Source organism: Castanea sativa, chromosome 7, assembly GCF_040712315.1.
Source record: "Castanea sativa cultivar Marrone di Chiusa Pesio chromosome 7, ASM4071231v1".
Lineage (NCBI taxonomy): Eukaryota > Viridiplantae > Streptophyta > Magnoliopsida > Fagales > Fagaceae > Castanea > Castanea sativa.
The window spans coordinates 40,526,945-40,649,052 of NC_134019.1; the positions used below are offsets into that span (position 1 = coordinate 40,526,945).

Here is a 122,108-nt window from a genome sequence, read left to right on the forward strand (position 1 = left end):
TGGAGGATCTTCAGGCGAAGCAGGAGCGGGGGACCCAGGCTCGAGTTGGGATAGCTCGTCATCAATCTGCTCATCTTCGACCTGGCCAAAAGAGACATTAAAAAGATCGGGTGTTTGTATAGAAAAGTCTAAAGGAGGATCAATTGGAGTTGGAGAAGGAACATGAGACTCCTCTGGAAAAACTTCAAGTACAGATGAGGTAGTGAGGGAAGAACGAAAATGAGAGAGTTCAACAAACAAGCGGTGTTCCCAGGAGACAACATTACGAGAAACACGAAAGCGATGAGAGATAGGATCATAACAGCGATACCCTTTTTGTGTTTCGCCATAACCAAGGAAACAGCAAAGTCTAGATCGAGGCTCAAGTTTGTTGTGCTCATGAGACTGAAGAAGAACGAAACAAGCAGATCCAAAAGAGCGAAGGTGATGATAGTCAGGGGGTGACCCAAAGAGGCGCTCATACGGAGTTTGATTATGGATGACAGTGCTTGGAATGCGGTTAATGGTGTGAACAGCATGAAGAGCAGCTTCACCCCAGAATGGAGGAGGAACCTTGGCAGAAAGAAGAAGAGTACGAACAATGTCAAGAATATGACGAAGTTTACGTTCAGCTCGACCATTTTACTGAGAGATACCTGGACAAGTTAGATGATGTACAGTGCCATAGGAGTGTAACAGAGCTTGAAAAGCATATTGAGTGTATTCAAGAGCATTATCAGAACGAAATATTTTAATTCTTTTGGAGAATTGGGTTTCAACAATTTTTGCAAAGTTACTGTATATTGGCAAAATTTCAGAACGAGATTTCATAGGAAATATCCAACTGTAACGAGAATAATCATCGATGAAAACAACAAAATATCGAGATCCACCAATACTAGCAACAGGAGAAGGTCCCCAAACATCCGAATGAATTAACTCAAAAATACTATTAGAAATAGAATCACTATTATTAAAAGGTAAAGCTGGCTGTTTTCCTAACTGGCATGAAGTACAATCAAAATTGTCTTTGGACACAGAACCTAACAGACCCTTAGAAGCTAACTGTTGTACCCGAGAAGAGGGTGCATGACCAAGACGAGAGTGCCAAAGTGAGAGAGAAGGTAGGGAAGACACCGCAGCAGCAGCAGCAGCAGCAACAGACACCGGAGCAACAGGTGGAAGATGAAGATTATCCACTAGAAACATACGCCCAACTCTAGGGCCGGTCCCAAGCTCTTGCCCCATCCTCGGATCCTACACAATACACCCAGAATAGTCAAAAATAAGGCAATAACCTAGTTCAGCTAATTGTCCCACAGAACACAAATTATAGGATAGGTCAGGAACATGGTAGACCCTAGGAACAGAGAGCTTGGAGGTTGAAACAAAACCAAGACTATTCCCATGCATGGTGGAACCATCAGCTATGTGAATATTGAGGGGATGTGGAGTAGGGTTAAGTTTGGAGAATAAGGACGAGTGAGGTGTCATGTGATTGCAACAGGCAGAATCAAAAAGCCAAGTTTGAGACTTACCGGGTAAAACTGAGAGAGTAGTGGAAAGAGATGCATTACCAGCCATACGAACAGCTTGAGCTATGATCTCCTGTAGGTCAGTGGGTGAGAGGTTGATAGTGGATCCAAGGCGGGACTCGGTGAAATAGGAGGCATTGGTGGAGTAGACTCGGTGTTAGCAGCAGCAAGTAGATTTGTTGCGATGGTAACAAGTCTCAATAGTGTGGCTGTGGCGCTTGCAATAGTTGCAGAACTTTTTATTGGTCTGTCTGCGACGATTGCTGGAGCCAGAAGAATCGCCTGAGTGCTGAGGTTGCTCTATGGAAGGAGTAAGGGCCAGAACATTAAACTTATCCTCGGCTCGAAGAGTTGCAAGGCGAGCTTCTTCTCTGACTAACTCATTCACAGCAGTATCAAGAGATGGAGGAGGACAACGATTCAGAAGCTGACCTCGAATGGGCTCATAGTCCTTGTGGAGTGACATCAGGAACTCATAGAGACGAAATTCATCTCTAATAGCAGCATATTGTTGGGCATCTTTTGAGCATGCCCAAGTTGGATCAGAAAGGTCAATTTGGTCCCAAATGAAGCGAAGCTGATCATAGTAGTCATTGATGGACTGCCCCGGTTCTTGCCTGAGTTGATGCAATTCAACCACTAACTGATATTTCATGGATCCGTGTGTGGTAGAGTATCTTTTGGCCAACATATCTCATGCTGATTTCGCATCATCAAAGCTGCCCAACAAATTGGAGATGGAGGGAATGGAAGTATTTCGAATCCATGTGAGAATCATGTGATTGTGACTATCCCATTCAATCATGCGATTGAGAAAAGCAGCATCTTCTTCACTTGCCCCCTTCACAGGAATAGTGATTGCACCAGTGCAACAATGCCAGAGCATGCGACCCTTAAGGAAACTGAGCATAGCTTGAGACCAAGATAAGTAATTCCTAGTCCCCTCCAATACAGTATTGATGGGGCGAGGAAGAAAAGCATCTTTTTCATCCATTTAGAGACACAATATGCAAAAAACAGACTGCAAAAATGAAATCTACGCGAAAAACTGAGTAAGGAGAACCTGGACTGCAAAAAGTCAACTCCAGAAAAGTCAACGGTCAAAGTCAACCGTAGCTGACGTGGCAGGCTGACGTGACTTGTTGACGTGGCTTGCTGACGTGTCAGGCTGACGTGGCTTGCTGACGTGGCAGGCTGACGTGACAGATGGCGTGGCAGATGATGTGACAGCTGACGTGGCTAGGGCTGACGTCAGCAGGATCAGTATGGCGCGTGAGCAGGCACGTGGCGGCGCGTGGCAGCGCGTGGCGGCTCGGTTTGGCGCGTGGAGGCGCGTGGGCGCGTGAACTGCAGTGCAGAAACTTCTGGCGGCGCGTGAGGGCGCGTGGAGGCTCCAATGACTGTGAGGTTTTCACAAAAAGATAGATCGGAGCAAGACGATCTTCGTGGTACCTTCGGAAAATTTTTCGGATCAATATTCACAGCAGTGCCGAAAAAGGCAGTGGTCTTTGCAGTGTTCGGACTCCTCAACAACGGCTGCTGCAGGTCTGGAACCTGAGGACGATGTCTGGAAGACTCGAAGGTTCAACGGCGAAAGGCTGCGGCAGTTGTCGTGACAGCGGAAGCAATATTGAGAACAGAGTTACACCAATAAAGACAAGACTGCTAAGAAAATGTCAGAACAGTGGCTCTGATACCATGTTAGAAATACTGAATTGAATAGTATTGTATTTCTCAAAAAAAAATAATATACATGAGTGCCTTTATATAGGAGGCATATGAGTGTTGTACAAGTAAATATGAGTGCAGTACAAGTAGTACAGTGTGCAGTACAAGTAAGTGATCTAAATGGGCCAAGCCCACATATGAGTGTACGTTAACACCCATATTCCTTTGGAAGCCAATGGTAGCGTTTTGGGTCTTACTACCAAACACCAGGCAGTAAACTCAATGGATAGCCCTTTTGTTGCAGTGGAGCAATTAAGAATGGGATCTCCCTGGGGAGCATGTAGGTATTGATATCAACTACATGAAATCTGTTGTTAATGTGTCATGGTTGAGTAATATTACTATAAGAGAAGGGAGAAGAAATGAAGCTTGGATTAGTTAAAATTCTAGTTCACATAATATGAGTGTCGTCTTCAAGGTTTTAGCAACAATGTTACAGTAATGCAGTCACTTTCATATTCTATTGATTTAAGAGATATCCTACCATAATGGGTTATTTTTGGATTTTTAGCCTCAATAGGAAATGAAAGCTATGCAATACATACTATTTATTCTTGGAATTTTAGTTCAAGTTTGGAAATTGATGATAACATCACCAACCCTAAAGGTCCCCCCAATTTAGACCTTTCCACTAAGAAAAGGAACACGTTTTGGTTAGCTGTGGAATTTAGTGCGGGTGGGTTTATTTTGGTTGGAGCGCTGTTCATCGTTATGTTTGCCTTGTGGAAGAGGAATAGGAGGGACAAAGAAGATGATCATGCCCTTGATGAAGAATTTAAAAGGGGAACAGGACCTAGGAGGTTTTCATACGATGAATTGTCTCGTGCAAAAAATGATTTCAACGACAAGGAAAAGCTCGGACAAGGAAGATTTGGTGGAGTTTATTATTGAGGATTTTTAAGGGAGTCAGATTCGATTGTTGCTATTAAAAGGGTAACAGAAGGGTCTAGACAAGGGATAAGAGAATATACATTAGAAGTAAAAAAAAATTTAGTCAATTGAGACACAAGAATTTGGTACAACTCATTGGTTGGTGCCATGAAAGAAGTAGGTGACAACTATTACTTGTTTATGATTTCTGCCCAATAGAGGCTTATATTCACATCTTTTTAGAGAAGATACCTTATTAATATGGGAAGTGAGGTACAAAATTGTACAAGACTTGGCCTCAGCCTTGCTTTACATGCATGAAGGATGAGAATGTTGTGTGTTGCATAGGGTTATAAAATCGAGCAATATTATGCTTGATTCAAATTTCAATGCCAAACTTGGAGATCTTGGATTAGCTAGGCTTGTGGATCATGTTAGGGCGTCACGAACTATAAATTTGACAGGCACTAGGGGGTATATCGACCCTAAATGTTGCATCACGTAGGGCTAGTAAGCTTGTGGAAGAAATCTAGTTAACCACGAGCCCCTAGAAGATTAGGTGGTCATGTTGGGTTGGGTTAAGATGTTCCATGAAAGAGGAGAGGTTCTTAATATAGTTGACCAATGGTTGGGTGGATGATTTGATGAGCAACAAATGAAATGTTTGTTAGTTGTACGGCTTTGGTATGCTCACTCTGAATGCAATCGTAGGCTTTTAATAAGAGAAGCAATTCAAGTGCTCAATTTTGAAGCTCCATTGCATCTTCTCCAATTATATACCCCAGGTCATCATATCATACTCCAACAATAAATGAAGCTACATCTTTACTTTCAACGTCCAATTTTGCTACTGATTTTGAGGGATGACAAAATCCATTTTCAGGCTATAGTTACAACACCAATTCCTCATGTTTTAAACCATTTTATGCTACTTCTCCACAACATTGCTTTAGTTATTATAATTTAATCTTCTTTTGTTTAAGCATTCATAGGAGCAAGAGTTTTATGTATTGAGTGAATATGAAATAAATGTGAGGAACTTATTGAAGTTATGTAATAGATGAATTGGTTTTAAGATTGTATGTTGCAATATCTGTATGAATCAAAATCATATGTTCTAGACTCCCGGTTCCATCCCATACTCCACAAATCAAAATGAGCCACATGTCTCTTAATTCCTAATTTTACTTACTTAAAATAAACCAGAAAAAAAAAAAAAAAAAAAAAAAAAGTCAAAAACCCAGAACATATTCGTCCCCAACCCCTCCCACCACCAACCTCGATCCGCCCAATGTCATTGACATGAGCTCACCGGCGTGGTTAACTCCAGTCACAAACACTAGGTCCAGACAGATCTGAATTCAATTAATTTGAACGCCCACCACGTCCACAATCACTGTTGACTTTGCCTTGTCCCTCATTCACTCCCAGACCACCGCCACTAACTCCACCTACTCCTAGTCTTCTTGCGATTAACGCCCCAAGGAGCACAACCTAAACACAACACTAAGAAGATTTCAATTCGGTACATAGAACATGCTGGTTATGAAATCTGAATTGGGAAAAACTATAAATGATTCGATTCATCATTGTTTGTGTATAAAGGTATATATACCTGTACTAACTAACTAACTTACTTTGCCTCAGAAGTAATAAACTGATAGCTATAATCCACTATCTATAAATTAGCTCCTAAACTAAAATAGCCTGTAGCTTTGTAACATCTTTCTTCTTCTTATCCTTTGTTTCTGTAATAGCAGCAATAGCTTCTGCAGTGATTTCTTCTTAACTTTCTTATGTTTAGATAAGACTTCCTCAGATTCAACTCTTTTGCTTTCACATAGGTGGTGGTGGTCCCAAGCCCTTATGCTTCTTAATTTTGATTTGAATTTTTGAAATATCTAACTATGTTTATTCTTCTTAAGAAATATATTAGTTGGAAACCTTCTTAATCATGATTCAAAATTTTTAAATTTTGGAGTTGAACCAACGAGAGAGAATATGATCATCAGTATAAGAATAAGGGACCAAGACAAAGTCAAGAATGACGGTGGTGGTGGCTATTCAAATCGACTATAGTTCTTTCCAGACTTGGTGGCGGTACGTTAGCTGTGATTGGAGTTGACTCCGTCTGCGAACTTATGTCAGTGGCGTTGGGCGAAGGTTGGTGGTGGGATGGTTGGGGACGAATATGTGTTGGGTTTTTTTCTTTCTTTTTTAATTTAGGTAAGTCAAATAAAATAGCATAAAATTAGGAATTAAGAGACATGTGACTCATTTTGATTTGTGGAGCATGAGATGCAGCAGAGAGTGTGAGATATATAATTTTAATTTTAATTTTTTTTTTAATGATATTGTGTGTATATGCTAGCACTAGTCGGTCACCATGTTTGGGAAAGTTCAACATAAGATATATATTTTTTAGCTCTTTCTATTATTTTTGAATATGAAATTTGATATGGTAATTATTAATTAACATTTATTATGATTGAGCTTATATATATAACTAGTCACAGACCTACACGATGAGTGATAATAAATAATTATTTTTATTATAATTTAATGTATAATTTTTCTTTCTAAATTTTTTGAAGATAATTTGTTCTCCCTAAAAATTAAACAATTTCAATTCGGTCCAATTAAGTTTACTTTGGTCCACTCGGTCAATTTCAGTCTCCTTTCAATCCAATTTATACTAATTAGGCTTTAAATTGAATCTTTTTGTAGGTTTTTTTTCCAAGTTTAGCTCAAAATTTCTTTTTTTTCTTAATTTTTAAGTTGAAAAGTATAATATTTTATTATATTTGAGCTAAACTCATTAGTTTTGAGTTAAAAAAATATAAAGAAAAATACTAAAATACAACTTAGAAATTAGAAATATGAACCGAAAAATACAATAAAAATGATAAATATTCAAAAGTCTTATTCAATCCACATTGGTTCTATTTGGTCCAATCTATCCTATTTAGTCCATTCTGTCCTCTAAACTTCTATTTAGTCTATATTGGTCTATTCAGCCTTATTCAATCCACATTGACTCTATTCAGTCCACATTAGTCCTATTATGTCCACTTCAGTCTTTTTTGGTCCATTCCTTCCACTTTAGTCTTATTCGGTCTATTTTGTCCATTAGACCTATTTCAATCCACATTAGGCCTATATAGTCCATTTTGTCCACTTCAATCCACTTCAGTCCTATTCGGGCCATTTAATTTACTTTGGTCCTATTCGATTCATTTTTGTCCACCTTTGGTTCTGGTCAGTTCAATTTGTTCACGTCGGTCTTATTCCGTCCACTTCGGTCCAATCTATCTACTTTGGTCCTATTCGATCCAATTTGGTTCTGTTCGATACATTCTGTCCACTTCGGTACGATTCAATATTTATTCAACTTATTGAATATTATCCCTTAATTTGAATATTATCTAGTTTTTTTATTCAAATATCACTTATTCTAGAATCTGATAATTCAATAAGAAAAATATCGATTGTAGTATAATATTCAATTGAATAAAAAAATATTACCGTAATTATTGAATTATCACTTCAGTCCAATTTGGTATTTATTCAATTATTACTTCCGTCCATTCGGTAAATTAAACCGATATTGGATACCATCCCTTAATTTGAAGAAATATATCCTAACACATAATATTAAATTAATTTACTAATTAATTTTTCTTAAAATGTTGATAATAGACTTTTACTTAGAGTAGAATTTAAATTTCTAAAATTTAGATGATAAAGTTTATTGTTAGTCAAAACATGAGATTTTTTTTTTTTAGAAAGAAAACGTGGGTTGTGTGTGTGATTTAAGTTTAGAAATATTTTATAATAGAATTTTAATTTGAATAGAATTTAAATTTTTTGAAATATAAATGATAAAGTTTTACCTAAATTAAATAGTTGTTAAACTTATCCTTTAATTTGAGGAAATATATCCTAACAATTAATATAAAATTAATTTACTAATTAATGAGAGCAGCCACTTAGTGTAACTACAACTTATGAATATAACTTTTTCTTTTTTTCTTTTTTGATTGATTTAAGCCAAAGCCTGACTTTTATTATATGATGATGATAATGATGGTGATATATATATGCTATTATTTTTTCTGAAAATCCTTTTTTCTTTTTTTTATAAAAGCTACTAAACACATCAATATTATCTGCAAAACCTCATTTTCAACTCTCTTTTAGAAAGAAGTTCGGCTTGGGTACGGTGCTCAGACAGACTTGATAGTTGATAGGATATGGACACATTACCACGAAATTATCCACGTGTCCTCACTGTTCCCATCAACATCAAGTGTACCAAAATACTATACCCAAGCTTCACCATTTAAAAAAGCACGGCACGAATCTAAATTCTCTACAAGTTGACCATGACTTTCATGGGCACCAAATATTCACCATTGAGCTTCCCTGTCTTCTCATTCTAATTCTTAAGTATAAAGTTTTTTTCTAAACTAGTTTGATGGAAAATTCTTTAATACTATCATATATATTTATATTGAGTGTAAATTTTGAAAATCTAATTATTAAATTAAATATTTTTATTATATCATTAATGTTTGTAAAATTTTAAGAAGATTAATAATCAATTGCTATGTCACCAAACAAATGTTAAAATTTAAAATTTTGTAATTTAAAATTGTGTATAAAAATTGATCGAATAATAAATAGTATTTGAATTGAATGAAATTTGATTTGCATATTAAGAATATAAAAAACATAAAATTTAACGATTAAATTTTTAAAATTTATATTAAAAAATATATATAAAAAGTTTAAGGAGTTTGGTAAAAAAACGTAACAAATGTATCGATGCATCCGAGTAAGGCAACTGTTGACTTTTTTTTTTTTTTAATTGAAATTTTAAATGATTGATACAATCGGCCAATGAGCTAGCTACTCGATCTGTTGACTTCCATGGGCACCAAATATTCACCACTGAGCTTCCCTGTCTTCTCATCCCTGTTCCTGATTCTTCTAGCCACAACATCATCCATTACCCAAGCCATCAAGGTCGTTCATGGCTTCTCATCAATCGAAGAAGCCACAGTGCATGATATCCAGCTAGCTTTCAAGCAAAACCAACTCACCTCCAGGAAGCTCGTTGAGTTTTACCTTAAACAAATAAGCAGACTCAACCCAGTTCTTAAGGGTGTCCTAGAAGTGAACCCAGATGCACTGTACCAAGCTGATAAGGCTGACCATGAGCGCAAGCTTAAAGCACCTGGGTCACTCTCTCCATTGCACGGCATTCCCATTTTGCTCAAAGATAACATTGCAACCAAGGATAAGCTGAACACCACGGCTGGCTCATATGCATTGCTTGGCTCAGTTGTGCCACGCGATGCTGGTGTGGTAACAAAGTTGAGAAAAGCTGGGGCTATCATATTGGGGAAGGCCACTTTGAGCGAGTGGTGTCATTTTAGGACCTTTGAATCACCCAATGGCTGGAGCGCCAGAGGTGGCCAAGGCAAGGTGAGTGTTTTTGTGTTTGAATATTAGTTAAACGATTAAATTCATCATTTCCTAATAGTTTATACTTTTCGGACAAATTCATATTTTCTCACGATATTAAAGCAGGAGATCTTAAGTTGAATGTCACGTATTGGGTCACTTAGCTTGTGTCAAGTAAATGAATGAAATTTATGTTGGAAGAGAAATTGAGCAGGAGAGACTAACAATGCAACTTGCAAGTTTTTATTTTTTGCGACTTCACTTCAATACAAGATTTCAAGCAAAATTTTGCATGAATAAAAAATAACCATTTGATCAATATGATCTGAATTTTAGCTTTAATTTATACATATCCGAACAGATAATCCATTTTCTTCTTCTATTTCTTGTCTCAGTGCAAGCACATCAGATGTTTGATTAAATATCAGACACGATATGTGGGCTGAATGAGAGGGCTAAGTCTCATGATTTTGAGAGAAGAGAGGAGTTGTAGTATACTTAGAGTTGGAAAACACATTTTAAATTGCTACATCTCTTCCTATTTTGTTGTTGGAAGATTTTTCTGTCTAGGTAAACTTGATCTTGTACTCTGATTTAATACACAGTACATAGATACATTCACTTTTTTTTAATTTTTTTTTTATTTATTGACATTTTTTTGCCTTGAGTCCATCTTAGTAAGAAGCACAGACACGGAAATGACACAATATGGGTGGGGGATACCGGATATGGATATGACATTTAACTAATTAGTTAATTAATATCTCTGGTCTTATTTGATTTATTCATAGACATTTTTTCTTGTACATTTTCCAGAAATTGGACAGAGAAATTGGGTCTACCCAACTGTTGCGAAAGCCCTTTTTTCCTTTTTAGTCAATTTTGTTATATCTAGTTGATTTTAATTACAGTACCAAATTCTACTTGATCATTCTATAAATGGAGGGAAAACAAATTGGCCTTAAGTTCCATAAGACTGTTTTGCTATGTTGTGCAGAGTCCTTATACAATGGGAGATCCTTGTGGGTCAAGTAGTGGACCAGCAATATCAGTAGCAGCAAATATGGCAGCAGTGTCACTGGGAACCGAGACTGATGCCTCTATTTTATGTCCGTCCAGTTATAACTTGGTAGTGGGCATCAAACCAACTGTTGGTCTCACTAGTCGAGCTGGAGTCATTTCAGTCTCGCCAAGACAAGATAGTGTGGGGTAGGTTTTCTCCCTCACTTTTTTCCTTGAACTGAGAAAGTTTTACTCAACATAAGAGACTAACAGCATTCATTATTTCCACCTCCAAAATCTAATGGAACCTAGCCCACAAAAGAATGCACATGAGTAGCTCTGTTAGCATCCATGTGGACCCATCCAAAATTACAGCTTACAAAAACTTCAGCTACAAAGCTCAATGAAGAGTCTTGTTGTTAAACTTCAAGAAAGCAAGAAAAGCTTCTGTGTATTAATGGCAAAAACAGAGAGAAAGAGAGAGTGAAAAACTGAGAATTATATTGCAACACTAACTGAATAATACAAAGAGTAATGCTCTCTCTATATAGAGCCAGAAATAAGCTTAAAGCCTAATCTAACAAACTAACAATAATTCCGTAACGATAGGAGCTAGTTACATTGAATTTACACATGTGATTAATGTGCAATTTACAGGAAAAATATCTAACTCCCATAGCTCTGAGCAACACGGGGAAAAGAAGAAGATGATCCCAAAAATATCTGCCCTCACTGAAACAGTGTCATTTAACAAAACATCACCGTATTCATTAAAAAATATACAGTGCCATTTTGTGTAAAATTATGACTGTTGGAAAACTAGTCATTATCTTCTGTTTCTTCTACCATGCTTCTATTAAAACTGGCATCTTCTAGTGGAAACTCTATGGTTAAAATCCCCTCTCCCCAACTATGAATTATTTAAAATAAAAATAAAAAAACTAAAGTCACATTATCAAACACAATTTCCCAATAGGAGGGCTGCCTTGGACATTTAATGGACTCCACGCGATATACAACCCCCTTCTACTACAACTTGAGAATAGTTTAGAGCTTTGGCAAAATTCTTAGACCACATACAACCTCAGCTATTGCTATAATTGGATCCATGGTAGTGGTTTTAAAGGTTGCCTCTCTAAGCTTCCCTGCACTATCTCTGGCAATCACTACTGGAAAGAAGTAGTTCTTGACTATTGCTACGTCACAATTTACGTTTATTTCGTATTTTTTTAGTTTAAGCCACCGCACATGTTTGTTTATCTTGACTAATGCATCTCTACTGCCTTGCAATTTTTCCTTGAAACCTCCATGTTGTCAAAAGATTTCTCCGGGTGCACCATTTGGCTTTTTGCCCACCAGATTTTGTCAAAAGTTACAGCTGCGAACAAAACAAAAGAGTTTCTGCTCTCACTGTCCCCAATTGGATAAAATTAGGTTCTAGGAGGGCAGATATAAGTTGCCCAACATCAGTAGCTTGTATATTCTCTACTTCATTACCGTGTACAGATCATAAGAATTTCAATCCATGTCCAAAATGTTTTGAAATTGCAATGTCAAAATGGTGAAACAACAGTTTCAAGTTTTGTAATTTCAATTTATGATATCTTCTAAGCCTTGCCAGTTAACTGTTGGAGATGCCTAGTCAAATTCTAAGTATGTTATATAACTCTAGTCTAGTTATAATCCCAATCTTAAAAATTTACTTAGTGCAAACAGTGTTGGAATTATACTTAAAAAGTAATAATTCAAGAGAAACACGTATAATACATCTATCAATTAACAATTATATCATGTGCATATGTAATAAAAGTCAACAATAAAATGGGAGAAATATACATACTAGGTTAATGTTATTCAAGGACTTTACAAGCAATCAGGATGCTCTTCCCAGCTAGTCAGGATTAACAAGAGCTTTATTTTCTCTTTTCACACCCCCTTGCAAGTGTGGCCTTGACAATATTTATAATATTCAGAAAGGACATGACCAGCCATAAAATCCTTCCTATTGTAATAACACTTCATGTAACAAATATGTTACATTTGTTAATAAACAACTTTATTAATTAAATTTATTAATGAAGAAATTCATTAATGTGTTATTACTTTTGTAACTCCATGCTAATACATGGATTCATCTATCATTCATATCCAGAACTACTATATTGACAACACCTTTAATAGGAGTTCAAGTTACTGGTAATGAAACGATAAATTTATTAAAGCCAACACTCAACGTGCATGAATCTCATTATGGAAGGACTTCCGAGATTATTATGCACTAACCATCGAAAGACTAGTCCTTAATGTCTTCCATAATCTGAGCAATTTTAACCTGCACCTCCTTTCCATCATGGTCCAACAATGTACCTATCAAAATATGCTACATCATGATGGATATAGTCAAGTCAAGGACTACAATAAATGCATTCATAATCTTAGTCTACTAAACCAAGTAGACCTATTTCAAGATATCAATATCTTACATCATATAAGTATTGCATAATTTCATAAGAGACTGAATATTTATTTGTTAATAATAAAGGCATCATATATAATATGTTGGGCCACATTATTCTAACAAACAGAATAATCCCAATCATATGTGGAGCACAAACCACGTAATCTTAATCCTATTTGTAGTGAAAAACATTTTTTGTCTACATTAGTTTATAGTTAGTTTAAGATTTAGACTGCTATAATACCCTTCATGGATTTTTGTAATGCACAAAGCTTAATAGAAAAAAATTAGCCATCAAGAGCTTTCAGATACAAATGTAGACATCCACGTTAATTCTATCTCTTTCTTTTCACATATTCTTCCAAATTTATTCCCTATAACGGCAGAATCAAGGTTCTCTCTCACCACTATTGTTAGAACATTGCAGAATCAAAGATCTCTCCCATCACTATTGTTAGCACATTTGCACTATGTTGAGCATTCAAACCTCAAGCATAACAATCATCTTGCCTTCCTTTCAACTTGTCATATGTGCTTCATTTAATGCAGTCCTAATTGGTCCGTCTCCTTTATTTTCTTCTTTATATTTTATTATGTACTTTATCATGATATCATAACTATGTCATACATTTTTTAACCTAATTCCAGAGTGATGTCTTATTTTGTCGAATATTAACCCAACTTTTGTCAACAAGCATCATTAAATAGGTCATGACTTTATTAGGATGGAACAGGCCCATTTGTAGAACAGTAGCAGATGCTGTTTACGTTCTTGATGCCATTGTAGGCATTGACCACTATGACAATGCAACAATTGAAATATCACGGCACATTCCAAAAGGTGGCTATGCACAATTTCTTAAGGCTGATGGACTCCGAGCAAAGAGAGTAGGGATAGTGAGGGATCCCTTCTACAATTTTGGGAATGATACTATTGCCGCTCAAACTGTTGAGCAACATCTTAAAACACTAAGGTAACAAAACATGATCCCATGTATTACCTTAAATGCTGTAAAAATACTAAAGTTGCTACAAATTTTAATGCAAAATGTTTACCAAGTAACATGAGAATGAATTTGATTAGTACTACATCAAAAACATAATAAGGTAATGCATTTGATTAGTACTAATCAAATTCATTCTCACGTTACTTGGTAAACATTTTGCAATAAAATTTGTAGCAACTTTAGTATTTTTTCAGCATTTAAAGTAATACGTGGGATCATGTTTTAAAAATTGATGCATCAAGTTTCTAAGGCTTTTGTTATTAAATTCGTAATAACTGGCCCATTAAAAAATTGATACAAATACTTCATGCAAATTCAGGAAACAAGGCACAATTCTGGTAGACAATTTGGAAATAGCCAATATTGACGAAATCTATAGCCCCACGAGCGGTGAAGGAACTGTATTGGCAACTGAGTTTAAAATATCCATCAATGCATATCTAGATGAGCTGGTGACTTCCCCGGTCCGTTCTTTAGCTGATTTGATTGACTTCAACAAGAAAAACTCAAAATTGGTGAGTATAATAAAGTTAGGTTCTTTTGATTTATGTGATGTCCTACATTCATACTTAAGATTGACACAAATAATTGAGCAATGCCAAGGATATAAATTTTTTCACAACTTGTTAGAGTATTCGCATTAGTTTGCCTAAAAGTTTCCGTCTATTTTGACATAAGAAGCTACTTTTTTTATTTTACACAATAATTTTTCAAAATCACCCTCTTCTTCTTGCGTTTGATGATTCATATGGATTTATATATGGGTTTATGAGTTTGAGATCTATATTTGAGGATTTGTAAATGGGTTTGATGATTTTGAGATCTATATTTGATGAATTTTATGATTAGTATGGATTTGATCAATTTGCAAAGCATTTTGCTAGGATTAAAGTTGAAATAGAGACAGAAGAGAGTAAGAGGGAAGGTTTGGGGCTTAAATGTGTAAATTTCATATCTTTTTCTATTATACATCAACCAATGCGAATGCTCTTAAAGAGGTTGTGATTTGAGCAACATTACTTTTACATAAACTTATCACTAAGTACAAACTTTACTATTATTATAAGCAATCGCGTTAGGCTGCATCAACAATTATGGAAAAAATTGTGAACATTTTTGCATAAACCTATTGTTACTAAAAATTAAATTCAATGATGACCAATTATTGAATATTCCATGAATGCCAATACAGGAGAAGTTAGAATATGGACAAGACCAGTTTGTAAAAGCTGAAGCAACAAATGGAATTGGAAATGCAGAGAAGGCTGCGTTGGCAAATTTAGCAGAACTGACTAGAGAAGGTTTTGTGGAGTTGATGACAAAGAATAAGCTAGATGCAATAGTGACTCCCGGTGTTAGTGTTTCTACTATCCTTGCAATCGGGGGTTTCCCAGGAGTAATTGTCCCTGCAGGATATGACTCTAAAGGGAAACCATTTGGCTCATGCTTTGGAGGACTAAAGGGTTCAGAGCCTAAGCTGATTGAGATCGCATATGGCTTTGAGCAAGCAACAAAGATCAGGAAGCCTCCTAAATTTATTTTTAAAGGCTCTATTGCATCATTACAATCATGAAAAAAGATTTGTATGGAAGCTAATAGCAATATATATGCTGCAAAAATAAAAATAATTGTAGCCTTAACTTCACTTACTTTTTTCTTTTCTTTTCTTTTATTTTCTTTTTTTTTTTTTTTTTTGACAGAAGTGCAAATTATACCTTCTATATTTAGCTCAATTTCAATTTACATCCCTAAATTTTGAAATTAAAAAAAATATATATATAGGCGTCCTTTTTAATTGTCAAAAGACTCAAAACTAGTTTGTATTTTGTGCACGCCAACAAAAAAAAGTTTTAATTTTGTGTTTCCTTTTTCTTCTTTTTTTTTTTTTCCCCTATTTTATTTGCTTTTTTTCTTTTTCTTTTTTTAATCCTTTTTCCCTTTTTTTCTCTCCAATTGCCACCAAATGGTCCCCTCTCCAATAATTGCCTCAACAACAATGCACAACCATTGAACTAAACCTTGAAGCAACCAATCTCTGCAACCTACTTGTCACAAAATCGACCTACATTCATGCCACTGGCTAATCTATTTATGGCCAATTTGGATGGAGGAGGAGTGAGGGAGAGTAGAGTAAAGAAGAGTAGAGTTTCTACTCCCCTCCCTCTTCCTCCATCCAAATTGGTCATTAGAAACAATTTCTACAATCCCAATCTTTATCAGATCACCATCACACCTTCAACCAACTTTCAAGCCTCAATAACAAAAACCCATTTTCAGCTTTTATGCCTCAATAATAATAGAACAAACATCACACCATCACAAATGAACCCATATTTATGCTTTGAAGCCTACGTAACAAAATCGATTTCGAAAAAACCAAATCATAGCACCTAACTCCTTTAAGCTGAATATGTAATCAAAATAAATATCGTAGTTTAAAAAATGGAACATAAATATCATAGTTTAAAAACACCATAGCATCGTCTTTACTTTTTCATTTCAATCCTTTAAATTACATCTATTGCCAATATACTCCCTCCATATATATGTATGTATGATTCCATTAAATACCATATATGATATATAGCATAATTTGCTATGGGTTAGGTTGCGTTACAGAGGACGACAGAGAGTGAAAGGCAGTCTAGGACATGCCTCATTTTGAAAAGTGACATGGACATTTTTGTACATTTGGGTATAACTAATACATGCTTCAAAAATCCTCCAATTTACAGCAATGAAATATTTTGTAATTTTTTTTTAGTCGAATGAATAATTTCACCAACAAAAATGTATTAAGCTTTTTTTTTTTGAGAAGATATTAAGCCTTAAACATTAAAAATGCGTTGTATTGAAATATGTTGAACCCTTAAGTTAAGCAGCATAATTGGAAAACAAAGTAACTTGTTTAAATTAAGAAACATATATTTGCTAAAGATTATGAGGGGCAAATTGAACTAATTTGAAGATATAAAGGAAGATTAAAAAGAAAACAAGTGAAAATGTTATGAAATATTTTAAAGAAAATCAAGAATTCATTATCTCTCACAATCTTGAAATACAATCAAAGCCCAAACTTTATAAGAAGTCTGCTTCGTTCTATGTTAAACCTTATGATCTCTGATTCACATAGGATTGTGATGAACCTTAATTTATCTGGAATCATGTTCAACTCCTAAAATCTTTAATTTCCAAATAGCAGAGAATGAGCTTCCTACACCTCTACTCTTCTAAGAGTGAGTTTGGTTCAGCTTTTTGAAAAAGTGACGATTTCAAAAACTGTGGTATGAAACAAGGCTTTTTTATAAAGCCAAGCATATGTATATATAAGAAAGTTTATTCCATACTTAAATCAATTGCTTAATAATAATAATAATAATAATAATAATAATAAGAAAGTTTATTATTATTATTATTATTGGTATTGTAAGGTCATAATTTGAGCCCAAACCCAACAATGTGAAGGGGCAGACCCAAAAAACCCAATACAATGAAATTTGTAAAGAGTAGGCTTGAAATCTAGGTTCTAGGGATGTTGGATATCAAAAATGATGGGCTAGATTGCCAAGTCACATGTAATGAACTGTTTATGTAATAAAATTTCTCGGACGTAAGTTGAGGACAATTTGTATCATCTTTTCTTCTTCCACAAATAAATTACAATGAAGGGTGGTGGTGTGTACAGTGTTTTTTCTCTTCTTTCTTCGATCCCCCTCTTGAATGCCTCTCTTTTTCTTTTATATCACCCTTCTTCTTTCATCCATCCTCTACGTATGGATCAGATCATTGATCAAGGTACTTGTCTTATTCACCGCCCTCTTGAAGTCTTCAAACAATAGCTGTAAGGCTGATCACCACTGGTCAAATGTCATTTCCTCATTAATACGGCCAGAGAGGTAGGTGCAGAGTCTTTAATGCAGTGGTAGCAGCTTTCTCTCAGATATTTCTCATTCGTTCTTCCTCTCTATGCCCTTGCAGAACACATCTTCATCTACAGGACTTTCTAGAATATCATTCTTATCACCATGCGCGTACCATTTGACCTTCTCTTTACTTAGCCGAGGAGTTTCCCCTCCTCAGACTATTTCCAACAGCCTCTTTCGCAACAATTTGCTTATGGGCTTTTAAGTTTGGTATCGTTACTACCACCAAACCCTCCTTGGACAAGTTAATATCGTTGGATCAAGCCCAAGGCCCAAGAACAAGCTCCGGACCTTTTGCCCTCACAAGTATTATTTTAATAATATTTGTACTAGTTTTTTTTAGTGTCATAATTATTTGTTATTACTATTAATGACTACTTACCAATATTAATTAAATCTCAAAAAAGATGATAAAATACATACCAATAAATCGGAGTTTAAATTGTATTACATGATGTTATTAAAAATAAAAAAGAAAACTACTAATTATTATCCCCTAATGGAATTAGCAATGGAATCACGAAAAATCACATCTCAAAGTTTGTTAAAAATCTTGTATTCTATTTATAACTGCTACTTTCTTCATTATTACCTTGTCTTCTAGGAATTGAGTCTTGATTGACACTCGTTTCACAAAGGACACAAGATTGAGGTAGAGGAAATTCTCTTTTAGACCGAATCATATCCAATAAGCAAGAAAATTTTAGATTGAGTAATCTCTCTAATGTTACCATTGGTTTAAGCAACTTCCTTACAAGTTCACAACATAATAAACTATAAAAATTTTTATTAATCTTTGGTTCCCTCCACTATTTCAAATGATAACGTAATAATAAAACAAATAAAAAATGATGTATCTTGTTGTTAACTAAGAAAGACATTATAATATTGTATATAATAACAATTGCTTGTTTGTATAATACTCTTCATATGCACCAATCATGTGAAGTGACACAAAATTGTCATTCACATGACATACAAAACTTTCTCATCATGTATATTATATTTGTTAACATTAATTAGGTGAGTATGAACTTCATTCTCTTCCCTATTTAATTAAGTGGTTCATTTTTTTATTAAAAAAAATGTGGCTCATTTTAGTAAGGTTTTAATAAGCTATAATTAAGGAGTGAAGTTAGATTTTTGTGTATATATAAGCCAGATAAAAGCCATAATTAACATAAATTTGAAGAAAAATAAAATTATGCATTATTAAGGCCTAATAAAAAATCGATTAATTCAAAACATATTATACCCTCTATCTTTGACTTATTTTCATTTTCATCACTATAATTCATTTAAATTACATTTGTCTCCAATGTACTCCTTCCATGTATATTATTCCATTAAATCCCATCAATGGCATAATTTGCTATTGGGTGGAGTTGCGTTGCAGAGGACGACTAAGAGTTAAGTATAACTAATACAAGCTTCAATATTGCACAAAAGTTATGTTTGGATGGAGAGAAAATAGAGGGACAGAATAAACATCCAAACATACCCTTAGGCTAAAAGCTAAAATCATTGATTATAGCCAGCTTAATGGCAGATCCTTGTAATTTGTAAAACCATTTAAGCCCACTTTCAACTCATTACCAAATGTACTAATCTTAGTTTAAAACACATTTTAAGGTAGTCAGGGTTGTTCATTGTCCACAGTCCACACCACACCCATCATTCTAACTACTCAAGAAAAACTTTCCCATCTTACTTTTGTTCTCATGGAGGGTTGTTCCTGTTCATCAGGTGTGTCAATTTTTGCATATGCTAGTGATTCATAAGAGTTTAGTAGATGCTTTTGTTATGTTAATCTTAGTTCTAGTTTTTTTCATCAATATTATTATTCACCACTGATAATAATTAGCTTCTCTATATATATTCTCATCCCTGCTCCTAGCCTCAGCATCATCCAGTGCCCAAGCTATCGAAGTCGAAGGCCTAGGCTTCTCGTCAATCAGGGAAGCCACAGTGCATGATATCCAGCTCGCTTTCAAGCAAAACCAACTCACCTCCAGGGAACTCGTTGAGTTTTACCTTAAAGAAATAGAGAGACTCAACCCGGTTCTTAAGGGTGTCTTAGAAGTGAACCCAGATGCACTGGACCTAGCTGATCAGGCTGACCACGAGCGCAATGCCAAGGCACCTGGGTCACTCTCTATGTTGCATGGCGTTCCTATTTTGGTCAAAGATAACATTGCAACCAAGGATAAGCTGAACACCACGGCTGGCTCATGTGCACTGCTCGGCTCAGTTGTGCCACGCGATGCTGGTGTGGTGACCAAGTTGAGAGAAGCTGGGGCTATCATATTGGGGAAAGCCAGCTTGAGCGAGTGGTCTCATTATAGGTCTCATGGAGTACCTAGTGGCTGGAACGCGAGAAATGGCCAGGGGAAGGTGAGTGTTGTAACATGAAGTCAAGCACATCAAGTGTTTGACTAAATGTCAGACCATGTGTGGGCTGAAAAAAAAAAAGTGCTCTCTCTCTCATGATTTTGAGAGGGGAGTTGTAGTGTATTTATAGTTGGAAAATACATTTTGGGTTGCTAGGCCTCTTCCTATTTTGTAGTTTATGAATCTAATGTAGAGATAATTTTGATCTTGCTATGTAGATGAACTTGATCTTCTTGTTATCTTGCCAAGACCCTTGTAGCTTAACTAACATCTCCTAATGTTTCTAACGAAAACATATAGGGTTCAATGCCCCCTTCCCCCATCGTAACTATCAAATTATCAAAACAGAAGATCTTCTTGTTATCTTGATCTTGGATTGCTCTTGTTTGAAGTTTCTCAGTATCCTCTGATCCAATACACATTACATACATCCACCTTTCTAACGTTTTTTTGGGATATGTTTGCCTCGAGTCCCTCTCACTAAGAATCATGGACATAGACGCAAATGCAATATGGTACATACATGCATGCATCTCCAGTGTTTCCAACATGAACACGTTGGGGATTTTGTAAATTTACATATAAAATAAGCTAACTTTCTAGCCACTTCTATCATGTACAAATTTACATATAAAATAAGCTAGATCAAAAAGAAAAACAAGCATGTCTCCTTGTACAAATAATTAAGTTTGGCCTAAGAAGTTCCATAAGACTGTTTTGCTATGGCTTGCAGAATCCTTATACAATGGGAGATCCTTGTGGGTCAAGTAGTGGACCAGCAATATCAGTAGCAGCAAATATGGCAGCAGTGTCACTAGGGACCGAGACTGATGGCTCTATTTTATGTCCATGTAGTTGTAACTTGGTAGTGGGCATCAAACCAACAGTCGGTCTCACTAGTCGAGCTGGAGTCATACCAATCTCACAAAGACAAGATACCGTGGGGTAGGCTCTCTCTCTCTCTCTGCTTGAACAGGGGAAATTTTAAGACTTATACGACTCATCCTGACCAGGTACCTTCCACCTCCAATAACTCTGGAGGGGAAATGGAATACAGCCCATAAAAATTGTCTTCTCATAACATATCATATTTGAGAAAGATGTTTATGAGGTTGTTAGGGAATAAATTAGGATGAGCTTGCAAAGTGGCTAACAGCAATGTGAGAGAGAACCTTGATGCTGTCCATTACAGGGAATAGATTAGGAAGAACCTACAGAGTGAAAAAGAAAGAGACCAAACACAAAGAATAAACGTGGATATCTACATCCATAGTGTAAAGCCCTTGATGGCTACATCTTTTCTATTAAAGCTGTGTATTACAATAAATCCAATGAAAAGTATTGTAGCAGTCTAAATCTTAGACCAACCATAAACTAACAAAGGGTTACAATATTTCCACTATAAGTAGGATTAGGATTACATTGTTTTTGCTCCAAGTAAGATCGGATTACTTTGTTTACAATGAATCTATACTAGAGTTATATAGCTATGGCATACTTAGGACTGGACTAGGCATCTCTAACCGTTAACATGGCAAGGCTTAGAAGATATCATAAAATTGAAATTATGAAACTTGTAAATGTTATTTGACCCTTTCACATTGCAATTCAAAAAAAGTTTGACATGAATTGAAATTCTTATAATATGTACATGGTAACAAAATAGAGAAAGCTAATGATGTTAGGCAACTTATATCTGTCCTCCTAGAATGTTTTTTATCTTATTTATTTGTTTTTAATTTAGGGACAGCGAGAGCAGAAACCTTTTTATTTTGTTTGCAGCTATAACTTTTTGACAAAATCTGGTGGCATAAGAAACAAATGGTGCACTTGGAGAAATCTTTTGACAGCATGGAGGTTTTAAGGAAATGTGCTACGAAATAGAGATGCATTGGAAATACTAAACCAAGTTAAATTAGGAATTTGAGACAATTTATAACAATATCAGATTATGTTTGATTTTTTCTAATTTTTACACAAATTTTGCTAACGTGCATCATCATAGTATTGCACGAAATTGGTAGTAACTTTATTTGAATGGAACAGACCCATATGTAGAACAGTAGCAGATGCCGTCCATGTTCTTGATGCCATTGTTGGCATTGACCATAATGACAATGCATCAATTGAAACATCACAGTACATTCCAAAAGGTGGCTATGCACAATTTCTTAGGGCTGATGGGCTGCGAGGAATGAGACTGGGGATAGTGAGGGAAAACCCCGTGTACTATTTCAAAAATGATACTATTGCGAAACAAACCATTGAGCAACATTTCAACACACTAAGGTAACAAAACACTGATTCCATGTATTAGTTTCAATGCTCAATCAAATGTATTTAAAAAAAAAAAAAAAATATGCTAGAGTAACTACTAATTTTCGAGGAAATAATAATAATTTTTTAATTACTTTTTTATTTTATGTTTAAAATTTAACATATCAATTTGTAAGGTTTTTGTACAGTACTATCATTCTTTGAAAAATTGATACTAATACTTCATGCAAATTTATTTAGGGAACGAGGTGCGATTTTGGTAGACAATCTGAAAATAGCCAATCTTGACGAAATCTATTCATCGAGCAATGAAGAAACTGCATTGGTGGCTGAATTTAAAATATGCATTAATGCCTACCTAAAGGAGTTAGTGGATGCCCCTGTCCACTCCTTAACCGATTTGATTGCCTTCAACAAGGAAAACTCAGAATTGGTGAGTATGATAAACTTAGGTTGTCTTGATTATGTCCTACATTTATATATAAGGGTTTGTTTGGAATTTACTTATTTTGTTAAAATTAAAAACTTTTTGTTGAAAGTACTGTTGATAAAGTAAATGTTAGTTAAAATAGTATAGTGGGACTCATAAACAGTTCCAAAAAGTGCAGTAAAACCTATAAATAGTAGCAAAAATGAGCTGAATAATAAAATAAGATGACAAAAAATAAGTTAGCCAAACAAATACTAAGATTGACACAACTAACTGAGCAACACTAAGGGCTTGAGATTTTTCACAACTTGTTAAAATGGTAAGTTGTGATTGGAGCAACATAACCTTCACATAAACCTACCGCTGAGTATTAACTCTATTTTTGTTATATGCAATTACACTATATCACATCAACAATTATGAAAATATTTGTTAAATATTGTGTGATGAACTTATTGTTACTAAAACTCAATGACTGATCAATTATTAATTATTCCATGAGTGCCAAAACAGGAAAGGTTAGATTATGGACAAGACCTGTTTATAAAAGCTGAAGCAACAAATGGAATTGGAAATGCAGAGAAGGAGGCGTTGGCAAATTTAGAAAAACTAACTAGAGAAGGTTTTGTGGAGTTGATGACAAAGAACAAGCTAGATGCATTGGTGACTCCTGGTAATAGTGTTTCTTGTGTCCTTGCAATTGGGGGTTTCCCAGGAGTGATTGTCCCTGCTGGATATGACTCTAAAGGGAAACCATTTGGCTTATGCTTTGGAGGACTAAAGGGTTCAGAGCCAAAGCTGATTGAGATCGCCTATAGCTTTGAGCAAGCAACAAAGATCAGGAAGCCTCCCAAAGTTTAAACTTAAGGCTTTATTATACATAATTATAGCCTCTACTCTAATTTATATGATTTTTATTAATATCGAACGATCATGAAGCTAGATTTTTATGGATGCTAGTAGCAATATATGTGCTGTAAACATAAAAATAATATTAGACTTTATGTTTATTTAAACTTCACTTACGTGGATTTCTAGGTGCTCTCGTGCCTGTGCGCATGTAGAAGCAGTGTGTAGTCTTGCAGCCACTTGCAAGAGATAGTGTGCCCCCCTGGGTGAGGGCGTGTGGTAATCCTCTCTCCCTGAGAGGAGTTCTCCTTTCTCAGTAGAGTGGATTAGATTTAAGTGGTGGAATAGGATGGTAGACAAGCTTGAAAGGCTCTGGAGTAAACTGTCATTTACGGAGGAAGAGGATGAGGGAATTGAGCTTGATTTCAACTGTACCAGGGCAGCAAGGGAGATAGGGAAGAATTGTGTGTTAATGAAGATCTTAGCTCACAAAAGTATAAGCACCGAGGCACTTAGAAAAAAAATTAGAATGCTCTGGAAGACAAATAAGGGTGTTTAGATATCTAAGGTTGATGAGGATTTATATTTAGTGGAATTTGGGGATGGTAGGGATAAGAAAAAAGTTTTGGACATGTGTCCATGGAGTTATGAAAAGCAGTTGGTTCTACTCCAAGAGTTCGACGGAAAACTTACCCCAAAGGAGATAGAGATTAGGTGAGCACCATTTTGGGTCCAAATTTTCAACCTTCCCCTGAACTGTAGAACGAAGGAGATAGGACGAGCAATTTGTGCCTAGTTGGGTGAGGTGATGGAAATAGATGTTCAGGAGTCTGGTGTTCATTGGGGAATGTGCCTGAGGGTGAAGGTGCGTTTAGATGTGACCAAGAAATTAGTCAGATGCAAAAAAATCATAGTGGAGGGGGAGGGGGGGTAATGCAGGTGGGTCAACTTCAAGTAGATTGCCTAAATTCCGCTACTGGTGTGGACTGCTAAACCATGCACTAAAAGAATGCCCAGAAAAAGGTGAAGAAAACAATAGAACAGAAGGGGAGGTGTTACAGTACGGTGCATGGATGAGAAGCGACATCATAAGAAGATTTTCTTTTCGCAAGACCAAAACAAAATGGGCATGGGAAGAGAAGTGGACACAGATACAAACCGGCGGGACGCTAGAGTTGAATCGGAAAGGAGGAAGGTAACTCCTAGATTGAACGAGACCTTAGTGGGGGTTAGTGGGGCTCATGGCTTGAGACAGCCAAACATGGAGAAGATCCCGCTGACACAGCAAAAAGTAAAAGTTGGGGAAGATGTGATGGGGTCAGAGGTATTACACGAAAAAGGAGGGGTTGACGGGATGGCTGAATAGAAAGAAGAGAAGATGATGGTTTTGGAAGGGGATGCATCGGACCAAGCCAAATCTCAAAAAATAGAGTCAGAGAGCATGACGTGGGAAAAAGGTAATGATCAGAGGGAAAAAAGCTTCGGCTGATGAAACTTTGGCGCTAGCATCAGGCCTGAAAAACGGACCAGTAGGCCCAATTGGGTTGGAGACCGAATCAGGCCCTTTGGTCATGATTTATGAAGCGAATGGGTGGAGTGCAGAAAAAATGGGCCTAAATAGTAGGCACTGGAAACGCTTGGCCCGAGAGATTAAAAAAGAATCAAAATGTGAGGAAAAGGGGCCTAAAAGCTTGAAACAGTAGGGCCCAACCCCATTATGTGAATTAGATCCAAATGTGTTGGATGTAAAAAGCAGAAAAGAAGGCAGAAATGAAGGTAAACAAATAAGGCGTAGCTCTGATGAGGAAAAGAAGATGGTTGGCAGAGAGGCGATTGCTGCGAGGCAGCACTGCCGAGCCTCATGATGATCCTGGCATGGAATTGTCGAGGCATGGGGTCGGCCTTGGCAGTTCAGACTCTCGCCAATGAGGTGAGATCAAAAGACCCACTGCTAGTCTTCTTAACAGAAATGAAGATAGGGGAGAGTAAAATGAAAGGGATTAGAAATAAAGTGGAGTATAAGCAAGGCATCATGGTTCCTAGTGATGGAAGAAGCAGAGGGCTAGCTATGATGTGGAAGGAAGGCTCAGATATCAGACTTAGAAGCTGTTCAAACTCCCACATTGATGTGGAAGTCCATGAGGGCTCGGCACCAACTCCATCGAGAGCTATTAGTTTCTATGGGCACCCCGATGCAGGTAAACGCTTTATCTCTTGGAAATTGCTGGAATTTCTTAAAAATCAGAATGCTATGCCATGGATAGTGTTTGGTAACTTCAATGAAATTACCCGGTCAGATGAGAAAATATGGTGGTTGGACAGAGATGCAAGCCAAATGGCGGAGTTTAGGGATTGTCTGAACCGTTGTGAATTATTTGATTTAGGCTTTATTGGACAGAAATTCACATGGTGCAATGGGCTGGGCGGGGCGGGGCGGGGCGGGGCGGGGGGGGGGGGGGTGAGCAGCGCACTAAGATCAGGCTCGACAGAATGGTTGCTAATGAGGAGTGGATGAGATTATTTCCTGAGGCGAGAATGAGGCATGTAGCGATGTCCATATCGGATCATTGCTTGTAAATGCTTTCTCTTACGTGCAAACAGCCCAAAAACAGAGGAGGAAACGTTTCTTTTTTGAAGTTATGTGGACAAGAGATGAAAGGTGTAGAGAAATAGTAGAAGGGGCATGGGATCTGGGGCGGATAGATTTAGAGGATGGTATAATGGGTAGACTTAATATGGAATTGGGCAGAGTTTGGTAATGTTAATAAGATGCTGAAAGACAAAAAAGAAGAAACTTCAACAGCTGGAGTTATGGGACAGCTTACATGGGAAAACAAAGGAGATTAAAAGGGTGAGAAGGGAGATTAATGAGATTCAGGTTAGAGAAGAAATGACGTGGAACCAAAGGTCTAGAGCACTTGGTTGAAATGGGGTGATTGAAATACAAAGTTCTTCCACGCTACCGCAAGCTAAAGACGGAGGAAAAATTGGATTGTGGGGTTGCAAAATCTAGTCGGAGAATGGCAGGAGGGTAAAGAAGAGATTGAGCGAACCCTTCTGGAATACTTTGAGACCATTTACAAGTCCGACCAGCCAACTAGCTTTGAGGCTAGCTTGAGCTCAATAACTACTCGGGTCTCTCCAGATATGAATGAAGAACTACTTGCGGCTGAGGAAGTTTGGTATGCCCTAAAGCAAATGCACCCAATAAAAGCCTCCAGACCGGATGGTATGTCACCAATTTTTTTTTAACACTATTGGAATATTGTTGGGCTAGAAGTGGTCAATTGTGTTCGTTCTTCTCTTAATTCGGGCAGGATGCTGTGTAGACTGAATGAAACATATATATGCCTTATCCCAAAGGTGAAATCCCCCCAAAAGATTACAGAATTCAGGCCAATAAGTTTGTGTAATGTGGTGTGTAAACTAATCTCAAAGATCCTAGCTAACAGACTGAAAAGAGTGTTGGTTGCTGTGATTGATGAGTCGTACAATGCTTTTGTCCCTGGTAGACTGATTACGGATAATGTGCTAGTAGCCTTTGAAACCATGTACTGCATCGATCAAAGGAAGAAAGGGAACGAAGCGCTTATGGCCATAAAGCTCAACATGAGCAAGGCGTACAACATAGTCAAATGGGTGTACTTGGAAGCTATGATGAGAAAGATAGGCTTTTATGAAAGGAGGATTTCCCTAACAATGATGTGTGTAACTACGGTATCTTACTCGGTTTTGATTAATGGCTAACCAAAAGGGAAAATTTTCCCATCAAGGGGTTTACGACAAGGTGACCCAATTTCTCCCTCCTTGTTCTTATTGTGTGCTGAAGGACTATCGGCTATGTTCAAAAAGGAGGAAAGGGGGGGGGGGGGCACTTAAAGGGGATTGCAGTAAGTAGAAGAGCTCCTAGCATAACTCGTATGTTGTTTGCCAATGATAGCATAGTGTTTTGTAGAGCCACAAGGGATGAATGTGATAGGGTTTTAAAAGTACTTGAAGATTATGAAGGGGACTCGGGGCAAAAAATCAATAAGAAAAGAACCTCTCTCTATTTTAGCAAGAACACTAGCAAGGAGATAAAGGAGTATGTGAAGGAGAAGTTTGGGGCTAGAGTAGTTCAGCATCATGAAAAGTACCTAGGACTACCACCGCTTGTGGGGAGAGGGAAAAGAAAGGCTATCAACCGAATCAAGGACCAAGTTAGGAGGAAAATAGCTATCTGGAAGGGTAAGCTTCTTTCTCATGCAAGTAGGAAAATTCTCATTAAGGTGGTAACTCAAGCAATGCCAACGTATACGATGAGTTCTTTCAAACTCCCGGATACATTATGCAAAGAGTTGAACTCCCTCATGAGGAACTTCTGGTGGGGCCAAAAAGATAAGGAAAGGAAAATGGCTTGGGTCTCATGGGTGAAGTTGTCCATCCCAAAGGCAGAAGGAGGTATGAGGTCTAGGGACTTAAAAGCTTTCAATCTGGCACTACTCGCTAAATAATGGTCGAGAATGTAGAAAAATCCTAACTCTCTAGTCTATAGTGTTCAAAGCGAAATATTTCCCGAATAGCGTGGCTAGTGAGGCGGAGTTGGGAAGAATGCCTTCCTATGCATGGCGAAGCATATGGAACGCAAAAAAGGCGGTTGATAGGGGGTTTATTTGGTGCATAGGAAACAAGGAAGGTGTAAGGATTTGGAAATATAGATGGATTCCGTCTTCGGAATCTTTCAAAGTGACAAGCCCGGTCAGTGCCCACTGAGGCCTGGAGAAGGTGTCAAGTTTGGTGGATGTTGATAGGAGGGGTTGGGATGTGGGGAAAGTGAAAAACATGTTCCTCCCCCACAAGGCTGAACTGATTTTGAGTATACCTATCAGTGTCAAGTTGCCTGAAGACTCACTCATATGGGCATGGACCTCTAATGGAAGATTCACAGTTAAAAGTGCATACAATGTGGCCCAAAAAGTGTTGAAAGCATAAGGAGGGAGAGGGGAGGAAGTGGGCAGCTTAAATAGCATAGGGATGAGGGGAATATGAACGATGGTATGGCGGTTGAACTGTCCAAACAAAATCAAACACCTCCTTTGGAGAGCATGTAAAAATATACTGTCCACGAAACTTCACCTAAAAGCACGTGGGGTTGGCAAGGATGGAAGGTGTGATATGTGTGGGCTAGAGGAAATGTTAGGGCATGCCTTGTGGAGCTGCAGAATGGCTGAGGATGTGTGGTGTGGTACTAGGCTAAAACTCCCTTACTTTCAAGACCCCCCAAGAGGCTTCATCGACATTGTGTGGGAAATCAAAGAAAGGTGTGCAGGGGTCAACTGGGAGTTGTTTGCAACTATGTAAGTTATGTACACAACACAAATTATTTGATTTTCACAGTTCTGTTACCCTTTTGTATTTATTTTTAGTTTCATAATTTTTTTATTATAAATTAATCTTACCTTCAGAAGGCTACAAATGTGCAGTAAAACTACTAATATCTATAGCATTGCGTTGGTTTGCAAACAATCCGAATTTGAATTGATGGCCGTGGGAAACATATTTACTAAATATGCCCTTGGGTTGGGAGTGGTGGGTGTGGATTATGGTGGCCGTTTATTTTGTTAAAGTTTGTATGTTCAACAGGTTCCTCCATCGGATGCCAATGTCGACAACAATGTTGGGTTAAGGTGGCCAGTTTTTTCTTGGGTAATCTCATCAACGAAGCTGGTGAATTTTATTCTGTTGTCAACAATAAACAGGGGTGTAACGCTTTGTTTGCTGAGTTGGATAAGTTGGACATGTGGAGTAATTTAATTTGGGAACCTAAGGAACTGTATGAAGTACTGTACCTAAGTTTTTCTCCTACATAAAATACTTAAAATCTGAAATTATAACCTATTATAATAAAAATATCTTTATGGTATTCCCAAACTGTCATTTGTTTGGTATTAAGAAGTCAACATAACATCTTTCCATGGATTTCTCTCTTTTGTTGATCTAGAATTTTAAAAACACATGAAATGATACAAATGTACATGTGTTAGATCGTGAGTGGTGGAAAAAAGTAATGAGTCTATGTGAAAGTGATAGATAATCAATCATAGTCTGACACGTAAGATAGTTGTAATAAAAATTGTGACATTTTATGTGGTACTAGAATTACTTTACTAATTCCCATAGTTGTTTTTTCTAGAATCTTTGAAATGTCATTATGAAAATGTAAAAAGTAAATAGTTTTTATAATTTTTTGATGAGACAAAGGAAATATATATACACACACACACACACACACACACACACACACACATATATATATATATATATATATATATATTACTTTTTAAATATTATTACTAATTAAAAAAAATTGCACATCAATCTAAATTAAGTAAATATAAAAGTGTTTTATTTTAAAAAAAATTGTGCAAGTAATTAAGGAGAACAAGAAGAATGTAAAGATCTTATAAGTATTAGAGAGGTGCTACATCTACAACATTTTTACAACAAATTATAGGTAGTTAATTGTTGTCAATGAAGACTAATCCAACTAACCCTCTTTTTCTTCTTTTTACTAGTCCATTAATGTTGTTAATTGCATTTAATTAGTATTGGTTTCTAAAGTCAATTTGAATTAAAAGAGTACTATTATAATAATCGTTTACAATGAAAAATAGTCCAACTAACCCTCTTTTTCTTCTTTTTACTAGTCTTAATGTTGTTAATTGCGTTTAGTTTAAGTAGCATTGGTATCTAAAGCCAATTTGGATTAAAAGAGTCCAATCTTATACACCTTATAATTTGTAAATTTTTTTGGGTTTGTTTGCTTGTGCAATTGATAGAAATTAAGAAAAAACCTCAAGAAGAGGAAAAATATTTATTCAAGACTTAAGAGAAGTAATGTACAGTAATCCGATTCTTTTACCATGGCTCAATCATGATATATCTTAAATACTTGATAAGACATTATTCTGATATCTTTTTAGCACAAATTCATTGAATAGTTATTAGATTTGTGGTAAGCATAAAGCAATTCATCTCACATATTTTATACATCATCCAGAGAAGAATGATGATGACATATGATATGGTGAAGCTGTCAAGTATAAGAGCTCCGTTGATGCATTCTATCAATTCCTTAGGAATGAATGTCTCAATAAATCACTTTTCAAGGAAGCTGGTGCAATTATTTTCCATGGATGGAGCCATTGTTTACTCACTTGAATAACTTAGAAGATCTTTTCTCCTGAGAAATTGATGCCTTCTTGAAATTGGTTGCATGTAGTTTGATTGTAGTATTTAATGATTGAAACAAGTCTCTGATATACAAATGTGTCTCAAACTACAACGAAGAAAAACGAAAGGACATATTCAACAAAAAGAAAGAAGAAGATAAAAAAAACAGCCCAAGATATTTTTAAATCTTCTTTTCAATAGCTTTCTTACATCACACAAGTTTTTGACTACTACCGATTAAAATTTGTTACAGCAAAGCCCTTCAAGGTTCTATTTTTTGTTCTCTCACGGAATTTTCTGTGTTTTGACTATGATGAATGGTTAAGGTTTTATTTAATGTGTGCAAAAGGATTTTTAATATACCAATGATTACTTCTGTATCATTATCTCTTTTAAGTACAATAAGCGATGTCTTGCTTGGATGCACCCCGAGTGTGCCTAAATGTAACACAGGCTTCACTTACCCTAGTAAAATTGAATGGTAGAAGCAAGAATATTAAATTTAAATAAAAGGGAATTGTTTCTAATTTGTGTTTGTAACAGGTTCCTTTCCTTTTGTCAAGATCAACTGAACCAAAATAGGCTTGGATCTGAAGCAATTACACTCCCCAAGCAAGATTTACTGAACAATGCTGAATTCATAGACTAATAGTTATTTGGAAGAGAAGCTTATATATTTCCAATTTCCAACACTGTAGCCATTATTTTGTTGAAGTCTTGGCCTAGTGATTGATGGCTGGGTTGCTAAATGACTCGTAATATAATAAAAATCCTTCCTGGGCGTGACATTTGAAATGAGCTATGGAAAGAAACTAAGACAAGTTTGATAAGAAAAAGGTATACAACAGTGGTAAATGGTCAATGGATAGGTAAATTTTTTATATTTTTATGACTGTGCAAAAAAAAAAAAAAAATGAGATCATGGTTTTAGGCTCAGTCTCAGCCCTGGTGCTATAAAGTAGACTCTGAGGGCACGAGCTTTGGCAATCCGTTTGATTCTTAAAACTCAGAATTGAATGTTTGAGAATGGATTCTACATTTGTGCTATATGGGATAAGGGAGTTCTACAGTTTTTTGAACATAGCAAAATAAATAGTGTGTCCAAGGAATAATAAAAGCAAAGAGAAAACAGTAGAATTGCAATCAAACAATATATTGTGTAGAACTAAAATCAAAGAAACCGCGAAGACTGTGTGAGAGAGAGTAGAGATCAAGATAAAGAAACGCTTTTATTAGTGCAAGGAAATGTGTAAACTACATTCTTTTGCCAAAATTTAAAAAGAAAAAATGTAAAATGAAATATAAATCATCTGATATTTCAAGTTACTTATTCTGTAGTAATTGCCGTTAGCTTGGTGATATACCAAGAACAACAACAATTGACTGCTACCAAGGGATGCAAAAATCCTTGCGCACAAATACATTCCAGAATAGACGACCACCCAACATTTTGATCACATGATCTATGAAAGAAATGTTGAACACCATTTTTTTCCTGCTTTGCTTTGCTTTTGTTGTTGCCTACTTAGCTTTTCAGATGCAAGAAATGGGTTGCAAAGTTGAGTTTATATAGGCGGTAGTAGCAGAGGTGAGAATATATATGATACGCAACTTTCAAATATTAGGATTCATATAATCACAATTTCATATGCATAGCTTACTATTAAGCATGCTATGATTATGTTTCCATACCAAGCAAACGTAGGGAATACACAAACTTCGTTATTCAAATTGTCTCTCTAGTCTCTATATATTGTAAGCACAACATATTGTCTAGATAAATTACTAAAAATGGTTGGTTAAAAACATGAGCTTCACATTTTCTAATAAATAGCTTTCCATTAAATAGAGAGTATAACAAATCTAAAACGTAAATGCTTAGTTGGCTTTTTTATATTAGAAAATCGTTCATAAATATGTGTACAGGTTCCTTTGTATACATCATTGTCATTGAATTCTCATGTAAAACATTTTCCATTTTAAGCAAAACCCATAAGCAAGTAATGAAAACTTTTAACTTCATGTGCCTAGCCAAAATTTGACTTCAAGAGGGTAGAGTGTAGACATATATATGTTTTTACATGAGAATTAAAGAAGTATTTTTACCAAATTTTGTCCCTATTTAAACATAGATTGTAAAGGTATTTTAGAACCAATAAAATGTTCATTCTAAAGAGAAAGCATCTTAAATAATAGTATAGATAATTGCAGAAAAAAATTCCACAATTTCTTCTTGTTATGCCATATGTCATATATATCGAACATACCATTTAGACCCGAACCAACATGTTCATTCATACGCAACTTGCAAAGTTTAAAACAACTTCCCTGTGACACTGCCTCAAACACCCATATATGACTTTCCGTCCAATTAATACTCCAATTACTTATGTATTTGTTCCCACAATAGACTCCTATTATAATTTAAATATTTACAATTACATATTAAATTATAATCAAACACATTTCCATCTTAAAATTTAAAAAGGAATTTATCTATAACCCATCCAACCAAATACCAATCCAACTGAAAAGCTACCAACACCACACCCCCAAAGAAAACTCTAATCCCAACAGTAGCACCCATTCTGTCACAACAAAACAACATCATAATTTCTTTTCTAAATGGACGGAAATGGATCGAGGTAGATCAAATTTGACTGAATGGTCGGAAGTGAACTAAAAGGACCCAAATGGAACTAATTGGATTGAAATGGACTGAAATGGACCTAATAGACCGAAGAGACGAAAATGGACCAGAGATGACCTAAGTAAACAAATTGGACCGAAAGTAGACCCGAATGGACCAAAGTAAACCAAAAGGATCCAAGTTGACCGAATTGTACCAAAAAAGAATAATAAATTTGAAACTTAAAACTTTTAGTTACCAAATGAAATTAGGAAAATATAGTGCATAATAATAGTAGATAAAAGAATATGGACCACTTTAAAAAGAATAATATCAATCAAAAACTCCAAAAATAATAAAATTATATAGTTTTGAAATCAGAGAAATAGAAATTACTTATAGAAACTGTTTAATTTTTATGGAAAACAAATAATCTACAATAAAAATTAGAAAAAGATAACATATTATACCACATTTCAAAATAATTATATATTCTCACACATTGCATGAATTTGCAATTAGTTATAAATAATACTTAAAACCAATTTGTATAATAAAGTACCACTCATGTGAATAGTAAATGGCATTTTTAAAGTTATAAAACCCATAAAAAGATAGCATATTCATTATATTGTATTTTTTTTTATCAGGTTTTTATATCTAATTAGATAAACCTAAAGTGCAACTTATGCTGTTTCCCGTTAAAATCATAAAATGATTCAACTAATTTTTTGAATTTTAATATATAATTCTTTCTAATTTTATTCCTAATGCTTATTTTTATGTAAAATAATAAATTACTACATAAATATTTAAACTCATACACTTTTGAAAGGTAACACTTCTTTTTTTAAATTCTCTCTTTGAATTAAGGATTTTGATTCTTTTTTCCCCTGATTTTTCTTTTATGTCTTTTGAACTTCAAAAAACATTGAAAAAATAGGAAATATCTTTTTTATATCTTTTTTCAATGATACTTGACATATAAAAATAATATATTATTAGAAAATGTAGAAAAAAAAAATTACATCGGATACTGATATAACTTGCTAGCGAGGTCCCCCCCTGTATCATGGTTTGGTCTTTTTTCTTTACATCGTTTGAACCTAAAAGCATGTTAGACTTTTCTTCATGACCAAATGGGCCTCAAGATACTAACAACAAACTTCGAAACCAATATGAAGCTATGAGAACATTCTTTTTTAATCACAATATAAACCAATAAGTATACTACGGACGTTTCCGAGGGAAAATACACACACTAGCCTCTAAGCAAGCACACTCAGAGGCTCTTCTATTTTTTGGGATAAAACTTAATAATTTGCATTTGTTATAATTTGAAAATATATATTTTTATTTAAAAAATAAATAAAAAAGATAAATTTTAAAGATAAACAATAACTGTAAGAAGATTCCCCTATTTTAACTAGACTTTTATGTGATTCAACAATACCCTTATTAATGAAGGGTAACTTCATTTAGAAATAGGATGTCAAATAACAGATTTCATTTTGAATTCAAAAAAAGAATTCCTAAAATTTAAGATTTGTTTCCTTTCACGTTCAAAAAAAAAATTACAGTTACTACTTATTTATTATTTCTAAAGTTTATCAATTTTATTTATTTGAAAAATAAAAAAATATTTATAAATTATAATAAATGTAAATTATTAACCTTTATCAAAAAAAATAAAAATAAAAAAGCCTCTAAGCACGCGCGTGTGCACGTGCTCAGAAACTAGTATTGGATATGAATATATGTGAAATTTTTTGCAATTTAACACCAAAATGCTAACAATTTCGTTAGTTAGCATCTTTTCCAAACAATTTAGAAAACTAACATCTTGAGTCTCTTAAACTCGAGTTCACTATAGCAAGTCTCTAAGACTCAAGTTCCATGTACTGTCGAGCTGATGGGGAATAAAAATACACGTGAAACTCGAGCCTTTGAAACTTGAGTTCCACATCAGCTCTGCTAGCACATGGAACTCAAGTCTCTAAGACTCGAGTTTCTACAGTGAACTCGAGTCTAAAAGACTTGTGATGTTCGTTTCCTAAATAATTTGGTAATGATGTTACCTAACAAAATTGTTAGCAAAATGATGTTATTTGCAAAAAAATCCCTTATGTGATGCAAGTCCCTTGTGTCTGTATATATATATATTAATTTTTTAAAATGTGTAATTTTCTCAAATTACATGTCATATACTCAATAATTTATAAGCCACGTCAATGTTTTCTTTAATAATTTGATTAAAATTTTCATGATGAAAAGAGGAATGAAAGTTTATAGATTATTATATTTACACAAAATACTTAAGCTGAAATTATAACTTATTATAGTAAATTATAATTAAATTCATATATATAATTGTGGTCTTCCAAAATATTATATGTGACATATATCAGTTTTTCTACAAATATTTACCAAAAGTGATATGACAACATAATTGGTGTCACACGGACTGTAAGGTCACAATTTGCACCCAAACTCACAATGAGAAGGGAATAGGCCCAAAAAGCCCAATACAATGAAATTTATAGAGAGTGGGCTTGAAATCTAGATGTTAGTGATGTTTGATAACTAAAATAATGGGTTTGATCTCAACATTACACACAAGGAACTGTTTATATGAAAGAATTTTATCCTTAGACACAAGCCAAGGATGATTTGTATTAATTCTTTCAAAGATAGATTACAACCAAGGATGGTGATGTATACAGTGTTTTCTCTCTTTTTTCTCCCCCTTCTATGCGTCTTCCTTGTCCTTTTTATATCATCTCCCTCATTGTCCCCATCTTCCATATATGAATCAGATTACCATTTAGATACTTGTCACATCCACCTTCTCTGAAGTCTTTGGAGTCAGCTGTAAGGCTGAACCCTGATGCTCAGGCATCACTTCCTCATTAATGTGACTAGAGAAGCAGTTGTAGAACATTCAATGCGGTGGCGGTGTTAAGAGCTTTATCTTAGATATTTTTACCACTCTTCTTCTTATCTTCCATATCTACCAAGCTTCCCCTTACCTATAGGATCATCTAAAATATTGTCTGTGGACGTTAACCAGCCCTTCTCCTACCTTGGCTTTACATAACCGAGGACATATTCTTCCTCAGATATCACTTCTTTACCTATTAGTATTGTTTCTTGGGTTGACATTCACATATCTTCAGACCATTCAGTGTCTTCAAATTGAGCTTTTAACCCAACAAATACTCTTGGGCCAACCCAATACATGTTCCTGGGTCCATTGACCCTACACAGACAATTCAAAAGTGATTTATTTATTTATTTATTATTATTTTATGTTTAAAATTTGATATATTGATTTAGGAACATGACAGTTGACTGAACTCACTTGCATGAACTCTGTTTTTTTTTTTTCTTTCGGTTTTTTGATATATAGGAAGACTATGGATATCATTCAACTATAAAGAATCAGTTATAACATCATAGAAAAAATTGTATTCTAAAAAATAATAATTTTCTTCAATCCAAACAAAAAAAATTATCAATGTCTAGAAAATTTTTAGTTAAAAGGTGTGCAGATTTATTATCTTGCATGCAAACATGGGAAACGGCAACTCTACAAAAGTCAAGAAGGAACAACAAAATACCATAAACAACCGAAGTCACAGACAATAGGGGCGGAGATTGCTCATTCAAGACCTGTATCATTGTAAGGGAATCACCCTCCGTAACAAATATTTCCTGAATGCCCATATCTTTAGCAAACTGGAAACCTACTTCAGAGGCCTTTGCTTCCACTTCAATAGCTCCCAAGGGTGCGTTAAAGCTTCTTACTAAGGGTTGCTATCAAATTGCCTCTCATTCCGAATGACAAACCCCACGCCAGCCGTTTTTTGAGTCGGAAGGGTGGGATGAAGGTTTCACTGTCGCAACTCAAAACAGATTCATATTCATCCAGATATTGAGATGCCACTGAACCAGCGCTTATCCATCCTTCCTTGCTCTCCAAAAAATGACTATGGCTAATTTATTGAAGGCGCTCTTAGGCTCTTTTATATTTTATTTTTTACCAAGCAAATATAACTGCGAGTAGTGCTACAGCTAAAGCCTAAACTAAACAAGGGGGCCATGAGTGACCCCCTATAATTCTAAATTTTTTTAAATTATATATAAAAATCAATATTTAAGATTTGAAAGTATTAGGAAGAAAATTATACCTAGCCCAAATTTGTGGTCACTCTCTCCCAAATATAGTTCAACACCCCTACTTCAAAAGCTATTCAATTATTATGAATTGTCAATGGTTGGTAAGCATTATAAAATTAATCATCGCGCGAGCATTATTATGAAAGGCATTGATTGAAATCTATTTGGGTTTGTTTATAAAATCAAGGTAGTGTGTGGAATCTGATGGAGTCCTAAAGTGCATATGGAGTGAATTCCTCTTTAAGTTTTTTAAATTGCTCATTACTTTAAAAAAAAAAAAATTATAATGGATATGTGTGTGCAATTTATAATTGTTGTTTTTTATGATGAACTTATTACTAATAAAATTCTATAAAAATTATGCTAAAATATAAGTACAATATTCTCCAAACAATATTACATAAAATATTGCAATATTATCCGTGCATCGTACGGGCAACTAACTAATTTTCATTAAAGAATATAAACTTTATGTTCACAATGATGAACACAAAGTGTTAAAAGAGTACAGAAGTATTAAAAAAAATAATAATAATCTAAGAAAAATTTAAAACTCTAAAGTATAAGAACAGTGTGTAAATCCCCAAATCTGGGACCAACAAAAAAGAAATAGAGCAAACAATGGTTTTAGTTGATCCAAGGAGCTCTCCATATCTTCAGAAGTTCGTCTATTCCGCTCAAGCCACATCAACACTCATGATCTTGGACAGCCTGTCATGTTGCCTGAAAATAAATAAAAATTAACCATCAGCCAGCTGCAACATACAGTGCCGTGTATAAGAATAAAAATATTGAAATATTTCAGTATTGAATAAAGAACAGTTGATGCTGATATGATCTTTCCGTGCCTGGCAATAAAACGGTTTCAAAGTCACCATTAGCCTTTTCATTTTCACTTTCAGGATATAGTATTATATTCTAGGATTGTAGAATTTCATCGCATAATCTTAACCACAAAAACTACTTTTAAGTTTTAACGCTATAGAACCAATTGAAAAACAATACATTGTCCTTTCAGGTTTGACTGTTTCAGTTGTGAGGTTTACGAGGTACAGTAGCCTTAACATAGAAGATGGTTTTTTTTTTCAACAAGTAAAAGGATATTTCATGAATAAGAGACTACTTCACAAGGTTGAACGCAAAGTCTAAATAATAATAATATAAGCCTTAATTTAAAAACTTTCCGTATACAAGTTATTTATCTGCTTAAAAACCACATATAAAAGTAACAATTAGAAAGAAATCTAATTCAGAATATAATAAAATTGGGCAATATCACTTCACACAAACTTCTTGACATGAAGAACAAATCCAATATATTTCATGGTCTTTTACATCCTGAACCCAGATTCTAAGTATGTTGGCATTATCCCAACCATATTTCATTTCTCCATATGAACTGTACACTGATTGTAACAAAATGCCTATACCATGCAGTGTACAGGACAAATAAATACCTAATTAACAGTTTAAAATCCAGGATCTACTGTAATAGATATACTTTGATCAGAGGTGAAACAAATTCAGTTCAGTAGATGCTTATAAATAAGTTTGCTCAATAGCAATAGGTGAAATTAATGAGTCTCATACACAATATACAAAAGTCAACAAATTTTGCCTCTTTATTTTTTATGCCTAAAGAATGCAGAATTTTGCCTTTCTTTGATACAAAATCTTTTGCATAATGTTTTGAAGCATTTTATGCGTTCCCGAACTTTACACCATTTCTAATTGTTTTTTTCTAATTTCTACTTGTTAATTGGAAGTGCCACTTAAGATCCACCACCAATTTTAGAGAGATAAATATCAAAGAAATTTCCAGCAGAATCTTACTTTTGAATCTCATCCACTTTTTACCTTACTTTTCAAATTCTGCCTTTGGAGAAAGAGTTCCTTGAAGCTCAAGATAAACAGAAAGGTTTTCATTTACAACAGATACTGTACATCCAACTGTAGTCACATCATTCTCACTGATTACCTGTATAATATTTATTTCACATTAGAGAAGTATTTTAATCAGAGGAAATGAACTGGCAATATGCAACACCAGCCTCCATTCAAAGCAAGAATTAATATAGTCACACAGTATAAGGCTTTGTTTGGTTGGGATGATGAAAAAGCGGATGAATGGAAAACAGAGGGGATGAAAAAGTGGAAGGATAAAAAGACATTAAGTTTTCCCTTGTGTGTTTATTTGGAGGGATGGAAAAGTGGAGGGATAAAAAATCTTTTGTTTAGTTGAGAAGAAAAGTGAGGATGGAAAATGTTGTTTTATAAATTTACTTTTATGCCCTTTCTACATTATAATTTCTTTGTAATTATTAAAAAAGAAAATATTACTTACTATCAAATAAAATTATGAGTCATTTCCCATCAACCCGCTTTCCTCCTCATTCTCTCCCCATATTGGGAGGATTCATTTTTGGTGGGCCCGGGAAAAACACACCCACGCCCCACCAAAATCCACCCCCTTCTCCCCTGGTTACCAAAAACATAAAAAATAGGATTTCCCTCCCCTTTTCCCTCATTAGTTTTCCATCCCCCAATAATCACCCCAACTAAACAAATGCTAATGGTCAACTTCAATATATTATTCAATCATACTAGCCTTATCACACGTGCAAAGCGTGTGCAATGAGGTTTTTTTTAGTGGTTTTATTTTGTAGAAAAAAAACCTATGTTTTTTTTTAATTATATATATAATTTTTATTTTGAAAATCTAATTTATAAGTAAATAAAGTAATTGAAAATTAACAAGAGATGAAGCTTTTTTTTAGTGGTCCTATTTTGTAGAAAAAGAAACTGTTTTTTTTTTAATTTTATATACATAATTTTTATTTTGAAAATCTAATTTATAAATGGATAAAGTAATTTGAAAATTAATAGGAAAGTGGTCCTATTTTTTAGTCAATATTTTAGTGGGAGTTAGAGTTGCATTTTTACCAGATTGTCTTGTAGTTTTATCTTCTGTTTGGATTCCTCATTTTTTAGTTCTAAAACGCCCTTACAGCCTTATGTTTAAGTAAAGACAAAACTAAAGGACAATCCTGTAAAATTGCAACTTTAACTCCCACTAAAACATTGCTTAAAAAATAGGACTACTCTCTTGTTAATTTTTAAATTTCTTTATCCACTTATAAATTAGATTTTCAAAATAAAAATTATATATATATATATATATATATATATATATATATAATCTACAAAATAGGACTACTAAAAAAAAAAAATGAAAAAAAAAACTCTCCACAATCCCCACTTTCTCCTTAAAAAACCATCCCACCTTCTAAAAAAAACCACCCTACGGTTTTCTATCAAAAAAACACCTATCCTAAGTTCGGTAAAAAATTAAAAAATAAAACTACCCCACCTTCTTTAAAAAAATCCCACCCATGGTTTCCTTTTTAAAAAAAAAAAAAAAAAAAAAAAAAAAAAAAAAACATATTTCAATGTTATTTTGTGTTATTTTTTAGAGCTAGTCTTCTTTTTTTTTTGGCCATATTAGTGGTTCTAAATCTACAATTTTTGTGGAAAATTAAGTGTAAATTTCAAATTAAAATAAGTGAAAAATTATAATACTAATCCAAAAAAAAAAAGTCTCATCGCACGCATGAAGTGCGTGTGATGAGGCTAGTAGATGATAAAAAGTTTATTCACCCAACTAAATGGATAGACATACATTAGCAGAATAACTTCTCAGGAGCATTTTAATACAAAGACACATATGTAATCACATGGCTACAAAGACTTCACTAAAATGAGACATACAATACAAGGGCAGACAAAGCAAATCAGAAAACATCATCTTGTCCATGGATTGAGAACTTCAATATGTAGAAGAAGTTTGGCAACTAAGAATCCATAAAGCATGTCTGAAATGGGTGTGTATATATGTGTGCGTGTGTGAATGTATCTTTTTTTTATAAGTAATGCCTCAAACATGAATATACAAGAGCTACTTTAAGAGCAACATATGTGACATACCCTCAAAGATGATAAATTGGCAAGAGTAATAATTTCCAGTTCATGGCTTTTAATAATCTCTGCAAATTCTGAATCTCTGCAAAGCACAAAAGCTGCTCGCCTGAAGACAGAAGAATCATAGCCAGAATTAGGGAATCTTGTAATGTAAAAATTTCTAATCTGAAAAATTTTTTATTTTTTTATTTTTTTTTTATAGGTAAGAAGTTACACATGCACCTAGCACTTGCAAGGTGAGGAGATGTCAATTGAGCTAAAGTTCATTAGCAACAAATTCAGATAAATTAACATATATTTGCACAGATTTACATTTACAGGCACTCTATTTGATCAGAAAGATTGGAAAGGAAAATTTGAATTTCACCAGAACTCAGTTTGATTAGTATGAAATTCTTTTTATTGTAAGTTATGCAGTTAATGAGTTGTGAACCCACAACCTCACCCTCCACTCCTTATGTACGAGAGGAGAAACCATTTGAGTTACTCCTCATTGGCAATTTCATTAGTGTGAAATTTATCTCATATGACCTCTCCTAGACCCTGCAAAAGTGGGAGCTTTGTGCACTGATTACAACCTTTTTTATGAGTTAGGATTTGGGGGTCAAGACAGACACATTAGTTAAGAATGAGGTAGAACTAGAAGTGCCTCTTAGAGCCTTGTCTAGATTACTTTTGCCACCACTTTCCCTCAAATTGAGAACTTTTTCCTCTCTTCTCCTATAATTTTTTTCCCTCATGAGATATTGATTTCAATCATTGCATCCGATCCCACAATTCACATTAGATCCTCATTTCTACAGAGTTCTGTTTGCTAAATAAAAATTTGGAAAACAAAATTCATAAATTTGAATAATTCTCTATTAGTTATTTTATACTTCAAATAAAAAAAAAATAAAGAAACTGGGCAAATACATCAGGAATCATAAGATAAAGAATTGATTTCATATGTTTTGCCAGATTCTCTCAACAACCAAATAAAAAACAAGGGGATTGAAACCACAACATTCTCAAGTGGGCCTTAAGGTTTTAAAAACATACATAGTTACGAATTATTCCCTAAATAAAGACCAAAATAACTTTCTTTTGTAATTCCGCTAAGCAGGAACCATAGAACATTGGGAACCCTCAAAAGACAATAAAGACAAACAACGCAGGGAAAAGAACCTATAAGTGCTAACTGCTAGGACTGAGTTTTTGAGGGAGTGAAGATCCCTATCCATATGATGAAAATGCTGTTTCCGAGATCATCCTTTTTAAGCTTTCAGTTTGGTGTCCTAAATGGGATCCTCCTTGACCTTTTGGAATTAGATGTTTTCAGTTCTAGGCTTTAATTACGTCAAGGCTTTGCCATTTGGATAATCCTGGCATACCATATCCCAGACTTTCTCTAATTAGTATTCTACCTTTTTCTTTTTCTTTTGAAATTGAGAATTTGAGTTTTGCTTAAGAAAAAGAAAGTGCAATGGTAAGCAAAAGAATAATTAGTTGATGCAAAAAACAAATGAAAGAAGAGGAATTTTCTTTTTTTAATTTAAAAAAAAAATTCCATGTACCTTTCACGTCTTTCATTTGCAAGTGACCTGAGAGATTTCACTGCAGAATCTACAAGATCCATATCATATTCCACCCTTTTATTTCTCCAGCCCTGAGATAACATGAAGACCATCAAAAGATTGATAATATGAACTATAAATCATATAGTTACCATCATATCCTTTTCAAAGAGCTTATGCAGTGTATTATACTTTCCCTCCATTCAATAGTGTTGGTATTCTACTCCATTTAAGATATCCAAAATGCTATCTGCTTTATAAATTAATAATCACAATTCTATAACTTTCCTAAAAGACCCTTCAATTTATTTGACCCATTTTTCATTTGGCTTTACTTAAGTTTATATTAAGGAGGGTAGTTTTGAAAACTTATAATTTTATATTTAAAAGATAGTGTGTCAAATGATGCTCCTTTAAAAAAGTAGAAGTTTCTAAATAGGACCAACAATATGAGATGGAGGGAGCAATAAACCAGAAGCCATGATTCATGGCAAAACATGCAAATCAATTTTTCATCAAATCCTTGGTCACTATTTGAATCAAAGAGTGAACTATAAAAGAGAGTGTAAGTAGTGAGAGTGCAATCCCTTCATTACCAAGAACAATATTACATGTCAAAATTATTTTTAAAATTTATTAAATTTAACTAACTGAATACTTTTGGTTCAGAGAGCCTTCCTGCTATACATCAAATGCCGAGCCCCAAATCCAGGTCATCCATCTAAAGGTCTACCTTATCTGTCTCTTTCTTTTGTTCTTTTTCTATTGGTATGAACCCACAGTTGCACCATCCACCTTACTCTTACAAGGGGAGGAGGAACCATCCAATGGTTCACCTTATCTGTGGCCTAATTTTCGCTTTCAAACTAAAAAATTACATGACCTCTACAACCAGTAGTTAGTGATAATATTATATTGAATCTAACAATATTGAATCAATTGTGGACATCGAATAATAATAACATTATATTAAAAACGTAATTTACGTCTACAATTGATGGATACTTGCACATCATAATTGATTCTATCGCTGTCTGGTCCCTTGATGAAGGAAGGCGCTACCATAATTCTTCTGTAACATATGGCATAAAAGGATGAAGCAATCGCAACCCATTGTCAAGACATAACCAAAGTGTGTCTCGAGCAGAACTTCTTGCAGACTCAAACTCTAGATCATTTCCGGCAAAGAAAGGTTTAATTGCTTCAATAAAAACATCGCACAGTTGGTATTGCCACCATGAATACACAGTACTTGCTGCATCTGAGAGTTCATACAACTCCAAAGCCGTAATAGTTTTGGATATGGCTTTGCTTAATAATGAGAGTATCTGATGATGCCGAAAATATCACCAGTGAGTTGCAAGCGCTCCTCAGACGAAAGCAACACCTGCAAAAAGAAAATAAACGACCTAAAAGAGAGCACCGTCAACGAAAGATAAAGTAAAACGAAAGATGAAAGACAGGTATAGTTTCGACGAACTTACGTTTTCGAATTCTGTTATCGTATTGACGGGCAGCGGATGAAGGTTCGGGTCCGTCACAATACCAGTGAAGCGTATCGAGTGTGACGAGTTGAGCCCAAGTCCTCTCTTGCAGTTTTGTTTTGTTAAAAATTTTCTCCAGAAAATTCCACTGCTCCAAATCAACTTGTGGACGGTCCCGAGCTGCAGCAAAAGACGGTTAGACCTTAGAAATAAATCAACTTTGAAGAATGATTGGACGGAAACAAATGGGATACATACCCGACGGAGGCATTATGCCCCATGTTGTGTCGACGGGCATGTTAGTTAAATCTCCTGGACGACACATCCATTCGTCCCCTTCCAAAAAGAAATAACGACTTTTCTAGTCTCTGTTCAAGTTTGGAGTATCACTGACGAGCCTCAATAATGGGCTTCTAGCCGCAAAACTATACATCCCCTTAGACTTGACTATCTCTGTTGGACGATAGCAATGGAAAAATTCCTCCACCGTCAACCTTCGGGCACCGTCAGACATTGCCCCGTACAAAACTTCAACCCCAATAAACACCCTCCAGGCGTTTGGGGAGATTTGGGTGACGGACAGGCCAAGGTATTGAAGAAGTTGACGGTGAAGAGAACTTAATGGAAATCTGAGCCCCGCCTTTAAAGCTTGCTCGTAGATTCCAACACCGTCTACCCCCTTATAGTAGCATTTTTCGGATTTTTTAGGAAGGCGTAGACGGATGTTATCTGGTATTTGGTACTTGGTCCTAAGTGTGTTGAGTTGAGATTCAGTCATGGATGACCTAAAATCATTTACCGTCCAAAGAGGCAGCATGAGGAACTCTCTTAGGCCATCTGGGCCGATTATTGACTGGACGGGGGGATCCACACCGTCCAAGCTACTGGACGACTCAGAACTCTCCGTCTCCAAACCACCATCAAGGGAAGAAGAGGTACTGGACGGATTCCTCTCTTCACTTGAAGTGTCAGGAACTCTTGGACCTGACGGAAACTTTTCATCGTAGCCCGCCCCCTCGCGGACAAACGACTGGTTACTTGACGCACTAGACATTACCTACATTTATGACGGTATAACCTAAGACACCGACAGATCTAAAGAGAGCATATATTTAAAACAATGAAATTCAAAGAAAGACGGAGAGGGGTTTGGAATACATACCGAATCGAGATGGTTTTTGACAAGGAACGACGGACGGATCTGCTGAACAACAGGAAGGCACGATAGCTGTGACGGTTGCGCTCTGCTCACAAATTTTTGATAAGAAGAAGAAATGAAGGGAGAAATATCTGGCCTTTTATAGAACAAAGGGCGCGGGATACGAAGCGACGCCTTGATTCGGGGAAATGGCCAATCCACAAGGACCACGTGTTCTTCGTCAGAAATGCAGGCCACGTGTCATCCGTCATGGTATACTAAGACCGTCCCCTCTCAATACATTGCTTTAGTCATTCCATGAATCCGTCAGTTTTTAAAGACGGATCCAAGGACTGAAGGGGGCAACTGAAGGGGATAAAAATAGGAGACAGGTATCCCCATAAAACTTGAATGGACGGAGATGATGAAGACGGATCGACACTGTAGGTGATACAACTATGACGGTTAGATTTTGCTGAGTATCCGTCATGTATGAATTAATTGCAGACTCCGAGTTGCACGACGTTTGATATGTTCTAAATGGGTTTTTGCTTTATCCCCACGCAAACGTGCACACTTGGACTTCTTACGACACATGTTTGAGAAGACTCCTATATGGAAATAAGCTTGAGAAGGAAGTTGTGTCCTAAAAGAAAGGTAATTCCACTCAATATAAATACCTCAGAAACCCTAAATATGAAGGTACGCACACTATTCTTAACTCTGGCACTCTAGGGTTAAAGAAACAAGATTCTAACTTGACCTTCGGAGGGTTTTTGGCCGGCACCACACCGGTGCTCTCTTTTAGGTCGTTTATTTTCTTTTTGCAAGTGTTGCTTTCGTCTGAGGAGCGCTTGCAACTCACTGGTGATATTTTCGGCATCATCAGTATCCATTGACAGCTAAATGGCAATTTATCTGGATTTACATTTGCGGGCGGAACATAATCATTCCCAAACTTGCTGATGGCAAATCGTACAACATTCCACAATTTATTACACCACTGACGATACCCAACCACTCTTTGGATATCCAGATTTATTTTATCAGACTGCAAGACAAAATGATTACTTATATCAGTAATTCAATTAAAGGAATCAGAAAAACAAGTGATAGAAAGATGGGTAAAGAAATGAACCTGAGCTGTGTAAGAAATAAGTGCGAAGCGGAGAGCATCCGTACCACATTCAGGAATACCATTAGGAAAGTCTTTCACCTGTCCCTCTTTAGCAACAGACAGTTCCTTTGGATCTAAAGTACCTTCCTCTAGCCTCTTATGAAGACCTTCCAAGGATATCCCATTTATTACTTCAAGTGGATCAATGACATTTCCCAGGGACTTAGACATCTTGCGCCCATGTGCATCATGAATCATGGGATGCAAATAAACCTACATAGAGTTTAAGGTGCTTCAATCAGATCACGTCACCACAGTTATTATAATAGATTTGCACAGGAAAATGTACACCATATAGAAAATAATAATAAAAATTTCCAATATACTGACTACATTTTTCTATTGCGAATCCATAGCCAACCCCATTTGGACTAAGGCTTTATAGCTGTTGTTCAAATAAAGCATCTTATGCATCCGTATGGGATTGAACTATTGAACTCACACTAGCTCTTGTTTACAGATGGAGATGGCATTTGATCCAAAGAGAATTGGCATACATACATGCATGTATACATATCTGCATGTATACATATCTGCAAGCAGCTTTAACTGGTACTTGTGGCACAACCACATATATCAAATATGTTACAGCCACCAGACTGAAATTGGGCAAGAGCATTCATAGTTCCTCACCATAACCCTCAACCCTGTTAATGGTATGATATAAACTTATAAAGGACAAGAAATATTTAGGCCCCATTTTTTGAGTTTTAAAATGAAAACTTGGGGAAAGAGGTTCTTCCTTTGTTTTACGATCATCTGGTAATGTAGCTCCCAAATGTTTCTGGTGTCATGGAAAGTAAACACACCACAATGTATCTGAGAAGTTTCCCAGTGGCCACACCAAAAGAGCCTTGCACAATATCAAGTATGCATATTATTGATGGAGTGAACATCAGGTCAAAAGATGGAGATTAAGTGACAGATCATAAGGACCTTTTCTGGTTTCACTTCCATCATTTCAGAATACAAACACAGCCTTTGGTCATATCTTGAGGATATATATCCCTTACTGCTCAATATTGACAAGAAACCATTCATCCTTCATCTGAACATACAGATGTATCTTTTTATTAGTAATTTACACGTCAAATAGTATCTCTTGAAACCAGAACCTCTGTGGCTATCTCCACCAAATTATTATGGGGAGAAGGTCTAACTTGAGCTAGAGCAAAGGAGCAACTACCATCTGAATAAATCCTGAACTTTAAGGTATTGTCATATTTAGTCTGAGTATATTATGTAGTTAACAAATATTTGTCTAATAATATTATATTGAATCTTTAGTCAAATGTCAAGTTATAGGCTGTGTATTATTATGCAACTTAGGACAAAAATAATCATAACATGGCTCTAAAGATATAATAGGGCAAGGTCAAGTTACCTTTCTAAAAGGTACATCTCCAGATTCACCACCCAACTTCATTCCTAGCATTACCATGTGAGCAACCCAGAAAAATAGAATATCATGGCCAGTTTCCAAAACTGAAGTCGGATAAAATGCCTTTAGATCTTCTGTATCATCAGGCCAGCCCAAAACTGCTAATGGAAAGAGACCAGAAGAAAACCATGTATCAAGCACATCAGGATCTTGACTTAAGATAAACTTCTTCCCATTATATTTTCGACTAGCCTCCTCCTGAGCCTCATCATTTCTTGCAACCACCTAGTGGTCACGGTCATTGTAAGCACCCAATTCCTTCAGCTCATCATCCTCCAGAGTGACATACCATGCAGGGACACGGTGACCCCACCAAAGTTGCCTCAAGACACACCAATCATGAATGTTTCCAAGCCATCTGTGATGTTTAAGACCCAAATACTCAGTTTTTTAAGCGTAGAATAACATGTCAAAAATAGATATGCTAAAAAGCAACTTAAATGGAGCATGCCTGGCAGATTACAAGTCATAACCCACCAAGAAACTTCCAAAATAACTCTCTTTTTCAAAAAAAGCAGTGCAGAACAACCTTAAGAAAGTAAGTTGCATCAGGCAATGACATCATCTGGTCCATATTCTGCACTCCTTTTCAGTATGTATTTACTCGTTATGACGTGAACATATTACAAAGCAAGGTAAGAAGATATGTAAGACCACCTCTTCCAGTCAGCAGCATGCTGTTTCGGGATGATCTCAATCTTCTTGTCCTCGACAGCATCAAGGGCTTGCCTTGCCATACTATTGCATGTAACAAACCATTGGGGCTTTGAAAGTGGCTCCACAACATCATCGGTTCTTGAACATATGCCAAGACGCATCTCATTACCTTTAGCACCTCTATAAAGACCCTAAATGCAAAGTAATAAAAACATTGTGTAATAAACAGTATCACACATGCAGAATAGATAAACATAGAACAGCTGTTATATTATGTTGTATACTATCTATACAAGTGAAATAAACTTGTGCCTTTAAATTACGTTTCTTTTATTCTGTAAGGTAACTTGTGCAGCCCTTATACAAATAATAAAAAATGAACACAAACAACATAAACTTGCAGTGTTACATGAAGTGGTCAAACAAATTTTGAATTGGACACAACTTACATGAATATAGGATAAATATAACGTCATACAGAGAATTTATCAAAAATACTTTCAGACACCAAGAACAGAGCATTCAACCTACTTATCAAAACTAAAACAAAAAAAAAGAAAAAAAGAAAAAAAAAAAAGAACAGTGTAACTATACTAACATGACAATAGTCCAATCCTGATATAGAAAAACTAACATGGTGGAGCAAATTTTAGCCAAATAAAAAATTTTCCAGAACAAAATTCGTATGGCGACCTGCGCTGAAAACAAAAGGCCACCGTAAACCCTCTGTCAGTCTCTCTCTCTCTCTCTCATGAACCACAATGGAGCTAACAAATACTTCTAGAGAATCAAAAATTCATATTGAGATTATCTTATGCTTCAGTTTTACTAGTAATTAATACAGTTTGTTCACTAACACAAGCCACTTTGTCCTACAAAACAAGAAAATCTGCTAACTAAGAGCCAGTTTGGTCAGGCTTTTTTTAGCCTTTTTTTGTTTTCATTTTCTAAAACTCATGGACCCCAACAGTGTGGTAGCTAAAGATTAAAAATAATAAAAGAAACAGGAAACAAACTAAAAAATGGACTTTACCACTGTTACAGCTACAGCACCCCACACAGGGATTTGTTTTATTTTTTAATTTCATTAATTTATTTCTATTTATTAAGAATAACCGATCTCTCTCTCTCTTCCCATTACTGTCAGATGGAATCTCTCTCACTCTGTCTTCGTTCTTTAATTATTTTCCCCTTGTACTGTTCTCTCTCACATGTTACAGCAACCCTTCCAAAACATAGTTTTGTAGACAAGACATCCTCTTATCCATTAGAATTAGGAACATAGTAAAGAAAAATTTTGATTATGATATTTCCCTATATCAGATATATTAGATTTAAACTCTATATGCACAATAATTATAATTAGAATTTGGAGACTCTCGCCTTTATTGTACTTCTACACATGACGAAACCATCTCAAGAAACTTTTCCTCATCTTTTTTCCAATAATTATAATTAGAAAATAACTTCCGAGGTAGATCTCTCTAGGATAAAACGATATTAATTCTCTGACATTAAGTTTCATTTCATGTCTTAACCTATGTTCAATCACCCTCACCCAAAGTTCCATAATGTGACTTACAAAAAATAAGTTAAATCTAGAATATAATTTTTATAGCCTCAGACAGAATTAAGTTAATTAACTTGTATACACAATAATGTAGTACCAATACCTTCTTTTGTAATGATTCAATAACTGCCTCTCAAGCTTTAAATCATGGCATCCCTGCAAACTCTGAGCCACCATTGCTGTTTATTTTCCCGTCATCAGTAAAAATGTTGATGGACTCAATAATGTTGGACTCACAATTATGACGCTCTTTAAATTCAAAATCATTCAGGTCATGAGCCGGGGTAATCTGTAGGATCATTCATGGAATATGAGTTATTGCATCCTAGAATCATAAAATTTAAAAGGAAATTTTAATGCAAGTTTCGATAGCCATTAAAATAACTTTACCTTAACAGCACCTGTCCCAAACTTCGGATCAACAAGAGTCGTCTCACAAACTATAGGAAGCTTTCTTCCATTAAAGGGATGAATGGCAAATTTTCCATGAAGATGATTGTACCTTCGATCATCAGGATGTATAGCAATAGCTGTATCTCCAAGTATAGTTTCCACCCTAGTAGTAGCCACAACAATCTCACCAAGCTCCCCTTCCAAAGGGTAAGCAAATGAAGTTAAAACACCAAATTCCACAGGTTGCTCATATCCTGGAACATTTAGTAAAGTCCTTTCTTTGATTTCAATATGCTCTACCTTCAAGAACAAGTAACTTCAATAAATTCAGAATCCATGAAAGGCCTTTTTTTAATTAAAAAAAATATATCTAAAAGAGTTCATTATAAAGACTGCATGCTAGAGGACATGACTTGCCTCAATATCAGATATAGCAGTCCGTAACACACAATCCCAATTCACTAGACAATCACCTCTGCGAGGAAAGGATGTAATAGAGAAACTTCAAACAGCAGATAAATAGCATTATAAGTCAATGAGACATTCAAGGTTTTAAGATTACACCGGGGTTCAAGTAAAGAGCAAACCAAGATTCAACTGGGGTCATACCGTGATGACATAATAATAACTAATTAATATGAAATTAAATTTGTAAAAATTAACAATCTTGACCAAGACAAAATTTAAATAGCTTCAACCACTAGGCTTCACCCTGATGGGTAAAGGGGTTGTAAAGTTAAAAGAAAAATATGAATGCTAGGAAAGTTTAAAATTATTAACTTAAGAATTAATAACAATCATTTATACAATAAAATGTGTAAAGCCCTCAAAGTAAATTTAGCATATTTAATAATTCTTACAAACAACATGCAGCAAAAAGGCCACTTTTCTTTTATTTTCTCTTATTGGGTGATTTAAAAGGGATGGGGTCGGGGCGGGGGGGGGTCGGGGGTTTTTGGAATCATCTCATTAGGAAGCTTCTGATATTATTGTTGGCCAACACTAATTTGCTATCTGTATCCAAATTTAGGTCAAAACTTTGAAACAGAACTTAATTCAGAGGCAGAACACATTTCAAAAATTATGAATAAAGCTATTTCAAAAAAAAAAATGGATGACCACCATGATAAAGAATACACAAGTTCCCCTGATGTCAAAGCATACCTATAAACAAGTTTTTCCTTGTAAAGCCTAACAAAAGCTTCAGTCACAGCTCTTGATCTTTTCTCATCCATTGTGAAGCATTGAAAAGAAGAAAAATGTGCAAAATCACTCAGAGAATGGGGGAAGAAGAAAGAAGAAGAGATTCATGACCGAGTCTGATAGAAAAACAAAAGAAAATCATTAAGAATGGTATGCTTTATCCACAGATGGTAGAGCAGAGGGGAGGGGGGGGAGGGGGGGTTTGGAATCATCTCATTAGGAAGCTTCTGATATTATTGTTGGCCAACACTAATTTACTATCTGTATCCAAATTTAGGTCAAAACTTTGGAACAGAACTTAATTCAGAGGCAGAACACAATTCAAAAATTATGAATAAAGCTATTTCAAAAAAAAAATGGATGACCACCATGATAAAGAATACCTAAGTTCCCCTGATGTCAAAGCATACCTATAAACAAGTTTTTCCTTGTAAAGCCTAACAAAAGCTTTGGTCACAGTTCTTAATCTTTTCTCATCCATTGTGAAGCATTGAAAAGAAGAAAAATGTGCAAAATCACTCAGAGAATGGGGGAAGAAGAAAGAAGAAGAGATTCATGACCGAGTCTGATTGAAAAACAAAAGAAAATCATTAAGAATGGTATGCTTTATCCACAGATGGTAGAGCAGAGGACTGAATGTCCTTGTTCACCAGTTCAGATTTGATTGCTGGCACATGATTAATTTGTATGAGTATCCATTTTACAAATTAATTGATATGGGCCAACATATACCTTTTTTAATATTATATATCATGATACATAATTATCTATGGACAAAGTAAAAATGGTTATATCAAACTGAGCCCTTACCTCACGAGACCAATCTAGAGAGGCACCCAAACGACGTAATTGTTGTAAAATGGTGCCACCATACTTGTTTTTCCAATCCCAGACCTTTCAACACAATATAATGGAAACATCAGGATAAATGCGTGTGTGTGTGAGAGAGAGAGAGAGAGTTTGAACTCACTTCAGATACAAATTTCTCTTGACCAATGTCATGCCTGGTTAATTTTCTTTCACACATTATCTTCTTTTCCACAACAACCTAAAAAGATTAAGTAAAAAGAATAAAAAACCTCAGATTAAACAATTGACTGACAAATAGCCTGAACTGTAAATAATATTCAAATTCATTTACAACTTGCAAGCATAAGTATATATTTGTTGGAAGGGTAAAGCATGCTTGAAAATGGGCTATTAGCCAAAGATGCTTATTGAAAGGCATATGACATGTAATAAGTTCGAGCCTGACAATGCCATCTAGTCATATGGTTGGACCCATTCAAAGGTCCTCCCTAGACAGAGATTTGGTCCAAAGCCAATTCAGATTGATTTATGCAAAACATTGGGCGCAGAAAGCAGAGGCCACAGAGCTTTCGGTTTCCTACAAAGCTTAGGGGTAAAAATAAGCAAAAGCAGCAATCCTGATGTCTATTTGGGGCTGAATGGTGAGGGCTGAATTCAGTCAATTAAAGGATGATAACATGTGTGAGGTCAGTGCTGGTAGAACATCTTATAAATAAGTTGGATGCACACAGAGCCTTCTGAGTGCATTATACTACCGCGTTATATGGCTCCTACCAATCCCCACAAACCTTTAACAACCAAAGATCTCACAGTAAGTCGAATGCACAGATAGCATTCATACAGCATTATGCCACAGATTAATATGTGGCCTCACTCTCCCCAACCCAAAAGATGCCCACTAACATTCTCAAAGCTACATGTCATTGAGCAATATAGAACTGCAAAAAGCTAAATTCTCACTGAGATGACCCAAATTTGATTGTGTGTTCTGTGGGTGTGTAATGAGTGCATCGAGCATATACTAGGTAGATCTAGGCTTTACTAACAACCATAAGGAGCCACAATTGTGTCTAGTCCTTTTTGAGGTATAAGGTAGATGTTGGCTCTTTTCCTTGGGTCGTTACACTCAAGGTCAACAGTAAACAGAAATTTTAAAAAGCACAATATACTAACAACTTGTTTAAATAGAAAAAGGAATAAGAACCTGTGTTGCAATCCCAGCATGGTCCATGCCAGGTACCCACAAGGTATTGTATCCAGACATTCTCCTCCAGCGAATAATCGTATCCTGCATGCAGTATATACCAATTCATATTAAAAAAAACCCACAAGGAAGATGGCAGATGTATAGCATAAACATAAGATTTTCGGAAACCATAGGACCTCTACAGCAGCAGTAAGGGCATGGCCTATATGGAGGGCACCAGTCACGTTTGGAGGTGGCAAGACCTGCAAAATAAAGGAACCGAGTCAAGAACAGAAATTATGAGTACAAAACCAGGTAATGCAATTAAATATACACACTTGTATCTTACTCCTTTCAGTTAAACTTGCATTTAACTTAATCAATTCGTCTTTACATGTTGCACAGCATGCTTCATACATTTCTTTTACATTTGTACAGTTATACTTATGAGAATTCTCAAGATTATAATGCATTCATTTTTTTATATTTTATTTTATAGGTAAGATTATATTGCATTTATCAAATGGCTAAATTCTCAAGATTAAAGTTTTTACATACATACATAATCAATTTATACTTCATAGGAGTTAAACAGACAGTACCAAAAACTCAAATGGCCAGAATGTATGGGCAAACTTAACCAGTCATAGCTCAAATCCTAATAAACTAATTGACAATGAATTGAGTAAAATTTTACAAGAAATAGTTGTTTGCCAACAAAACTTCTTGTTAGACAGGCAGAAAACAAATCATAGTAACTATTCCTCAGTCTCATCCATATTAGTTACTATTCTCATCACCGCTATCCAAATCCCTCCAATTTACAACCTCATCCTACATTGCAACCAAATCCTAAGGAGCTGGGCTTCAATTCCGTGCTGTCACAATTGCATCACTACTTGATATTTTCTTTGTATTCCAGTCAGTTGCAAAAATATACAAGCCCTTATCGATAGTTTGGCTTGCTTCTCAGAAAATTTTAACCATATTCTTCAATATTCTAGAGATGTTAAAAACCACCCAAGATGCACATGAAAGTTGTTTTCAAATCTAATTCACACCAAAGTCACTATTTGTTCCTGTTCAAAATTTCCTTTGTGATAGGAAAACAAAAAACATTAACAAATGAAAATGTTCTTATAATTCCAGAAATTTTTTTAAAGAATTCCAGAAAGAAACTCACGATAACAAATGGGGGTTTGGAGCTCTTCGCATCTGCAACAAAGAACCCAGATTTCTCCCACCATGCATACCACCTAGATCAGCAAAATCAAGGATGAAAATAGTACAAAAGTTTTAATCATGATCAATTTCATACAGGAAGAGATTAAAAGAAAAACAACACATACGATTTCTCAACTGCAGTAGGACTGTACTGCTTTGCCATTTGACTAGACAGTCTTTCTTCTGGCCAAAAGGTGTTTCAGGGTCAAGAAAGTCCTCACAATTCTCTTCCTTCCCCCCACGCTTCACCATTTTCTTTTCACTCTTTTTTCATTAGTTGATTTGTGCCTAAAAAAAATGGAACACACTAATCATTATACACAATCCTCATATGCATCAATAATTCATTAAAGCAAGTCATGCAAATATATGATCCGCTCTACAAAAAATATGTTCTTGTTACCTGCAGTTTAGCAGCTTTCTCTAAAGCCTTTTGCTTTTTCAATTCCTTCTACCTTGCCTGCCAGAAAATTATGCATTCAAGTTGACCAATAATTATTTAAAAAAAAGGTTAAAAGTTATTCCCACGGAGAAAATAACTTTCAAGAATAAAATGCAATGTTTTACTGCAAATTTACTTTCTATCCAGTTCTTGTTCTAAAAGAGAAAATAATTGAAGTAAAGAAAAGTTACTATTACAAAAATATAATAAGAAAATGGAAGTAAGAAAACATAATATATACCATACGAGGGTTAAAGATATTAGGTTTATAAGTAAATTATGTGTAATGGTCCAAGAGATCTAATTATGTTGTAAGCTCGTGTAAACCTAACCCTAGCCTCTATATATACCATACTTGGGTTCATTGTAATCTAGAAAACATGGACACTTCATTTAGAATGTTGTACCTGTGTCAAATCCGTGTCCTACCCACCGTGTCATATTATAATTTTTCAAAAATTACTTATGTCACACCTGTACCCATATTCATGTCCGTGCTTTCTATATTGGAATGCACAATTGAGAATACAATAAAGATATATCCACTAGGGCTTTATATTGTGAACATAAGCCATAAGGCCAACCCACATATTTGAGCTCACTATGACCCAATAAATGATTTCCAATGAGCAATTTAAAGTCCCACATCTTCAAAGGTACGCCGGTTTCTCTCTCTCTCTCTCTCTCTCTCTCTCCACTGTTCACATTAAGCATGAGGGGGTCAAATTCCAAACACTCCAAACATTATATACATATATATATATATATATTATCACGCATCCAACATTTTCAATTCAAACAAATGAAACCAAAATTACAAGGCAAGTAAAAAATACATCACAATCAGCAACTCACCTAGGAAGCACAAACATTTCATTTGAGATGCCATACATATGTCCTATCAGTGCCCAAGCTTCCTAGCAACTCACTCTAATAGAAAACAAACTACACACACTCATGTGTGGGTTGGGTTCAAGTTACCTTTGTTGTACTTGTACACCACTTAATAACTTTTTAAATAATCAATATTTCAAAAATCCCACAATTAAATTACATATTCTCTTTATTCTTAAGACATTTCATGTGAATCAAATGCTATTTTTAGTATTCCATCTCCAATTTTAAATACAAAAAATTTAAATTTAAACAATAGTATAGCTATTAATCTCAGCTTATCTCGAAATTTTGCAAGCATTTAAAGTAGAGAAATGATTGTCCACAACATTTTTACAACATTTTTACAACAAATCCTAAGTGGCAGGATGTTACTGGTTGTTATTGTTGGGGCAAAAAAGTAATCTTAGTGTTAGGTTCAAATTTGAACCAATAACAACTAACCACCTATGATTTGTTGTAAAAATGTTATAAAAATGTTGTAGACGTAACACCTCTCTTTAAAGTATGAGAAAAAAACATAACTGTGGATTTTTAAAAATTCGCATTTAATAAAAAATATATTGAGTGTTGTAAATATAACTTGAACTTAACCACATATATATATATATATATTAACAATTAATCAAACACAATACAATCACTATCAGCAAACTATACATATATATATGCATGGTATTATTGCGAATAAAAACCACAATTAAATAAAATAAAAACCTTCTCTATTTTCTTTCTTCTTCTTCTCGTCTTCGATTTCCTGATTCTTCTCCAAAAGCACCTGAGAATGATAGAAACAGAAAGGTGAGGTTGCGTTTTTTTCCAAACATAGAATTCAGAATCATCAAACACAAACAGTCAGTGACTCTGCACTTGCAATTTGAAAAATGTTACCATTTTGTTATTTGTATTTGACAAATATCAGACATGCGATTGTGTACGCCTTGCTAACAGCCTTTCACAAACCCGCCTGCCTCTGCGTCAATTTCTTTCTTTCTTTTCTATGTTCTTCACTCTTCAGTTCTGTTTATTTATATACACATACATTTTAAAAAAAGAGACGTTAGTGCACATATAACGCACATAGTGTGACTTTGTGTACAAGAAAGTGCGCACAATGGTACATGTCACTTATGTGGCAATGCCACATGGATTAATTACAGCCATGTCACTTTCACACCCAAATAATTAAAGCCACTTCATTATCTCATTATCTCTATAGGATAAATCTTAAATGCTTGTATATTGTTACTTGCTCCTATTTTTTGAGAAAAATGTAATTCCAATAATAAGTTTAAATCAAAATCAATAACAACTTCCTCTAAAATTTATTGTGAAAATGTTGTGGACATAATGCTGTCAGCCTAAATTGAAAAAAATAATTATTACATATAAAATTTTAAAGTATTTATGATTATTTTACTCTTAAAAAAAGTTTATGACCACTTTAAATTTTTTTTATAACACAACAATTATCAGTAAATATTATTAGTTTTACTTGTTTAAATACCACAATACATATTTTCACAATATTTTTTCACTGTACATATTTCTACAACACTCTCGGCCCTAACTTATCTAATTTAAAAATATTAGTTATAAAATAATGAGTCAGTAACGTGACCAAGTCCCAATTTTTTATTGTGTAACATGTTTATTATATTATGTTTTGTCTTTGTCTCTGTCTCTTTAACTCCGTCTGACTGTCATTGTTGCCCCCACTATCAACAAAAGTCTCAAGCACCAAACAGTATTCTAACTCTATACACAAATCACAACACCCTTCTCAGTTCTCACTATCTCAGACACTTAGCAGATGCAAAAACAGATAACACAGAGACTCCTTAACACACACACAATCACAGATGACAAATTCACAAACATTATAATGTACAGAGAAAAATCATACTTAAAGCAGATCGGGATTCGGGATGGAGGCTGGAGGCTGCAGCGGCCAACGGCGGTGGCCAGCAATTGGAGGCGTGTATGAACGCTGTGGCGGCGGAGTGAGTCACTCACTGTCACCGTCACCCTCTTCTCTTCTTTTTTTTTTTTTTTTTTTGGATAAGGTCTCTCTTTATAGTCTCTCGTTCTCTCTCTCTTCTTTTTTTATTATTATTTTTTTTTTTTCTGAATTAGGTTAAGTTGTAACCGACCTTGGGCAAAATTTTCAATTGGGCTTTTAATTATTTTGGGTTGGGTTGTGTGGGCTTTTACAGGAGAGGACTAAGGTTTTAGAAAAGAAGGGCCAACCCTAAAAAAAGTCTAGATGTACCCAATTAAAATAATTTCTTTTGGGCCAGGGGAGGTTCGGGCCCCTTGGGCCCTTCTGGGTTCAAAAGATTTTCTTGAATATGGGTAAAACCTCTTAACCCTTCCACCAAAGTTTATTTTTGTAATTTAGGCTGGTCTGGCCGGTATTTTTTAATTTTATGAAGTTCTGTCTTGTTCCTCGATAAAAAAAAACAAAAAAAAAAACAATTAGCCTAAACAAAAGTTTGTCCGTCTATGAGTTCAAATGTTTTGTCCTATCTTTCCTGCTCTACCTCATACTCCATCAATAAAAATTTGCTATGTAAGTTTATTTAATTCAAATCTAATTTTCAGCCTTTTACTATATAGTTTCCTAATATAAATCAAAAACCAAAAAAATTTCTGTTGAAAAAATTGCCTAGCTCTGTCGCTGGATAGAGCATAATCTTGATGCATTGATGACTCCATATTTAGGACCTTCAGGTGTTAGTGTTACTTCTGCCCTTGCAATTGGGGACTTTCCTGGAATTAGTGACACTGCAAGATATGATAGTAAAAGGGTTCCAATTAGTATTTGTTCTGGGAGACTAAAAGGTTCAGAGCCAAAGTTAATTGAAATTGTATATGGCTTTGAGCAAGCTACTAAGATTAGGAAGCCTCTTTCATTTGAACCTAGTGATGAAGCCAAAAACGGTCAGTAGTCGATGACCTCGTCTAAGCTTGGACGAGGTAATGTTCCCTACAAAGATGAGAGAAAAAGACACCGAAGTAGCATAAGTCAACAGTTCTCCAATCATTAAGTCAATAGGATCAATATCTTTCAGAGAATCAGAATGTAATTCTGTTTGTTTGAATTTGTGTACCTTTAACCTGGTACTTGGTGGTTTTTTTATAGCCCTAGTACAACTATTAGGAGGCTCATTATAAGTGTAACTTATGGCAATCTCTTAATGTCTCTTTTGATTGTTTTGAGTAACGTCTACCTAAGCTTAAATGGAGACTTAATTGGGTCATGGTTGGCCTTTTTAACAATTGGAGTTCGTTGGTTACGAAACCATTTATATTTGTGTCATTAATGCTGTATAGTCATCTTCTTATGGACGGTCCTATGGATTGGATGCTTGTCATTTGTATGGACGAGCCTATAAATTTAATATTTGTCCATTGCATCGACCAGCATGTAATTTTAGTACTCGCCTGACTTTACCAGACGTTTTTTTTTGTTTGAGCTGTTTCTTCTCTTTTTTTTTAGGTTGGTAACTTGGTAGACTTGTTTTTTGTGGTAACTTGGTAGACTTGTTTCTTGTCTGAGCTGTTTTTTTTTTTAGGTTGGTAACTTGGTAGACTTGTTTTTTGTTTGAGATATTTCTTGATGACAGTACAATTAGCCACGCATCTTCCTCAAAAAATTATTGATGGTAGACCGAGGTATTATTGCACTCTGCACATTGGTCTAACTCTTTTGCATTTTTTTAACCCGCCAAAAGTTTGTCCGGCTATATAGGTGGAAAATAAAAATGGTGACTTTTTGGTCAAACCTAGCCCAATTGAGCTCGCGTGTGTTCAGGATGTAACCCATTCATATGGTAATCAATAAAAGAATGCATAGTCTTCCCATCAATATATATATTCGGGAAAACAAAAAGAAATATACATTCAAAATTTTTTTTTTTTGAAAACATTCTAATTTTTTTTTTGAGAATGAATATATATTGTAATTTGATTTGATTCTAAGATTGAAGAATAAACTGATATCATCAGCATGTCGGATTTGATTTTTGACACCAATAATTATAGCGGAGCACAACTCTTTTGACATCTTGATTCATATTAAAGATATTTAGTAACAAACTTAGTAAAAATATTATCATTCCAATTACAATATGTAATATAAAAACTATTGTGTGCTAAACGTTATTTTTTTTAATACCAATTATTATGCTTCTGCTATCTGACAAGTTTCAATCAATATTCTTAGGTCCAGATTCTTGTGCAATTTGTTCATAAAAGTTAAAATGGAGAAAATGTTTCTGCTTGAGAAAAAGAGAATGACAAAACTAGCTCTAGTTCTATCGCTTTTCTCAATAGGCATTGCCATACCATTGGTGCATAGCACCAAAGAAGTAGATGAATGGATCCAAAAGCTGCATCATGCCAAAGAGAAAGTCTCTAGCCCATATTTTGGATTTTTCGAAAACTGTTATTTTGAGATACATTTAAAATCATTAGAGATTTTGCAAAGAATTGAATTTTAACTAAAGGGGCTTAGCCGCTTAGGCCTAAAGATTCTTTTTGATAAGCCTTTAAGATTTTTTCTCTGTTGCAAGCCAATCAATCCGAATCCTCAAATCTGGAAGACCGCCAATCGTGGGAATCAAAAACACTCGGAATCAAGATATAGATCATTGGGTTCTAATCGTCACAACTAATTTATAAAATAAGGAGGTGATGTACAATAGGAGAGATGAACAAGCAAAATCAAAGCTTGGACAGGCATTTCGATAATGAAAGCAGACTAATGTGAAGCAAAGGGCCCAACTATATCTTGTCTCGGGTCTAAACTAATTGTAAGCTATATTATATATGAAAAAAAAAATTGTGGAATGTCAGGAGAGCCTGGTCCCATATGTCGGTCCATCCCCCCATTGTTATTGGCTAGGAGATAAAAAAGTAACTGGGTAAACTACGTATTTAGTCTCTATCTTATACATCATATTTTAATTTGATTTTTAATCTTTTAATTGTGTCAATTTGGTCTCTAACCAGTACCGTGTTAATTTAGTCTTTACTGTTATCTTCTGGTTGAAAATTAATGACATATTTGATGGTCAAAATAAAAAATTAGTTTCTGTTAATGTAACAATAAGCTAAAATTTTCTTTTGGTCGTTTGCCATATTAGCAATTTTCATCTAATATATAACGGTATATACTAAATTGACACGACACTAAAATGTTAAAGATCAAATTGACACAATTAAAAGGTTAGAGACCAAATTGACACAATTAAAAGGTTAGAGACCAAATTGACACAATTAAAAGGTTAGAGACTAAATTGAAACATGATGTAAACGATGGGGAACAAATATGTAGTTTACGCAAAGCAATTTCAATTGTGAGTTCAAATTAAAACCAATAACAACTTATCACCTTGGTTTATTATGAAAATGTTGTCAATTTAGCACTTCCTTTCATTAAAACCCTAGACTAAATTTGATTAGACAAGTCATTAGTCTCAATTTGTCCAGGTTTAATCTATCCTGTTTGGTCCAGTCCAACTTTTAATCTTCGGCCTACATTGTATAATTGCTGGGCTATTTTTTCCATTCAATTTGGGCTTTATTTTATAAAAAAATTATCAAATATATTATATATAATTTTTTTATTAAGGTTTTCTTAAATATAAAAAATTTATATGTATACAAAATCAGTTCGGTCCGATCCGGTCTGACCAATCATTCTAGTTTAAATGATTTTTTTAACACCCTGGAGCGTACCTTGGCTGATGCTACAACGTTCAGCAAGAGGTTCTCAGATTTGGTTAGTATAATCATATAAATATATACAATACGTTTAGAGTAAAAGTGTATTTCACAATTGTATCAATGTAGCTAGTTATTAATAATAGACGAACGATTTAGTGGTGTCAAATGTAAACCTACAAGAGTATTAAGTATTTTTTTTTTATAGAAAGTTTCAACCTATGGTGTCCGCTCCTGATATTAGCTCCTTATTATCAGATCAAGACACCAATCAGTTTTTGGTATAAGTAGGGATTGAATCCTAGATCTCTTATACAACCATCAGAAACTTTACCAGCTAAACTAACTGGAACCCACACAAGAGTATTAAGTATTAATAACACTTTCTTAATGGAAAAAGTTTACCTCTAACCCAATGCATAGCTATTAAAGAAAGGGATTAGAGATAATAACACTCACCTCCCTTGAAGTTTGGGGAAATTACACTCCACCCAAACTTAAAGGGAAGAAACACTTTTCTCGTTGACATCCAATTGACCAAACTTTGTTAAATTAATATTAAAAATATTATGTATTAACCTGTCCTTATTTAAGAGCAAGTTTCTAGAATTATACTTCCCTTCAAAATTAAAATTCATTGTATTAAAATTTTAATTTAAGTGTATCTTAAAATTAAGTATGAATTTTTCTTTTCATTATTTTTTTTCTTTTTTTAACGGATTATGGAAAGATTTGTCATTGCAAGTGTTTTGGTATTTGATAAGTTTTGCATTTTTATTCTAAATTTATCAGTTTTTTTTAATAACCATAGTTAAATTTTGTAAAAAGATTCCTATAGAAATTTAGAATATTTCATTAGTAATATAAACAAAAGGAGAGGAGTATTAATTTTTTTCAAACCTCAAGGGAGAAAAGTTTTTTTTCCATTTAGGTTTGGAGTTGAGTGTTATTCCCTCAAATCTCAAGGGAGGGGAGTATAATTACACAAAAAATTATTCATGTATATTTTTAGTCATATGACTTATTTAAATAATATGCATGGATGGTCTAATAAATTGCCACATAATAAGTTGAAGGAGATTATATTGGGAGGCTCGTTACTTCAACTAGTCTTCATGTTCCTCGGAAAGATTTCTTAATTGTTGAGAGGGTTACCCTAAAGCCATATGTAAAGTGTACCTAGTAAAACTTATAAGTAAGCTAGATATGGAGATGGCAACTAGTTGAAGGAAAACCTTGTCCCTTGCCAATATAGCATTACTTAATAGGGAAAAACTTAGATATAGATTCTTAGGAATTTTACCTTGGGTTCCTCAATTGAACTCAATTACACGGTTTAACTAACCAATGTTGTAAAGATGGTGCTATCTTTTTCAAAGACAATTATTTTAACTATGTACTTCTTTGGGCAATGCACTTCAATGGGGTAGAACTTAGATATAATTATTAGGTTCTTAAATTGCCCAATTTAATTCAATCGTGTGGATGAATTGACTAAAGCAGTACAAAAAGTATTTTTTATTTTTAGCTAAACATATTGTCTACAAATCTTAGTGTATGTAGAATTACAACCTACAAATCTTATTATTTAGTTGTAACACATGTAGCATTTAAAAATTAAATGAATTCTACGTGTCATATATCCAACTACAATTAAATGTTTCCAAATTTACTTTTAAAAAAAAAGAAGTTATTTAATTATTTTTCGTGCATGCATAGCAAGGTTTTGTGACTAGTTATCATGAATTGTGCAATGCGATTTCTTTGGTAATCTTAAATTTCCATGTGTCAACCAATCACATGCTCTTTAAGGGTTGTAGAGAGGAGATTAATATTTGTATGTGTTCCATTTCCACCTACTTGTGAAAAAAAAAAGAAAAAAGAAGAAGGGGGAAATCCCACAACTAATGCAAGAAATTTACAATTCCTGGAGTGCTTGAATGATTCTTTTTCTCTCAACATTTTGTTTCACAAGAGGAATACAAAAAATAAGATGGCAATTTAAGAATGTTCCGTCAATGGAAAGTGCAACAATGGAAACTTCCAATTTCAAGAAAATGCAATCGTGCGGTGGGTGCTCGAACTACAAGAAGAGGCCTTGGACATGTATGGTATATGGGATCGACCATATTATGACTATTGTAACTCTCTTAGGCACATAGCATTCTATTGAAACCAATAATTTGAAAAGCAAATCATTTGATCCATATAATACTAATGGATTCTTTAAATTCCAAAATGCAGACTTTTGCTATTTTGTACAACCACAAGAGCGTAAGGTTAATCCACCTTAAAGAACTAATTCCATGAAATGAGTTTTATAATATATACAAAAAGACAAAAAAGAAAAAGTAAAAGATATAGCATCACAAGATGAAACTAAGTAAATACTGCAACAAAAGCTTTTACTTCAGCCTAATTAAAAAGATAATAGTGGGCGGGAGCCTGAAGATGAAGCTACACCATTGTCTGCACCTGACATTGTTGATGTAGAAACATCATCCCATTGCTCATGCATCTCAGTTCTGACATATTCAATCTCTTCGTAGTTTTGTTGAACATTAGGAGTTTTTTGAAATGTTTGGATTACCTCCAACTGCTTTGCAACTTCTTTCATTGTAGGCCGTCCCCTCCTATTCAAGTTCAAGCACATTTTTGCAAGGTTTGCAACTGCTATGATTTCTTCTTGTTTAGCGTCCTTCATAACTCTAGCATCAATAATATCAAACAAATTATTCTCCTCCATTGAATGAATGAGATATGTGGCTAAACTTCTGCATTCTTTTGTCCTTGTAGAAGAAATTGCTTTCTCTCCAGTTAAGAGCTCAACAAGGACAACACCAAAACTATAAACATCACTCTTTTCTGTATACTGACTTGATTGGAAATACTCAGGGTCCAAATATCCAAAAGTGCCTTGTACTGCTGTGGTTAGGTGAGTTTCATCAACAACAATGGATCTTAAAGTCTCAAAATCTGCTACTTTTGCTCTGTACTTATCATCTAAGAGAATGTTTGTAGTCTTAATGTCTCGGTGGTAAATGGGTGTAGAAGCTGCTGAGTGTAAGTAGAAAAGAGCTCCTGCAACTTCTGTAGCAATTCGTAAACGCATATCCCATGTTGCAGGAAACTCCTCATTTTGGTCATAAAGATATTGAGATAGAGTTCCATTAGGAATGAATTCATAAACTAGCAGAGGAACTTCTGTCTCCAAACAACAACCAAGTAGTTTAACCACATTCCTATGGTTAATTTGTGAAAGAATGACAACTTCATTAATGAATTCTTCGAGTTTTCCTTCATCAATTACCTTGGACTTTTTTACTGCAACAATTTTCCCATCTATCAACATACCTTTATAAACAGTTCCCTGTCCTCCTTGACCAAGAATTCTATTCACATTAAAATTGTCAGTGGCTTTTTCCAAATCCTTTGAATCAAACAATTTGGTGGTTTTCTCAACAGCCACTTCACTTGAAGACAATTGTTGTTGTAATAATAAACCACCATTTCGTTTGAAGAACTTCTCCTTGCGCTTAATATTCTTCCTTTTTTTTACCACTTTGTATGACCACCATCCACCAATAAATAGAAATAATAGCCCAAATCCTGTGCTAATACCTAATTAACACAATGAAATGAGAAAGATTACTCCTAGAAAAGCTTATAATAGTTTTAAATAAAATAGGGACAACTTTTTTGAACGCCAAAAGGCTAGACAAACAATCCCGTGACAAATGTTAACATACATTGACAAGTAGTAATCAAAGAGAATGATACACTAAAAGTGGGTCGTAGATGGAGGATAAAAGATAACAGAAAAGAAGTTTGGCAAAAAAAGAAAAAGAAAAAAGAAAGATAATAGGAAAGAACAAGCATTAAGAGTATGTTTGGATAGGCTGTTTTGAAAATTACATTTTTTAAAAATAGCGTTTTTAAAATGCGCGTTTTGAAAACACGATTTTGAAAGTCACAATTAAACGTTTGGTAAAACTTGTAAAAATTGCGGTTTGAAAACTGTAAATTTTTTGTTGTAGATGCAAATTACCGAAAAAGGACTTTTTTTTTTAATAGATGAAATACAAAAACAAGGCTTAATTTTGATGTTAAAGATATACTGTTATTTTAAATGTAGTCCATGCTAAACATGTTAACACAGTTACCTAGTACCCTCACTTCAAAGCTTTTTATTTTTATTTTTTTAATCCCACTTCATAGTTAATGACAGCTAAGAAAAAGTAATAGTATTATATATGTTGCTAATCAATATCAACCACAAAAAAGAGAAGTAAAAACTAAAAAGTCTAAAAAGTGAGAGACCAAATAGAGGGAGAGAGAGAGCCGTGGGTCTCTTCTCAACCAAATAGAGTTCACCATTGAACTCATTCTCGCAGCTTCTAGTGTGTGTCGCATGATCTTCTTTCCAACAAAATAGCTTGTGCCAAGAAGTTGCAGTCGTTGGAAAGTCAGATCAAACATAGGTGAGAACTTAACAGGCTGATAAATTTGTTATTAAGCAAATACTTGAGGGTATTTTAGGTGTTGAGACTTGAGAGCCCTAAAACATTTGTCTTAAAACTAACGTTTTCATAAAAAGCTAGTTGGAGGAACGATTTTAAAACGTGATTTCTTGGCGTTTTGGAAAACGTATTTTGCTAAAAACGTGATGCCAAACGCATATTGTTTTGCATTTTCTTTTGAAAACGGGCGTTTGTTATGCATAAAAGCCTATCCAAACGGACTCTAAGTTCTAAAGGGTCCAATATACCTCAAGAGCCAAGACCAATCGAAAGCTTAAAATAGTTTTATATAAAATAGAGAACTTCTTTGAACACCAAAAGGCTAGACAAACTATTCCGTGACAAAAGTATATTAATTCACATTGACAAGTAGTAATCAAAGAGAATAATACTCTAAAATTCTTGGAAAATTTGTTGAGCATTCGCATAAATTCTTTTGAGTTTGCTTGTGGGTCATCTTCATTTTTTTTTTGGGAGTAAATAAAAACAACCTATGAGTCATCTTCATAATACCATTTTTTGGTAACCAGTTGGTTTGTGGATGGAATAGATAGAAAATGTTTAAAAATTGACTTGATTTAAGGGAGTCACCCCTAAAGAAGTATTAAAAACATAAAAAGATTAAGAGACAAAATGGAAAGAGTAAGCAACAATTGGGTTATTCTTCATTCAATATTATCTCTCTGCCTTTACCATTTGAAGTTCCAAACTCACCTTCCTATTTCAGGTAAATCTTTTTTCAATTATTGTAGATCTAAAAGAGGGTAAAAGGACATACCTATTATGATAATTTTGTTGCGAGACTTGTGATCTGAAACTGGATCACAATAGTAGCCCCCAAGAACATTTACACAAGGATATCGAAGATTGTAAAAACTACATACTTCGAGATTTGTACATTCATCGATATCTGACATAGTGGCATGCAATAACAAACACAACATTAGAATAGATGTTCAAAATTATCAACAATAAAACACGACAATGCAACATTGACATTCATCCAAAAAGTCATTTCTGCTGTATAATACTACTAGTTGGTATTCACTAAACAGTCTGACGTCCAAAAAATATTCAACAAATATGATTTTTTTTATGTTATTATTTTTATAAATATGAAATTTATTAATTACTAGTAGACATGATTGTATTAATATTTACAATTATTTATTCTTCCATTTTTTAAAAACAAAATATGATGTGACAAGTTCTAAAAGAGAGTATGAATGTAGGAGATTTTATCGGGAATTTACACTTTAATTTAATGAACTATGTATGACACAAGAGTGATTAGAAGAAACAAGAAATACATTAGTCAACTATATATATATATATAAATTGCGTGCTTCTGGTAAAAATCTAGGGGGGCATTATTGAAATTTACGTCCTAAATTATTATTTTTTCCCTCAAATACAAGAGGGTGGGAGGATTTTTGAAAAGTCAAAGGGGCCCCTTCTCCCCCGCACCTGTTGCCAACAATGAGTGGATTTCAAAGGTAGAAACCTTCAAGGCCTAGAAGACAGGATAGTAAGGAAAGTACAAGCTTGGAAAGAACTATTGTTTTTGAAAGCGGGATGCGAAATCTTGATAAAGACAATAACGCAAACCATTCCCACCTATATTATGAACCATTTTTAAATTGTTTTAAGCAATGTGTGGTGAATTTAATTCTACTATGGCCAAGGTCATAGTGTTAGGGTCATATTTTTCAGTAGTTGGTATATTCTTTGACAAAATACACTTTACTTATATTTGGGTAGTTCTAAATAAATTCTAAAATATCATGAAGTATATTTTACAAACAAAACAATTGATATTATTGAAGACTACATGAAGACTGAACAAAGAAACAAGTGTGAAAAGTTGAAATAGTGAACCTCAACACAAGCTTGACATAAGCTCAATACAAGCTTCCATCAAGACTTAATGAACCTCGATACAAGCTTCATACTACTCAATCTATCAAGCTTCGCAGATCTAGAAATTCTAGATTTGTTTTTCGGCCTATGATGACTTGCACTTCTAGGGTTTTGTTCACTAAACTTCTAGATGAAATAAAAGGATTATTTTTTTTAGCCATTATCACACATAAAGACTCACATAGAAAATTTTTACACTTATTGTGAAGCTACGTTCTTATGCGCCTTAAGGTTTTGTGACTAAGTACTTCCTTCTCTTCAAGTGTATTGAAGAACTTTGCATCCAACATCAAGTTTCAAGTTGCTAGGGGTTAATCATGTACTGGATCTGTGCAAAGGGAAGAATCCCCTACAAAATTAAGACTAATTGAGGATTGGCGTAAGAATTCTACTATGGGTAGATACTTTGGGGAAGGCCAGGCTTAGTGTAAGATTTCTTATACTTGTAATCTCTTGATTTTGATTAGTAATTCTTGGGAGCGTTGACCTAAAATTCACTTGGTGAGATTTTTGCCTTATGAGAGGTTTTTCCCATTAGTTAACAAATCCCTGTATCAAATTTACTTTCCACCGCACTCTAGATTATGTGGTGATTTGTTCGTGCCTTTACGTTATTGCATATAATTTGAATAATTAATCAACTTGGGTAATTGAATTAATTAACTGGGGTCAATTTATAACCCAAAAAAGTTTAGTAAGCTTCTACTAACACATGCATTCCCATGCATTGTTTTTATACTAATTCTCTCTCTCTATTTTGTGTGTGTGTGTGTGTGCGCGCACGTGTGTGCGTGTGTGTGTGTGTGTTCGCCAACTTCAGTTTCTTCCTTATAGTACCCAAGAAATTCGTTCATTCTAGAATGTAGTTTGCAATTTAGCCAACTTTAAAATTTAATTTACTTATAATAGCCAAATGCGCATTATTCTCATTCACGAGATCCTTAAGTTGAAGGTTCAAGAGGAAATTGAGAGGGGGAAAAAGGGCTATGACTCAAGAGGATATAAGGCATGTTTTTTTATTTTTTCCATTAGTCCACTTTCTATATAATAATAATAATAATAATAATAATAATAATAATAATAATAATAATAATGATGATGATGATGATGATGATGATGATTGAAGATGCTTGATAAACTTAAAAAAAAGAAAGAGAACAAATAGGAACAAAGTAGAAGAAATAAACTCTTTTTCCCCCTAAGATTATCAAACATAATTTTCAACAAATGATGGTACCAAAATAATTTTTTTTTGGAACACAATATTTCACAATTTAATAATATGTGCAATTTTCATTAATAAACCATCACTTTTATATAAATCCATATTTTTTGTCACTTGAAGTGTCAATAGTCACTTACGCAATTAAGCTTCTTCTACCTATAGACAATGAAAACAAGTAATGAACAAGGGGGGGGGGGGGTGGGAGGGATTCGAGCGAATACCCTTGACGGCCTATGATGAATAAAATGAGTTAAAGGTAGGAACCAATGCTAAACACTTGTGAATAGACTAGAAAGGGAGTGAAGTGACTTATCGGTATGAGGCACAAACACTCTCACAAGAATAAGCAAAGCTAGAAGTAGGTTAAGACAGGACAAGGGAAAACAAGCTAGTAAAGAGTTAGGAGCTTCACTCTTTCAGCATTTATAATCATACATGTCCTAGTTGTGACACAAAAGTATATCTACAGACTTTGTGGTATTCAAAATGAAATTTTATGGTTCGCCCAAAATAAAAATGAAATTTTGTGACAATATCAAATTAATTAATTTAATCATTTTTATTTGTCTATGAAAATGAAACACACATTTAATTTATTAATAAATAGATTTAATAGAGTGCCAGAAGTGTACCTTGACATCCATCAACAAGATAGGGATTTCCTTCAAAGCCGGAGTCGCAAGAACATGTAAAAGTTGAACTCATATTACCCAATGACGAAGAACGATTTGCAAACTGACAGGTTGAGTGAGATGAATTACCTCCCATTACACGAGAAGATAAGTTTGCATTTATCTCCCAATTTAATATCACAGGAACGTGAGACATTTTTTGGACTTCAAATTGGTTTGTTAAATTTCCCTCGAACCACTTCTGATCTACTAAGGAGGCATAAATGCAATCTTCGGTTCTTTTAAAAGACGTTGACTCTACTCTTGTGGTAAACACATCGAGATCTGAAGCGATTGTGGTTTTGCAACAGCCGATGCCATTGCAACTACTCCCGTTTGACTGTATGGCGTCTTTCTCACAAACGGACATGCACCCACCATAAATAATTCTTAATGAGCTATTTGAGACATCACTGGATATAAGATAAGCCAAGTTGTCACAACCCATGGCAACGAATATGTTTCTCAATTTTGAGAAGACAAAGGGACTTGATGCTAAGCTCACCTTTGGTGCGATCTCAGTCTCACTCTTAGGACACCACGATGACATAGGATAGTTGACGCGAAGTGTGCCCTCTAATGAAATGTCCAGCACCTCCAGATCTAATCTTCTCAAGAAAGGCTTGGGAGAGCCAAGAGTTTTGTTGCAATCTATCGCAAAGGAATCGTCAATGTAGCAACCAGGTTTAATTCCAAAAGGGTATGGAATTGTAACGCTCCCACAAACTGCTGCTGCTCCACTACATGAACTGTTTCCCAAACCCACTGCTTTTATAAATACATTCATTGACCACAATAAAAACACCATTCCCACTGTCATACCCATTTCTCTCTCTCTCTCTCTCTCTCTTTGATGATGATGAGTCTCAGTATGAAACAGCAAGGCCAAGCCCTGACTGTAGACGACTAAATTCTTAGTTTGAAATAAATCAAACAACTAAAATAGTTTCACAAATGTGAATTTGTATTGATGAATATGTGGTACAATTCTCTGTCACAGCCTGATTGGTGACATATGTCACAGCCTGATTGATCCTTTATGTCATCGCTTACACGTGCAGGACTGCTTGTGTCATCGCTTACGCATACTGATATGTTTCATACTTCTATTTCAATAATACTTGGCAAATTTTTATTAGTTTCTGAATAGTGATATCAAAACCTAGCAGCCGTACATGGCGCTTTGTAATTGGTTGTATTTTATAAACTTGGTAGTATGATGTGTCAGCTTGTGATAGGTCGAAAATTTTTCCTCTCTACACTGACTTCTTATGATAAGCCACACACCGAAGACCAAAGTCAACACCGAAGTCTGCAAAACTCAAGCAGCCGATATTGACGTGTGGCTTTTAATTTGGTCACTTTGGCAGTGCATGTCCTATTAAAATTAGGACTTTCTCTTCTACATGTTGAGGTTAAGGGTGTCTGTAGGTTGGATTTGGCGGGTTAGTTTTAGTTAATAAATTTTATTTTAAAAAAAGTTAATAAATTTTATTTTAAAAAAAACATAGATATGAGATATAAACTAACGGAAAATGAATATATATAGATATAGGCATGTTGGCACAAGTTTTGGCGGTTTAAAAAGCTCAACTCGTCAATTAACCCGATTCATCACTTAAGAATATCCATGTGAGGGTAATGCGGAGCAAAGCGAGTCAAGCGGTTTGAGTGAATTGAGTGCGTTGTTGCACAACCCTAGCTGTGGCTGATAATATTGGAGATCACAAATCATGACATTATTAACAATCAGGAAGCACCAAGAATATATAGTATAAACAAAAAAGAGAGGGGTACCCAACTACCCATGTCTGTAGCTTAGAGGATAAATCACAACACAACCGTCTAAAAATGACTGGGTTTTGATTTTACACTACTGTCTAAAAAAATTAGAGTTTCCTTTTTTTCATTGGTACTTAAACTCTCACTTCTGCCTATCAAATGAAGAGCCCATTGGATATGAAAAGCTACTTTTTTTTTTAGTTTTATTAGGCATGTTCATGAATCTGAGGAAAGACCAAAAATCCATCAAAGACTTAAAATCTTTTTGTGTTATTTTATTATGATTTGATGATTTCTAGCTTTGGTTTCAAGTTATAGGAATATGTTTAGCAGTAAGGTATGAGCTCTAATAGAGCAGATCATTGGACATTTGGAGGACAGATACAAGGCAACACGTGTAATTGACTGCTTGTTGAACATGTGTATATATATAAATGACATAAGAAGAGTAGAATGTGGTTGTGGTTGTGGTTGTGGCATGGTTTTTTAATTCATTATCAGCCCTTTACTCAACACCACTTTTCACTGCTTGTTGAACATGATAGCTGTGTTTGTTGAAGTGGTAGCTATGTTTGTTTGAAGTGGTCACTCACTGGTTTTACAACAAAATGATAAAAATAGCTAAGGTTTTGTCAACAAGAGCCGGGCAGCACCGTTGAATGAGCCATGGGCCCCACTTGCATAGGAAAACGGTAAAATTTAACTTTTCAATTGGCATTTATTTCAAGTGTGAAGATTGGTTTCTTTGATAGTTATACGACAAAAAGGCCATTTTAATACATTTTCTTCTATTTTTTTTTTTTAATTTCCCACCTACTTTTATTTTATTAATATTTTACTCCTCATCTCCTTTAACTTTACTAATATCAAACTCACTTTTTTTTTACTTTACTATTATCAAACTCACTTCAAAGAAAAGAAGAGGTGAAGACAAATTCAAATGTTCAATGAAAGATTAAACAATTATTCTATAAGGTACAATAATTTTAATTTATTAAATTCATAACAAGAGTTAGGCAGCACATGTTAATGAGCTAGCTACTAGGCCTCACTTGTACAAGAAAATAGTAAAAGTTAACTTTTTATATGGTATTTCTTTTGGGCATTGAGTTTGGTTTCTTTGATAATTATATGATAAAAATGTCATTTTAACACATTTTCCTTCATTTCACTTCTTATTTTCCACCCAATTTCACTTTATCAATATTCTACTCTTCATCTCCTTTCAATTTACCAATATCAAACTCATTTTCCTTCAATTTACCGTTATCAAACCCACTTTAAAAAAGAAGAAGGAAGAGATGAAAATTTCAAATGTTCAATGAAAGATTAAACAATTATTTTACAAGGTACAATAATTTTATTTTATTAAATTCATAACAAGAGCTGGGCAACACATGCTAATGAGCCAGCTGCTGCCCCCACTTGTATAGAAAAATGGTAAAAGTTGACCTTTTAGATGGTATTTATTTTAGATGTGAAGTATTAATGTTTTTTTTTTCTTCTTTTAATATTTACTTTCCCCCCACGTATATCAAGATACATAAATTTTTTTTAATGATATAGTTGTAAATATATTAAAAATAGTGAACCCCACTAATTTGTCAAAACTCGTCTATCTCTTAAACTAGTCGCTAACTCATGTGATGCACATGAAAGTTTTTAGTAACTATAAGATTTCAGCAAATCAAATGCTTTAAAATTTGAAAATCTTAAAGAGCTTATATTAGAACTCATCAATTTGTTTACAAAGCCAATGCTAAATAGATCTACAAATTGTATTCTCATATCCTCTGTCATTTGCAAGGTGACAGGATTCTTTTCATTACGGTTTGCATCCTTCTATCCTTCAAAAGCTTTAAGAAGTGTCATGTGGTCACTGCATAAGAATGTGTATAAGGTTATACAAAATTCTATCATTATAATCAACATCCTAAAGCTAATATCCAATCCAAAAATGTGTAACCAATGTTACATATTAGAGTGTTGTAGAGGGCAGAGGGTAGAACAAACATTTTCTTACAACCATGACCATATGGCTTAGAGTTCTAATCATTATTCTAAGGAACCCAACAATATCAATAACCCAAAAAGTATTGTTGTGATACATTTACTTTAGGACAAATAAATTCGAGCAATCAAAATCAAGCAACCAAGCTGTGTGTGAAGACAAAGAAGGCTGACGTTTTAGGTGCCCAAATAATTAGTTAATCAAACAAACGATTAAGCCAAGCTAAATCAAATGTGCTAAAAAACCTAGATAGCAAAATAAAGCAAAACTTGAAAACACTACAAGAATCAAGGAAATGCTGATTTGCTCACCAAGAAAAAGCTAAAAAAGGAAAGAAAAAGAAAAAGACATGGAAAAAGAAAGAATAAGATTAAGACAATGTGAAAACTATTTGCAACGGATTGCAACCTTTGTGTGTTTACTTGGCTCAAAGTCAAAATCCAAATTCAATTTTGAAACAATGAAAACATGCAACTTTATATTAATTGTAAATCAGTCTCACTACATAAATTCACTTTTCGCTCTAATGTATTTTGTAGATCAAATACTGTCAAAAGAATTCCAATAAACATTATTGCCACATCATATTTGTTAGAGGCATTTAATTTACATAGAGGACAATTGCAACCGCAATAGCTATCACGGTTGCTCAATGCTATGACAATCTAAATCCAAACATTCTCCTCCTAGAATCTCATCTCTTTTCTTTAAACCTGCACATCAAGCTTTGTGAAAGTGCATCCCCCTCATCTTCATGGAAGAACAAAAGAAAATGAAGTTAACAACTGTATAGTTATTGGCTGCTTTGCAAAGGAACACCACTTCTTCAACTAATGACATAAGTGTAGCTTATACATAATAATCACCAAAGGCAATGGTGAAATTGACAAAAACATCAATTACGGGTCTGAAAATAACATGTATACATATAACATATAAGAGGTTAACACTCATTGATAATTGTCTACAAAACCGTATGAAAAAAAAAAAACCACCAACAATAACAACAAAATATGCTTTACAAATTAATGCCAAGTGCATGTTCTCCCCAAATGATTTCTTAGGCAACCCTTTTATGTTGACCATAGACTAACCCAATTCATAAATAAAAAACAATCCACCACAATACCAAAACCTAAGTCATATTTAAAATCCAAATTTTAAAAAGGAAAAAAAAAAAAAAAAAAAAAACCCTTACTGGTGGATGTATATAGAGGGTTGTATATAGAAATGGACCCAAATAAGGGTTTCAACCACTAGAAAACCAATTCTAATTCAAAACCAAATCTAACACAATTACATACAATGCATTTAGTGAGTCATTGTGGTGTAATGCATGGACTTGTTTGATAAAATATGTCAAAGTATTTGTGTGGAATTGGGGGAAGGAGAAATAAATTGAAAGCAATGGAATAATGTTACTATATTATTTTCTTGGACACTTGCCATGCTTGATTAGTTAACAATCAATAGTATTTTTGTTTTAATGTAGGATGAGAGCACAAGTGGTGTTTCAGTGTGTTAGCAATTCCTATGCCAACTAAAACCAAGAGACATAAACCATAAAGTTGACTTAAAATATTGTGAGAGTATAACTATCAAATTCTAAATAAATAAATAAAAATGCAAGAGGGAGTGAGATTTTTTTTTTCAAACAAAACACTCAAACCCAATAGGCAAACACAAATTGAATATACCAATATGAATATGTCTGTAGAGCTTACATAGGTCAATCCCACATACATATAAAAGATGTGTTCAATACATCTATTCCATAAGAAAATTTTAGATAGAACCTAACATTATATGGTGATATCCATAGCATTAGAGTGCTATTACATAGCTTTGCCATTTACGCTACATATATTCAGATAAAAATAATTTATGTAGTGAAGTCATAGGTTGCACATCATTTTCAGCCATTTAAAATGATTGCTTAAATAAAAGCACAACAATTAAAAAGAAAACCAAAATTCCAAAGAACTAATCAGTAAAAATCATTACTCTTAACCAAAATTCTAAACGCTTATAGTTCTCTATTAACAAAATTATAACCCACAGTTCTAGTTGTGAGTTGTAATACAAATTCTCGCCAATAGTACCTGCAGTAATTCATAGATAACCCAAAAAAAATCAACTTATAAAAACTAATAACCTGAAATACTAAACTTAACAGCATAATAACATATAAAGAGAGCAATAAAAAATTTTAGACTTTTTCAACCAATCCAAACATATTCTAATTTTTACCAATCCAAAATAGAGGACATTCACTAAACAAATGTAAATTTTTTACCAAGCCTTAATCTACACTGATTCTAATTTCATTGAGACATTTTGTCAAACACTTAGGGTTGGCCTATTTTCAAAAAGGATACCAATTCTTATATCATTCTTTCAACCATTATACGAACAAAAACATGAGAGAGAGAGAGAGAGAGAGCAAGAAATTTGGTGAATTTGTCAAACAAAATTGGATTTTGAATAACATAGCTCTTCAAATTGTTCATCCTACTACAGTTCCATAAAGTGTTGAATACATACTTCAAAAGTAATGTCTAGTATCTACAAATTTCCTCTACATATAAATTTTGAGTTTCCATTTTAAAGAAATACATTCAAATGTGTTCTTATTTCAATTGACAACCCATGTACATAGTTACTCTTGTAGGCCTTTTGTCGAACACCTAACAGATATGGCCAAGAAATAGAACTTAGTTGATGTATAGGTGCTGAAACAAAGGAACTTAAAAAAAATTATAGTAATGTAATCTAGAAATTAAAAACTTATTGACAAAAAATTGATATACCACCAATTTCAGGCTTTAGCCAGAAAATAAAATTTATATTCAATAAATACAAAAAAAGAATTGGGCATGAGGATAACCTTATTGCAACCCATGAACACCATTGTTAGTCTATTACCCCACCCAGTAAATCTGTCTCAAAGAGCTCCTTGGCAGTCATCACAATCTTCTTCGAAAAAAATTTCCACCTTAAATCGCTAGAACCTAAAGCAAAAAAAAAAAAAAATAGTAATGAAAAATTAAAAAAAAAAAACCCCAATTTTGCTTCAAAACCAAGATGGAAAAATAAATAATACAAATTTCCACCTTAAATCGCTAGAACCTAAAGCACCCAAAAAAAAAAAAAAACTTTTTTAATGCCGGCAAACCAAAGGTCAACCATTTAGCCATAGCAACCCAAAACACCAAAGTAGATCACCCACAACCACAAACAAAATTCCATGAATAATTTAAGTGGAGAAAGAACAGTATATTGGAAGTAATATACTAACCTTGGGTTTGGACTTCCTCTACAGAGGAGGTTGGCTTTAGTTGCAATTGACAACCAAAACCCAACACACCCGAGGGTTAGGAAGTGAAATCCCTAAAATGACAGAAAAACCTAATTAAAGACGAAATCCCTAAATTGACAGAAAAACCTAATTAAAGACAATAGGAAAAGAAATTAATGCCAAGTGCATTGAGAAATACAGAGAGAGAATGGTCTGATACGGAGAAGGGCTTTGGCCGACCTGTATCTACGATTAGAGTGAATTGCTTCAGAGGAGAAAGGGAGCGGGATCAGGTTTTGTTGGAGCTAATATGGGTCTAGGTTTTAAAAGATGTAGAAGGGGTTTGGCCATGGGATGTGTTTTGGATGATGGAGAAAGTTTCACCGTGGGGTGTGTTTTGAACAGGGAAGGATTAGAGGAACGGGAGAAATAGAAAACTTTTTTGAGGAGGAAAGTATATATTCTCATAGATGAAGAGTATATATATTTAATAAAAAGAAAAAAAAAAGTAGATTTAAAAATTAAAAAAAATGCTGACGTGGAAAATTGAAGAGCTAGCATAGCTTCGAGTTTATATATATATATATATATATATATATATATATATATATATATATATATATATATATATATATATATATATATATAAAGGTATATGAGCTCTATTCCCATAGCATTATTATAAAAAAAAAACTACACATTAATATAATTAAAACAAAAACAAAAAACCTTAGAAATGGCCTCCCAAACATCATTTTTATTATTTTCAGTATTTTGAAAAATGTTCTTAAAAATGAGAGCTAAACACATATAATGTAAACACTATTATCTACAAACTAGTTTCAATTTCAATTTTTTAAAACTTGTTTTCATACCCTTTAAAAAAAAAAAAAAACAAAAACAAAAACAAAAACTTCTACCAAACAATGTTATAAAATTTGTTGCGAAAATTGTTTCCATAATATTTTTATTTTAAGACTCGTGGGAGTCTAGCATTACTTTTTACATTTTTTTTTTTTTTTAAAGAACGGAACCTAGCAGGCTAGCATTATTGAAGGAAGAGAAAAGATGTTAAAAGTTAAAACCAAAAAAATATAAAAGTCATTTCTCAAAAAATAAATAATAAAGGAAAATGCTAACGGTTGCTCTTAGAATAATAGTTAATAATTTATTTAAAAAAAATTTTTATGGGAAAAGAAAAAAAAACAATTAATGTTTTGACAGTTTTTTTCATTTTCTATAAAAGTAATGATATCAAAATTTTTCTAAAATAAATTAGTAATTATTTCCTTAAAACCACTCGTTAGTATGACCTATAAATAAAAATAAAAAGTAGGACTCAAGTAAAGATAAAGCCATCTGATTTTGCTGAATCTGTATCAATTTTAAATGCAACTCACTAACAGTAGTTCTCGAAACCCAAAATATCCATCAATGCAAAACATAAAAAGATTCCAAAAAATTAATAAAATCCCAATAAAGTAGACGAATTTGTTATTGAAATGAACAAGCACTATGGTCCTTTGAAAGAGAATATATACTCCATTATTATAGCTCAATAATGTATAGCCACAACATGGTACTCCGCAATAGCATCCCCAGAGGTAAGATTGAAAAAATGTGTCTTTGCTTGCACAATTCCACATGCTAACTGGAAAGCACCAGTCCCACCTATAATTGGCATCTCACGAACTGGATGAAACATTGCATTCCTGCCCAAAATAGTGAAGCTGCTACCATTGAATTTCCCAGTTGTGAAAACAAGTTCATGGCCAAAAGTAGGCCTACAATTCTTGTTGGCCAGCGGACCCATATAGACCTTGAGCTCGACCCACAAGCATGGAGATGGATTCAGGCCCTTCAGTTAATGGGTCATAAAAGATGCTTAGTAGTCCAAACAAGTAGGGCGATTTCTTAGTCATTGATGCTTCAGCTACTTCCACTGCACTTGGGTTTTTGCCTGATAGTGTGTCATGAAAGTAAAAGTGGAGCCTAGAGACTTTCTCTTTGGCATGAGTTTCAACAATCTTCTCCCACAAGGTTATAACAATTTCAAATGTTTTTAACTCTCTCTCAGCATACAATTATACATAAATCAATCCTAAAATATCAAAATCAAATTGAGCTATTTACTCATAGTTCACACCCAGAAAAAATATGCACTATAACAAAAAAAGAATAGTTGCAATTGAAACTTTAAATGCTATTGTTTATATGGCTCAAATCGACTTAAGATCACCGACATTTGGTCAAAGTGGTACCTCTCAAGGTACATAATACCTAGGGGTTGAAGGTGGGTTCAAGTTTAGGAGGTTGGACGGTAGTATATGATCATTTCTAACCAATACATACATATACATATACACACACGCTTAGGATGTGCGCCGTAAAATATATATTCATTTAAGGCTAAAATCTTCAATTGTCAAATTAGTCCTTGGAGTTTCATTTTTAATAGTTTTGTACGCCATTTTGTTAAAATGAGTCAATTGAGTTCTTCTGTCCAAATCTATTAGCAAATAAAGCCAATTAAATATCATTTATAATTTTTTTTAAATAATACTAATCAAACAACAGGTCTATCAAATGACACGTCTAATGTATTCAGCCAAAAAAAAAAAAAAAAAAAGACTTTTAGTCTTCTATAAGTTATTGACTTATTTCAATTAAAATAAAAGAAGAAGAGGGAAATCCCACAACTAATGCAAGAAAAGGCAATTTAAAACTGTTCAATCAATGGAAAGTACAATAACGGAAACTTCCAATTTCAAGAAAATGCAATCGTGCGGTAGGTGCTCAAACTACAAGGAGAGGCCTTGGACATGTATGGTATATGGGATCGACCATATTATGACTATTGTAACTCTCTTAGGCACATAAGACACTATTGACACCAATAATTTGAAAGGCCTATCATTTTATCCATATAATACTAATTGGTTCTTATAATACCAAAATGCAGACTTTTTGCTATATTGTACAACCATCAGAGCGTAAGGTTAATCCACCTTAAGAACTAATTCCATGAAATGAGCTTTATAATACACAAAAAAAAAAAAAAAAAAATCTAAAGATATAGCATCACAAGATGAAACTAAATAAATACTGCAACTAAAGCTTTTACTTCAGCCTAATTAAAAAGATAATAGTGGGCGGGAGCCAGAAGATGAAGCTTCACCATTGTTCGCACGTAGCATTGTTGATGTAAAAGCATCTTCCCATTGCTCGTGCATTTCAATTCTGACATATTCAACCTCTTTGTAGTTTTGTTGAACATTAGGAGTTTTTTTGCAATGTTTGGACTGCCTCCAACTGTATTGCAACTTCTTTCATTGTAGGTCGTTTCTTCCCATTCAAGTTCAAACACATTTTTGCAAGATTTCCAACTGCTATGACTTCTTCTTGTTTAGTGTCCTTCATATCTCTAGCATCAATAATATCAAACAAATTGTTCTCCTCCATTGAATGAAGGAAATATGTGGCTAAACTTCTATTTTCTTGTGTCCTTGTAGAAGAAATCGCCTTTTCTCTAGTTAGGAGCTCAATAAGGAAAACACCAAAACTATAAACATCACTCTTTTCTGTAAACTGACTTGATTGGAAATACTCAGGGTCCAAATATCCAAAAGTGCCCTGTACTTTGATGGTTAGGTGAGTTTAATCAACAACAATGGATCTTGAAGTCCCGAAATCTGCTACTTTTGCTCTGTACTTATCATCTAAGAGAATGCTTGTAGTCTTAATGTCTCGATGGTAAATGGGTGTAGAAGCTGTTGAATGTAAGTAGAAAAGAGCTCATGCAACTTCTGTAGCAATTCGTAAGCGCATATCTTATGTTGCTGGAAACTCCTCATTTTGGTCCTAGAGATATTGGGATAGAGTTCCATTAGGAATGAAATCATAAACTAGCAGAGGAACTTCAGTCTCCAAACAACAGCCAAGTAGTTTAACCACATTCCTATGGTTAATTTGTGAAAGAATGACAACTTCATTAACGAATTCTTTAAGTTTTCCTTCATTAATTACCTTGGACTTTTTTATTGCAACAATTTTCCCATCTATCAACATACCTTTATAAACAGTTCCTTGTCCTCCTTGACCAAGAATTCTATTCACATTAAAATTATCAGTGGCCTTTTCCAATCCTTTGAATTAAACAATTTGGTGGTTTTCTCAACAGTCACTTCACTTGAAGACAATTGTTGTTGTAATAATAAACCACCATTGCGTTTGAAGAACTTCTCCTTGCGCTTAATATTCTTCCTTTTTTTACCACTTTGTATGACCACCATCCACCAATAAACAGAAATAATTGCCCAATGCCTGTGCTAATACCTGCTTTACACAATAAAATGAGAAAGATTACTCCTAGTAAAGCTTATAATAGTTTTGAATAAAATAGTGACAACTTATTTGATCGCCAAAAGGCTGGACAAACTATTCCGTGACAAAAGTATGTTAACTTACATTGACAAGTAATAATCAAAGAGAATGGAGGATAAAAGGTAGTAATCAAAGAGAATGATACTCTGAAAGTGAGTCGTAGATGGAGGATAAAAGACAATAGAAAAGAAAAGGCATTAATTTCTAAAGCTTGTAATTATATTTTCTAAAGACAATAGAAAAAAAAGGCCTTAATTTCCGATATACCTCAAATCAAGAACAATCACTTAAAGTGTTGGAAATATATTTTCTTAAGATAACAACATAGATTGGCACTATTGTATTTAATGAAGAGCAAGACTTGTTTACAGCACTTAAGTGTTGTTCCTTAGATTCCCTTTTCAAGATTCTGCTATATGGATTTTTTCTTATAAAATAGAAGTGTATTTTTTAGTTAAATAGCCACATGGCTAAATCTTAAAAGGAGAACCCAAGAAAAAGCACGTAAGGTACTGTATCAAAGTTTTTTCCTTCAATGAAAATATAGAGAAAGTGAGTGATGATTGACGAACAAGCATTAAAATCGTCAATTCTATATTGATGATAAAGACAACATTTAACAGCATAAATAAATATCCCATAACCGACGAAATACAACGAAGCCACTGGAAACGTTACAACTTACTTAAAGACACCTTAATAAAGGGTCTAACAATTACAAAGAAGAAGGCTATATAATCCACCTTCCGAAAACATGAAAAGGTACACAATCTCATCAATCACTTGAATTCCTTTTCAGCAAATTACATAACAATCCTAAAGTCTAACTTAATCATCGAAGGATTGTTAGCAGTCACTACCTTGGTGTCATCATTTTAGTGTTCCATTGCTTACTTACAAGTCTAGTTCAGTTTCCCACTCAATCTAGACAAAGAGTTCAAGTAACGATCACATATATCATCAGTTTGGCACCATCTGTGAGAAACGCAAAACATCTTTTTTTTTTTTTTTTTGTTGCATATTAGTATGCAGCAATTCCTGCATAATGGGTTAAGTTGCAGTAAAAAGATTGCACATGTGTGCAAGGGCCCACCTGATCATGGTGGGTTCAAGAGTTTTCTCTCCAAGCCCAACAAAATTCTATCTCCCTAAATTGAAAAGAAAATATAAGTGATTTTGCTTAAGCCTTGTCAATTACTTCTATCCCCTCAACTTTAATGTTATCTCTCTCTCTCTCTCTCTCTCTTTTTTTTCCCCTTCTTTTTGTCTTTTTTTTTTCTTCCCTGCTATGTTCTATTCTTCTTTTAGGTTCTCTCTTTTTTTATTGACGTCATTTCCCTTCCTCTCCCTCCTCCCTTTCGTTTTTTGATTGTTCAACATCAAATTTGTGCTTTTTATTTATTTATTTATTGTTTTATAAAAACTATATAAATATAATAACAAAGAAAAATAAAATAATATAGGGCAAATTTCAACTTACCCACCTATGATTTGGCTGAAATTTAAATTGCCTACCTATGGTTTGAAATTTGGCACTTTATCTATCTGAGATTAGCTATGTTAAAGTTAGGGGAGTGCGCGGTTTGATCGGCTTGATTTTTTTCAAATTTGTTACCAAACCGATAGGGATTGGTTTTGTAATAATTGAAACTAATGCATACCGATTAGGGTCGGTTTTTTGACCTATAGCGGTGCGGTTTGATCAGCTCGGTTTAATTGGTTTTGGTTGGTTTTTGTTGTTTTTTAATATAAAAAAATCTGTTCAACCTATAAAAAAAATCTCTTCAATAGAAACTTTATAAAAAAAAAAAATCTGTTCACCCAAACGCAAACAATAATGATCCAAAGAGGCCCAAATAGTGGAAGCAAAGCATAGATAGTAAACAATAAATCTATTCTAATCTAAACAACATGAAGGAATATCATTTTGTTTTATTTATTTATTAAGCTGTCAAAGTCAAACTCTACTTTTTTTAGCAATTAACCTATTCACTGTCCAATAGTTCATCTAAACAAATTGTCCAACAGAGTAACAACTAAAGTTGAAGTGGTCTTAGAGTCTTAGAAAAATATTCATATTGTTAGATGGCTCAAGAACTTAAGGCCGAGAGGTGAGAGAGAAATAGCACCCAAAAAAAAAAAAAAAAAGAACCCTTTTCAACAGCACCCTGTGAAACATATTATTGCCTTGGTTTCTTCTTCAATACAAATATAGAAACATATCCCAAAAACAACCCCTTTTCTGAGTTATATCATCAGCAACCAAAGTACCTAACACACTAAGTTCACTAACAGTCTAACACAATCAAAAAGTCAAAGCAATCAAGCTTTATGCTTTGGATTTCTCTACAGACTAACACAAAGCCACAAACCATTTCTACATTACCCACAAAAAAATTATTTTTATAATCACTTACCTAATGTGGTGTTTGTTGTCTGGTGAGTGGTGAGACACTGAGAGTGAGATAGTGAGAATTGAGAACCGTGAGGCGAGAGAGAAGACTTTGGTGAGAGGAGGAAAAGAAAGAATATATAGTAGGCTCGCTTGACCTAGAACAAAATGACCACTATTAGTTTAGTTTAGTTTAGTTTTTTTTTTCAAACCCAAGAGAAACGCATTGTTTTGTTTTTAAGAAAAAGCTATTGCTACTTGCTACAGTAAACACGCCTTATATATATATATATATATATATATATATATATATATATATATATATATATATATATTTTGGTCAGTTCGGGAGATTCGGTTTCGGGGTTTCAATTCCGTTGGCTTCACCGCACTAGCGTCGGACTGCCTTTTGCCTTCCACTAGCCGGCCTCGGCTCAGTCGGTCAGTCCCACCAGCAGTGCAGCTACGAAGGCGCCGGTCGGTCTTGTCGACTGGTATTGGTTTGCACAGTCCTAGTTAAAGTTCCATAACCCACCTATGATTTTTCCATTAAAAAACAACTTTTAGCATCAAATCTAAAGGCTAGGATGAGGACAAAAAAAAGAGCATTTCACTGTTGAATGTTTACAAGAAAATCGGTGAGCGTCAAAGCCTAATAATTTTGGCAGAATAGATGAATTTGTGAACATAGAATAATTAACTAAATAAAAAAAAAAAAAAAAAAACATTGTTGCTACGATTTAACTAAGTGAAAAAACTTAAGTATTGTTATTAAATAAACACACTAAAATTTTGTCCATGTGAATGCTCTAGCTGTCTTGCAACACACTCATCTAACTTTTATTTATTTTTAAATAGTTAGAAATCAATACCTAAAGAAGTGCCATCAGACCACTTGGTAATTGGCGACATATTTGATTTGAGAATAGGAAATCAGGAATAATCAATCCAACTTCACTTCAGCGAACCTAGCTTCATTAGTGCAAGTAAGATGCTTGGGTGTGGTTTTCCGTGGTCTGATGGCACTTCCTTAGCTATCCTCAAACCCTAGCCTTTTGATCTCTTTTATGTTATATTTTGATGTTAAAATTTGTTTTCTAACAGAAAAGCCATAGGTCGGTTATAGAACTTTAAAAGAATTAATCTCAGATGAGTAAAGTGCTAAATTTCAAACCACAGATAGACAACTTAATTTTTGGCCAAACCACAGGAGGGTAAATTGTAATTTGCCCAATAATATAATATAAGTAATGTATTAATTTTTATAAGATGTAATTTTATTTGATAATAAGTAATATTTTCCTTATTTAATGTAATAAGGACATAAGAGTAAATTCATATAAAATACCTTTTCCATCTTCTCACTTTTCTCCTCAACCAAACAAGATAGTTTTCTATCTCTCCACTTTTCCAACCCAATGAAACATCATGAGAGAAAATTAAAATCTATTCATCCTCCCACTTTTCCATTATTTCTCCATTTTCTATCCTCTCACTTTTTCACCTCCAACCAAACGAACCCTAACTGTTGCACTTTCAAATTAAGTTTATTGGGATTATTGTGAGGTTCTAACTTGAGTGTTGGAGGATCTTTGGCTAGCACCATATCAATGCACTCTAAAAGTGTGTTCTTTCTTCTAAGTCCTCCAGATCTCGTTTGGATGATCGACTCATTGATTTTCTTGATTTCATCACTATTTTTTATATGAAAATAAGCGACAAAATTACATTATTAGTCCCTGAAGTTTACCCTATGTGTGCAATTGGCCCCTCAAGTTTCAAGTGAGTGCAATTGGTTTCTCAAGTGTTCAAGATGAGCAATATAAGTCCTTCAGTTAACTTCCGTTAGTGGTGTTGCTTACATGACTAACGAAATAATGACTTGACATTTTTTTAAATGATGTGGAATTTTTTTATATTTAAAACTTACAAAATTAAATTTACACATAAGAAAGAAACTAAATCCATTCCAATTCAAATCTTTATTCTAACCTAGTACAAAAAAAACTCCATTTGCAATCTGATTTATTCATCAATACAATATTTACAATCACCAGTAGCAACAATACTTGCACTTTTTTTTTTTTTTTCCCTTCAAGGCCTACTTGCACTTCACCCATGGTGGGTCGATGTTTTTCATTGTATGAATTTAAAGATAATTTCAACGTAATAAAACAACTCAATTAACACGATTCTTAACATCTTGAGCTGCATTAGATAATTACAAAAAATTGAGAAAAAGATTATTCATCAAACAAAGCTTAAAAAAAAAACTTATTTCCCAACAGCCAAATACCCAAATTATTTATTATTTATTCTTTATTTCCCCTCACTTTCCCAGCAACCAAACATAGAAACAAAAAAAATAAAATATAAATTCCCCAAGATTTCAAGAACCCCACATATCTACTACCTAACCCAATCCCTAAATCCCAAACACCACATATCAAAAAGACAAACATAAACACAAATTCACAATCACAATTATACCTTTTGTTTAACAATGGGGCTCTTGTTGTTGAGGTGATTGAGTATAAACTCTGAGACCTCATTCATAATAATCGCATGCGACGATCTGAGAAGCTCCCAAATAACTTCAAGCTTGTACATTGGAATCACCTTGTCCTCGTTTGACGTGGCACCGTCGATCATTCTAGACCTCCAGTACCTTGTCCTCGAGCCGTACGTTGACCCACCAAAGAAAAGTGTAGGTAGGCCTTGAAGTGCAGGTACTGTTGCTGTTGGTGACTGTAATATTGTATTGATGAATAAATCAGATTGCAAATGGAGATTTTTTTTTTGTACTGGGTTAGGATAAAGGTTTGAATTGGAATGGGTCTGGTTTCTTTCTTTCTTACGTGAAAATTTAATTTTGTAAGTTTTTTAATAAAAAGAAATTCCATATCATTTTAAAAAATGTCAGATTATTATTCTGTTAGATATGTAAGCAACACTACTAACGGAAGTTAACTGAAGAACTTATATTACTTATTTTGAAAACTTGAGGAATCAAATGTGCCCACTTGAAACTTGAGGGACCAATTGTACACATAAGATAAACTTCAGGGACTAATAACGCAGTTTCGCCAAAATAAACTACAATAATGAATTATTCCATGTGTGACACATTTGGTAAGAATATGACACTTGTAATCACAAGGAAATAATGGTAGTTAATTGCTACAAGTAATCACCATTTCTATTGATACGTGGGTAGTTATGGGCTGGAAATAACTACCACTTGTGTCTGTTAATAGAAAATGAATTCTACAAGGAAAATGGTCCTTGACCATGACAAAGGCATGACACAACAGAAAATTTCAGATCTTTATCAAGAAACTTTTATCTAGGCATGTCAGGTAATCCTTAGGCTTGTAGAAGATTTTAGGTTTGTATGTTAATTTCCCTTGTACTTGTATTCTTCTTATGCAATCAAGTAAGTTGTAACCTCCTTACATTTCTTGCTTGATAATTTCTATGTTGCACAGTCACGCCAAAATTGGCGAAGTACCTGTGTCGGACACGGGTAAGGTAAAACCCGCCTAGAAAACGTACCCATCGCGTACGAGAGGAAAAAAACAAATTTATTCTGGGTACGGCCTAGACACGATCACGACACACCGGGCTCATCTCGGACACGGGAGAGGGAAAAAAAGGAAGAGATTCAGCCTCTCTTGCTCTGTTCTCTGAGTTCTCCCTCCTGTGAAGCCATTCGGTCGTAGATCGTCGTATATTGGTGACCAACGAAGCCATTCCGCCCTTGCCAAAGTTCTGCAGGTAAGCTTTAAAATTTGAATCGATTTTGGGATTTGAGTCGTGATAGATAGAGAAAGTGAGACAGGGAAGATCAATCAAGAGAGAGAAGGCGGGATTGAGAGAGGGAAATTGATAAAGAACCACCGCCTACGGTGGTGGTGGCGAATATCGATGAGGGCAGAGCGCATAGCTTTCTGCCATGGAAAGAGAGAGAGAGAGAGAGAGAGAGAGAGAGAGAGAGAGAGAGAGAGAGAGAGAGAGAGAGAGAGAATGTTCTAGATCAAAAAATATTGGTCCGATTCTATTTACCTTTAAATCCAAACAACCAAGCTAGAATAGACATGACCCAACGACCCAACCCATTCACAATAAAGCCCAGATTGAAATTTAACCCAACTCAAGTCAAGCCCACAACAAAAATATACCAACAGCCTAACCCAAAAATAATTCTACTATATAAAATTCTCAAACCCAAAATCAAAACTTCCTAATAATAATAATCTGTATATATTAAGAGGATTCAGAAAGTTAGTTATTGCTTTTTTTCCTTTCAAAAATACCCCTAAATTAATTAACCAACAATTTAAAAATGTGGTTAAAATAGTAAATTGGATCCTTAGATTATGTTTTGGAGAGTTTTGTGCTCTTGGTTAGGATTTTCATCATAGGAATTAGGAAAACTTAATTTTTGTCAAATATTTTGTATGGGATTTGTTTCTTTTGATGATTTACTTTGGATGTTGGCTCCTTGTGGCAAAAAGAACATGTATTAAGGGTGGATTTCATGATGGTCATGCATTGTCTCACATTGTTGTTCATAGTGTGCACGTTAGGTGTTTGATATAATGCCTCTTAGGCATTTTCTCCCTTGTTTGGACTCCGATAAGTACCAAACTTTGGGGTTTCTCATGTTTATTATTAGGAATATGTTTGGTTCATTGGTTGTGTATTTAACACACCTTTCCCCACATGTGCATTTTCCATGCTTTGGTCATGCATTGCACATAGCCACCTCTTGCACACACCTTTGCTACCCTTGTCATACATTGGTCTATACCTTGTTCCTTCATCCTAGCTTGTCTTGTTTACCTTATGCTTTATAGCATTTTGTTTTGTCTTTTGTTTGAACTTCATCTCTCATTCATCTTGTACCCTTCATGCATCATTCTCCTTTTTTATATCTTCATCTCTTGCCCTCATTTCTCCTTGACCCTTTGTCTATTCGGGTCAAAAAGGGGGAGAGTATACTTTTGTCATTTCTATATGACTATTGTGCACATTCTTAGGGGGAGAAATTTTATTTCTCATGCACATTTGTAGGGGGGGAGATATTCCATAGGGGAGATGCATATACCAAGAGGGAGAAGACATTGAGTTAATAAGAAAACTTTGTTTTGTTTGTTTTTCTTTATGTTTGTTTTCTTATTTGCTTTATGGTGCTTTGAGTTATGTTTAATATCTACGCTTTGTTGTTCTCATTGCATCATGTTTGTGTTGGACATGCATACATCCTTATGCTATTGTGCTTTATTGATTGCATGTTCGGATGATCATTTTCTTTGCTATATGATCATTGTAGTAATTTCTTTATGACTGTTTTGGTGTATGATCAAGTTGCTCATACGTTTCACATCATGTTTACTTGATTGCAATTTACTCGTTACTCTATGCTTGTCCTTTTAGTACTTACTTTACTTTGAGGGTCTAATGTGTTTTGTATAAGTGTTTTAGGTTACAGGTATATATGTTCCAAGTTCATCACAGCTTCTAGATTTAGGTGTGAGTAAGTTTTGCACTGTTTCTAAACTCACGTTTAAGTGTAGAGTCCGTTTTAGGGTTTTGTCACAGAATAGCCAAAGGGGGAGATTGTAAGGTTGAATTTATTCAATCATGTGTTGGCATTATTCTATGCCAAATATGCTTCTAATTTAGCAATTAGATACCCTGTATTTAGGTGGGAATAATGTAAGGGTTGTGTGTGAGAGAGTGTGAAGAATTCAAGTGTGTGATCATTCAGAGGATTCTCGCAACTAGATCTCACGAGTGACTCGCAACTGGCGACTCGCCAAAATGCCACATGTGTGAAGTATGCAGGAAGTTAAAGGGTCATGACAGTTGGAGCACTACAGGACAAAAAGGACACTCTGACTTGACTATTAACGCGACTCAAACTCACAACTCGTTCCAGTTGCGAGAGTGAGTCGCTAGAATGCCTTATTTTGCAGAAATATGACTTTTCACATTCCTCACATACCGTACTATATATACCCTCATTACCCACAGAATTGGTGAGTAGCCTATTGAGAGAAAAACCCTAAGAGATGTTTCTATAGCACACCCACCTTATTAGAGAGAGAGCTACTCATTCTTAGAGAGAAATCTTTATAGTCTCTTCTCATTCCCTCTCCCATTGTTATACCAATTGAGAGGAGATTTGTACCCAAACACTACCCACACCTATTTAGAGTGTTGTGAGTGTTTTTGAAGCATTAGAAGATGCCAAGGATGGTGGATGCAATATGGAGCTTATTGTGGGATCCGGAAAGCTAAAGAAGACACGGTTAGACTTAACCTTGTTGGAGCAAGAAGCTTGTAGGGCTTAGGTGCATTGGGTAGATTAGGCTTGGAGGGTCTATTGCTATTCGTGTATCCCAACTTTATTCTTTAGTGGATCATTTTACCGCTTGGAGGGTGGCGGAGAGGTTTTTCACCGAGTTCTTCGATTTCCTCTTCGAAAACACGTTCCAGTGTTATTCTTGTGTTTGCATCTGTCTTGCCTTACTCTTTAACCATTAATTGCTATTGTGTTTGTGATTAATTATGTGTTAAAGTAGTTTGCCAAATTGGGTTTTGCTTATATGTCATATTCTGCACATATATTGTTTGAATATAAGCTTGCATTGATAATTTTGTAATTGGGGGTCTAAACATTCATTAGTGTTTTCACACTAATTGAACTTTCAGGACACATCCCAGAACCCTCTAGCTAAATCAATTAAATTTGCTACCATCACTAGTTGCTAAGCTACCTTATTAGGCCATGGTTTAAACTTTAAAACCCAAGTCAAAGTTATCCAAGGGTCATTCCACACATATTTGTCGCTTGCCCCCACTAAATAGCATAATCCTTAGCATCTTTACTCTTCTTCACCCCATCTATATCCAAGATGCTGATTCTCCTTTTAGCCAATTCGCAATCATGCAATATTTTGCTTTAAGAATTTGAGCAAAAAGCTTATGTGGCCCTGATACCAATAGCCAGCCAAATTTGACCAACAAAGTTGACAAAGTTCTTCACAATATTTAAGAGCAAGGCCTTCATTGTTTCCATCAGCTTTTGCTCGCCCCAAAACTTTCTTACTATTGCACCCATTTCATCACATAACATACTCATGCTCATTTAAGAAGTTTATTTTTATTAGTTTCTCATTAGGTTTAAAAAAATAACTAATGCAACGTAAAATAGTAATTAAAGTTTAAAAAGTTGTACATAGGCTAAATGTGAGTTTCCTCTAGCTTAAAAAACCAGTTTATTTTACTATTCAGATTATTTTTGCTACTATTCATAGTATATTATAGCCAGGGGCGGAGCTAAAGGTGGGGTAAGGGGGACACCTGCCCCCTGACTCCTAAAATTTTCATGTATATGTAATGTCTGTTTGGCTTCAGATTAAAAAAGGCAGCTTCTTTTACTATTCAACTTATTTTTTCTACTATTCATGGACCCCACTACACTTTTTAGTACTATTTATGAGTCCTACTGTACTATTTCAGCTAACTTTTACCTTTATATACAGTACTTTCAGCAAAAAAAATTTAGTTTCAGCAAAATAAGTAGATCTCAAACAAACTCGTAATCTTAATTCTTAAGTAGTTACTTATTGGCATAGAGAAAAAAAACTAAAAAATGACTCCTATTTGGTTAAAACTTGAAAGTGACTCTGACACACGAAAAAGAAAAAAAAACAAGTTTTCTCAAACATCAAACCGTATCACCTTTTCACCTATTTTATTGTTGTTGTAAGTAGCTTTTGTCTTGTCCAAAGTTTGACACCTGTTTCACAATTTGTTTTTCTTTTTTCTGTTCTATCTTTTTTTTCTTCACAATTTTCACTATTTATGATACTTTTCACCATATTTTATTGTTGAGTGACGCAAGAAATACTATAAATTTTACTACTTATATATTATAAATTGGTATGTCACCAATTACAAAAAATAATTTCAAATATTTATTCATTATATATTGTTTAAGTAACACTAATCACATTTTTACCACATCAGTTTTTAAACTTCTTGTTGCAGATTTTGTAGTATGAATTGGTTTTTTTTTTATAATTATTTTAATGATATGAAATATATTTATTTTCTTATAATTATTTATTTATTTTCTTATTATTATTGATTAATATTTTTTAGATCAATTTCACTTTAAATATATTTTTTTAAATTTTGCTCCCTTTGAACCAAAATTCTGGTTCGGCCGCTGATTATAGCTATAAGTCTAGGAAAAAGCATTTTTTGCAACTTTCTTTACTATTACTAACATAATATGTTGTAATTAGGCTTTCAAAAAAAAAAAAATGTTGTAATTAGTGTATAATAAATGTAGTACTAGTACAAAAATTATGTCATGAGTCAATCTTACATGACATCTTTTTAACATGCGTGGGTCCTGCATGCTGTGGATAAAAATGACAGGCTCATAATATACCTTCCTGTGTTTGAGGTGAACTAAGATGAAAATAATGTTACTCATTTTGTTAAGGTTAAGATAAGAATTTTGAACTCCAAACCGATCACCTACTGATCAGTTAACTATTTCAATGGCTACCAATTCAAAGCCACAATTTTATCTCTTCTCATCACTGCTTATTCTTCTACCTATATTATCTTATGGGTCGCTCAGTACTGTTACAGGCCATGGGTTCTCAATAGAAGAAGCAAGTGTACATGACATCCAACTCGCTTTCAAGCAAAACCAACTCACCTCAAGGCAACTCGTTGAGTTCTACCTAAAACAAATACACAGACTCAACCCAATCCTTAAGGGGGTCATAGAGGTGAACCCAGAAGCACTACACCTAGCTGATTATTAAGGCTGACTCCGAGCGCAATTCAAAAGCACCTGGGTCACTCTCTGGCTTAAATGGTATTCCCATTCTGCTCAAGGATAATATTGCAACCAAGGACAAGTTGAACACTACGGCTGGCTCTTATGCACTGCTAGGCTCAGTGGTGCCTAAGGATGCTGGAGTGGTGACCAAGCTGAGGAAAGCTGGGGCTCATCATAGGAAAGGCTAGCTTAAGCGAGTGGTCTCAATTCAGGTCGGAATCTGTAACCAATGGTTGGAGCGGCAGAGGTGGCCAAGGAAAGGTACGTGACTCGCATTGATTCAATGTATAATTAATAGTCAGATTGTATGGATTGTTCAGTCGTCCCTGTGTCCACGCCTAATTTCACACCATAATAGTGTGTCAACTTGTGATGGATTACATCAATTACATATGAAATCACTACTGATACTCGAAGAAAAGTAAAATTATTGTGTTCCAATCTACAATTGACACTAAAAAATGTCGTGAAATTAGGCATCAATTTAGGTGTCTCCATAGAGTTCTCCTTGTTCATTCGGTCTATCGACTATTACTTCAATTAATAAATTATTTTCTAAGGTTTATTTTTCGTCAATTTAGTCCAATATTAGCAAATGGTGCTGTTTTAACGTTGTTTTTTTAATTGAAATAACTGATAAAATTCTTGTCTAAGTCAATACATGTAGACAGTAGCATGTAGAGTTTCAATTGCAGGTTTTTATTTCCCTCTTGTTTGTTATAGTTTTAGGGGTTATATATATAAATGTATGCTGAGAGAGTTAAAAACGTTTGCAATTGTTATAGGAGAAGAATGTATGAATAGGAATGTTGAAACACATTTAGCACTTAAATATTCATCCACATATATCATATAATCTGGATCTGGCCAATTTTTCTTGGTATGTAATCAGAATTGGATGAAATAATTAACCATTAGATGTGCATGATAGTATGTTCAGAAAAGAAAGACATGAACAAGGTGTCAACATCAATGTTTTGTGATGATGTGCAGAATCCCTATGTTCTATCGGCAGATCCATGTGGGTCAAGTAGTGGATCAGCTATATCAGTGGCTGCAAATTTGGTGGCAGTGTCATTGGGGTCTGAGACAGATGGCTCTATTATTTGCCCATCCAGTTCTAACTCAGTTGTGGGCATTAAACCAACGATTGGTCTCACAAGCCGTTCTGGGGTCGTCCCAATCTCTCCTAGGCAGGACACTATTGGGTAACTTTATTACAATCGTCGATATCAAAATAGATATTTTCTTTGCTTATTGGGGTCATTGCACTGCCACTAATAGTCACTTAAAATAAATAAGGAATTTGTGGTTGCTGTAAATATAAGTCTGTTAGTAAAGGAGAAACTAAAATTTTAAAAATTTTCACCCACAAGCTCAAATACAATTGGTCATATAATTCCAATCTATATAATATTTGAAAGGTGAAAGCTAAAACGTAGTATTTATTGTTACTACACTCATGTTGAGCCATATCATCATAGCATTTCAGTCCATTCGGTCCAGTTTGGTCCATTTCAGTCTATTTAGTCTACTTCAATCCATTTGGTTCACTTCAGTTCACTTTCGTCCAGTTAGATCCACTTTGGTCCATATCAGTTCATTTAGTCCAGTTTGGTCTACTCGGTCTAATTTAGTCTAATTCAGTCCACCTGGTCCATGTTATCGACGTTGGTCCATTCGGTCCACTACAACAATGCATGGGAGGAAAGATTTGTGTATAAAGATGAGCTACTTTATTGAAAATTATATCACGTTCTCAGCATAATTTTGGTAGATTCTTGATAAAATTCCATTTTTCGTATGTTATTTTTTTCTAATATAAATGAAAATTTACTTATATCGACTTGCTTTTTATGCCATTCAAAATGTATAGATAATAAATCATTTGTAAGGAGTACTAGAAACAAATTACAACCACACATTATATTATATACAAAATATCTCATCTTATATAATAATTGAATGTAGAACGAAATATGTTTCAAATAACAAATATAAGTACATTAATTTAGAAATATAATATATTTTTTCAATTATACTTTGTTAGAAAATAAGCACATTATGTTAAAAAAAAATTGGGGATTAATACTTATAATTTTCATCTCTACTATTTTCATTTTTCACTTAACAAAAAAACAAATCGTCAATTTTTCTCTCGTATCGCAAGAGTTTGCAACTAGTAAGGTTAAAAGGTACACTTTTATTTATCTAAGCAACCATAGACAATGCACTAATTGATTTTAAATATTCTTGGGCCCTTAACAAAATATTTTAGTTCATAAATATACAAATATATATAAGTTGATTTGTGTGTATACGTATATATATTGTACTAATTTTGAAACAGTACATCGGTATGACTAGTACAAATATATTTTATTCTCCTAATCAAACCGAAAGTCTTTGATACAATATATCCGGATTGACTACTTTGATTTGAACTTTAAAGAACACACAATTTGCTTAAATGCATAATCTAATAGGTATCGTATCAAATAGTCAGCAGCACCAACTATGAGAAATCGACATGTTCACAAGTGATGTGTGAATAATAAAAGTTGGATACCATAGTCTGTTGCTAGATATTGACAAGGGGGCATTGAATACATATGATGAGCTACAACTACACAATATCAGCAGCAACAAAAAAGTTACAACTACAACAATGATTAAAGATCCTAATTAACAAAGCTAGGTTAATAGCTAATGCAACTTAACAATTTCGCTTGAGTGAGTTTTGAGTGAAAGACTCGGCAAACTTTTTGTCTACTCTTAATGTTCCACTCCAGTAAGTCTTGGTTTCGCTCAAGTGAGTTTGAGTTCCCTTGCAGCTCTTGACAAGCTTTTGGCCAAACTTTAATCTCATAATTACATTGTGTTTGTCACATGTCACAATATTATGTGTAATTTTGAAAGAATATATACACTATCTTGATTTTTTTGAACTTGATTTTCTTATATAATAATGTTATTATTGTGTTAACTGTCATCATTATAATTCCCCTCAATATATGATGATTACCTTAACGAAAAAAAATCTCTCATTTCATGTCGGATAGAACAGGCCTATTTGCAGGACCATATCAGATGCTGTTTACGTTCTTGATGAGATTGTTGGTCTGGACTACAACGATAAAGCAACCATTAAAGCATCAAAGTACATTCCACATGGTGGCTATAAACAATTTCTTAAGGTTAATGGGCTTAAGGGGAAGCGAATGGGAATAGTGAGAAAACCCTTTTACAATTTCGGCAATGACACCTTCTTAGAAAAAATATTTGCACAGCATCTTGATACACTAAGGTACGTAACATAACATACAAGCTAGAAATTTGCCCTATCTGATGTACTATCCTAACTTGATACATAATTTTCCACAAAATTTCAGGCAAGAAGGTGCAATTTTGGTGGACAATCTTGAAATAGCTAACATTGATGTTATCTTAAATATTGGCACCTCGGAAATGACAGCATTGATAATAGAGTTCAAACAGGCCTTGAACAAATATTTAAAAGATCTGGTGGCTTCCCCAGTGCGTACCTTGGCTGATGCTATAGCCTTCAACAAGAAGTTCTCAGATTTGGTTAGCGTGTTTACATAAATGCTACATTTTCAATATGTTTAGAGTCACAAATAACAAGATAACAAGTTGTTAATATCAGTGGTAAAAGCTTATATGAGAATTAATGACCTGCCAACTTAACAATTGTAAAAAATGTTGTAGCATTATTCAATAGGGCGAAACTTAGATACAGATCTTTGGGAGTTGTACTTTAGGTTCCTTAATTGAACTTAAGCCTACGGTTGAATTGACCAAATGGTGTAAAGATATATAGTGCTATCATTTTCAAAGACAATCAAGTTTAACTATGTACTTTATTGAGAAATGTAACTCCAATAGGGCAAAACTTAAATAAAGTTCTTATGTGTTATATATTTGGTTCTAATTGAATAAAGAAGGTGTTATCTTTTTTAAAACAATTCAATTTAACTATATAATTCACTGAGAACCCAAGTTACAAAACCTAGTTAAAGAACTGTCTATAAGTTTCATCCTACACAATATATTCTGCTCCCTTCATGTTTTTCATTATTGCCAACAAAGGCATGGCACATCATCAAATAATGAAGATTTACTTGCATGGCCATGCAGGAAAAGATCAAGGAATATAGGCAGAACCTCTTTCTAGAAGCTCAAGCCACAAATGGATCTAGTAACAAAGAGAAGACAGCATTACAAGATATGGCAAGGCTGACGAGAGATGGTTTTGTGAAGTTGATGATAAAGCATAACCTTGATGCATTGGTGACTCCACATTTAGGACCTTATGGTGTTAGTGTTACTTCTGTCCTCGCAATTGGGGGCTTCCCTGGAATTAGTGTCCCCGCAGGTTATGATAGTAAAGGTGTGCCATTTGGTATTTGCTTTGGGGGACTAAAGGGTTCAGAGCCAAAGTTGATTGAAATTTCATATGGCTTCGAGCAAGCTACTAAGATTAGGAAGCCTCCTTCATTTAAACCTTGAAGCCTAAACACCTAGCCTCCATTCAAATCTTTAGAACTTGCATTGATACTTATAAATCATTAGGTTTGATTATGCTAGTTTGTGGTGATATATTTATCAACTACAGTTCAACTATGACGACAATGTAATCAAGTTCGGCTAATAATCTTGCTGGCATATATGGACAAAGGGCAAGTACTGTGTATTAAGTTTTGGGAACAAGACATTATTAAAATGATATTGTCCTTAGTTATGATTAATCTTTATGTTTATCTCAAATTTTATTTTGACCAATGTAACCTTTTTTTTTAATTTTTTTTTTTTATATATGAAATTGTTCTATTCTATCCTAATCTTAATATATATATATATATATATATATATATATATATATGTAAAGCTCCCTTCTAGAGAATTGAACTCTAATTCTTGCTTCCTACACCCCACAAGTACTTGTAATTGTAGAGTGATCATCGCACCAAAAGCGCATAGCGGTCCAAGTCATGGCTTCAAATCAATGGGACCCTAAGATGATCGTCTAAGTCATGTCATTGCTAGTAGACAAATAGGGAAAGAGTTCATATTGGTAGCTCTATTAGCCTTCTTGGCAAGAACTTGGCTATAGATGCCAATCGTTGGTGGAACCGGGTTTTTCAGGCTAGCGCATGGCTATGCCATTGCTCAGGCACATTTGTTTGATCTCACCACCGGTGATGCTATAGTTAGCTACAATGTTATAGGGGTTCACTAGGGCTAGATTTTGTTCGGTCTTTTTAATAGCCCCTTCTTTTTTATTGTCTTCCTGTCATGATCCCTTATGTGTGCCAAGTCTTATGGTTTAATTTTATGTGTTTGATGTGAGTTGGTAAACTAATTTTAGGTCACAAAATTATTTAAGCAACTCTCTAGAACTATGTTGATATGAATTGGCCGGTTTAATTTTATGTGTTTTTTATATGAGTTGAATTATATTGATTTTCCTATAATTAAGCAACTCCATTAATTTTAATATATGATGCATCAAGTATAAGTGCTTCTGTGCTTGTGGGGTGTGGGGGGTAAGGGTCGGAATTCAAGTTTCCAGGAGGGAGTTTCACACACATATACACTTAGATTAGGTTAGAGTAGAAATTCTATTTTGTATAAATAAAAAATAAAAAAGTATATATTTTGTCTCGCTCAATGCATGTTATTATCATAGGAAAGTACTGACTCTTATTTTGTAATCTATGAACTTCATTCATGAGTCCTTGAACAAAAAAAAAAAATGCAATTTTTATAGCTACAAAAAATTGAAAATAAAATTTAAATTTATGAAATATATATATAAAATCTAGTTTCAATTAAATATGCCAATACTTTCAAATAGCATCTTAGAACGAAGTTTCATATCTAAGCATGTTTCGAAATCTTCGTAATTCAAGACCATTTTACACTTAAAAAAAATATAATTTGAGAGAAATATGAGGGATAATCAATATTAAAGAGAACTCTATCTTCTACTTCTCCATGAAAACGGTTTTGTCATTTTTTTTTTCCTGAGTTGTATTGCAAAAAGGCAAAAACTAATTTAGGCGTAGATGCTTTGAAATTGATGAAAACGGTTTTGTCATTTTTTTTTTCTGAGTTGTATTGCAAAAAGCCAAAAACTAATTTAGGCGTAGATGCTTTGAAATTGATTTACAACCACAATGGTAATCATATATCACAATTTCAAATGTTGCAAAATCACATTCAACTACCTAATGTGGAATTATCAATCGTGTCATCCAAGTCTTAAACATATACAATGTGTGATTCTGAACTCCAATTAACAAAACAAAAATGTTTCTTCCTCTAAGTGAACAATGTGAAATTGATCTAACCACCATTTTTCTTACTTCTTTCAACTAGGTCAATGCCGGAATGTATACAATACTTGGGTTTAATACAATTTGTAGGGTTTTATAGGTTCATTGGCCAGGGCTTAATAGAAGAACTTTATAAGTTTCCAAAAATGAAAGATATAAATCAAGAAATTGAATTTCAATTTTTTGTGGAAATATGTCAATTGGTAGAATCGGTGATAAAAGAAAGAGATGTTGTATATGAATCACTTACATATTCTTCTAATTGCTTAGCCTCTACTTATGCAATAGCTTTATAGGAAAGATAGAAAGAAAAAGAAATGATTCTTCAAGGGAATCAACCTCTTGATAAAGAGAGTGAGAAATAGAGAGATTAGGAGAATTGAGAATTTGTTATCAATTTGCATAACCAACATAATCCTTTGTGATTCGCATGAAATATATACATTAAAGTACCTTTATAATTACATATTTAGCCTCATTTTTATGTTAATTTGTGACTGATTATAATCTATCTTTGTTTTATCTATACTATTATTTAAGGGGCTTCTCCTGTTTGGATTCCTCATTTTTTAAATAAAAAATACCCCTACTCCCCTATGTTTAAGTATAGAAAAAATTAAAGGACAATCCGGTAAAAATGAAACTCTAACTCCCACTAAAATATTGTCTAAAAAATAAGACCACTCTTTTATTAATTTTCAAATTAATTCATTCACTTATAAATTAAAATTTTAAAATAAAAATTATATATAATAAAAAAACATAATTTTTTTTCTACAATATAGGACCACTAAAAAAAAAAAAAAAAAAAGAAGGTTTTACATGCTAGTGGACTTTATTTGAGACAAAATGACAGATTCTAATTTGGGTGGGCTGAACCCAAATTAGACTTGAAAAGCCTAATCAAAAGTGGAAGACAGAGAAAAGAAAGAAGTAATTGACGTGGCCATGCTAGAACAATTTACAATAAAGTTGAATGCTCAGGCTGGGCCAATTCATTCAAGCCAACTTAAATCTGGCCCGGTGTAAATTAAAAGAAGAATAAAGCAAAGAAGGAGTTGAGGCATTAAAAGAATATAAAAAAGCAATGGGCCAATAGCTTTGAACGGTATTTTATTTGAAAGTCTCATAGCATACTTGTTAGTGGGCCTTCACTGAAACACTAATAAGTGAGCTGTAGTCTGTAGAGGCTACTTGAATTTCCGTGACAGCACTGTGACTATTTTTTTTTTAATTATATTTATCTAGTTTAATGGTAATTATTTTATTTTTGTGTTTTATTTCAATTACTATGAGTAGCTAAATTTTTAATTAGAATTAAGAATGAAATCTTATTAAAGATTATGAGTAGTATTTATGTGTTTTAATTTTTCCCACAATAGTTATTCTTTAATGATTTAAATTGTTCTTACTTCATATCAATTTACTAAGATAGTGTGGGGACACTTTTTAGCTTCTGTCCAAGCAAGTGTTACACTTGTACTTGATTTTGAATTTTTTTCATGAATCCCACATCGAAGAAATCTTCCTTCAGCTCACGCTTATAAGGTAGAAAGTGGAGAAGTATTTCTTCGATGTGGGATTCATGAAAAAAAGCCAAAACCAAGTACAAGTGCAACACTTGCTTGGACAGAAGCTAAAAAGTGTCCCCACAGATAGAATTCTAAATATGAGTTCAATCATATTTTTCTTCTGATTTAGGATTTATCTTAATTAATTGAATGCTTGATTTATTATTTCTTGATTTTAAAATTGGATATCTCTGGTGATTTGTTTGGCCACAGATACAATTAATGATTTAATTTAATACTTAGGAAGCGAAAAAGAGCATGTTTTAGCTTTTTAAAACATGGTTTTTAATGATAATATTTTCCATGATAGTAACGTTGATTTCTAGATTATCATGCAGTTGGTTGAGAAAAATTAATGATCATAAATATATGCTGATATGAATTAATACGACAAATTCCAAAACCTTAATTACTTTCTCTAGATTGTTTAATCTCTTTACTGCTTTATATTATATCTTTTGCTTAGTTTATTTAATTTCAAAACAACAAATTTTTATTAAACTAGATTAGGATTAATTTGGTTAAGATTTTTTTTTTCCTATATTTATTCAAGTCTCTGTGAATTCGACTTCGTTCTTGTCAAACTATACTTCAATACAGTTCATACACTTACAAGTACTTTAAATTTCACAACACTTTTACTCAACCTTTATACACTAACTTCCAGTAACTAACTCTAGTTGTCACTTAACTAACTGGTAAAAATATTCAACGTACAATACTCACCCCTACTCTCAGTACATCACATACAGTCTATAACCTTTGATCACAAACACGTTAGACTCCTAACATTACCCTCTCCATCAAAACATCTTGCCCACAAGATGTGGATATTGTTGCTGAAGAGTGAGTAAGTCCTCCCAAGTAGCATCATCAAGAGAACTGCTTTGCCACTGAAGAAGGAGTTAAGTGATAGTTTTGCGCCTTAAACGATGAGATCTGGTCTGTAATACAACTACAGGTTCATGTGATAAAATAGCCTGAGAATCACAAAAGGTAAGGTGGAAATAGGAACAGTGTTCAATCCCAATTTAGCTTTCAGACATGAGACATGGAAGACAGGATGGATGGTTGGACCAGCAAGGAGAGCTAGTTTGTAAGCAACTTCACCAATTTTCTAAATTATCCGGAGAGGCCTAAAGAAATGAGGGGACAGCTTGTGGGAAGCTCTAAAAGCCACAGACTGGTTGTAATCTCATATGTACCCAATCAACTTGAAACGCCTTCTTAGTCCTGTGTTTGTCACACTATTGCACTAAATTATGCTTCAGCAAGGTTAAAACCTTCTGCCTAGACCTCAACACTGAATCCACATCTGAGTAGTACTAGGAATGTAATCCTAACACTGAATTTTATGTATCCGCAAGATTAATTTTGAAAAACAACAGAGATATGCAAGAACAAAAAAATTTTATTGGAAACATACACTTCATATTCTCCCAAGTTCACAATAGAGTTGATTATGATTTCTTATTTATTTATTAAACTTTAGTTTCCCCCGCAATTTCAAGTGATAAAAATAACAATTAAGGGTAAAAACAAATATATGGTATATCTCCCATTAATTGTTGAAAATAAATACATTATGAATAAATCTTGTAACAATATCAATTACTTGTTTGTATAATACTCCTCATCTAATTGTTTAAAAGATGTGAAGTGACACAAAATTGTCATTCACATATTACATAAGAATTCTTATCATTATGTATATTGTATTTTTTAACATTAGGTGAATATAAACTTTATTCTCTTCCCTTTTTAATTATTATTAGTGTCCATTTGGAATAACTTGTTTTATGCACTTTTAGTAAGGTTTTAATAAACTGTAATTTCTACCTTTTTTAGTTTAAAAAAAAGAAAAAACTGTAATTAGGGAAAAAAATGTGTTGAACTGAAATAAATTAGGGAAAATAAGTTGGCTACTAATTCATGATAAACATAAACTTGGAGAAAAAGAAAATTATGTATGAGCAAGGCCTAATCAAATATCAATTAATTCAAAACATAGGAATGGGGAGAAAAGATATATTTTACTTTTTAAAGGGATTATAATTGGAGATATCATTTTTTTAGTACATAAATTCATATAAAAATGGGAAATACCTTACCTTGAGCTTGAGTGCAATATATTAAATGATTTGTTTGCGAAATTGGAAATAACAAATTAGGTTTACAAGAAAATCTAGAAATTGGTCACTAATCCACCTTCAATATCTTCTATATAATAGTTCTCAATAAATAAATAAATAAATATATATATATATATATATATATATATATATATATATACACACACACATATATACACACACACATATATACATATAGAAACTAAAGAGCAATGACAACAAGTAATGTAATTTTTTTTTTTTGTTGAGAAAAACAAGTAATTAAAGGAACCGATTAAGAACAGAAATTATGAGTACACAACCAGGTAATGTAATTAAAATATATAAACTTGTATCTTACTCTTTCAGTTAAACTTGTTTCTACATTTCTTTTACATGTTGCACAACACGCTTCATACATTTCTTTTACATTTGTACAGTTTTACTTATGAGAATTCTCAAGATTATAATGCATTCATTTTTTTTTATAGGTAAGATTATAATGCATTATCAAATGGATAAATTCCCAAGATTAAAGTTTTTACATACATACATAACCAACTCATACTTCCTAGCAGTTAAACAGACAGTTAATACCAAAAACTCAAATGGCCAGAATGTATGGGCAAACTTAACCGGCCATAACTCAAATCCTAATAAACTAATTGACAATAAATTGAGTAAAATTTTACAAGAGATGGTTGTTTTCCAACAAAACTTCTTGTTAGACACAGGCAAAACAAATCATAAGAACTATTCCTCAGTCTCATCCACACTAGTTACTAATCTCATCTCCGCTATTCAAATCCCTCCAATTTACAACCTCATCCTACATTGCAACCAAAATCCTAGGAGCCGGGCTTCAATTCCGCATTGTCACAATTGCATCACTACTTAAGATTTTCTTTGTATCCCAGTCAGTTGCAAAATTATACAAGCTCTAATCAATAGTTTGGCTTGCTTCTCAGAAAAGTTTAACCATATTCTTCAGTATTCTAGAAATGTTAAAACCACCCAAGATGCACATGAAACTTGTTTTCAAATCTAATTCACACCAAAGTCACTATTTGTTTCTATTCAAAATTTCCTTTGTGACAGGAAAACAGAAAACATTAACAAACAAAAATGCTCTTATAATTCCAGAAATTTTTTTAAGGAAGTCTAGAAAAATGTTCTAATTATGTTGTAAGCTCATGTAAACCTAACCCTAGCCTTTATATATACTATACTTGGGTTCATTGTAATCTAGGAAGCACGAACACTTCACTTGAGGTGTCGTATCCATGTCAAATCCATGTCTTACCCACAATGTCATATTATAATTTTTCAAAAAAACTGTGTCACACCCGTACCTATATTCATGTTTGTGCTTCCTAGACTGTAACGCACAATTGAGAATACAATAAAGATATATCGGCTAGGGATTTATATTGTGAACGTAGGCCATAAGGCCAACTCACGTATTTGAGCTCACTATGACCCAATAGATGATTTCAAATGAACAATTTAAAGTTCCACATCTTCAAAGGTACCCTGGTTCCTCTCTCTCTCTCTCTCTCTCTCTCTCTCTCTCTCTCTCTCTCTCTCTCTCTCTCTCTCTCTCTCTCTCTCTCTCTCTCAGCATGAGGGGATAAAATTCCGAACACTCCAAACATTTGAAAACTTTGGATGGGTGTTAATATATATATTAACACATATCCAAAGTTTCCAATTCAAACAAATGGAACCAAAATTACAAGGCAAGTAAACAAATACATCACAATCAACAGCTCACCTAGGAAGCATAGACATTTCATTTGAGGTGCTACACACGTGTCCTACCTGTACCCGTTCTTCCTAGCAACTCACTCTAATAGAAAACAAACTACGCATGTGTGTGGGATGGGTTCAAGTTACCCTTGTACTTGTACACCACTTAATAACTTTTTAAGTAATCAATATTTCAAAAATCCTACAATTGAATTATATATTCTCTTTATTTTAAGACATTTCATGTGAATTGGATGATATTTTTACTATTCCTTCTATAATTTTAAATAATAAATTAGCAATTTGTCACATACAATACAATCACTATCAACAAACTATACACATATAAATGCATGGCAATATTGCAAATAAAAACCACAATTAAATTAAAAAAAAAAAGAAGATAAAAGCCTTCTCTATTTTTTTCTTCTTCTTCTCATCTTCGATTTCCCGATTCATCTCCGAAAGCACTTGAGAATGACAGAAATGGAAAGGTGAGGTTGCGTTTTTCCAAATATAGAATTCAGAATCATCAAACACAAACAATCAGTGACTCCGCATTTGTGAATTGAAAAATGGAAAATGCTAACGGATGCCCTTAGAGTAATGATTAACAATTCATTTAAAGAAAGTTTTTATGGGAAAAGAAAAAAAAAATTTGATAGCTTTTTCCATTTCCTATAAAAGTTGTATCAAAACTTTCCTAAAATGGATTGTTAACCATTACCTTAAGGGCATCTGTTAGTATGACCCTTGAAAAATTACCATTTTGTGATTTATATTTTGACAAATATTGGACATGGGATTGTTTACGCCTTGCTAATAGCCTCTCACAAACTCGCCCTGCCACACAAGAAAGTGCACACAACGGTAACAGCCATGTCACTTCCCCACCCAAATAATTAAAGCCATGCCATTATCTCAGTTCCATAAAAGCTAGGTACACATCTACGATAAAGTATCCCTTGAGATGAGTTCATGAGACTCATGCATCACTAATATGTGGATCTCACATTTTCTTACAATTAACCGAGAAAAAAAGTAATTTCAAAGAATCTTATTTTACACTATATTTTATTAAAATGTCAATTTTTTTTAAAAATTTTCTCTTTCTTCACCACCATTTACTATTTTTCTTTATTCTTGAAATTTATAAAGAAAGAATAAACAACTATAAATTTATACAATTATAATATAATATTATTAATGTAATTTTTCAATTTGAATTTATTTATTGCTAGTAGGTTACACAGAAATGAATTTTTAAGAAACTAAAATTTAAGATTTGAAATAGAGTAAATTATTGGGTTTAGTGCATGCTAGTTTTTAAGAAAAAAATTGTATCACACGTGTATGAGATATATTTAGATAGAGAGTGCTAATTTTTAGGAAAAACGTTTCTATGGTAGTTTTTTTTTTTTTTTTTAAATTTTGTTGAATTACAATTTTAACCTCATTTTTTTTTAAGAATAAAGATTATCTAATTAAATTATGAGTATTTTTTACATTTTTAAAGTCATAACTAATTTTCTGAATTCTCTTAATATATAGAGAAGAGATAATATGGGCAACAATGTAAATTCTACACTTTTTCTATTATAATATTTCACGGCGTCTAACACTTCTCTTCGTTAAATCCTTAGACCAAATTTGATTGTACAAGTCATTAGTCTCAACCAGTCCAGGTTTAATCAGTGCCCGTTTGGTTGGGCTTTTACGGGCTGAAACGGAGCTTTATTTAAAAGCTGGACTTCTTTGAGCGTTTGGTGAAGCAAAAACGTAACTTTTGGGTAAAAGTTGCGTTTTGGGCCAAGGCAAAAACGCCCAATCCAGTTATGGAGGTCTGGAGCTCCATAAACAAAAAGTTCATGTGTCTTTTCAGCTATCCGTTGGGCTCATCCTAAAATTACCGAATTACCCATTGTGCAACTGACCCTCATTCCTCTCATCTCATCTCTCTGAGACTTTCTGATCTGAGAAATAAATTTTGATCTAAGAAATTTATAAGACTTTCTGATCTGAGAAATAAATTTTGAAGGTAGAGATTTGATCAATAAATTTTTTAGAAAGAGAAAAAAATAATTTTAATAGTACGTTCAAATTAAAATCAATATCAATTTTTATCACAATATTTTCATAATAAATTTTAAGTGGTAAGTTATTATTAGCTAATATTGGTGAGAAAAAAATAAATTTTTTAGAAAGAGAAAAAAAAATTGTAATAGTACATTTAAATTAAAATCAATATCAATTATCACAATAAATCTTAAGTGGTAGGTTATTATTAGCTAATATTGGTGAGAAAAAATAATTTTTTTAGAAAGAGAAAAAAATAATTGTAATAGTACGTTCAAATTAAAATTAGTATTAATTATCACAATAATTTCACAATAAATCTTAAATGGTAGGCTATTATTAGCTAATATTGGTGAGAAAAAAAATAATTTTTTTAGAAAGAGAAAAAAATAATTGTAATAGTACGTTCAAATTAAAATCAAGTATCAATTATCACAATAATTTCACAATATTTTCACAATAAATCTTAAGTGGTAGGTTATTATTAGCTAATATTGATGAGAAAAAAAATTTAGAAAGAGAAAAATTGATTTAAGTATATGAAGTAGTTGATTTAAGTATGAAATAAACTCCTTTATATCTACATTGTCCTTTTTGGTAATTTACCCTTCAAATTGCAACTTTTATAAGTGCTAGCTAAACACTCAGCTTTTTCAAAAAGTACTTTTTAACAACTTTTATCAAACACTCAGTCTTTTGAAAAAGCATTTTTTCATGCACTTTTTGAAAACTCAACTTTTTTATTAGGCACTTTTTCAAAAAGCCTAACCAAACACACCCTCAGTCCTGGTCAGTCCAATCCAGCTTTTGATCCTCAGCCTATACATTGTTGGGCTTCCAATTATTATTTTTGGGCCATTTTTGGCGGGCTTCATTTTTCACTGCATCTCTGTCACTTCTATTTTTGGTGAGTTTAGAGACTACAGTAGAGAATTCTCTGCCTCTCTTTGTTTTTTCTTTGATCATTGATATTTGTCTTTAGTTAAAATTATAAATCATAACTCAGATTATCAAACCAACTAACAAAAGTTTAGCAATTTTTTGCGCTAAAGTTTGAAATATGAGAGAGAGATCAGATATTCCCATTATATAAAAAAAGAAAAAATGAAAAAAAAGAAAGAGATCAGATATAATACCAAATCTGTCGTCACTCTCCCTCTCTTTTTTTTGGGGTGTCTTTAGCCTTTTAGGTTTTCTATTTTTTTTTTTTACTTTTTATTTTGGTGTCTTTAGGTTTTAGCCGTTTGGTTTTTTTTTTTTTTTTTTTTGGAATGTAATTTGTGCCAATAAATTTCTAATTTTTTTTCGGGCTTGTTACATTTATTTTAAGTCAATAATTTTTTTATTTATAAAAATGTAATTTTATTGAACTAAATTATTATAATTAGTATATATTAAAATTTTTTAAAAAAATTTTGAGGGTCACTGTCCGGCCCCACATCTAACCACAGCTCCGTCCCTGTCATCAAGTGATGAAGATTTACTTGCATGGCCATGCAGGAATATTGCAAAACCTCTTTATTGAATCTGAACAAGGGTCTGGTAACAAAGAGAAAGCGGCATTACAAGATATGGCAAAGCTGATGGGGGTTGGTTTTGTGAAGTTGATGATAGAATCCCTGACTTTACAAATTTTCCCTTACGATTTTTTTATTTATTGAAATTTTCCCTTACAATTGGTAATAAAATTAAAAATCAGACAAAAATTGCCCAATTTATTAATCGGGCCCCCCTAAAAATTTAGAATTTGCTCTCTTAAACTTTAGAATTTGGTCCTCAAAATTATTGAATCAGTGCAGTAGAAGTACAAGCAAAACAATTTTCTCAAAAAAAATAAAAAATAAAAAAGCACTAGTAAAACAAAAACCCAGAAAAATAAAATAAATGGGTACCAAAAATACATGCCAAAAAATTAAATTTGGTAAAAAAAAAAAAAAAAAACTCATTTGGCTCATTGCTAAGCCAGTCAGCCAAAGCCCTCTGAATCTTAACATAATCTCAATTACCCTTTTATTTTATTTTTTATCATCAAACTATGACACTAGTCGATTTTTGATGTAGGCAAAAATTGAACCTAAATCTCTTATTCAACCAACTAATTGAAACTTTAATAGATTGCAATTTACCAATATATTAGAAAAAAAAAAAAAAACAAAAACAAAAAAACAAACCGGTTTGTATGCTGTTAAGGTTACTGTGTTGACTGCCCCCATCTAGCCGCATGCATGTCAGTCAAGGCACCAGTAACCACTGGTAAATCTTTTCTCTCTTTCGTTCTCTTTCGCTCTTTGACTGTGTTGATGTGTTGAGGCAGTAATTAATAAGCTAATAATACAATCAACTTATGAATTTATGTGTAATAGTGACTAGTGTGTGAACTGCTCTGTACAGTTTTACAGCATTTCACATGTATAATATTTGTTATTATATTAAAATAGTAATAGCTAGGTTTGTTTAATAGCTTTTTTTTTTTTTTTTTTTTTTTTTTTTTTTTTAAATTTGTTTGCAAAAGAATAGTTTGTTTTAATTTTTTTAGTTTATTTAATGTTATATTATTATATAATACGTATTTATTGTGGTATACAACAGTGCAATTTTCAGTTTTTTCTCTTGTTATATACAATTAGTAATTTCTTTAAAAAAATTTTGTTAGATTTAATTGAGAAAGTAACAAATTGTGGGTATTTGCTAGAGGTGTGCATGGGTCGGGTTTAGGGGTTTTTTTAATTCAACCCACTTTGGTGGGTTAAAAAAATCTAACTCAACTCAACCCATTACTATTTGCTCATTTCCTAAAGATGGATAAAGAAATTTGTTGATTTCAAAGATAAAGGGAGAAATTGTTAATTACCCCCAACATAAAAAGGGAAAAATGCTTTTTCCCCAAAATTTTTTAAGGTAGTTGTCTATTTAAATTTGAGTTATCATTTATTTGTCCCAATGCCGAAATTTTTTATATTGAACCTCATAGATTGCTTAAAAAGCACCTCTTAGATAGCTCACAAATGTGAACCTAAACAAATAGATAATGATTTTTTAGAATGTTATGAATTACAACTAATAATATGGAAATATCTTGTTAATTATCATAATAAAATCCATTGAGCCTATCTCAAAATTGGGAAGGTCACTAAATGCGTATTTAACTGTGCATAGAAAAAGTGATTATAAATTTCTCAAAAAAAGAAAAAGAAAAAAAGTGATTATAAAAATGGTTAGTTTAATAAAATATATATAATTTTAGGACAATGATGATTGTAGGCGAATACTTTATTGAGAAATGGTGAATTTTAGAAATAAAGTATTTATTTCTTTATCATGATTTTTTTTAATTAAGACTTTTGGTTATATTTAGCTTGGACCTGTGGAAAAAATTTCCTAGCTCCACCACTGGATAGAGTATGATTTTGATGCATTGGTGACTCCATATTTTGGACCTTCATGTATTAGTGTTACTTCTGCCCTTGCAATTGGGACTTCCCTGGAATTAGTGTCCCAGCAGGCTATGATGGTAAAAGGGTTCCAATTGGTATTTGCTCTGGGGTCCTGGGGAACTAAAAGGTTCAGAGCCAAAGTTGATTGAAATTGCATATGGCTTCGAGCAAGCTACTAAGATTAGGAAGCCTCCTTCACAAAAACTTCTTGTTTTTTGTTTGAGCTGTTTCTAGATGATAGTACAATTATCCACGCATATTCCTCAAAAAATTATAAATGGTAGACCGAAGCATTATTGCATTAAGGTCCCTATTTGGTCTGCAGAATCTAGACTCTGCACATTGGTCAACTCTAAAGTCTTAACCCTTTTGCATTTTTCAAACCCGCCAAAAGTTTGTCCGGCCATGGTAGGAGGAAAATAAAAATAGTGACTTTTTGGTCCAACCATGAGGATGCATGTGAAGAAAGAAAAATAGTGTTTAATATTTGGGAAAACAAAAAGAAATATTGTAATTTGATTTGATTCTAAGATTGAAGAATAAACTGATATCATCAGCATGTCGGATTTGATTTTTGACACCAATAATTATAGCGGAGCACAACTCTTTTGACATCTTGATTCATATTAAAGATATTTAGTAACAAACTAAGTAAAAATAATATCATTCCTATTACAATATGTAATATAAAAACTATTCTGTGCTAAACGTTATTATTATTTTTTTAATACCAATTATTATGCTTCTGCTATCTGACACGTTTCAATCAATATTCTTGGGTCCAGATTCTTCTGCAATGTGTTCATAAAAGTTAAAATGGAGAAAATGTTTCTGCTCTCTCTCTCTCTCTCTTTCTATATATATATATATATATATATATATATATATATATATATATATATATATCTTCCACTATAAAGAGCCTCCCTACCCTTAACTTCTATTGTGTGAGTGAAAGAGAAAAAGAGAATGACAAAGCTAGCTCTAGTTCTATTGCTTTTCTTAATAGGCATTGCCATACCATTGGTGCACAGCACCAATGAAGTAGATGAATGGATCCAAAAGCTGCATCATGCCAAAGAGAAAGTCTCTAGGCTCCATTTTTACTTTCATGACACACTATCAGGCAAAAACCCAAGTGCAGTTGAAGTAGCCGAAGCATCAATGACTAAGAAATCACCCTCCTTGTTTGGACTACTCAACATCTTTGATGACCCATTAACAGAAGGGCCTGAACCCACCTCTATGCTTGTGGGTCGAGCTCAAGGTCTATATGGGTCCGCTGGGCAACATGAACTAAGCCTAGTTGTGGCCATGAACTTTGTTTTCACAACTGGGAAATTCAATGGTAGCAGTCTCACTATTTTGGGCAGGAATGCAGCTTTACAACCATTGCGTGAGATGCCAATTATTGGTGGGACTGGTGCTTTCCGATTGGCTCGTGGATTTGTGACAGCAAAGACGTATTTTTTAAATTTTACCTCTGGGGATGCTATTGTCAAATACCATGTTGTGGCTATACATTATTGAGCTATAATAATGGGAGTCCATTCTCTTTCAAAGGATCACATAGTGCTTCTTCATTTCAATATATACCAAATTCGTCTACTTTGTTGGACTTTGTTAATTTATTTGGAATCTTTTTATGTTTCGCATTGTTGAATGTGTTGTACTTGCCGTGGAGTATAAGCATTAGCCCATATGTTGGATTTTCGAAAACTGTTATTATGAGATACTATTAAAGTCATTAGAGAATTTGGAAAGAATTGGATTTTAACTAAAGGGGCGTAGCCGCCTAGGCGGCTAGGCCAAAAGATTCTTTTTGATAAGCCTTTAAGATTTTTTCTTTGTTGTAAACCAATCAATCCGAATCCTCCAATCTGGAGGATCGCCAATCGTGGGAATATAAAACACTCGGAATCAAGATATAGATCATTGGGTTCTAGTCGTCACAACTAATTTACAAAATAAGGAAGTGATCTACAATAGGAGAGATGAACAAGTAAAATCAAAGCTTGGACAGGCATTTAGATAATGAAAGCAGACTAATTTGAAGCAAGGGGTCCAACTCTATTTTGTCTTGGGTCTAAACTAATTTTAAGCTATATTATATATGAAAAAAAATATATATATATAGAATGTGAGGAGAGTTTGGCTCCATATGTAAGTTTGTCTTTGGTTGTTATGGGCTAATGGATAAAAAAGTAATTTAAATTGTAGGTTCTAATTAAACCCAGTAACAACTTATCACGTAGATTTATTGTGAAAATGTTGTTAACGTCATAAATGGCGCCATGTATAGTTTAGAGGGTTCAAATGAAAATTTGAACACTTTAAATTTTTTTAAAACCCACTTGAAATAAGTTTAATGGTGATCTTCTTAACAATATTTTGATCTTTTTAAATACAAAAAAAGTCCAACAACAATCCAATTTGATCTAAAATTTAGGAGAAATAGTAAGCCCAACAACAAAGTAAATTTTTTTTCATTTAAAATTGTTTTAAAAAGCCCATTTATATCTTAATAAATTTGAAATAAACTAATAGAAAATTCATAGTTTACATTGTACTATCATTGTGATATTTACATTGTTTCTAAACAAATGTGTACAATATTGTATAATTTTTGTAAATGTGTATAGTATAATTATCTATAATATAAATCTACTATCAATGTAAACATATAATTGTCATGAGATGGGGTGGATTACCAGTATGGAGAGTGGTTGAAATCAGATGGTGGTCGTGCAAAGTCACCTCCTAAACCAAGTGCAAACCAGAGAAGGAGTGCTGAGGATGATGAGGAGGATGATATTGAACCATAAACAACCCATACAGAGGTGGTGGTGAAACTACCAACGGCGGAGGGGGAGATTGCAGAGCAGGTGGATAACTGTCACGATGAAGGAAATCCCGTAAACTATGGGATTGCTCCTAAATCTCAACAACACGGAAATAAGGGGATTTATCCTGATTTTCAGCGAGATGACAACACACAAATTGAGGATATTACTGACGAAGGAAAGGGAGTTGATAAGATTGACGTGGAGGTTTGTAGGGGTGATACAATTTTGACTAGAGTGAGCAGTCACGAGCTTCAAAGAACGGATTGGGCCTCTGAAGATGTTGGGCCGGCTTCAACACAAACTCCAGGTAAATGGACAAGGTTTAACAGGATGGACTTTGGGCTGGGTGGGCTTTCTAAAGCTTTTAATTTACCAGTATTAGGGAAAAGAGGCTCAAGTCTGGGAAACGAAACAGATTGCAGCTTTGAACAGGAAGGCCATGCAGTGAAGCGAGGAAGGTTTCAAGGGATTGTAAGCAGTACAAGTAAGGATGATATATCGGCGGGGGTGGGGTCCCACCCTTGCCAAGAGCAATAAAGCTCTTAAGTTGGAACTGTCAAGGGCTTGGAAATTCTTGGACAGGTCATGACCTTCACAGAATTGTGAGGGAACAAGCTCCCACAGTGTACTTCCTAATGGAAACCAAGTTGGATAAGGAAGGATTTGTGCAACTTTATGACAATCTACCTTTTCCAAACGGAATCATTGTGAAGTACCCGGACTCAGGTGGAGGTTTAGCCTTGATTTGGAAGAATGATGTAAAATTGGATGTGATAAATTTTGCTGCTAATCATATACTAGCTAAAGTTCAGGAAGATGATGGTTTTGAGTGGTTTTTGACATGTTTTGTTGAGGGCCGTGGCTTTGCATAGGGGATTTTAATGCATTCCTTTGCTCATCTGAGAAGCTTAGTAAGCGTCCACCACATCAAGGACAGGTTGCAGCATTTAGGGAAGCCTTGGATTTGTGTCAGTTAGAAGACTTGGGGTTTAGAGGTTACCCCTATACATGGAATAACAAGCGGCTTGGGGATGCAAATACAAGGGAGAGGATTGATAGGGCAGTGGTTACAAAGGAATGGAGGGAGAAGTTTCAACTTAGTTCAATCACACATATCTCAACCCATGCCTCGGACCATTTGCCTATTATACTCCAAACCAAAGCTTCGGTCAAAACAGTAGTAGGAAAGATAGGAAATTTAAGTTTGAGGAATCTTGGCTTATGTGGGACGATTGTGAAGCTAGGTTGCACCGACATGCCATTTTTGGCGACGTACCGGTGTCCGACACGTGTCGGACACGGATACCGGCACGACTCGCCGGACTCCGGTGTCCGAGCGGTGTCTCTTTTCTTTTCTTTTTTTCGCTTCTCCAACACGGCTCCGACATGGTAGACACGCCAGGTGGAAAAAAAAAAAAAACAGAAAATCACAAATTTTGTAACAATCGCCAGTGAAAGTTGAAACCCAGACAGTCGCCGGTGCTAAATCGGGCCGATCGGTGAGTCGGCGAGCTCCATAGACAGTCGCCGTCGACGCCGTGCCCTCTGTCCCTTCCAATCTCTCTCTCTCTCTCTCTCTCTCTCTCTCTCTCTCAGCGTGGACAGGGCTGAGTCCGATCTCTTCTCCTTTCTCCCTCTGTTTGTTTTTTTTTTTTTTTTTCAAATAACACGTTTTCTATAACGCATATATATTGGTGGCTTTTTTGGGCTAAGTCACTGTTAGCCCAAAAAAGACAGTGACTTAGCCCATATTAGGCCATGATATAAAAAAAAGTGGCTTAGTAGTGTACTGTTAGTGACTTAGCCCATATTAGTGACTTAGTAAAATTATATCACTTAAGTTATAATTTTTTTTTTTAAATCCCTCTCACACTACATATATATATATATATATATATATATATATATATATATATATATAGATATATAATTTTTTTTTTTAATCCCAAAAGTTTAAAGCTTGTTTTCCTTTTATGGTTTTAGTTTGGTGTTGAAGGTAAACTATTTAAACTTTTGGTTTGTACTTTAAACATTTTATGTGTATTATTGTACTACTTTGGATGTTAGTTTACTTATTTGTAGTTCTTACATAATTTAAATTCTAGATATAAACATATTTTATGTCTAAAAATATTAAAAAATATGCCTAAATATAAAATTTAATTAATTATTTAATTGCCGTGTCCACACCGTGTCATGTCCTTGTTTTTCTAAAATTGTCGTATCGCCGTGTCCGTGTCCGAGCATCATAGTTGTGAAGCTGTGATAAGGGATGCTTGGGATCGGGTTGGTCATGGTGCTGTTGGTTTGAACTCAATCAAGGAAAAAATTGAAGCATGTGGGGCTGATTTATGCACCTGGGGGTCAGGAAGATCCAACCTAGACACTGAGGAGATCAAACGAATGTAGAAGAGGATTGAAAATTTGAATGAAGTAGAGATTACAGAAGAAAATAGGGCAGAATTTTTAGAAGTGAGCAAGCGGTTGGATGAGCTCCTTCTTAAACATGAGATTTTTTGGGCACAGAGATCCAGGATTTCATGGTTAAAATATGGGGATAATAACACAAAATTCTTTTACTCCAAAGCATCTTAGCGGAGGAGGCGCAATCATATTCAAGGGATTAAAAATGCTCAGGACCAATGGGTAGAAGATGTGGAGGATGTAGCAGTGGTGGCCTCAGATTCTTTTGAGAACTTATTCAGTGCAGGACCATGTGATCAGATGGATGAGTGCCTTGATGCAGTGCCTTGCAAGGTAACCCCTAATATGCATAATATTTTATCTAGTGAATTTAGTGCAGACGAAATCAGATTGGCGTTGTTCCAAATGGGACCAACTAAGGCTTTTGGACTAGATGGTATGAATGCTCTTTTCTACCAAAAATTTTGGCATATAGTGGGTGATAGTGTAACTGCTGCAGTTTTGGATTATTTAAATTCTGGAATCATGGTTCCTGACATTAATCATACCAACATTGTTCTCATTCCTAAAGTGAAAAATCCTGAAAAAATGATTGATTTCAGATCTATTAGCTTATGTAATGTTGTGTATAAAAGTATTTCTAAGGTGTTGGCTAATAGAATGAAACAGGTTCTCCCTTATATCATATCTTCTACTCAGAGTGCATTTGTTCCCGGCCGTCTTATCGCAGACAATGTACTGGTGGCGTATGAAACTTTACATGCCATGCATAGCAGGAAAAAGGGTAGAAAGGGCTCAATAGCTTTGAAACTTGACATCAACAAAGCTTATGATAGAGTTGAGTGGTCTTTTCTGCAAGGCATTATGCAAAGGATGGGTTTCCCAGAAGGGTGAATTAAAAGGGTAATAGGATGTGTTACTATAGCTAAATTTTATGTGCTTATTAATGGAAAACCATATGGTAATATTCATCCCTCTAGAGGAATCCAACAAGGAGATCCTCTTTCACCATATCTATTTCTCTTGTGTGCAAAAGGTTTTACCTCCTTGTTGGAAAAGGCAAAGCTAGAAGGGCGTATCCATGGGGTCTCAATTTGTAGATGGGCACCAACAATTTCTAAACTGTTATTTGCGGATGACTCTTTATTATTCTATAGGGCAACCCGTAACAAAGCTGAGGTAATTGCTGATATTCTTCAAGTCTATACAAAGGCTTCGGGTCAAAGTATAAATTTGGATAAACCATCAGTGTACTTCAGTAGTAATACTTAGAATGATAAAAAGGTAGAGATCATGGAGACTTTGGGTGTTAAAGAGGTGGAGAGGTTTGAGTCATATTTAGGTTTGCCTACACTTGTGGGGCGTGCCAAGTATCAAACCTTCTTTTTCTTAAAGGATCGAGTATGGAAAAAATTACAAGGGTGGAAAGGAATGTTGCTATCAAGAGGAGGCAAGGAAGTTCTCATTAAGGCGGTAGCCTAATCCATCCCCACTTATACTATGGGAGTGTTCCAACTACCAATAGAATTATGTGATGATTTAAACTCTATGTGCGCAAGATTTTGGTGGGGACAGGTGGGGAACAAAAGGAAGATTCATTGGAGGAGTTGGGATAAATTGACTATTGCAAAGAAGGAAGGAGGAATGGGGTTTCGTGACCTGAGAACTTTTAATTTGGCTATGCTAGCCAAACAGGGATGGAGGTTGCTGCACCAAAAGGACTCGTTGTTATACAAATGTTTTTCAGCTCGGTATTTTCCCTAGTCTCATTTCTTGGATGCTGTTGAATCACCTAATTGCTCCTATGTTTGGAGGAGTATTTTGGCTGCTCTACCTATTCTAAAGGCGGGCTGTTGCTGGAGGGTTGGAGATGGGGCTTTAATAAAAGTTCAGGCCAACAAATGGATTCCTAATCACCCTACTAATAGGGTCTTTTTTCCTGCAAATGTGGATGTTCGAGAGTGGTTTATGGCAGACCTGATTGACCCAGACATCAATTGTTGGAAGCAAGATCTTATCATGGCAACTTTTCGACGTGAGGATGCGGAGGCCATCTGTCGAGTCCCCTTAAGTCGAAGGCGTGTGATTGATGCAGTAAGCTGGATGCATAACAGAAATGGGAAGTATTCTGTGAAATCTGGGTATTTTGTGGCTCAACAAGTGTTGAGGAATGTAAATGGGGCAGAATGTTCAAGGGGGAATGATGAGCAGAAGGTATGGAAGACTTTATGGAAGATAAAAATTCCTAACAAGGTCAAAATCTTTGGATTGAGAGCTTGTGTTGGAATTCTGCCAACCCGATACAATTTAGCAAAGAGAAGTTAATTGCTGAAAAAATTGTCCGATTTGCTTGCAAGCCCTAGAGACTAAGGTGCACGTGTTGTGGGAATGCCCTATTGCACAAGATGTGTGGGCTGGAAGTTACACCAAGTTGTAGAAATGCTCATTCGGCCAGTAGGATTTAGTGCAGCTTTTTGAGTTTCTAATGAACAGGTTGGAACTAAAGGAAATGGAGTTTTTCTTGGTGCAGGCCTGGATGTTATGGAACCAAAGGAATAGTGAGCTGCATGGTAGGAAGATCAAGGATCCTAAATGGTTGAATACAAGAGCTGCAGAATGGTTGGAGGAGAATGCACAAGTGCAAGAGCAACTTGTTGTCATATCGAGGGAGATGTGAGGAAATGTGTGGTAGCCACCACCTTCCCCTTTCTTCAAACAAAATTTTGATACTGCCATATTCAGGAAGAGAAGCCAGTCTGGATTTGGGGCTGTGATCAGAAATGAATGAGGAGAGGTAATGGCCACACTATTTACAATTGGACCACCAGTTTCGAGTAGTGAAGAAGCAGAAACTTTGGCATGTAGAAAAGCAGTGGAGTTTGCAATTGATATGGGTTTTGCTGAGCCAATAATTGAAGGTGATAGCATATATGTTATGAGAGCACTTTCTTCTTCAAGTCCGGATCTGTCAGTTTGTGGGAATGTGGTTGTAGATATTGAATGGCTCACTTGTGGGATTAGACGGGTCTCATTCAATTGGGTTAAAAGGGATTGTAATAGGGTAGCTCATGTTTTAGCTAGATATGCTAGTACCTTAAATGAGGATATGTACTGGATGGAAGATGCTCCTCCAGTTGCTTTGGAAGCTATGTACCAGGATTCAATTTTACTGAATGCATAATGGATGATTTCGCTCTCAAAAGAAAAAGAAAAATAAAAATAAAAATAAAAGTATTTTAAGTAGTAATAATTAAAATTCACTTAACAACAACAATTAAGATGTTCATTATATTAAGAAACAATACGTCAATTGAACCTATAGTTTATTTTTTATTCTATTACTAGTACGTACAATAGACAAATTTGTAACAAGAAAGCCGTTTGGACTGTAAGATTTATATTTTACCTAACATGCATCTTCTTATTGACCCCCCTAGAAAAAAAGTCCTAGAGCCACCAATAGTCAACGTAGCACTTCTTTTTGTTAAAACCCTAAACTAAATTTGACTAAACAAGTCATTAGTCTCAATTTGTCTAGGTTTAATCTATCATGTTCAGTCTAGTCCAACTTTTAATCTTTGGCCTACATTGTTGGGCTTCCAATTATAATTGCTGGGCTATTTTCCCATTTAATTTGGGCTTTATTTCTAAATTATATATATATATATAAAAGAGGATTCACCTCTTTTAACTGGACTTTTATGTGGTTCAAAAATAAATTCACTAATGAAGGGTAATTTCATTTAGAAATAGGGTCATAAATATCAAATACCAAATTTCATTTTGAATTCAAAAAGAGAATCCTAAAATTTAAATTTTTTTTCCCTTCACATTCAAAAATGAAATTACAGTTACTGCTTATCTCTAAAGTTGATCTTTTCTATTTGTTTGAAAATAATATATATATATATATTTTTTTTTTTTCTAAATTATAATTGATGCAAATTATTAACTTTTACAAAAATAAAAATAAAAATAGAAGAACCTATGAGTACGCGTGTAAGCACGTGCTTAGAGGCTAGTATATATATAATTTTTTTGTTAAGGTTTTCTTAAATATAAAACATTTATATGTATACAAAATCAGTTCGGTTCGGTTTGGTCTGACCAGTCATTCCAGTTTAAACGGTTTTTTTTATCACCCCTGGAGCGTACCTTGGCTGATGCCACAGCGTTTAGCAAGAGGTTCTCAGATTTGGTTAGTATAATCATATAAGTATATACAATATGCTTAGAGTAAAAGTGTATTTCACAATTGTATCAAGGTAGCTAGTTGTTAATAATAGACAACCTAGTGGTGTCAATGATAAACCTACATGAGTATTAAGTATTAATAACACTTTCTTAATGGAAAAAGTTTACCTCTAACCTACTACATAGCTATTAAAGAAACTAGTATATAACCTATACTGACGTACGGGAATGATGAATTGTAGTTGTGCTGTTAATGTTAGCTTGAGTTATTAAACATATAGGATATAGTTTGACTAGGAAATTTGGAAGTACTAAAATAATTTTTCCTTACAATTTTCATGATATGGTTACACCAATTTTCTCGTTATATTGCTATTACGTATATGATTTTGAAAATCACTATTGAATATTACATATACAATATCAATTCATAGTTATTGTTTACAAAATTCTACTAAATACAACACAAAATAAAACAATAAACTGGTCAAACAATATCTCCTTAATTGAAAGGGTATATGTGTATGGAATCGTTCAGCACAATTACGGTTTGCTACGTTCTATATCTTCATATATAAAATATCTTAATAAAAACAGTATAAAAAATATGCTCATTAGTTCAGTAAAAAAAAAAAATCAACAAAAATCTAAACAATTTAATTTGTATGGAAAACTAACAAAGGCAAAATTCAATTTTGATTCTAATTGAATTTTCTCTAAATTTTAATATATATATATATATATATATATATATATATATATATATTACATAGTCATGGTATATTACATAAATGACTTATAAATTTGAATTGTTTTTAATTATATGATTAAGGTTTTTTATGGTTTATTTATATTGGACTCTTTGTTTTCTACACTAAATTAACTCATTTAGCACAAAAATTAAAAAAATTTAGATTAGATGGGACACGTGACACAAAATTAAACTCTAATTGAAATCCAATTTTTATATTGAATTAACTCACTTGGCACAAAAATTTAAAATTTAGATTAGATGAGACACGTGGCATAAAATTATACTCTAATTGAATTTCAATTTGAAATATAATTTGATTTTCTCTCAGCTTTACCTATTATTAGATATATAGATTAGGGATAATAACACTCATCTCCCTTGAAGCTTGGAAAAATTACACTTCACCTTAAACTTGAAAGGAAAAAAAAACTTTCCCCCTTGACATCCAATTGACCAAAGTTTGTTAAACTAATGTTAAAAATATTATGTATTAACCTATCCTTTGTTTAAGGGAAAGTTTCAATAATTATACTCCCTTTCAAAATTAAAATTCATTGTATTAAATTTTTAATTGAAGTAAAATATTAAGTATGAATTTTTCTTTTCATTAATTTTTTTTTTCTTTTTTCAACGGTTTATGGAGAGATTTGTAGTTGCAAGTGTTTAGGTACTTGATAAATTTTGCATTTTTATTC

General features: G+C 34.0%; 4 protein-coding genes, 1 long non-coding RNA gene and 4 pseudogenes across 7 annotated transcripts; 5 read left to right on the forward strand and 4 right to left on the reverse strand.

Annotated features, from left to right (window-relative positions):
• The first annotated feature begins 2,910 nt into the window (after nucleotides 1-2,910).
• Nucleotides 2,911-5,165, forward strand: LOC142644463 (L-type lectin-domain containing receptor kinase IX.1-like; annotated as a pseudogene).
• A 3,876-nt stretch (nucleotides 5,166-9,041) lies between these two features.
• LOC142643373 (putative amidase At4g34880) lies at nucleotides 9,042-15,726 on the forward strand. Its single transcript, XM_075817976.1, has 5 exons — nucleotides 9,042-9,602; nucleotides 10,579-10,790; nucleotides 13,776-14,015; nucleotides 14,368-14,563; nucleotides 15,241-15,726. The coding sequence occupies exons 1-5, from the start codon at nucleotides 9,045-9,047 to the stop codon at nucleotides 15,619-15,621; spliced, it is 1,587 nt and encodes a 528-aa protein (XP_075674091.1). The 5' UTR covers nucleotides 9,042-9,044; the 3' UTR covers nucleotides 15,622-15,726.
• Nucleotides 15,727-19,443: 3,717 nt separating this feature from the next.
• Nucleotides 19,444-25,287, forward strand: LOC142643374 (putative amidase At4g34880). Of its 2 annotated transcripts, none has more exons than XM_075817978.1 (6): nucleotides 19,444-19,717; nucleotides 19,875-20,365; nucleotides 21,096-21,307; nucleotides 22,409-22,651; nucleotides 22,880-23,072; nucleotides 23,583-25,287. In XM_075817978.1, the coding sequence occupies exons 1-6, from the start codon at nucleotides 19,693-19,695 to the stop codon at nucleotides 23,928-23,930; spliced, it is 1,512 nt and encodes a 503-aa protein (XP_075674093.1). In that variant the 5' UTR covers nucleotides 19,444-19,692; the 3' UTR covers nucleotides 23,931-25,287. The 2 variants fall into 2 exon arrangements, with proteins under 2 accessions (XP_075674093.1, XP_075674092.1); XM_075817977.1 differs by having other exon boundaries at nucleotides 19,445-19,717; nucleotides 19,869-20,365.
• A 13,150-nt stretch (nucleotides 25,288-38,437) lies between these two features.
• Nucleotides 38,438-56,022, reverse strand: LOC142642708 (valine--tRNA ligase, mitochondrial 1-like; annotated as a pseudogene).
• Nucleotides 56,023-57,808: 1,786 nt separating this feature from the next.
• On the reverse strand, nucleotides 57,809-59,091 carry LOC142642709 (uncharacterized). 2 transcript variants are annotated; one of them, XR_012845723.1, is made up of 3 exons: nucleotides 58,998-59,091; nucleotides 57,983-58,111; nucleotides 57,809-57,869 (listed from the first exon to the last, which is right to left on the reverse strand). It is a non-coding gene; the product is annotated as an uncharacterized LOC142642709 (long non-coding RNA). The 2 variants fall into 2 exon arrangements; XR_012845724.1 differs by having other exon boundaries at nucleotides 57,845-58,111.
• A 6,039-nt stretch (nucleotides 59,092-65,130) lies between these two features.
• LOC142642154 (wall-associated receptor kinase-like 10) lies at nucleotides 65,131-71,998 on the reverse strand. Its single transcript, XM_075816510.1, has 3 exons — nucleotides 71,119-71,998; nucleotides 68,120-68,251; nucleotides 65,131-66,442 (listed from the first exon to the last, which is right to left on the reverse strand). Exons 1-3 carry the CDS (start codon nucleotides 71,981-71,983, stop codon nucleotides 65,241-65,243), a joined length of 2,199 nt encoding a protein of 732 aa, XP_075672625.1. The 5' UTR covers nucleotides 71,984-71,998; the 3' UTR covers nucleotides 65,131-65,240.
• A 9,384-nt stretch (nucleotides 71,999-81,382) lies between these two features.
• LOC142644464 (wall-associated receptor kinase-like 1) lies at nucleotides 81,383-88,582 on the reverse strand (annotated as a pseudogene).
• A 4,974-nt stretch (nucleotides 88,583-93,556) lies between these two features.
• LOC142642156 (putative amidase At4g34880) lies at nucleotides 93,557-98,716 on the forward strand (annotated as a pseudogene).
• Nucleotides 98,717-112,160: 13,444 nt separating this feature from the next.
• LOC142642157 (dirigent protein 23-like) lies at nucleotides 112,161-112,725 on the forward strand. Its single transcript, XM_075816511.1, has one exon. It carries the CDS (start codon nucleotides 112,165-112,167, stop codon nucleotides 112,723-112,725), a length of 561 nt encoding a protein of 186 aa, XP_075672626.1. The 5' UTR covers nucleotides 112,161-112,164.
• Nucleotides 112,726-122,108: the final 9,383 nt, after the last annotated feature.

Bases quoted from the DNA above. Each gene is read 5' to 3' on its own strand.
- LOC142642157 (XM_075816511.1), top strand. From the start codon at position 112,165: ATGACAAAGCTAGCTCTAGTTCTATTGCTTTTCTTAATAGGCATTGCC.
- LOC142643374 (XM_075817977.1), top strand. From the start codon at position 19,693: ATGGAGGGTTGTTCCTGTTCATCAG. The intron at 19,718-19,868 runs GTGTGTCAATTT...CCCTGCTCCTAG, and splicing joins GGGTTGTTCCTGTTCATCAG to CCTCAGCATCATCCAGTGCC. The intron at 21,308-22,408 runs GTAGGCTCTCTC...TGAATGGAACAG, and splicing joins CAAAGACAAGATACCGTGGG to ACCCATATGTAGAACAGTAG.
- LOC142643373 (XM_075817976.1), top strand. From the start codon at position 9,045: ATGGGCACCAAATATTCACCACTGAGCTTCCCTGTCTTCTCATCCCTG. The intron at 9,603-10,578 runs GTGAGTGTTTTT...TATGTTGTGCAG, and splicing joins CCAGAGGTGGCCAAGGCAAG to AGTCCTTATACAATGGGAGA. The intron at 14,564-15,240 runs GTGAGTATAATA...ATGCCAATACAG, and splicing joins ACAAGAAAAACTCAAAATTG to GAGAAGTTAGAATATGGACA.
- LOC142642154 (XM_075816510.1), bottom strand. From the start codon at position 71,983: ATGGGTATGACAGTGGGAATGGTGTTTTTATTGTGGTCAATGAATGTA. The intron at 68,252-71,118 runs GTACACTTCTGG...CCACTATGTCAG, and splicing joins TCTTGTTGATGGATGTCAAG to ATATCGATGAATGTACAAAT. The intron at 66,443-68,119 runs GTATGTCCTTTT...TGTGTTAATTAG, and splicing joins CAACAAAATTATCATAATAG to GTATTAGCACAGGATTTGGG.